General features: G+C 39.6%; 7 protein-coding genes across 19 annotated transcripts in view; 3 read left to right on the top strand and 4 right to left on the bottom strand.

Annotated features, from left to right (window-relative positions):
- cd81a (CD81 molecule a) overlaps window positions 1–29,788 on the bottom strand; it is a 30,436-nt gene extending 648 nt beyond the window's left edge. Inside the window, exons 1-8 of the mRNA XM_028014407.1 lie at window positions 29,565–29,788; window positions 21,121–21,235; window positions 10,994–11,091; window positions 10,830–10,904; window positions 8,778–8,897; window positions 8,550–8,648; window positions 4,091–4,174; window positions 1–1,664 (exon numbers count right to left, since the gene is read on the bottom strand). The exon at window positions 1–1,664 is cut by the window's left edge and continues 648 nt beyond it. Of these exons, the coding sequence (XP_027870208.1) occupies window positions 1,602–1,664; window positions 4,091–4,174; window positions 8,550–8,648; window positions 8,778–8,897; window positions 10,830–10,904; window positions 10,994–11,091; window positions 21,121–21,235; window positions 29,565–29,630 (720 nt within the window). The 5' untranslated portion in view covers window positions 29,631–29,788 and the 3' untranslated portion in view covers window positions 1–1,601. The remainder of the gene's footprint in view (window positions 1,665–4,090; window positions 4,175–8,549; window positions 8,649–8,777; window positions 8,898–10,829; window positions 10,905–10,993; window positions 11,092–21,120; window positions 21,236–29,564) is intronic.
- Window positions 29,789–37,808: 8,020 nt separating this feature from the next.
- Window positions 37,809–47,637, bottom strand: LOC114142506 (tryptophan 5-hydroxylase 1-like). The gene is made up of 11 exons (XM_028013818.1): window positions 47,414–47,637; window positions 45,577–45,717; window positions 44,792–44,975; window positions 44,623–44,723; window positions 44,417–44,484; window positions 44,083–44,279; window positions 42,126–42,261; window positions 41,868–41,994; window positions 41,656–41,751; window positions 41,406–41,539; window positions 37,809–38,360 (listed from the first exon to the last, which is right to left on the bottom strand). Exons 1-11 carry the CDS (start codon window positions 47,513–47,515, stop codon window positions 38,186–38,188), a joined length of 1,461 nt encoding a protein of 486 aa, XP_027869619.1. The 5' UTR covers window positions 47,516–47,637; the 3' UTR covers window positions 37,809–38,185.
- A 2,751-nt stretch (window positions 47,638–50,388) lies between these two features.
- On the top strand, window positions 50,389–69,455 carry LOC114142528 (AP-2 complex subunit alpha-2). Of its 5 annotated transcripts, none has more exons than XM_028013850.1 (23): window positions 50,389–50,609; window positions 52,295–52,363; window positions 52,641–52,783; window positions 53,295–53,488; window positions 54,634–54,763; window positions 55,879–55,980; window positions 56,063–56,171; window positions 56,401–56,551; window positions 56,915–57,083; window positions 59,309–59,446; window positions 59,527–59,709; window positions 60,752–60,849; window positions 60,930–61,161; window positions 62,014–62,178; window positions 62,285–62,422; window positions 63,416–63,549; window positions 64,725–64,807; window positions 64,930–65,015; window positions 65,310–65,437; window positions 65,524–65,640; window positions 65,840–65,909; window positions 66,091–66,225; window positions 67,023–69,455. In XM_028013850.1, exons 1-23 carry the CDS (start codon window positions 50,543–50,545, stop codon window positions 67,098–67,100), a joined length of 2,919 nt encoding a protein of 972 aa, XP_027869651.1. In that variant the 5' UTR covers window positions 50,389–50,542; the 3' UTR covers window positions 67,101–69,455. The 5 variants fall into 5 exon arrangements, with proteins under 5 accessions (XP_027869651.1, XP_027869652.1, XP_027869650.1 ...); XM_028013851.1 differs by having other exon boundaries at window positions 50,390–50,609; window positions 62,336–62,422; window positions 64,930–65,019; window positions 65,314–65,437; XM_028013849.1 differs by having other exon boundaries at window positions 50,390–50,609; window positions 64,930–65,019; window positions 65,314–65,437.
- A 2,630-nt stretch (window positions 69,456–72,085) lies between these two features.
- On the bottom strand, window positions 72,086–77,570 carry LOC114142533 (protein C19orf12 homolog). Of its 3 annotated transcripts, none has more exons than XM_028013866.1 (3): window positions 77,466–77,570; window positions 76,752–76,913; window positions 72,086–74,178 (listed from the first exon to the last, which is right to left on the bottom strand). In XM_028013866.1, the coding sequence occupies exons 2-3, from the start codon at window positions 76,909–76,911 to the stop codon at window positions 73,913–73,915; spliced, it is 426 nt and encodes a 141-aa protein (XP_027869667.1). In that variant the 5' UTR covers window positions 76,912–76,913; window positions 77,466–77,570; the 3' UTR covers window positions 72,086–73,912. The 3 variants fall into 3 exon arrangements, with proteins under 3 accessions (XP_027869667.1, XP_027869665.1, XP_027869666.1); XM_028013864.1 differs by having other exon boundaries at window positions 76,752–76,953; window positions 77,339–77,484; XM_028013865.1 differs by having other exon boundaries at window positions 77,339–77,473.
- A 937-nt stretch (window positions 77,571–78,507) lies between these two features.
- On the top strand, window positions 78,508–82,068 carry LOC114142531 (tumor protein p53-inducible nuclear protein 2). 4 transcript variants are annotated; one of them, XM_028013862.1, is made up of 4 exons: window positions 78,508–78,618; window positions 80,666–80,810; window positions 80,911–81,058; window positions 81,315–82,068. In XM_028013862.1, the coding sequence occupies exons 2-4, from the start codon at window positions 80,687–80,689 to the stop codon at window positions 81,541–81,543; spliced, it is 501 nt and encodes a 166-aa protein (XP_027869663.1). In that variant the 5' UTR covers window positions 78,508–78,618; window positions 80,666–80,686; the 3' UTR covers window positions 81,544–82,068. The 4 variants fall into 4 exon arrangements, with proteins under 4 accessions (XP_027869663.1, XP_027869662.1, XP_027869661.1 ...); XM_028013861.1 differs by having other exon boundaries at window positions 78,508–78,642; XM_028013860.1 differs by having other exon boundaries at window positions 78,528–78,591.
- Window positions 81,915–96,956, bottom strand: LOC114142530 (uncharacterized protein F13E9.13, mitochondrial). 3 transcript variants are annotated; one of them, XM_028013859.1, is made up of 6 exons: window positions 96,635–96,956; window positions 86,197–86,247; window positions 85,936–86,116; window positions 85,650–85,800; window positions 84,076–84,203; window positions 81,915–82,622 (listed from the first exon to the last, which is right to left on the bottom strand). In XM_028013859.1, exons 1-6 carry the CDS (start codon window positions 96,635–96,637, stop codon window positions 82,423–82,425), a joined length of 714 nt encoding a protein of 237 aa, XP_027869660.1. In that variant the 5' UTR covers window positions 96,638–96,956; the 3' UTR covers window positions 81,915–82,422. The 3 variants fall into 3 exon arrangements, with proteins under 3 accessions (XP_027869660.1, XP_027869659.1, XP_027869658.1); XM_028013858.1 differs by lacking the exon at window positions 96,635–96,956 and adding an exon at window positions 86,525–86,774; XM_028013857.1 differs by lacking the exon at window positions 96,635–96,956 and adding an exon at window positions 86,525–86,661 and having other exon boundaries at window positions 86,197–86,279.
- Window positions 87,965–102,277, top strand: ccne1 (cyclin E1). 2 transcript variants are annotated; one of them, XM_028013856.1, is made up of 12 exons: window positions 87,965–88,329; window positions 88,881–88,931; window positions 89,145–89,232; window positions 91,487–91,549; window positions 92,584–92,750; window positions 93,158–93,293; window positions 94,314–94,460; window positions 94,557–94,652; window positions 97,972–98,106; window positions 98,338–98,449; window positions 99,838–99,995; window positions 100,759–102,277. In XM_028013856.1, the coding sequence occupies exons 2-12, from the start codon at window positions 88,918–88,920 to the stop codon at window positions 100,942–100,944; spliced, it is 1,302 nt and encodes a 433-aa protein (XP_027869657.1). In that variant the 5' UTR covers window positions 87,965–88,329; window positions 88,881–88,917; the 3' UTR covers window positions 100,945–102,277. The 2 variants fall into 2 exon arrangements, with proteins under 2 accessions (XP_027869657.1, XP_027869656.1); XM_028013855.1 differs by having other exon boundaries at window positions 87,966–88,329; window positions 88,879–88,931; window positions 92,581–92,750.
- Window positions 102,278–143,255: the final 40,978 nt, after the last annotated feature.

The raw sequence follows: 143,255 nt of genomic DNA, 5'->3' as shown, positions 1-143,255 counted from the left end.
ATGAGTTCTATTCTATCTACAGGTTCATGTATCACTCACTTTTAAAGACTGATAAAGACTCTCTATATCACAGAGCAGCATGCTTCAAAACAAAGACCAGACCAGGAAATGACTTACTTGGAAAATACATTTAATCCCTTTAAATCCGGGCAAAACAAAGTCCATAAGGGCAAAAAGAGGGCCAGACTTTTGGCAGTGAGCGTTCTTTGTCAAATAGGAAGTATATCAACTTGGAGAAACGCAGTGTGTCCTCATTAAGAGCCAAATAAATGCTGTACTTTATTCTTTTTAGTTTATTTTAATAATCTGGGGGAAAAGCTGACCCTGCCACTGAACACCTCTCTCCCCCTCACCAGACTTTGTTTGACATACCAGACAAAGATATCGCGATACAAAGAGAAAAAAGGCATACATTGTTCTCTACAACCTTCTCTACTAGGATACATTAAAGGTGTATTACACACTTCCACTGTTTCTCAGTTTACAAGGCATGGTTTATATAGGCTAAGACTACATAGGGGGTTAGAAAGATGCAGTGAAGTATTTCCAGGCAGTGCTGATTGGTGGGCGTGTGTGTGTGTGTGGGCGTGTGTGTGTGAGCAACAGATGCATCTTGTAGAGTAAATTTGGAACCCAAACAGATCTGCTGCCTCTGCTCCATCTGGACCTCTACTAAAAAGTGTTGGTACATGGATGGCAGACATCAACACTCAGAGGTCAGAGGTCAGAGGAGGACGTCACCATGTAAATGGAGACGGATGGCCAATATGCAAAAACCACAAATGTAGTCAGAATTATGATAAACCTACAAGCATAACTTCTGTTGTTTCTCGGTCTTGTCGTTGTACTCATTTTTAAATTCACTACGGCAGCTGATGAGGGTAAATAAAGATCTAAACGTTTAGTTTAAGTGAAAGAACTTTTTTTCCCCTAAGATTAGTAAATACTTGCAGGCAACACTGGTGACTGGTGTTCCCAACAGCATTTGAAATGAACTAGTTTCATGCAGACATACCATATTAACATGGATGTGGGGTGAGCTTCGTCTGTCGATAAGGCCGACCGCTGTAGTGTTAGTAACACACAGTCTAAAGCGAGACAATCAAGCAGAGGTTAGTAAAGAGAAACTACTGGATAGACACCTTGTGTAATACCATATCTATGCTCAGGCAGACATAAAGCACTGTTAACATATATTTATATACAGTTTATACAGAAAACAGTCAAATAAACCCATAAAACAGAGAATGTATGAGCATGTTCATAGGGCAGGACTGAAGTAAAAACCAATACACACAAAACAAACTTTAACAAAAAAACTCCAAAGAACTACAGCACCTTGACCGGTGATTGGAACCAATGAATGATTGCTTAAAACCACACTACAAATTATAAAAGAATAGGGCTGCTTGTATATGACAGCATCTGTGAATAAAAAAAACATGGAACAGTGTAATGAATTTTTTATTATTATTTTTTTTTTAGGGCAGCATTTTAAAGAGCTGACTAAATCCAGCAAGCATTATATGAGATAATTTGATGTAAAAAAGAAAAGAAAAACAGGCTGTGACTGATGTGGTTCTTCTATCCACTCAGCTGCTTTAATACACGGGGCTGTTGCGGATCCCGCAGCACAACACCATGCTGAAGATCATCTCAAAGATCTGCCAGGAGAAACAGAGACATCACGCTCAGTGACAACAAACCAACATGTTTACTATCATCTCTCATCTGTTTTCCAGGTGATCATTCTAAACTAAGCAGTAGGAAATGTCCTGGCACATATCTGATATAAGAACTCAACAGGCAATGTAAAACGTTACAATGTGTTAGTAGGCCTGTCACGATAACAAATTTTGCTGAGCGATTAATGGTCTCAAAAATAATTGCGATAAACAATAATACTGTTTGAAGACCTTTTTACACTGATTTAATGGAAATGACGTAATAATGCATGTGATTTCCTGCCAAAGATAGATACACTTTATTTTCAAAAGAACACTAAACACTGGAACTGATAAACAAAATAAACAAAACAACCAAAAACAAAAATAAAATGAATTCTCATTCTCCATTAACAAAAATGTACTTAAATAAAAACTAAACAACATAAAGCCAAAGTGGAAATAAATACTACATTCAACTAAAAGAGTGCAGATTATGAAGTCTGTATATTATGTTGCCCTTCAGTAATAATTAGATTTAAATAGAGAAAATGGGCACATCGACTACCTGATGCAATAGTTCACACTACAGGTTTTTTTTGCCCTGATTTTCCCCTTAAGACAATCGTAGAACATCGGTCGTTCTAAGATTGTCACCTGCGATTTCATAACCGATCGTCCTGTAGTGTGTAGTGTGTGGTGTGTTATGGTAGATCATCGTGGCTGCTAGATCTAAATCAGGGGTTTTCCCCGACTGGGGGAACAACTCAGCCTGTTGAATGTGACAGGTAGCCAATCCTTCCGTGTTTTCTGAGGGGAAATTACGTTGGGGAATCCCAAACAGCTGACATGGTGCAACCCGAAGTCCACATTGGAGATGATATGTGGAAACAACATTAATGTTTATTCAACATTTTGTGCAAAGAATATAGAAATGACAAGAGGAGGAGTTGGAGCGAAATTGCTACCGCAGTTGATAAACCTGGTAACTTTTCAGCTGTTCTTCGTTAACGTGACGTAAATAAGTTCTAATGATTTTCATTCAGTCAGGACTTTACGCTGACACTAGCTACATGCATTACAGGTAGATTGTAGTAATGCATTGATTAATGCCTGGTTTTAAAATTAGTTAACTGAGCTTGTAGCCATTATTTTGTGCCCATTGTTGGACACCACACGATCGAACCGTTATATCTAGGATTTCTGTCGGCTAATGTGTGACCTCAGGTTTTGAAAATGGGCCGCTAGGCTTTACACTAAGGATATAAGGAAGGAAGGGTCAGTGGAGAGCACCGGAGTTGAGCCTTTTTTCATTCAGTGTCATCAACAGAAAGAGAAAAAGGCTGGAAGAGACGATAAAGCCGATAATTAAAATGACGTCTATAGTTTTAATTTATCGTACAATTAATTGATTTATCGTCTATCGCGACAGGCCTATGTGTTAGATAATCAAAGTTAGAATTAATTGACAAAAAATGATACCCTTTTCAACATTTTTTCATGAAATCTTATTTAATATTTAAAATAAAAAGAATAATCTTCCTGAATAATAATAGCTCTTGATAATTGAACAATATGAAAAAAAACATGCAACTATAATATCTCTCTTGAATATTATAAGGTAATATGGGGTAACAATTAACCCATACTTGACTTAGCATCTCTCTTTTTGTTTTTAAACAAAGTATTAATTTACTTTACATCACAGTAGACGTTACAGCAACTGCACATTAGATTAGTGAAAAAGAAAAAGTACTGTGTGTTAAAAAATGGACATTAGTGAGTGTGTGCACATGTGTGTAAGCAATGATAGTCAACTGAATGAATTAACACTGACGTTATCAGAGTGTAAAGAAATTAAAACAACAATCAAGTTGATAATAAATCAGTAAATTATGTGTAAGAGCCTCAAATAATAGAGTTAAAAGTTCATTCTACTAGGATCTAATTCCTGTATGTTATGTCATATACAGGAATTACAGAAAGAGAATAATTCTCAATCATTCAATTTTTGGGGATATAATAGGCTGTTTATTTGGCCAGCAGAGTGCTAAGATGTTTCCATCTGAAACATCTTAGCCTACCAGATTGTCAGTCTAACCATCCTTTGCGTTGCTTGGATTTAAAACAAATTAACATGTGTGTTAGTTTTGTAGTGTATGAATAGACATGCTACCATGGAGATATGCTACCATCACAGTGATGTATTTTGGTTCTGTGCTTTATTTCTTTAAGAAAATGCTAGACCTTAATATGATTAGAATCAGACTTCTATTATACACTGAATATCCTGTGCAATTATGTAGATGATGAAAAAATTCTACATCTACGTTTTGTATTTCAGTTGAATGTTAAATTAGTGATCAATGTAAAGACTAATAACATCATAATAACTCAGCTCAGCAGAAACATCTTCAGGATCTCACCATTATGACAGCAACCACCAGCGCAGCGATTCCCACCAGATGAATCTTCTCTGAAAAGAGTGCGTTGATTTTCCCGTGGCAGTCCTGAAAACAAAGACACAGTTAGAATTCCAGTCCTGTGTTTTGGACTCAGACTGAAGCTTTTACTTACAGTACATTATTTTTTTTAACACTCAATTTGGGACAACAGTCAAATCAACTTGATATTAAGAAAAACACTAGATGCTACATTACTTTAAGGCAAAGTTTTCTTTATAGTTAAGGGGAAAAATTAATAATTACAATATTACTAAATTTCATGATAAACTCAGTGGGAGAATTCAGGCTGGAAAATATTTCATGTAAAATGTCATTTCCATGTTTAGTAAAGCAGTAGACAAGTGTTAATGTTAAATAATGATAATAACTGTACACTATTTAATGTACAGTCTCTTATTTGTATAAAACAATTTTTTTCATGAGTTAATCTGCATGCTTCCGTTTACCTTTAGCTTACAGCTGGTGCAGCTGAATTTCTCAATAAAGGAGATTTTTATTGTTTTCTAATAGCCTCTATAGAAGTATGTACCTTTGAGTCAGTTGGGCAATTATTTTATTCACTGTTTATCTTTCGTATGCCTCTGTGGGCTTCTACTTGCCTGTTACTTTGCTGTTGATACAAATAGTTTTTACTGTTGAGGGAGAGATAAAGGATCCTTCTATAATAGAACAAATGGTGCTGATCTGAAGCATGCAAAACATGTGCTTTACAGTGTAAGCAACATTCAGAAGTATTCAGCAGCAGCCCTGTACAATGTCTGTCTGTTGTAATTTTATAGAATATTTTTCAGATTACAGCAGATCTTTGGGGAGGGGCAGTGTCTCCTGTGGCTGATCTCAGAGGAAATGCGGCTACTTGGGCCAGAATGGATCCGTTTTAATTTCATTTTGATGCGAATAATGCATTTTACTCGTATCAATTATATCGAGATATCGATTATTTTGACATCCCTTCTCATGTGGCTCCACTCCACCACATTCAGAGCTGTTTTAACCCTCAAAGCCTGGCCTCAAATGAGCCACAGAGCCACCGCGCTGCTCTGCTGCGTTTTGTGGCAAAGCTCCTCTCTGTCCTCTGCTTCACTCATGATAGTCATTTTGGTTCTGTGACTTCCTGTCTACTTCCTGTTTCACTGTGTCACACATTAACTGATGCATTATAATTATTAAGAAAAGAAGAAGCAGCTTTACAAAAATGTTTAACTCAAAACTGGAGCGAACAAATGAACTCTGCAGAGCTGTGTATACCACAATGAAAGAAGAGGAAATGGTAGTTTTCAATTATCAAACTTCATCTTATAACAGGTTTTGTGGTTGGCACTTTTTATTTCTGTTCTTTTTTTCAGTATGTGGTTTTTCAGAAAGCTTTTTTTTTCTCTTCCTGCTCTGCATCAGGAGCAGACACAGCTTGCCCAGAACCTTGTTTCTGATTAACTTCATTTTTTTAGATGAAATAGGTTATTTACAGTAAAAAATAACATATAAAGTAACATATTTGCCTTGCCAACAAAACAACGTTTTCATATGTAGTGCTTTTGATTGGGCTGAACATTGTGAAGCATTGATCACCCTCAGGTATTTTGGAAAGGTTTACTCAAACTTTGAGAGACATTTATTTCAGACGGAAAAACAACAGTAAAAATATCATGGGCTGTTTAATCTTAGAAGTTTGACTACTGTGTTGTTTATGCTGCAATGGATCCTGAGTAGAACATGTAGACGAGATGTCAGCTCCACCCACCCAGGACTGCAATGTCTGAGTAATGAGTAACTTTGAGCTCTTCTCTTTTAATGCATCGAATAGAAGACAACGCATGGATGTCAAACGGGAAATGAAGATGAGGAGGATGAAACGGAGGAGGAGGAGGATCAGATGATGCTGGTGTTTGTGCTGCCACTGCTTGGCAATCCCAACCCCAAAGAGAGCGCAGCTGCAGGAGCTGCAGCTGTTTACGGTTAGCATCAGGATCAAATCATTAACCCAACTATATGAGAATAGTGGGTTAAAAAACTTAAGCCGTGTTTCCATCAGCCATATGTCGTATATGTGCATTTTGAAGCAATGCATTAGGGAAAGTTAGTGGAAACGGCAAAATTCAAAATAACGGTTATAAAAATTTTTCAAAATAATAGTTAGTGCCTACATGTGAAGATGGAAACACATTTGTTGACCAAGTTCTAACACAGTGAACATTCCCACCTACTAGTGTGTCTGTGTCTTACAAGGCACAGACTCACTAATTAATTTTTTATTGAAATTTCTTTTTTTCAATAATTATGACTGTTTACCAGAGGTATGGAACTCAGAAATTTTCAAAGCCCAAACCTCCAGCTGAGAGGGGAGGAATGCAGCTTTGTGTGGCTGGTGAGAGGCACTGCAGGCTGGGATGGGAGGAGAGGATCGCTGAGATGTGTGTTCCTAGCTAATTAGCAACGTCTATTTCCTGTTTATTATAACTATGTGTAGAATATACGTCTGACAAAATGGTGTCTGGCGTGGCCTGGTTGATTTGCTCGAAACCAGTAGAAGGAAACGACTGATTCACATTTTCCTTCTTTTATGTTTGGGATATTTCAAATGTTTGTCTAAAATTAGCATTTGTCCATTCAGACGTTTTATGGGCCTCCATGACAGAGCGCTAGCTTTGACTTCTCATGTTTAGGCTCAGTTCCACTACCACCCAGACCATCAGCCAGGCATGCATTGCAAAGATGAGAAAATGGCAATCTCAATGTGTGAAAAATATCATAAGGATACACAATTTTTGAAGCAATTATAAGTTTTTACATATAACAAACAACTTTAAGGGTAATAGGAAATTACAACAAATTAGCCCAAGGGATTCAACAAGTCATGGATCATTTTGACAACATGTTAAATAATCCAAAAATATTTATTTTAAACTGAGAATTAGTCACTACCTTAAAAACTGGAATAACACTGAAACGTGTTTTTTCCCCATTTCAATTCTGATTTTAAGGCAGCATTTCACTGAGAAGAGGAATCACTGCAACATGATATTATGAAGATCAGGCTGTGAAATGAGCTAAAGGAAAACCTTTAAAGTTAGGCATCATCTGATGAGTTGGATGGATGTCATGTTTCAGTGATTAAGTTAGTAACAGGTTGCTTTTTTGTTACTAATTACTTTCCAACATTAGCCAAAGCTGTCCTCCACCGCTCCACATTCAGATGAAGAGTCAGTGCCTCCAGTCTGCAACCGCCAGCGGGACATTTCATACCAACTTGATGACCAGTGATTTAAGATGATGTTCTTAATGTGGTTATAGTCCACTGAAAGGAAATGTGGTTTCATGACTCCAATAAATAACATCTGCCAGCAGGAGGTTGCTCAGAGTTTCTTTGGTTTAACAGTGATACTTTAAAGGAGTAAATTGACCCAAACTAGGATCAGAACCACATTTAATAGAAATGGTGTAATAAGAAAACAGTTTACTAATAAATAACATTATATGTAGGTTGTGAACATTTTAAAGGAGCAGTCTTAGGTATTTTCCAGGCATATAGAGGCATTTTATAACACTACGTTACCTTCAATAGTTACAAAAATATTAAATATCAAATACAACTATAAAGAAATTTCAACGCATTAGATTTCAATTTAATGCTTTGAAATTGTGCCTCTGTCTCTTTAAAAACTCCTGCTCTTTCTAAAACTCCACCTTCAGGAAGTCGTCACAACATGGCTGTTCTATTAACTCTAGTAAGTGTTGTACTAAGACGTAGCTTTTATGATGAGCACAGTAGATGCACAGTTCCCTCAGGTGTTTGCTAATTGCTGCTGGCTAGTCTGAAGGAGCTGAGTGGGAGAGTCATGGGGAAGGATTGCTCTTTCAGGTGGAAGGTCAGAAGCTTAGAAACTGCAGCTCCATGGAGGAGCTGCCACTTGAAAGCAGCGCTAGGTTCACCCAGGTGTTTGGCACAGCTCAATGGTTGCCATGGAGATTAAAGGATTTCTCAAACATGCATGGTATAATCAAGGCAACTCTCTGGGTATGTTTCTAATGTGGGGTTGTCATCACAACATAATGTAAAGCTTGATAAAGTCAATTTTATGTAAAGGCTATTTAACACTAGAATTTTCCACAATACTGCACTAGAATAAGAGATAAACTGACATGAAAAGGTTAAATTCACTGGTGTAGAAAAGTTTGTTTCTGGTAAAAAACCCCCCCAAAAAATCATGGCCACTAAATGTACCTACAAATTGGTGAATTAGCATGTAGAGCTGGAATTACATTTAATAATTTGTACTTAACTACAAAATGAGCCTAATATAAGCTTCTACACTGGGTGTATGAACATAAAAGGGTCTAGCGAAGCCTTGAAAATGAACACAAAAGCCTGGTTCTGCCTGAGAGTGAAAAGGAAAATGCTAACGTAGGTGACATCACTTACAACAAAGGCATATTGGCTGGAGCAGACGTCCTGAAAGCCGACTTTACTTGTTATCACTGAGAAAACTGAGGTCGCCTTGTCCTTACCGCAGCATTGAAGCTGAAACATAAAAACATCACACAGATGACAAAATTAAAAGGCACCAAAGTTTGACTTGATTTTGTTCCAAGAGGCGGTTTTACGCAGTTCATTTCTGCTGCTTTAGTTTTCAGTCTAAAATGGTCGTACCGTCTCATGGAAGACCTTGAGCACCTGTCCAACAGCCGACTTTTTATTTGGGTCAGTAAGGGTGTCTGACATGGCCATGTCATAGACAGAGTCATAGAAGTTCTTCATTTCCTCTGAAACCTGGAAAAGAAACCAGATTTTATAACAGCAGTTTCACCCACATTAGAACCAAAAGGTGATGACAGGCAGCAGGTGGTTTGGAGCTCTGCCTGAATAAGAGAAGTGACAAACAGAAGGCAGCAGCTGGTTATGCAGTGAAAGTTCTGGTATTACCTACAATCAATGCAAAGGCATCATGTCAGAATCTAAATGTAGGGCTGAAATACTCCATGTTCTCATCTATCATAGTCTTCACCAGCCATACAGCAGCCAGGAATGGCTTCCCTTGTTGGATTATTACTATGTGAAATTTGGATGCTTTTAAAGTTTCAGTTTCATTACTTTAAACCAGCTGTTCTCCCTCAAACTTCCTCATACTAACTGCTTTTCTACTGCAGGTCCAATAATTGCGCAATTTGAGATTTTGAACATAAATTTGCCAATTTCTAAAACTTTTTTGTCAAGGAAAAAGTTTCCCAACCTCATCCTTGGCGCTGGGATGAGGTGGGTTTTTGGCCGTATCAAAATTTGTTTGTTTCCCAAAGCTGCTATGAAAACAATTTTTTTGCTTCACAAAAGTCACATAATCAACAACCGGATGTTACAACTGGCGCAAACCACAAAGAAGAACACAGGAAGTAGTTGGAGGATGACGGCCTGGCATGTTTTTAGTAACTAATGTATGAACAAACTTATTCACATGTGGTTTTAAATAGCTTTATTTGTTAGTGGAAAGATCTAAAACTGTTTCAACATTAGCCAAATATTGACAAAGTTTTGCGCACATTTGTAGTACAAATGCAGGTAAAGGCCTATCTGAGTTCTGCTTCTCACCTTCGTCCTCTTCTGGTGGCAAAGAGCCAAGTCCCAACTAGAGTTACAAACTGTATAAATGTTCAAGTAAGTAAGACTGCTTTCGCTTTCTATCCATAGTTTTTAACCCCGGTCTGGATTACTGAAGTGGATTTCTTATTGATTACTTCATAATTTGGGCAACTAACTCATTATAGTCCAGTTTCTCTTCTGCAGCTCCATTGAATGTTGAGTTAGATCTGCATATTATGAGAATAAACTGGCTAAAATTAAAGCTACTTTGTTTCCATTCTAAAAGCGACTCATGCCAAACCATTCACTTAATAATGAAGCCAAATAATGGGCTATCCTAGAAAAAATCCTACTAGAGGCTGCAGAAGATTGATAATGGCCATGGATGTTTGTCTTCCAGTGGGACAGCTGAATGGTTCAAATCAAACCATTAGAGGCCCAGTCAAATTCTACAATTTAATTCAATTTTAAAACTTTTCTGATACTGTCTACATATAATTTTTCTGCGTTTGAGTAAAATCGAAGAGAATTAAGGGCGAATTTCAGCATCCACATGTGCAAAGATGGTAGAAACATTTCCCAAACAAGATGCTGTTTTAACTGCTCTATTCAGTTTATTTATGTAGCGCCTCAAAGCACTTTACAAAAAAGTCATTTCAGTCCAATCATACATTAGTTAAAAATTGTTCTAAGGAAACCCAGCAGATTGTATTGTCACTGACTTTATAGAAACACCTTATACTGAGCTTGCATGTAGCAACAGAAGGGAGGAAAAACTTCCTGCTAACAGGAAGAAACTTCCAGCAGAACCAGAACCTGGCTCAGTATTAGCAGCCATCTGCCATGGGTCACATTTTACTTTGTATTCTACAAAGCACAACAAAGAGGGGCTAAAAATATACAGGATACACTTTTCCAATATATTTTGTGAACAATTAATAAAAAAAAAAAAATCACTTTCCTTCTCCCTACTCGATAATGTTAAACTTTGTTTTAGTCTGTCATGTGAAATCCTAAGAAAAAAATAAAACATTTTGTGGTTTTCATGTAATGAAATGTGCTAAAGGTCTGGGTGTGAATACTTTTGCATGGCACATGACTTTGGTCTCCACTTCTGTTTCCACTTACAGTGTCTTTGTTCATGTAACCCCAGATCCCAGCAGCAACTTCACAGGCGAACAGGATGACCAGGCAGACAAAAAACTGCAGTAGAGAGGAAAGAGAAAGAAAACAATTAGAAGGCACTTTATGAGGCTGGAACACTTACTGACTGCAGGATAAAATCAACTCACAGTTCCCAATAAACACTGGGACTCCTGAATGGCACCGTAGCAGCCAAGGAAACCGACCACCATCATCACAGTGCCCACTGCGATCAGAATGTGGACACCTGGACAGACGGATAAAAAAACAACACAGTGAATTGACGCTGTTCCAACATGGCTCTGAACAAAACAAGTTTGCTAAGTTAAATCTAGGCAGTACTACTTGACGTACAACAGGGGGCAGCACTCGGATTTTCTCTCAGCAGGAAAAAGTGAGTCATACTCCTTATTTGCACCCATGTTGTTCCCTTTTTTATTCCTTCTCCATAAAGCAACACAAATTGGTTTATAAGGATATTAAACTGGCTCTGGAGTTCAGTTTTTTCCCCCTCGCAATCTAACTACTGGTACTGACTTTTGTGTCTTTGTTCTGATCTGGGCAGAGTTTATTTGACTTGGAAGATTAGATGGACGACTAGCAGAATGGAAAAAATGTGTCTGCTTGGTATTTAAGAGGTAACTCTCTCCTTTAAATGGTTTTCCTGAGTGATGCGCCACACTGAGCTGACAGTCAGAACTTCCTGATATAAATATATGTATTACATAAATGTTTTATATATGTAATACATATATAAATGTAAAAAATGACATTTGAAAAGCACTCAGATTTTTCTCTCAATATATTAGCAGAATTTCAAGAATGTGTCACATATAGATTGTGAAACCCACCATCTATGAAAGTAAGGGTCTCATAAATAGTGACACCATCTTGCTGGTGTCTCCTACAGCAGCAAAATGAATGATACGGAAAAAAAAAAAGATCAAAACCTTTACTGGGTCAAATGTACAGAATCTTCATCTCATCAGTGGTGCATTTGTTACTTGTTGGAATGGAACATTTCCTTATCTGCCTGTGAGAAACAGACAAAAACTACGTTGTGTTCTAGAATAATGCTACCCTAGGTCTGAGGGTAAAGGTTTCCTAGCCTTAACCAAACATGGTCCTTTGCTCAATTTGTTTGAGCAATAATAATAATGATACAAAAAAGGGTGTATTTATGAAGTTCAATACAAATTGATTTGTGCTTCCGAAATATTTTACAGATGTAGCATGAATCTGAATTCAGCATTTTGAAAATCCACGTTTTGCTGCCCAGCCCTATTCAATAATTTAGAATCCATATTCTGATGAGGGTCATTTATTTATGTTCATTGACTTTAGTTTGGCATTTAACACAATCTTACCAAACAAACTCCTATTGGAGCTGGGATAAACAGTCTACTATATAACTGGACATAAGACTTTAACTTTAATTAGACTTTAACCAACCACTCCCAGTGTGTGAAAGTAAGAGAGCATACCTCCACCACCATGCACCAATATAGGGGTTCATCAAGCTTGTGTGTTCAGTCCACTACTCTATACACACAACTGCTCTGCCTCCCACTCATCCAATCACATCATCAGGTTTGCAGAAAACAAGGTGATCGGTTTCACAGAAACTTATTTTTTAACAACAAAAAGACAAATGACATAATTGGACATTTTTGCCTGTCCATCCATTCACCACTCTACAATAACAACTAGGTGGTAGAAAGAATTTCCACCTTTGGGTTTCTGGAGCTGTCAGATGACTTGACCTGGATTGATAAAACTACATCACCATTATGGCGGGTCCAGCTGTGACCCTTCTATCTAAGGAAGCTAAAGAGAGCCAAACTTCCTAAAAGATTTATTATTAACTTTAACAACTTTGCTATTCAAAGTGTGGTAACCTACAAACCGTTAGTGTGGTTCTTCAGCTGAACTAATCTTTAACAGTAAGCAATCCACAGGATGGTGAGAATGACTGGTAAAATAACTGAGGCTAACCTCCCAGAGATCTTTGTCTACACATCCCGTTATTTACACAAAACACACAAAATCCTGAGATGCCAGTACCAACCAGCACTTCACCTGTTCCAAACATACAGGCCATATCCACCAGGATGGTCAACAGGCTGTAAGACTGCTGACCATCATTGACTCCTTCTTCCCCCTCCGTCCATCTAAGCATTTTGAATGGGTGAACTATTACTATCGTCATTATTGCATTTGATCAGATTGCACGTGCACTATCTGCACTTCTTGCAATATGCCTATGTTGGCTGACACCCGAAGGTATTTAGGTTATCACAACATTGACAAATTATTGAAAATGAAATTGAATTGAAGGTTAACAACATAATGCAAGGAACTGTCATAACATGCTAATCCAGGAGTAGTGAATGCTGCTTGTTTAATTTTAAACATCAAGTAGGCAAAAGAAAATGAAAAAAAATATCAGCTGCCACATGGTTTGTGGCAAACTGTAAACAGGAGTTCTTATGGCATTCTTTTCCCAACATCTCATATTTGGACTAATAGTTATCCTGTTGACAGATTCTAACATAATGTTTGTGGATTTTGCAGCTTTTTCACACACACACACACACACACACACACACACACACACACACACACACACACACACAAAATAGAAACTGAATTTATATTTGAGAATAAGTTCCATATAAGTGGTCTCTTTACTAGATGGTTTATGAAACTAACTAACTTGGCTGTACAGGATTTTATTTAAGGACAGCACAAAAAAGGGGCAGATTACAAATGTATGCCAACCCACTTCAGATTTCAGTTTGTAAAATATATTGCAAGTAAGGAAATATTTTTCTTCCTATATAATTATGGATTACTTTGTGTTGATCTATCACATACAATTATAGTGCTTAAAAGACATTTGTTTGTCATTTAAAAATAATGCAAAATTCAGGCAGTATGAATACTTATCAATGTAGGAAAAGAGAAAAAGGCAAAAATAGAAGAAAGTCACCAAATAAATCAAGAAAGGAAGTAAAATTATGTTTGATGTTTGAAATTATGACTAAAAATCAGTACATAATTTTAAGGTATGAACATGTTTAGAGTATTCCTGCATATTAGCAGTTAATACTATTTTTTTTATATTTACTTGATTTATGTTTATTTTTCTACTTGATTGGGCAAGGCATATTGCATCACTTCCTGGGATTTTGTACAGTGCAGATTTATTGCCACATAGTCTGCCTGATCAAAACTAAAAGTGATCTGTGTTTTCATAAAGTGTACGTAAATATTTGATTGTTATTGTATTTCCCAAATGCTGTATGGTAAATGTTTCCCTATAAATCTAATCAATGATTGGTTTAATTATTGATAAAGTTACCAATGACTAAATGCTTAGACTGTCAGAGTCCACAGCCTCCTAATGCCCCACAGTAACAACTCTTCAGCCATGTTGGAAACACTCCTCTAACACTTGTTCCAGGCTGAGAGGATGGCATCTATCCTACACTATCACTCTTGCCTGTCAGCTCAGACATAATTTAATTCCAGACCACTAACTGGTGCCATGCTTTGTATATGTCCTATCTTTCTCCCACATCCTCTTTACTCACTGAGCTGGACAAGTACACGTGATTTCTAAATCAATAGGTTTGCAAGTACTCTGTCCATCTTTTATACTGCGGCCGTTCAGATTGACACAGCACTTACTGTTTGGCAAATACCACCTTCATTTGGCATTCAGCCATCAAAAATTCCATCCATTTGAATGCTTTTTTCCCCAGATTGTCTTCCATTGTATTCTTTAGGTGCAACTATTCATCAGGCATTACGAGTGGAAAAACTGGTGATTTCTCTCTGTTGCTGTACATAAAGTGGATTAAAATTCTCATACATTGAGAAAACTAAATGAAACAATAGATGCTGTCAAATAAATTCCACTTGAGATCTAAATTGACAGTAAGTTTAAAGACTGAAAAGCCTGTTACCTGGTCTAAAGGTTCATAAGACTGCAGTCCTCTAACAAACTTTTTTTTATTTTATTTTATTGTCTGTTTCACAAAATTGTTAAATAAAGGTAGAATGAAAAATTCTAATTGCCCTCAGCAATGTATATTATTTATAACCACACCAAATCTATTGTTGCTCTACAATAAAATTGATGAACTTTTTTGTTGCTGTTGACGCCAAAATTTCTCTTGAGTACTGATAAAGGCAGTTTCCAATGATGACAATGCTGACATGTTTTATTTCATGCTAATTTTAGGTTTTAGGTCAATTGTCCCAAACGGACAATTCAATGTACAGCTGACAAAGAAATCTAAAAAACGGAACAATAGAAGATTTATTTGGCATTAGTGCTACAGTAGGAGTAGTGTGTATTAGTGGTTACAGCTAAGCCATCCAGCTATTGTGCACAAATACAATGCAAGTTTTCCTCGGAGCAGTTTCCTTTTCCCTGTTTTGCTATAGCTTCTTAACAATAAGACAGCACAACTATGTAAAACTATAATGACGGACACCAAGTACACTGGTTCTATCTGTGTTTTTAGAAAGTTCTTTTCTCCAACAATGCCGTGTCATACATTGTCTGATGGCTCAGAGTCATAACTCCTCCACATCCTGCTCCACCCTTACATATGATCTCCACTTCTTTCAATCAGGATTTCATGTTATGTTTAAAGTCGTCAGGCCTTAATCTCTTTCACTTGTTTTATGCAACACTATGTATCTTCTAATAAAACATAATTACCAAGTGATATTTTGAAATTTCCTATCAATTTTAAAAATTTTCAACTCAAAAACAAGGAAGGCCCCTGGATAACTGCCCTAGCACCCCAGACAGAGAACTTAGCAAGTTTTCTGTGCAGTATCACTTTGGTAATGATTCATGGATGGTTCAATTCTTTATAAAGACTTTTTTAGGCATCTGTGTTGGCTGAGACTTTATTAACTTGCTTGTTAAATGTTCTCCTGAAATATCAAACGTGTGGTATGTAAGCAGACAGAGTCTTTCGATCCATCCCAGAGTATTAGCAAGTTGTTGTATAGTCACAGCTTCCAAATTGTACTGTAGGCTATGCACATTATTCGGTTGCCATTAAAGAAAACAATCCTCATAAATTCTCCAATATGTCCCAGAGATTAGGGACATTAGCAGACAGACATGTCAGAAAGGAAATGCCTATCCAATCCAAGAATCATATCTATTAGTTTGACAGCGAGTTCATTCCTGCAAGTTGCAGTTAATATTTATTTCTTCCAGTCTCCTTCCAATACTTTCTGTGAGCCTTAGTATCTTTGGTACAGTAGTAGGAAAAAGGTGTGGACATCTACAACAGAAAGACATTATTCAGTTCAGTTTGCATAATGTTTGCATGCCTAGTGTGAACTCAAAGTTTGAGTAAGTGTAGCTACAACTTGATACTGCACTTATTATAGCAGTCATTTGAGATGTCATTACAGCACAGAGAAGTTGAAGAAGGAAACATGGCACAGCTCTCATCCATGTGTTGAATGAATCAGATCGACTGTTGTTTTGCTAATAGCACAAAGCAGAACTGTAGCAATACAGTAAGGCCAGAAAAGTGGCCTGTGGTCATTTAGTGAAGCAGGGTCAGGTATTACATAAAAAAAAAAAAAAACTAAATTAAACCAGAAGCGCCTCACAAACGAGAATCGCCTCAGATGTTTGGAAAAAGCAAAAAAAAAAAAAAAAGAAAAAAGAAAAGATGCATGCTTCACATTAGGGCAGAAAGGAAACTCCACTTCTCTGGAGCTAGCTTGTTATTGCTGCCTGGAAAACTTAGATGTAGCTTAGCAATTTTACAAGCAAGCATGAAGGCTTGGTAAGTGAGTTATTACAGCAATTAGCAACAAAGATGGAACATTTGAGATCTGGCCTCTGTCACACATGCCTCCTGGATTTCAAATAATGCATGTTTAGTATGTTCCATAATTTCAGGGGATTTAAGGTCACAGTGGGAAATAATCACACTGAATCTCACACTTTCAAAGACTGTTTCAAACTTGATCTTAATGTAAATTACAGTATGAGATGATTTTCATTCAACTGACCAATAATTATTGGAAAATTGCTAAATCACAACAGAACAGAAGGGTGGGCAGAAACTGGCCAATCAGTACACACAGCACATCTTAATAGTGGATAATAGAACAAGGTAGCAGGCTGAAAAATGCATGACAAATACAAGTTTAACACACATCTAATTTATGACCAATTATGGGAGACCTTGACGTATGTAGCACTTATTAAGGAAAAAAATTGGGATCACTAAGCCACTAAGCTTAAGACTTTTTAAGACCACATATAAAACCTTGTCTACAGACCAGGGAGACACAGCTCATTATGCGCTGCCTGATTGACAATAAATAATTAAAACCACATTATTATATATTAAACAGATATTAAACATTAACAGTTCAGTGACAAATGTCGTATAGCTATTTCTGGTATTCCTATAAGCTGCTACGGTAATGTACATTTTCTCCAGACCGGATGTGTCTGTGGGACTTCCTTGCACATGTTTTGCTGACTCATGTTGGTTTCGTAGGACCTGTATAATTTGGGAGAAGACAGGAAGTTTAATTCAACTTGTGCAATGGTAGTGGTAATAACTTTCTCAGTCACTGCGGAAGTGAGTCAAACGGAGTCATGTTTTGGCAACATCCTGAAGTTCTACTATTGTCACTCAACAGGGCTGACAACAGCAGAATTATCAACATTTTCCATATGAAGCTGATTAGTCAAGCCTTGTTTTATTTCATCTTGTCTTTCTCTGGGCACACCCTGAGTTCTCAGGCGTTTTACACATCTAACAAAATCTCTACAGGTTTGCACAAGTGTGGAGGGCTTGACATCATCATCTACAATTTCACAATGGTTTAAAACAATAATTGGTGGACCAGGAATTTCAACATACTTCTCTTTTCTCTTTGATCAACTCTAAATCTAGAAAGCTAAAGACAAACCTGAACTGAATTATTCTTCACCTATCACAAATTTCTTGAATTTCAACTTATGATTTATGGAACCTTTGTTTGGTTTGTGAACATACAAATTTCTTGATTTCAGTGATTTGTTTTGTGTGGTGTCCACCCTAAAACATGAATAATGAAAGACAGTTATATCAAAGTAGACCAAAATAACTGTGTAAACCCTTGGACCACTGGGTTGCCCAGCAACACGATGACCTAACTCAACCCACTGAATCAATGGGGGAAAGCTGGATTAAATCTACTCTGGTATGAAGGAGGAGAAAAAAAATGTCTAAGAATTATTTTTTGATTGGTAGTTTAAAACCAGAATTAACAAAGACTTTGTAAATCTGCCCAACATCACAGGACTGATCAGATTTCCTTGGTTCAAAAAATAGTGGAGAAAAACAGAAGTTTGCACTCCCCCTTTAAAAATCTGTGTTGTTCCTGCTCAACTTGCTCCATTGTTCAGGCACCTATGATCAGGTCATCTTAGGTACAAAGTCAGATTTAAAAACAAAGAAAAATGTATTTAATCCCAAACATAATTCTGGTGTCAGATACTCTTTGTGACACAAAGCCTAAAGGGATTATGCAACTTGTATGAAAGTGCTTTTATCAGCTGATGAGGAAACGCATGTAATTTAGCAGGAAAATGACTAAATAGGAATGTGGTAATGAATGCTGAGGAATGTCCCAAATCAGATTTAAACCTTAGTTCCAGTTATTAACAAGTTGAGAAACTTCTGGTTATGTAAGCGCTGCTTGGTGCAGTTCTGCTGTTCATGAAAGCACTCAAAGCACGAGTTATGAAAGTATGTGTATATTTATTAGTTCAGGGGGAGGGGTCGTCATGTTTTGTTTATGTTGAGGGTTTTTTCAGTGTGTGGGGGTTCTGAGAGACAAAAGGAGAAAAACAGATGGAGGAAAAAGAGAAGGTGGGAGGGATTAAGGAAAAATGAAGAGACATAAAGCGACTTTAACACTAACCACAACCAGACGGGGAGATGTGGGTGGAGCTACAGCGTAGAGAAATAGGGTGGTGAAAAGAAAAGGGAACTCTGTGAAAAGAGGGGGGCTGGTGGGGAAAGGGGCAAGGGGAGGAGTGGAAGAGAAAGAGAGTGGGAATTTTTTTTCCTATACTGATGACTTTTTTTCTCCTTGTCTTAGGAAAGAGTTCCAGGCTTTATGTAATGGGCAGGATGTAATCACTGAGGGAAAATCACAAAGTGGCATAGCTGTGGCTCTTACAAACAGCCACAGCTATGCCACCTTAAAGAACAGCCAAACATGCAGACTGAACAGCAACACTTCTTTTCACAAACCCATCATCCTAAATGTTCCTTTCTAACTTTCATCTCTTTTCTCTTCCTCATCTCTAGGCACTGACTCACAGATGCTGATGGAGATGGGAGGAAATGGCAGGCAGGCTAACTTAATTTGGGCGAGCTGAACTCCAAACAGATTCAGCAGGTCCACTGTTAGTCCTGGTCACAAGTAGCTGATGATGTGGGCGAGGCCATGGAAGATACACTCACCCAGATCAGATCTCTGAAGCCTTAGCTCCACATGATGCTGGAAACATTCCTTTAAAAATCAGCTTCATGTTTGTGTCATTGCATCTCACAATGTCTCATTTGTCCACGGCGCATTAAAGTTCCACTTCCTGGCCACACTTTAAGCTAAGAAGGCAAATCTAGTGAGAGAGAGAGGCCACTAAACTCTGAGCCTCATGGTCGAGAAATTAGCTTAAGATGCATTTTACTTTAATACAGTGCTGGAAGTAAGATTGGAATCTGAAGCCACTAAGTGGTGGGATGCAAAAGGCAAGGACATGGAAACCAGAACAAACTGGTACTGAGTGGTAAGAGAGGGCCAGGAAAACATTCTCCTCAACACTGTCAAACTACGCCCCAGTCCTACATCCAGGGTTTTAACCGGAGTGACTCAGGAGAAACCATCATTCTTTCCAGGCTTTCGGCCTCAACACATTTTCTGTTTGGGGTTTGGATGCTTATTGCTCAGTGGGCAGAATAGTCATCTTGAAGTCAGGAGGTTGTAGGTTCTATTCTTCTCTCATATGTTGATGTAGCCCTTGGTAAGGCACTAAGTTTCCTACAGATCTTATCAGTGTAGAAATGTGAGCACACATGGGTGAATGTGGTTCACCCAAGCTCTTTAAATGGTTGGTATGACTGGAAAGGTGTTATATAAATTCAGTCCTTTTATTCCATACATGAGCATGATGGAGAGTGTTAAGACCCTTCTCCTGGCTCTGATTGGTTGTTTCTGACAGAGCAGTGTATTTGCAATATCAGTTACTGATTTTAGCAGCGCCACAAGGAGGAGGCTGGATTTTTTCACTGATTATCTGGTTCTTGTTATACTGTCAGAACACAACTACAACTTTAACAAATATGTGAAGAACATATTTTTTGTAAAAGTTCACCAACTGCAGCTCTAATTCATGTAGCAAATTCTGTGGGTGCTGCCCAGGAACCTATGAGAAGTTAGGGCAGCACCAATCCACTTTTTCACTTCCGATACCAATACTGATATCTGAGGGTTAGTATTGGTTGATACCAATCCGATACAGAAATACAGGCAATTCAACATTTGAACTGACTTAAAATGTTTCTTTTTTTAAAACACAGATATAAATGTACTGAATCACAAATTTATTTGATAACTCTGCACTAGTATGACACACTTAAATACATGTGACTTAAAATAAATTTAGTCACACATGTAAAAAAACACAACTTTAAGTTCAGTCAGTGCATTAAGCAGTATTACAACCAATGTAATAATTAATAATAAAGAAACATTCAGCTGATTTGGTTACTAATAATAAAAATAAAATGCAACAAACTGTCTTTCAAATGGTTCAGAAAGTGCAATTAGGAATTCTAAATATAATGTAACAAAAATAAAGAATGATGTCACTGAGAGCACAGAACATGGAATTAGACTGAATAGATCTGCCCATATGGATCAGGCATATTGTCACCAATACCTGATCTAGAATTGTTTATAATATTGGGACTGATACAGATATCAATATTGCATCAGTACATCTCTAGAATAAATAGAGGCATGGTCTGTAAGCCACTATACTCTTCAACACCTGGATTTCTGGACACTGGGACTGGTCAGTACAGTTTAATGAATCAAAAGCTCTCCTATAATCTCTACTGCAATGCACTGAAACCTACAGCAGTGTTTAGTGAGCGCGGCCTGTTGTGAGGACAGGAACAGGAACAGAACAGGTCAGACATGAAGATGGGATACATACATGTGTAGAAGGAGGTGGGGGCATGGGCTCCGTCCACTTCAAGCGACATCAGGTTGCTGATCGTTTGGTCATGTCTCAACCAAAGGGCCACGCCCAGGATCACACCTCCAGCAAGCTACAACATACAACACAAACATCTTAGTAAGATTCAGTCAGGGGACTTCAGGTTAGGAACATTTCTGGACAACCTTGACATTACTGAAATGTACAGAATTTAACAAAACGAAGACAAAGATCTTGATGTTGAGTCAACCCCCCCCCCCCCCAGTCCAATCAGACAAAACCTAAGCATCTTAAAGGTTCTTCACGGTCAAATAAAAATATTATGTCCAATGTGTCCTAATTAAAAGGAAATGACAAGGAAATATGTGGATAGTTATACATTGTATTTTGCAACAAGCCATCAAAGTGTCATGGGAATCTCCACTTTAATGTAAAGTAACAACGACTGTGCTGAGTGGGTGAATGCTAAGATTGAAACTACATTAACCTAACAGTTAGGATTTGACCAAAACTGCACCAGAACTCTCAAATTTTGTCTTTCAGACAGCAACACATAAACTTTTATTTGAAAGAAAACAGCAAGAAGAAAGTTTTTAAATCCAGATGTCTGATTTTATCAAATATTCTGCAACAAGGTAGTGGCTTCCTGTCTTTAAAATGCTGCTGGCAGAATGTTGTTCGTTTTAGTGCCATGCTGTCAGTGGTCACTACAGAGCAACAGGCCTCTGTTTATCTCTGAGCATCAGTGAAGCATCCAGCCTCATGTACCTGTTCCTTAGGAAGCTCTTTCTGAACTACATTTGCTAAGGCAATAGATTCCTGTGCTGCTTCACATGTTATGGCATAGCAAAGTGTGTTCTCCTGTCACTATGGAAATGCTGATTTGTTAATTATATAATGGGGAAAAAAATCTGTGCATTGGAATCCTATTCATGACTTTCTTTTGCAGAAAATTAAAATGATAAAGAAATAATTGTTCTGAAGGCTCTCTGCCCACAATAGACAGGTTTCCCCCACTCACTGTTTAGAGTTCATTCCATTAATAAGATAAGTGACTGATACTAAATCAAAAACAAATTATCTTTCCAGATAAAGAATTAATCACGTCAAACATTAGCAGCACCTGGCCAACAGCTGCCACCCTGACTTCCACATTAAAGCACAATGCATTAGACGCATGGTTCTCTGTTTAGCTACACGTCTCTTCAGCTCCTGGCCATACGACACCACCTACATAACAAGATGTCTATCATTTTTGCCATAAACCATTGATGAGTTTCTTTAGTATCCAATGCAAACCAGGACTGAGATGATTGAAATAACTGTCCACTGATTCAATAATCAATTAGTAGTTACCTGGAGTAAACAGACTCAGTGAAAGGCCTGTTAATCTGTTCTACCCAGATCTGCCCAAGTTTCACCTGGTTCACATTCTGAAAATAACTAAACCTCGTACTGAGCACCTTTTGCTAACCAATTATTGTTTGGTTATTGCAAAAATGTATCAATTAATCTACTAATGACAACCAAAGAAATGCTATGTTAACATAGCATTTCTTTGGTTGTCAGTAGATGTCAATGTTTAAAATCCCCAGAACTAGAGAATATGTAGGACTACAATATTCATGTCTTTCTGCTTCACATAATGTATGTAATGAAATTAGGAATTAATTCCATTTTAACAACACCGTTTTACAGGAAAACATACTCCCTCTGTACAGTAATAATAACTTATTTTTATATAAACACAACTAATTGCTTTTATGTATGGTTTGTAATTGTTTACTAAACTAATTGTTAGCTGCAAACCCTACTGCAGCTAATTTGTAAATGACATCACCAGAACTTCTTCAAAACAATCACCAGACATAAAGACATAAGCATGAATTTATTTATATAATTACCCAATAATTATTGTTGTACAAGTAGGACTCTGCTATGTTAATACTGCTATGACAACAGTGATATGTTTTGCAGCTTTAATTTCAACTATTTGTGTTTAGAAAAAAGAGAACAAGTAAATGAACTGATGAAAATGTATGTAGAGGAATTTTCTGTAAATATTTTTTGATGTCTTGATTTTCAGACTCATTTTTATAAAAAATCTAAATCATTAAATCTATCCTTTTCTTTTTCAGGAAAACAACTGAAGAAACACTTAGAACAAACATTATGACACACCAGAGGGTTACTGAGATTGAGACAAACATGAAAGTTATCAATAATGCTTTTACTGTTAACACTTTCTAACTACATGCTGGAGGAAAATAGAAGCTTTGGATTCTTTTTAGGCTAAAGGATTTCTTCTGAGACAGCATCAAAACTTGTGGATACCTTGTAATCTGTGAAACAAATAAAAGCTGTGGAACATCTCCCAGCTGTCCCTTTCCAGTGAAGTGAAGACAGATGCAGACAAGAATGAGTTTAGTCTGTTTGGAAGGATGAGAAAAGCGTAGAGCAGAATCGCTCCTTTTTTTTTTAGGCGAGCCAACTGCTGCTTCTGAGAACAGAGTTCAACCAAAACAGAAATCCCCTCCCTGTCCTCCATCTCTGTTAGTCAGGTCCATTCCAGGGCTCCTGCAAGTTACTGCCTAGCAACCAAATAAACAGCGTTACTGCGAAAGTTCAACACACACACACACCCCTCAGAGAAACAGCTACCACAGTTCGACTCAGGGCTGGGCCATGATCTTTTAATGGTGTGTTTGAGCGACCGCTTTGGAAGTCGAGGCATTTGCTTTCATTCCTCCGGTCCTCATAGACGACTTTCAACACAAGAAAGCAGCACAATATCTTACTGCTGTTGTAGATGATTTCTAAAATCACTCTGTTCAAAGATAAAAAGGGATTTCACCACAGTTTATGTATTCTCAGAAGGCCAGCCGCAGCGCTGTGATTCTCTCTATTTTGTTGTAATGTGCTGTAGCAGACGTACTGATGGTTACTAGAAAGAAACATCACAAAAAACTAAACGGATCAGCTGAAGAGGCTGCTGCTCTTCAGCTGAGGACTAGCATGTAAGGGATTACTGTCTTTGTTCCCAACTAACAGTAAATTGTTGCTAGACTCTCCTTTGGTGGACATTTTTGCAGGGTCTGGATTTATTATTTTTTTTGGTGGATAAGTACAATTTATTTATTTACATTTATTTTAAAATCTATATATCATAAAATAAAATAAAAATTTAAAACAATCCATTTCATCAAAGCTGAAGCAGAGCTCTTAACACTCAGAAGTCCTCCTGCCTTTTGCTCTACACACTATTTGAGAAGTACTGGTTCAGCTTGTAAAAGTCAGACTTAACTTTTGCATAAATTGCATTTGCAGGCATTTCTTCAAATGCCTGCAAATGTTCAGGCATTTGTTTTTTCTTAGATTACTTTGCACATAGTTTTCCTTTCTTAACATTTTTTTAAGGAAATGAAAGTGCCTTCACACCAGCCCTGTTTAGTCCGCTTTAATCAAACTCCAGTCCGTCTGCCTAGAAAGTCCAGTTCATTTGGGGACGTGAATGCGTAATCGTACTCTGATGCCGATCATTAAAGCAAACTCTGAGCCGCCTACAAAATCCGGTCTGGATTCGGTTGAAGTGTACTCTGGTGCAGCATGACCAAAATAAACACATGAATCTAGTGGTAGGGGTAGAAATGGGTCGTGGTCTTTTACCAAAGACAAAAGTGAAATGTTAGAGCTGCCAAAATCTGACGCCAGTCCATTATTATTTACACCTTGTGAAGAAGGAAGTTGAGCTCAGAGTCTTCAGAGGTTTTTGTGTTGTTTCAAAAGGTTTGGTTCATCTGACACAGTGCAGTGTGAAAGCCGACCACAGCAGCTGAAAATGTAACAAATGTTCTAACCTAACCGGTTTTACCAGATTATCAGGTGGGAAAACATCTGCTGGCATGCTAGCATTAACCAGAAGCAACATTTCTGAACCATCTGAACCTAATCAGATCATTTCCAAACTCTAACCATCATGCTGGCTCCCAGTTGAACATTTGAAAGAGCAGGGATCACATCAAGGTCATTCTCATTTGAGGTTACAATGACCATACCTGCTGTTTAAGACATCCCAGAGAAAACGCTTTCTTGTCCTGAATATAAAAGGTGGGCAGCCTGAAATAAAGCTTTACTGGCTTTATGTGAACTTTTAGTGTGAGATTGAAGCTAGAGTAACATGTAGTTAACTGTCTCTGACAATAAAAGAAGTGCTGGCAGTCTTATAGAAACCCAATATGCACACAGAAGAACTTCTTGTGACAAGAATATATTTTATGCCACTTTTTGCTTTCCAAGTTGCAAAATGCAACTTAGGAGCTTGTAGCTCCACGTTCGTTTTATTTTTCAGTAAACTGGAGAGAAATGAATAAATAACTTTTAACCAGGAAAAGAAAGGTGTGTTTGGATAACATGGCGAACTAAAGCTAGGATGTGCCAGATCAAAATAAATGAAACAAACATGCTTTGGCAGCGGTATGAAAGCGTTCCAAAATATCTAAAAAGAAGAGTTTTCAGCATGAATGTGCTTCCTGGTCATGGATTCCTTTTCATAAACCACTTTGCGACTTTATGACTCAAATATTTAGAACTTCTTCCTGATACATTTTCCAAACACATCAAACTTATTCAGCCTTCATAATTCAGCACCTTTGACACCAACAGATGCAAGGGTGCCTACGAGATCCTGGGACAAGATTTATGTGATCCTGAAGACTCGCCTGAGTCCACTGAACCAACGGCCATTTGGTTTCTGAACTTACACTGAGCTGAACAGGTGACAATTCTGTAATTAGATCTGACTGTAGAATACTTTTGCAGTTATTGGCACAGTTAACACTAAGGCCATTTTACCAGTTCAAATTGATTGCACCTAAAAAGGAAGACATAAATCTACGTTTAATGATCTAAACACATGAACAATGTTTTTTTTCTCCAGTGCTATTCCCCTGCAGTTGTATTTTTAAATATAAAAAGGAAAAGTATTGTTTTTATGCGATGTATAACTCCAAATGTGTGAAAAAAAATCTTTCCTTCTGTTTGCATCTAAAGAGCTCCAATAAATATATTTTCCCACTAAATAATCACTGAATGCTCAGGGATACCAGATCATTTAGATTTCCTTTTGTCCGAGTCTGTTTGTGATTTCAAACATTCTCCTCACATTCCCCAGAGGAGACACAACTCAACTGCAGGCAGGCCAGTCCACTACCCAGAGCCTCTTCTTCCTCAGCCACGCCTTTTATGCTGCAGGGAATTGTTGTTTAACACTGAAAACACCACAGGACAGATGTGGTCTAGATATGGCGGCGTGTGTTTCCATAGAATCCATGAATACTAAGACTGTGTTCGAAAACGTTGTAGCAGAAAAAGGAGAAATACTTTTTAGTGTTCTCACATATGAGAATTCAAGAAAGAAAACTTTGTTGAATGAGGAGCAGTGAAAACGGAAACAAAAAGGTCATTTCTTTACATTTCTATAATTGTCGGAAAGCAGAGCCTATGTTTCCCCACCGACTCCCCCACCACGGTCTATTTCTGCCAGCTGCAGAAGTGGGATCTAGAATGTTGAGCATGCTGGGGGTTGGGATCCTGTTTGCTGTTCCCGTAAGTCTCCTACAAGACCACACAAACCCTCAGTCCAACTAAGCACCACCATGCCCTATAAAATCACTTTACTTTACGCTCTTATCAATTCAGTTTTTTGTAAAGAACAACAGATGCACATTAAGTTCCGTCTAAGCATAAAATGATCCTTTTTTACATATTACGTCAGAAGAATTTCAAAGAAAAAGACTTTCCAATGACGTCGGAAAGTCTAAGAAGCGTTTGTTGTCAGACTCAGACTTCTTTCTGTAACTTTTCAGAGTTCTTTGTTACTTGTATGTACATCAGGTGTTGTCGCACTGCCGCACTGAACTGGAGGGTTGCATGTGATTCCTATTCTATATATGTAGCTGAAGGTGTGAGGCATCATTTGGCTATGCAAATCTCAACAAAAGCCGGTTTTCATGTGTGTAGTTATCATATTAAGCATTAATATTTCTGTGTTGGAGCAAGGCGCCAAGCATTTGAACTTCAGATAACGAGCTCTCTTTAGAAACTTGGCTTTTGGAAATATTTCCAGTTGCAGAAAACAAAACCGATAGGTGGAAACATATCAGTCTCAAGTAGATAATTCTATTTAAAAATTACAGTTACAGTATTAACTGTTGCTGGTTTTCAAAACCAATTCGATCAAATCAGATGTCTCCTTTCAATAGCTGTGTTAATGTTATGATAGGTGAAAACAGTTGTGTTTTTAGTCTAGGTAAAGGTGACAATCTCATGTTAGTCCGTGGCTAGAATTCACAAGACACTTTCACACGCATTCATTAGCTCCTTGTGCATTGTAAAAAATATTTACTGTAAAGCAATAGACCGATTTGGATACAATTTATTGCATATGTAGATCAGTTCCGCTTTGTTCACAGAGCAGTTGGCGACGCTCAATTCCAATATTTTGCTAATTTTCAGGGTTTTTTTCGTGATCTAATATGTAAATGCGACCGCAATCAGATTTCTGTGTGAATAGTTTACGACACTAAAGCAACCCGCCTGCACAGAGAAAGAACGTTGATGTCACACAACAGCGCACTTCTTACAGACATAACAGTGTATGGAGTCGTTGATGGATCAATTTTAAAGTTTATTCAGCGATGGAAGCCGGCAGTATCGTCACAGCATCATAACTCAAAGGAAGCTAATAAAAAGAAAGAACAAGAACTGGTGCAGAATTATGACACATGCATCATAACAATGACGTAAGAGTCACATAAAATGACAGTACAGACTGCAGATGCTTTAATAACTATCGGATTCATATGGAAGTGGCACCAATCAGATTTGTTTTTATTTTTGAGAGGTTAAAAGATCGGAATTGGGCCTTTCAGACTGCCGTGAAAACGTTGGATATGAGCGATATGGGTGAGAAAAATCTGATTTGGGTTTCATTTACCTGCTGTGTGAACATAGTGTACTGGTACGTAAATATTCGATTTGGACAGAACTTGTACTTCAAAATTCAGTATGAGAAAGCAACGTTGTGGGGTGTGTTACAGGCAGTTTCTGCTGCTGACTGCTGTTTGAAGAAATGAGCAATGTTCACGAGACACAGATGATGTTCTGTAGTCACCTCAGAAGCTCTCAATGTTGTTTGATCCAAGTTGGCAAGCTCCATAAAGTGATGGTAATGCTCCCAATTCTGTATGTCAGGTGAAAAGTGGTAAACCCCTCATCCGCCTGTCATATATGTTTGATGTGTTTACCATTTACTAGGCTATAACTATAGCACCTAAAATATGTAATAGGTTGGTAATGTAAAAATAATTCATAAAAAATAAACCTCATCCTATTATTTGTGTTTACTGTAAACTGAGTTGCCTTCTACGTATATCAAGACTTTGTCCTGGTTAAATATGAAGGCAGTAATTTTTCCGCACCACTATCTGCACTGTTTACAGAGAGATGCTTGACTGAACTGAAAAACTAACAAGTCTAAACTGCTTGTATTTTTTGTGTTCTTAAAAAGTGTCTTGACCTAATGCCAGAAATTGACTTCATGTGCAATAGGTTATTTTCTTAACAATAGCTATTTTCACAATCAGGTGTCCAAATTTTAGACTGAGAAATTGAATACAATTAAGAGAATAAAAGGGGAAGCAAAGTTCAAAACTAAGCTCAAAATGGCGATGTTTAAGTACAAACTCATAGGGAGTTAGGAGACGGGTGAAAAAAAGATGTTTCCATGATTCATTTACCCAGCACAGAGTTTTGACTCACCAAATGGAAACCACCATGTCATCCCCCTTCGCGCGCACACACGCCTACACACACACACACACAAGTTGGGTGGAGGATGGAATCCAAACAAAGCTTTTCTCCAGAACCAACAGGATCTAAACCCCAGAAAACCTGCAAATCTTACATAGTGGGCCGGAAAAGGTTTTAAACTTTCACAAGGGAGCAAATGAAACAAAATATGGGGGTTTGTGCTCGTACTGCGGATCTACAGACGACATTTACTGGAGACAATTTAGAACTGATAGAAAATCAGGGGTGAAGCCCCCCATGCCCCTTATTCTCCCCCATCCCAGTCCTGCTTGATTAAAGCTGTCCCGCAGTCCTGATGAAAATGCCCCGTTAGGTTCATCAAACCAACCAATGGAATGCGTTTACACTATATAAACAACGCTGGCCTAGAACTGAAACACAGATAAATCAATAAACGTGCAAAATAAAAACGCGTAGCTTAGAATGAAAAAAAATGGCGAGCCGTAGAGGCACATTGAAATATGGACCAGCGTCGATTTTGATCTCTAACGGACTCGCAGCCTAAACAAACCTGGCAAAGCAGACGCGGCGGCCCTGCGCAACAACGTGTCTGTTAAGCAGGTTTTACCTACCCAGAAGATGAAATTTAAGAAAAACAGCAGGTATTTCATGAATTTGGTGCAGCCTTCGACTCCCATGGTGGTCCGATAATGCAGGTAACTGGCAGCGGAGTAGCAGAAACGTGGAAGTGCGGGCAAATAACGGGCTAGAGCTCAACTGGGAACCCCAGACTTGACTTCCAGAGCTTGTGGAGGGAGGAGAGGCAACACCCAGCTCCTCCTCCCTCCTCCCTCCTTCACAGGCTCGGCCTCGCCTCCCTGTAATCCGTTTACTGTGGCAGGAAAAGTCCCACCCACCCCAATCATAGCAAAGGACGCTGAGACGCTGCGGAGAGAAGCCCATTTAAAGAGAGCAATATTTGTTTTGTATCAATCCTAATCTCTGATTACATTAGCTATGGCGTTCCAAAGGTGCCAAAAGTGTTTGCACATGGCTAGATGTGTACTGCACTTAGGTTGCCGATATCTACTAAACATGTGAGAGATAGTACTACTTGCGCCTGCTTAACTTTCAAAGGAGCTTCAGGTGGAAAAACTATCTTTTACCAATCTGAGAAATCATTTAACATTTTGAGTTCTAGTTTAAATGTTTTGTTCAATTTATGATATCCTCTCTCTCTGTGCAGAGAGCTCTATGTTCTCCATCCATCCATCCATCCATCTTCCTCCGCTTATCCGAGGTCGGGTCGCGGGGGTAGCAGCTTCAGAAGGGAGGCCCAGACTTCCCTCTCCCCGGCCACTTCTTCCAGCTCTTCCGGGGGAATCCCGAGGCGTTCCCAGGCCAGCCGAGAGACATAGTCTCTCCAGCGTGTCCTGGGTCTTCCCCGGGGCCTCCTCCCGGTGGGACGTGCCCGGAACACCTCACCAGGGAGGCGTCCAGGAGGCATCCTGACCAGATGCCCAAGCCACCTCAACTGGCTCCTCTCGATGTGAAGGAGCAGCGGCTCTACTCTGAGTCCCTCCCGGATGACTGAGCTTCTCACCCTATCTCTAAGGGAGAGCCCAGCCACCCTACGGAGAAAACCCATTTCGGCCGCTTGTATCCGCGATCTCGTTCTTTCGGTCATGACCCAAAGCTCATGACCATAGATGAGGGTGGGAACGTAGATCGACCGGTAAATTGAGAGCTTCGTTTTTTGGCTCAGCTCTCTCTTCACCACGACGGACCTGTACAGCGCCCGCTTGACAGCAGACGCTGCGCCAATCCGCCTGTCGATCTCCCGCTCCCTTCTTCCCCCATTCGTGAACAAGATCCCGAGATACTTAAACTCCTCCACTTGGGGCAGGACACCCCCCCTGACCCGGAGAAGGCACTCTACCCTTTTCCGGCTCAAGACCATGGCCTCGGATTTGGAGGCACTTATCCCCATCCCGGCCGCTTCACACTCGGCTGCGAACCGCTCCAGCGAGAGCTGCAGATCACGATCCGATGAAGCCAAAAGGACCACATCGTCTGCGAAAAGCAGAGATGAGATCCTAAGGCCACCAAATCGGATCCCCTCAACACCTTGGCTGCGCCTAGAAATTCTGTCCATAAAAGTGATGAACAGAATCGGTGACAAAGGGCAGCCCTGTCGGAGTCCAACTCCCACCGGAAACGAGCCCGACTTACTGCCGGCAATGCGGACCAGACTCTGACACCGGTCATACAGGGACCTGACAGCCCGTATCAAAGGGCCCGGTACCCCATACTCCCGGAGAACCCCCCACAGGGCTCCCCGAGGGACACGGTCGAACGCCTTCTCCAAGTCCACAAAACACATGTAGACTGGTTGGGCGAACTCCCATGCACCCTCCAGGACCCTGCCGAGGGTGTAGAGCTGGTCCAGTGTTCCACGACCAGGACGAAAACCACACTGCTCTTCCTGAATCCGAGGTTCGACTATCCGACGGACCCTCCTCTCCAGGACCCCTGAATAGACCTTGCCAGGGAGGCTTAAGAGTGTGACCCCTCTATAATTGGAGCACACCCTCCGGTCCCCCTATTTGAACAGGGGGACCGCCACCCCAGTCTGCCAATCCAGGGGAACTGCCCCCGATGTCCATGCGATATTGCAGAGTCGCGTCAACCAACACAACCCTACAACATCCAGAGCCTTAAGGAACTCCGGGCGGATCTCATCCACCCCCGGGGCCTTGCCACCGAGGAGCTTTTTAACCACCTCGGCAACCTCGCCCCCAGAGATTGGAGAGCCCAACCCAGAGTCCCCAGGCTCCGCTTCCTCAGTGGAAGGCATGTTGGTGGGATTGAGGAGGTCTTCGAAGTACTCTGCCCACCGACCCACAACGTCCCGAGTAGAGGTCAGCAGCACACCATCCCCACTATAAACAGTGTTTGTGCTGCACCGCTTCCCCCCCCTGAGACGCCGGATGGCGGACCAGAATCGCCTCGAAGCCGTGCGGAAGTCTTTCTCCATGGCCTCTCCAAACTCCTCCCACGCCCGAGTTTTTGCCTCAGCAACCGCCCGAGCCGCATGCCGCTTCGCCCGCCGGTACCCATCAGCTGCTTCCGGAGTCCCACAGGCCAAAAAGGCCCGATAGGACTCCTTCTTCAGCCTGACGGCATCCCTCACCGAAGGTGTCCACCAACGGGTTCGAGGGTTGCCGCCGCGACAGGCACCGACAACCTTGCGGCCACAGCTCCGATTGGCCGCCTCGACAATGGAGGCACGGAACACGGTCCACTCAGACTCCATGTCCCCCACCTCCCCCGGGACGTGTTCGAAGTTTTGCCGGAGATGGGAGTTAGAGCTCCGTCTCACAGGGGATTCCGCCAGACGTTCCCAGCAGACCCTCACAACACGTTTGGGCCTGCCAGGTCTGACCGGCTTTCGCCCCCACCACCGGAGCCAACTCACCACCAGGTAGTGGTCAGTGGACAGCTCCGCACCTCTCTTCACCCGAGTGTCCAAGACATACGGCCGCAGATCCGATGAAACGATGACAAAGTCGATCATCGAACTGCGGCCTAGGGTGTCCTGGTGCCAAGTGCACATATGGACACCCTTATGCTTGAACATGGTGTTCGTTATGGACAATCCATGGCGAGCACAGAAGTCCAGCAACAGAACACCGCTCGAGTTCAGGTCGGGCGGGCCGTTCCTCCCAACCACGCCCCTCCAGGTCTCACTGTCGTTGCCCACGTGAGCGTTGAAGTCCCCCAGCAGAACAAGGGAGTCCCCAGGAGGAGCACTCTCCAGTACCCCCTCTAAGGACTCCAAAAAGTCCTTAGACACATAGACTCTATGTTCTATGTGCAACAAATTGAGTCAGAAGGAGTCAGACTGAGAGGGATCTCGAAATCTATATGCAAAAACTGACTGGGATGCTAAATAAAGTGGAAGAGACTGGAGTGACAGCAATTCAGGCACAAAGTGGTCTTGTGAAATCACAAAACAGGATCAGCTGATGCTGAAGCATATTTGGTACAGAGGCCATCCACATGTCTGCCGAGTAAAAAGCCCCTGAACTTCAAAATGCATAGCATTAAGATGAACTTGAGGACAGAGTGAAAAGGTCTACATGGAATGAGATTCCATTATGGAGAGATTCCATCCAAGCACTTTATCACCACTCTGGGATGAATTAGAGTAGAGATTGTGAGGCTGGCCTTCCAGTTCAACACCAGTGTCTGACCTCAAAATGCTTCCGGAAGTATGGTCAGATATTCCCATAATAAACACTTCTAAATCTCGTAGGCAGCCTTCCCAGAAAATCTCAAGCATTATTCTTGCAAAGAGAGGGAATGTATGTAAACTTCTGAATTTAAAAAAATGATCTCTCTCATTATTTCTGTCTCTTATTACCTGTCTCATGTTGCATGTAGTAAACAGAAATAATTGCAGCAATCCTAACTGACCTAAACCAGGAGAGGTTTAAACTGATTTAACTTCAGAATGTGAGAAAAAAAATTGTTACGTGTCCTTTTTTTGTATGCAAATAACTGGATACTACATGGCAATAATATATATTTAATATATATATTTTTAAAAAGCATGCAAAAAAAGTGGCATGTGTGACAATAAATTGCTAAAAGAGGTAAGTTCACCTTTAGCCGCCCACGCTATATAGAATAGAATATACTTTATTGATCCCCAAGGTGAAATTGCATATTTATTGAATATGTATAGTGGTTAGTATAGTTAGTATAGTGGTGAGTATCCCTGCCTGTCACGTGGGAGACTGGGGTTCGATTCCCGACGGGGAGTGAAGTTTGTTTCAGGTCCCTCTTGAAAATGAGATCTAGATCTCAACGGGGTTTACTTGATTAAATAGAGGAATTAATAAAAAACAATAATAAAAATTAGGTAATATGCACAAAGTTTGTAATGTATATATATATATACAGTACAGACCAAAAGTTTGGACACACCTTTTAATTCAATGAATTTCCTTTATTTTCATGACTATTGACATTGTAGATTCACACTGAAGGCATCAAAACTATGAATAACACATGTGGAAATATGCACTAAACAAAAACATGTAAAACAACTGAAAATAGCCCTTATATTCTAGTTTCTTCAAAGTAGCAACCTTTTGCTGTGATTACTGCTTTGCACACACTCTGCATTTTCTTGATGAGCTTTAAGAGGTCGTCACCTGAAATGGTTTTCACTTCATAGGTCAACCTGCCCTGTCAGGTTAATAAGTGGGATTTCTTGCCTTATAAATAGTCATGAAAATAAAGAAAACCCATTGAATTAGAAGGTGTGTCCAAACTTTTGGTCTGTACTGTATATATATATATATATATATATATATATATATATATATATATATATATATATATAAGAGTGATAATTATATGTGTCATTGTTTAATATTACCATTCTTATTTAAACGATAGCAGAACCACACAAACCATTAATTTAGACCTTCTGTTCTTCAGTATTAAAAAGTACATAACCCAACAAAACTGACCCACTAGCATCAACTGAGCTAGTGATTAAAGTCAAGATACAAATGTTTAAAAGTTTGCAGACAAACTGTAGTAATAATTATAGTAATAATATAGATTATGGTAATAATTATAGAACAATAAATTACAACAATTCATCACCCTCAATCCCTAAAGTGAACCACAAGTTTTAACATGATCCCTCATGTCAGAAAGGCAGGCAGTAGTGAGTGGGACAGTGGGCAGCCACAACTGGACAAGTGGGATTGGATGAATCTGTTTTGTCTAAGACGCCAGAAAAAGATTGTTCATGCTGACCCAGATAAAAATAAATACTAAATACTAAATACAAATACTAAAGTTTCAGTAATGTCTGATCTTTGCCAGGTTTTAGTCATACGAAATATAAATAGATAAAGGAACATATATGCATGTTACCTTAAGTAAGGAGATGAGTGAGAGTCTATGACTTTACATGGGAATATGATCGATTAGCTTCTAAGTGACAGAGACTTCTGTCTTCATGGGTTATTATTTAGAAAAACATGCAGCAGAACTGATGCGTATTTAATTGTTTTAAAAGGAAAACCTGTTGTTTTCCATTAGGAACACAGGGAGCCTTTGTTTCCTAAGGGAAAAACCCAAAGGCTGTTGAGAAATCGTTGCTGCAGTGAAAGTATGTACACAATACATATCTATATATATGGCACTAACAATACATACTTGTATTTCATATATATAAAATGGTAAATGGATCAAATTTATATAGCACCTCTCCAGTTATACTGACCACTCACATTTATACACCAAAGTGCAGACAGGTAAGCAACTTGAGGTTAAGTGCCCTGCCCAGGGGCTGCAATGCACCAATAAAGTATGGAGCTAAGCGCAGTGTTTTTATGAACAATCATCAATAACCTGGGCATGATGGACGGACGGATGGAGAAATCAGCATAATTTGACAATAAACTGCACTATAATCTGTACATTTAATTCCTTTACACAAAATAAATATAATTGCATGACATTCAGATTTCATTTCCTCTTTTTACCCGTTATATACGTCAATATAAATTAATTCAGTCCATGTAGCTGTATTTTCTAATAAAGGTTTTTTGTAGTAATAACGCTGTGTTGTGTTTACTGGCAGAGCGCATGCTAAGCTAAAGTAGCAATGTTTTAATTATTGTGACCAACATTGAAGTCCAATTAAGAGCAAAAGGATGCAGAGTGCAACAGCTTTGTGATGCGATTAGTTCCAGTATTAAAGGGATTTCTTGGAATCTGAATTAAACTGTAGCAGTTATTTTGTGCTGCTTGTAAACCAATCACAAACTCCTACTGAAACAAGGAGAAAGCTAAAAGCCCATCTGCTAAAAACCACAGAGCCCAAAAGGAGGTATGGTTGAACTTTTTTGTCATGGCTTTTGCCATGACAAAAAGATATGCATTCATTATTCATTGATTGTTCATTAGTCTTTAGACAAGGACACGAATCTTCGAGATTGGTCTGCTAGCCTCCCTGAATCGACTGGTGGACAGATTAGGCCGAACAGGGCAGATGGCTATATCTGTAGAATCATAATAGAGACACTGATTAGAGTTAATGTTTTTGACATTCCTAAGGTTTTAGTCTGGTCCTGTCGATCTGCATGGGTTCAGGATAGTCAGAAGATCAGAAAGAGAGAGACTGACCAGGAGCTGGAGGGACAGGTGAATAGTTAGTCCTGGAAGTGGGATTTCTTTTAGATTTGTCTCAACTGTGTTCTCTTAACCAGTTGTCTAGATGAATAGCCACAGAGGTGAGTTAAGAATTTTCAGTTCATCCAACCAAGACAGTTTATTTATCTGGAGCTGGTGAGCTGACGTACTGGGGGTTGGAGAGAACCGGAGGAGCACAAGTGGGAGCCGGTTGGAGATTTTTCCAGCAATAGTTGAGCTAAATGATCCAGATGTTAATTGGTGATATCCTGTTGATCACAGAGATATCTTAGAGCGGCATCACGTGATTGGATGAGGGAGTGCCGTTCGGAAAGAGTCCTCCCGACAGAGTGTCTGCTAGGTCCGATTGAGAGCCTGAGTGTTCTGTCATGGTTTCGCTATGCTTTTGGCCCACATGCAGAACACTCCCAGGAGGCAGTTGAAAAAGGTCAAATTTATTGAACAATCAATAAACAATGAGTGTGCATATTTGTCTGGGAGCCTGGTGAATGGGAACACTGGAAACAGTAGATGAATGGTGAGTAACAATCACTGATGATAAACGTGTTATTGACTGGAGCTCTTACTGGTGGAGAGGAGTCTGCCAAGAGAGGGGTTAAGTGATTGGGTTCCAGGGTTCGAGTGCTTGTATGGGTGTTGACCTGGCATTGTGCAGTAGTGGGAGCCGGGGATCCGTGGAGCGGTCTGGTGGAGATTACTGGATGGTAATACCATTGGAGGGCAGACAGGTCATGCAGCACAGACTTGGAGGAAGAGGAGCGGGACGTTGCCAGTCATGGGATTTGAACCAGAGATGTTCTGAGAGTCTTGAGAACCCAAGGAGAAACCAACACAGCACAGGGAGCAGAATCCAGAACATCGCTGAGAACACCTTTAAATGAGATCATAGGGTTCGTTACAAAAATCCAAAAAGCTCAGGGAACACAGAGAGAACAACCACTGGGCAGTATAGAGTACCATGTAGAGCTAACATTCAGGCACCAGAGAACCGGCAACTGGCTCCTCGTATGCTCTGGTTGATGAAGCAGATGACTTGCAGGTGTGAATAATTAGCTCCTCAGGTCCACCATCCAAGGAGCAGAAACCTTCTGGCTCCCTCTGGTGGGCGCCTGTAGGATCTGAACGAAACATCCACACAGAACCCAAACCCCAGCTTCCCAACACTTTCTAGAAAAGTTCTGAACTTTCTTTGTCCCTGTTTAATATTTAATGCTACCAAATAAACTTAGCTAAGCTAACTTAGCTAAGATAACAGCTTCTTAAGCCATAATGGAAGGATGTGATCTCTATTTAATCATATTCCAAACTGCAACAAAAATGAGAGAAGTTAGTGACCGACTACATAAAACTGTAGTCGGAACAATTAGGAACAAGTGCAAGTTATGCGGTCTTCAAGTCAGCGTTTTAATCTGAGAATGACACCAAGTCCAACTTAATTGCAATTCCAATTCCAAGGAATCCTCTACTAGTAGCAATGCAGGTGGTGAGCAATGAATTTTCTTCTATTTTGTTATTTTAAACACTGCAGCAACATGTTCACTAAAGTAGGGTTGTTTGTATTTTGTGCGAAACAGATATTTTCAGTGCAGTCATTTTGGATTTCAGGATTAGAAACCTCCTGTTTACAACTTTCCCACTGGATTTTTTTCCAACTTTTTCCCATTCATTTTTAACTTGAACTTTGAAATTGTTACTTGAACTTCTAATGTAGCACATTTTATAACAACAAACTGATTTTAAGTCCTGCTTCACTGTTTCAAACTGTTTGTCCTTAGGGTGGGACTTGTAAGCCTTCTGCTGAACAGAAGGCATACAAGCGCAACAGTCAAATTTCTTCAATGTGAAACTACAGACATTTTCACCTTTTACATCTCATATCATAACTTAATAAAACATCAATTGATTATTTTAGCATATGCAGCATCATGTCCACAAGCAAAAAAAGAGACAGAGCACAACCAACAATCACATTTAAATAGTTTGGAGACTGCTAATTTGCAATTTTGACTCTTCAGTCTCTCTGGAGTTTGCCGAGACGACGCAAGGCATCTTCAACAATGTCCAGCTCATGCCGGATATCTTTCACCATGTTGTTGATGTTGGAGGTGTCCCTCAGAACGTCCACACTCTGAGTGTAGGGGTTGTAGTTCACTGTGAATGGACGCTTAAGGGTTTTGGCAAACTCCCTGCAAGCAAAGCACAGCGGTTTATGATCAGAGATTAAGACGTGATATCATCTGAAACAGAAAGGAAAACATGAAAGATTTGAACCGTATCATTTTTTAAATAAGTTAATCAGACCTGGTTGCCTTTTGACCATTGTAAAACTCATCTCAGAAATATTCCTAGCATCTAATAAAAATGCCACTTCAGAAATGTTATGCCTGGATCAGACAGTTCTTATAATGGCAGTCTGTTTGGCTTTTGCTGGTTAGACAACAGTCAAGGCAGCAGCACAGCCAGAGCTGACTTTATGGGTAAACCTGATCAGAAGTGTGCAGGCCAAAGAACTGATCACACAAGTTTTCATCCAAAAGTCTGTATGAGTTTCTCTTAATCAACAGACAAACTTCTGCACTGCTGGTAGCCTAAAGAAACCAGCTCAACAGATCATCCACTGAGGTTTAGTACACAACAAACCTTTCTGTCTATTAAAGAGAGAAAGATAGCCATAAAATATTTATTAATCATTCAAAGCTATAGTTCACAGACTACAATTTGCAAGCATCAATTTTATCACAGTCAAGCACCTTTCAATAATAGCTGTCAGGTTTTCCAGTTTCAGGTTGTCTGTATTTTCTGGTGGCTGTTTTTAAGTACAGCTCAACAAGCGCTCCCTGGTGAGCACACTTTGAACAGTCCCTGCTCTAGGCCCAGTGTGCATATCCACACCCATGTTCCCACCAGGAACTCCTACGTTGGCCAAGTTTATTCACTGAAGTCTCACATGTGTTTACAGATAAGCATTTATTCTTTTGACGAAAGAGAAAAAACGGGCAGCACATTTCATTGAGCCAAATCCAGAGGTGGTAACGTTCTAGTGAACAACAGTAGAAGGCAATAGAACTCTCTCTGATGTAAAGAGGTCAGCTGAGCTTTATAGCGTCTCTCTTAATTGATCTTGTGGTTTAAGCTGTTTGCAGTTGCAGCAGCTTGGAGGTAGTCCCAGGCTGAGCTCCAGGTCTCTCCCTGCCTCATGGCTTCACTCAGCAGCACTGAGTTCAACCATTTCCAATTCTTAGAAAATCAACATTTATCACCCAATGTGTTCTTCAATGCCGAAATGAAACTTCTGATTATTCATACAGTGTAATCAGTGTGAAGAACAGATATGTTGTTATTACCGGTGCGCCTATTATGCGGCCAGCTGATAATTCAGCCCTGATTTTCTTAAGTTTGGTAGATCAGTGATCTTTCATGTGAAATCAATCTTATCCACTGAGCTTATCTTCCTCAGCAAAGGTCTAAAAATCAGCCACTATCCTCTATTGCTCTGCTGTAAGAGGTTTGACTGACAGATCTACCAACCAGGTCATGTCTGCACATCTGCAGTTAACAATAATGACCCCACTGATACTAACTCAGCAACCTCCCTGCTATATTTAACATCATTTCAGATAAAAAGTTATATAATTATAAAATAAGAATTGTAACGGGCAGGTCAGGCTTTTTAAAGATTGGTAATTGGCGATCACTCAGAAAACTACAAGCGGTGCAGCCCTAATTGTAATCAAATAGTGACCCTCTGTATCAGTCTTGGATCAGGACTCATTTCACATGAAACATTGGTGATTTTTCATGTTGATTTGATGAGAAGAAATCCTGCGCCAGCTCTCACACTATGCATGCCGCTTCAGGTCTGTGTGGCCCAGCAGTGAAAAATTAAGATATGTGATTGAATTACTGGTTTATAAGATTCTCTTTATCAGCACAGTACTTCAGATGATATGTTTACTTATGTAATAATTTTATTCAGGCTTTTGCCTCACACCTCACAGGGACTGACTGCATATATGTTTCTTGATTTGAATATTATTGAAGAATTCATCTTTCTGACACCCAGGAGATTTTGCAAAAAACAACAAATTGCTTAGATAAAGATCAAAAACGTTCACATTACTTCTAATTACAACTTCACAGTTTAAACGTTACATAAAAGCCAAACAGATACACATTGACAAATTACACTTTTTTAAGTGGAGAGCACTATTATTCCAAACATTTAGCAAAATATAACAAACAGGACTGAAATATTTAGGGTTTTTAAGTGAAGAAATATGAATACATGTATATTTTTTTGTAGGGATCAGTTTGGGCGTTAAGGACTGTAAGAATGAGTTTTTCTGGGGCGACCCTGGAAGGTAAAGCAGGTGATTCATGTATGTTTGTACACAAATCATCTAGAGGGAACTGAAAATAAAACTTTAGTTTCGAAAAGAGAAAATATTTTCTGACAGCTGTAACCAAATGAACCAGGAATTTCTCAAGAAGTTGCAGCTGCAGTTAAAACTACATGAATGTAAACCACTGGTGTCTTTGTGTTTGTTAACTGGTTATTTTTTTTTGTTAAGCTTGGAATATATCATATGACTATGATAACCTTTGTTTATGGAGATATAAGGTGCCTTGAGCCAAACTGCAGAAAGAGTTTATAGATGAGACAGTTTTCTAAGGAGAGTTATGACTGAATGACAGACATATTTTACCTGATTCCTTTTTACACACACACACGCACCCCCACACACGGCCGCACACACACACACGCCTACACACCCCACGCACGCACACGTATACAGATATCTCTGATAAATCAAAGTTAAAGTCAGAGCAACCAACTGCCTTCAGAAATAGTAATCAGTAATATTAAATTAAATTAAATATTATTCGTTTACTGCATGCCTCTGCCTTTCTTGATTTGGGTCCTAAATCAACACCACTAACATCATGTCAGTTCAAAGCAGGCGGATAAAAAAAGCCCAAAAGAACTTCCAGTTGTAATTACTGCTAAATATAAAACACAAGGCACACTCTGATATATTTATCCATCCATCCATCCATTCATTCTCTAACACCCTTGTCCCTAGTGGGGTCTGGAGGGGTGTGGATGCCTATCTCCAGCTAATGTTCCAGGAGAGAGGCGGGGTCACCCTGGACAGGTCCTGATATATTTATTTGTTTTAAAAAAGTGTTTTCCTTCTACCTTACAGGTATGTTTGTTTTTCTTTACTTGCCTCATTTTGTTCTTGGCTTCTTCGAAACTTTCAGCCACAAAGTAAATATCTTGGAATGTGGTTATCATGCACTCCTGGTTGCAGGTTACCACGGGATCGAACGGGCGGATGTTGGCCTCCCCAGACAGAGCATGCTGAGACCAGACAGATTCATGTACTACCTCTACAGAAATATTTGCTAGGAACATTTAATCAGGAAAACATTGTTAAAAAAAATAGTTGTGTCGATGCAGCTGATTTTAAAAGTCACCTTGAGTTCACTAGCTGAGGAGAGGAGTCCAGCTCCATAGGCTCTCAGGCCTCCATCCTGCTTACACAGGCCGAACTCCACCGTGAAGAAATAACACTACAACACCAGAGAACAGAACATGCAAATGTAACATTGTACTAAAATGGGTAGAACATCTGTACAAGTCCTTAAAGTCACAAGAAATGGGCTGGAAACACAGTTTGTATTCTCACTGTGGCAAGTTTCTGCACGTCTTCATCTGAAGCGCCAAGTGATGCTAAACCAAGCTCTTGGGAGAACTGAGCGAAGCTGGGCTCTGCCAGGAGAGGAACGTGGCCCAACACCTCATGGCATGTGTCCCTGCATGAACCATGGACCAACAAACATTTTGAACCACAACAGATGAGATAGGATCTCATCACACACTGAGTGTGTGGGTGTGTGTGTGTGTGTGTGTGTGTGTGTGTGTGTGTGTGTGTGTGTCTACTCACGGTTCAGGTGTGTACAAAGGCTCTGAGCCATGACGGACATACTGAGTGCAGTGGAACACCCTGAAAGCGAGCCCTGCTAGGAAATCTCTTGGAGAGAGGTAGCCTGCTACCGGCCGGATGCTGAAACCTGAGCGCTCTGTTTACACCGTACACACAAATACACACAAATACAGAAATATACAGAAACACAAACAGACTTACTAAATACAGGAGGACATGAAAAACAGAAGAGAACTTGCTTATACAAGTTCATAAAGCATACTGTTAGTTAATGAAAATGTTAATGTTAGCATTGGAAGGAAACAAAATCAAACTAAAAAATTGTATTCCATATTGCAAAAAAATAGCAATGATCTCAAAATACAGACAATGAAAAAATTAAGAAAAAAAATTATGCTACTTCCTGGAATGTGAGAATTCACAATGGAATCCTTAATCCTGGAATCAATGACTGCTGACCGTTTAAATCACACGATAAATGGTGATTAATATCACCAATAGTGTGATTAATTTGATTAACATTAATCAATTGGCATTTTTAAATCAGTTGACACCAATAATAAAAATATATATTTTTATATATTTGTTAAAATGTCACTATGACAAGCTAGAGACGCGGTCATGTTCCTCATCCTCTCTAAATGCTCTTCTCACTTCCATCCAACCCCTCTGACTTTACAAATAACCAAGTATTTTGCTCTGTATTAAAAATTTGGTATCAATTTAGGAGGCACTTTAAATTTACCTTAGCATCTACATTAGCTCCTTTATGGAAGAATCATCTGTTTCAAGCTGGGTTCACAGATCCAACCTTTTTGGCATGGGATAATAAAGGGCTGAAGTGTTTTAATGACTTTTACAAGGAATTTGATAACTACGTTTGGTAGTTACTTTTAGTGGTATAATGTACTTAAAAAATATTCAGACAAATTCAGTGTGACTTTGTCTGAATCACAGACAAAATCATTTAAACTGAATGAGCTTTCAGTCCTCTTCAGAGTTAATTTCCCCAAAACTCGCCTGTCACAACTCTGTCACTGAATCATGACTAATGTCATCATGCACCCTCCTGTAATTTAACACACATTTTACTCTTGTTCATTACTCGTTTTGGCAGAACTATTTTGATACCATGACCCCCCCCCAACCCCCATGTCGCCATATTTGACTTCCCATTTACCTATAAGCGGTTCACTGCTTAATCACTTAGACATTTCAGCATTTACTTCCTTACTGGCAGCAGCTTTTTCACTGGGAATCTACTAAAGCGCCCTCTAGCAGTCAGTGGCTCAGTGAGACCATGTCTCTTCTAAAACTGAAGATTAGATATTCAGTGAAAGGCAACTCAGATCAATTCTGGCGCCCTTCGTTGACATTCTTTCACTCTCTTCGGTCTCTGCTCCCTGATTGAGTGATGACTCCCTACCACCACTTTTTTTCTCTATATGTTTTATTTTATTTTATTATTTATCTCTTCACTTTATGTAAATATATTTTCGTTATATACATAACAAAAGATTATCAAGAAAACATTGTTAAAAAAATAGTTGTGTCAATGCAGCTGATTTTAAAAGTCACCTATATATATATATATATATATGTATACAACAGATCCCAGGAACAACATCAGACATCTCAGTCCAGAAATGTGCAGTCCTTGGCACAGCCAAGATACTGCGCAGAACCCTCAAGCTCCCAGGCCTCTGGTAGAGGACCCGAGCTCAGAGGATAAGAACCACCCGCGGTGGGTGAGAAGGGAATTTTTATATATTTATATGGGTGCCAGAAAGATGAATTCTTCAATACTATTCAAATTAAGAAACATATATGCAGCCAGGCCCTGTGAGGTGTATATATATCTCTAACTCTTACACTTTGAGAAAAAAAAAGTAAAAGAAATCACTTTATTTATGTTGGTACCTTGTTTTTGCAGCCCTGGCACAGCTTTAACACTCACCCATGAGGAAGCGTGACACATCCTCCAACTGAGGGATGTTGTTCTCACTGTATTTACAGTATCTGGTCAGCAGAGGAAGATTCTTCAGATACTCCTTGCAGGCATGGCTGGGATACAGCTTGTTAAGCTCCTGAAACACCACGCCCCAGGTCCGCACCTCCTCTGCCGTGTAGTCGATACGAGGAATCTGATCACCACTGTCGCATATAATCAGGCATGACAGATTAAAAACACACATTTTAATATACAGAAATTTTGCAATATGGCTTCTTATTTCTTTTATTCAACTACTCACTATCAATGATGCAGGAAACCAAAAGAAAATGTCACTTACTGTTTGAAGTTCATAGCCAAATCAGCAAAATACTTCCTCCTTTTACGGTAAATTTGGTCTTTAAATCCCTATAATAACAATGTTGTGTCTGAATTTGTTTTTTTGCTTTTTTTTTTGTTTGTTTTTTTAAACAGCCATTTATCTGTTTTCATGGTTGAGACAACAGACAGAAAATGAGGAAAAAACAACACAGAGGTTAAACATACCGGGTGATCTGCATCTAATTCAGAGCCGTACATTAAAACCCTGTTGGCGCACAGATTCAAATCCGAAATCCTTGTAGGAAACCAGGGAACACTTTCCAAACCTGATGGAAAATCGGGAATTTATTGCATGTTACTTACATGCTCATGATTAATTCTGAACGTGTCTTACCATCATGTAGTAAAGAAGAGCTTCCAGACGGAGTCATTTCCACTATGTCGGTGTGTGTCCTCAGCAGCTCGGTCAGCTCCTTCAGTTGTTCATGCTTTGAATCACAGTTTATGAAGATCTCAAAGTCTGAATCTCTCCGTTTGGACTTGCGAGACTCAATGTGAACCAGATGGACGTGTTTTTCCTGCAACAACACGGTCAGAGCGCTTGGAAAGTTGTGCTTGATAATCAAGCCATTTTTATTTTAGTTAATTTATTTATTTCGAACATGATAGCAGTATAAAATAACAGACATGAACAAGGAATGCAAAAGACGTTTTTTTGAACCACAATAATCTTAACATGCTCAAAAAGGAGTAGGAAGAAGGAAGAAACTTATGAACTCATACTCCATAAACTCATACCATGTTTTCATATAGACCCTCATTATTAAATAATAAATAAATAAAACATAGGTTAATTAATTTTCCGTTTTATCTGTTTTTTTTTCTTTTTGCCATGTACTCACCAAACACACATATGTCTAAATATATACATCCATAACCACACACACTCATATGCTTTAGCCTCAATTTACATATACACATTAGTGATAACGATCACCCATATTTCTATATCTTTTGAAAATGACCTCCTTATATTTTCTTTTAAATTGTATTAAATTTTAACTTTGTTTTAACTCCTCATTTAACTTGTTCCATAATTTTACACTGTGAATTGAAATACAAATTTTGTTAGATGACAGAAAAAGTTTTATCTTTTAAAGCATGCATATTAAAAAATACCTGGAAAAGTTTCAGAGCTCTGATCAGCCCCCCCACTTCATTCTTCAGTGTGAATATAATAGTTGCTGCTTTGTTTCTGGAGTTGCTTGGCTGTCCAGTCATGAGGTTGTCCTGGTGTCCATCACTTCCATTCAGTGTTACCTTGGTTTTTGGATGTGGGATTACATTTTAGATTGTCGTCAGCTTTACAGATTTAATTCTAGTTCAACAATGTTTCAATATAAACTAGTCTAGTTTCATTAGATATGTTAATCAAGAGCTTTATGCTAGTTTTATGACCAGAGCATTGTTGTGTTTTATAACAGGTATGCAATAAATGATAAATGATAAAAGAAGCTGGCTGAAGGAAAAACTTATAAAATCCATCCCTTCTCCAGCTACATCACTGTTATGATCTCTTAATATTTATAAGAATTTTAGTAATATAATATGTTTACAATATTCCCAATTGTAACGCTAATAGTATTAACAACAATAATAATGGTACTATTGATGCTAATAATGCTATAGTAATAACAATATAATATATCAAGATAGTTTGTCATATTCAGTGTAGACAATTTTCTTATGCAAAGGTTTGAATTGTTGACAGTCAAACTGTCATGACAATAATAACTTTGCTGTCAACAGCTGATCACAAATAAAATACCAAACTTTTATGATTAACAGAAAAGCAACACATTAGGGAAAAGATTTTACAATTGGCACATCTATAATTGAACCTTAATATTATGAAACAAATTGCCAAAAAATAATAAATAATAATTATTATATTATTAGATTAAATTCTTAGGCACATCACCAGTTCTACAGTCCTCCAGGGAGTAGACTTTAAAATACTGCTGGTAGTTTATAAAGAACCAAAAAACATTAAAGATCTGCTGCTGCCAGAGCAACCTTCCAGAACCTGTCAGGTCTTCTGGTTCCGGTTCTGCTCTGCATCCAGAACCAGAACCAAACATGGAGATCAGCATTCAGCTTCTATGCACCACAAATCTGGAGCAAACTTCTAGAAAACTGCAGAACAGCCAAAACCCTGAGTCCATTTAAATCTAGACTAAATCCCCTTCTGTTCAGAGCTGCTTTAGAACCATAATAAGTGAAACATTGACCAACATCTTGATGTGTAATGATGGCACTTGTAATGTTTCAATTGTTGATTTTTGTGTTTTTATGATGTAAAGCTCTTTGAACTGCCTTGTTGCTGAGATAGGCTATACAAACAAACTTGATTGATTGATTTATTGATTGATTAACAAGCAACAGTATTTTAAACTTTTAGTGATCATTAAAAAATACCCTAATATTCAGACTGCTTCGGAGGCGCAGGGGAAAAGCACAACCCACATAAGGAGGCCTTAGTCCTCATCACAGGTTCGAATCCCAGCCTGATGACCTTTGCTGCATGTCTTCAGTCTCTCATTACCTACTTTCCTGTCCTAGTACTTTCAAATAAAGGCCACTAGATCCAAAAAAACTTTAATATTACTAGTTCATTTTCTGGCATCTGGTTTCTGCTTTTGTGGAAAATATGTTAAGTTTCTATAAATCACTTAATCAGATGCTAAACTAAGCAAAAATTATCTTTGAATAATAAATTCATAGATGACTTATTAAGATAAAAATGATACAGGAAATATTGGCAAAACAGATCATTTGAGGTTTCACTCAAGTTAAATTGAAAGCTTTTCTTAAAACATTATAATTTCTGAATTATTTAGAAAACCTGGTCAAAATAAACTCAAAGTGACAATAAACTTCTACTTTCTTATTCAGTGTGAATTTTTTCCAAGAAGCAAAACACATAGACTGTACATTCATATTTTGAGATACTCGCCTTATTGTCGACCTTCTTGTCAGAATCATGTGACTTTCCTTTAGTTGGCTCCAGTTTATCTGGCATCTTGGCTTTTGTTGCTTCCGCTGCATCAGTAGACATTTTATAACGTCTTAGAAAAACTGTGTGAAGTTCTTTTAACTAGGCAGAGAGGCAAACCAGAGTCCTTCTGGATCACCTGCAGTCTGGGTGAGTGGCTGCTCAGTCAGAACAAACAGAATGTGGGCTGTATTTATGAAGCTGCAGGGTGGGGAGGGTCAGGAAAAAGAGAGAGAGGTTCAGTTTGAACAGGAAGAAAATTAGAACAAGTCATGATTAAACGGCCAGCTGGACACCACACTGTCTGTTGTCAGGAAACACTATTGTTACTTCTCATTGTTAGAACCTTTTCTGAAGTTGGCAGTCCATCCCCCCTTCATTATGTGGCACTATCGGATTGGTGTCTGCATTTTACATACATTCATCTCAAACCCTGATGGGTAGTTTGTATTTTATGAGCTTTAATGTATAATATATGTATATATTGGTTTGGCTGGATTGTGTGGGGCCCATCCATCACAGGAAAACAATGACTGAACAACATACAAAACAAAAGAGACAAGTAAAAACTCTCAATTCCAGAATGCATAGCATTAAATTCTTTCCTGCAGTTCCCAGGACAGAATTTCACAAATTGACCATCATAAAAAGTCTACTATTTGTGTAACTGGTCATTCCATCGATAAGCCTGGACCTGCTTAGCTCCACTGAGCTCCAGCAGAAAGAGAATCTTGAAGAATTGTACATTCCCCAAGAAGAGACGGTATCTGATGATGCTGACAAAGCGGTTTTCCTGCCACCCTGAACCCATACCGCTTGCTCCAGTCCAAGCAGAAAGCTTTCCCAGGCGCTGGGCTGCTGCTGTTCACTAGAACAGCAACTCAATGGATTTCACTTTTTATTTTCAACCAAACTCTTGCTGCAAGTTTTTAGATCAGTTGAAGGCATTTATTTATACATTTTGAGGATTTCCTGGTAGTAAAGAATGAAAGTAGTGAAGCCCTGAAGTAACAAATACATGGAAGTTTTTCAGCATCACTCATTGACAGGATATTTCTCATTTTTGCAATATTTCACAAGTGGAAGGAATACATTTCTAATGTCACTAATGACTTTTATAAGGTCCTTTTTATTAATATATGAGTAATATGAGTAAATAAAAAAGTCCTGTCTCCCTAACATATTCCAATATGAGCACATATCCACCTCAGACATATGGTTCATCTATAATCAGAGATTTTACTCAGATTAGATTCTGAGCAGACAAGAAGTCTGTCTCATTTTTTAAAATTTGCCTGAGACAGCTGGCTGTGTTTAAAAGATTCTCCATGAGACCTTGTACATCTAAATACAATTCCAGCCGGATCTGATCCTCACTAACAACCCAGGATGAAAATGACTGACGCAGGACTGCTGGCTAGTTAACTGCCAGGTTTCTCTGGGTGGGGAATCAGACCGGTGCAACATATTTAAAGAAGCTTAATTAAAAGCTGTGTGCTCCATCTAGTCTCTGCTGATACAATTAGAAAGCTCATGCCTTTGTGTGGTTGTGCTTTCTTTTCCTGTATTGTCTCTGTAATTCTTCAGGTCATTCTGTAACCACATGTTGGTTTTATATGTTTATTGTATTAAGCTTTGCTCTTTCTACCTCACTCAGTCATGTTGAAATCATTCATGTGGATAACAGATGCTGCAGTTAATTAGCCTTATGGAAAAAAGTACCTATTGTGTTTCATGGCATATCTAATTGACACAATTTAGAAGATCAAAATGGTACGTCCAAATATTTGCTATTGTTGTGTAGTCAAGATTTTACTACACAACAATATTTTACTATAAAATATTTTCCATGCATAAGATTTAGCGACCACAGAGAGAAACTTGCTCAATAGAGATCTACCAACAGTTGATCCTTTCAAGTGTTCTGGAAACTAAATGCATTTCTCTCTTGGTTTTGAAATTCTTCTTCTTCTGAAAGGTTTGAGTTGTGAAGATCAGGGAAACATGATAGATGGATTTTATCATATTTTTGAAATAAAAATAAACAAATTGTACAATGGATGGAGAGCTGAATGAGATCTCTACTCAGTTTACCTCTGTAAATTATGAAGGTTTTCAATGTGAGAATTTTGGAAATTCTCACTTTCTAAATTAGATCAATCTTGCTTGTCTCCAGCACAACCCTGAGTACAACTGTTGCATTAAACAAGTTGGTTGTTTGTTTGCTTACTGCTCTCTGAGTCTGGCCTGCTAGTTTGGAATGATGAACATGTCGGTAGGTTGTCAGTTGTGAATATAGTTTGCATGTTGGATGATGGATTCCACACTGTTCTATGAGATGCCAAGGACTTGGAGAATTGTATTATGATGTAACTCTGATCCAAAGTTCTTCACAACTTCCTGACCTGTCGCCTTTGTCTTTACGATGCTTGATGTTTACTCATGTTCTCTAAACCTCCAAGACCTTCTGAGAACAGATTTAGAATGAGATTGAAACACACATAGATGGGCTATATTTAGCTGATGATATGACATTTCTTTGACAGTTTATTATTTCTTAAAGAGACATGAAGGGACTCCCTCTGACTCTAACTTCACACCCTTTTTCTAGGTGATACTCCAGCATCTTGCGAGGTGTTGCTTTTTTACTGATGCATTTTTTGTCATTTAAGCAAAGAGCCGCTGGTGTTTTAACAAGATTTAGATCTCATCTTGCTAAAGCAAGAAACTCTTGTTACAAGTTTTATGTATTGTTATAACAAGAAAGTTTGTCTAGCTTAAACCTTAATGATAAATTATTAGGAAGATTTTAAAAACAAGTATCCTGTGCTCTTCCGGAAATTCTCACAGTCAAATTTGCCTCTTTGTAGCATAGTAGCAGCTACAGTGTCACATTCTACTTGTATGGAATGAAGCCCTGCGGGGTGTAGCCTGCGCTAAATGGAACGCAGCCGCAGTCAGTCTGGTTCCTGTTATTCAGGGCTTGTAGTGCTAACTGTGTAGCACAACAACTTTAACAAAGTTGCTCCTCATAACTGCGGTATTCTTCTTAGTCGCAGAAATAGTTCGCATTAAAACGGAGTGAACAAAATGCCCGCGGTCTCTAAAGGGGATGGAATGCGAGGTTTGGCTGTGTTCATTTCAGACATCAGGAACTGTAAGTTTGTTTTGAACCGTTGCGGAATGAAGCTAATGTAAAGTAGCCAGTGTAACTGAGGTGGACACTGCCAGCTCGGTGTCTTCTTTTCGAGGTCATTTCAACAAGTGTTTGTACAAGCAAACTACGCGTTGAGATAGAAGGCTGTGTATTTGTACGTTACTCAGCAGTGTTAGCTGTTAGCTCCAAGTGGCTAACAGGGCGTGGACCAAACCGCTGCCTGGAGCTGATTCTTAACAAGCAAATAAAACTGGGCAATTTAAAGACGGAGATTATAAACTCTGACCGGGGTCGGGTCAGAGCTTTTACAAGTAGTGTCTAACACAAACATAGTTGATTTTTTTTTCTTTTTTTGGAAAGATGTTGTCATTCAAAAATTGTAGTTAAAAGTTGCATCCACATCTAGTAACAAAATAAATACAAAATTCTAAATTCTTCCTGGGGGTAGATTGAATAAAAAAGACCTTCAGATCATGAGCTGTTTTCTAAAACATAAACAGTTAATTAAGCCAAGCTGCTCCTGAATTTGGTTTCACAACAGCAAAAACGCATTAGTTACCATGGTGATTTGCTGCAAGTATGGCCTGTCCAATAGAACAATTTTTGAACTGGCCTAACAATAAAGTGTTTATAGCAAAATACAACTTTATAATTATTATTATGAATGATATGGTAAACATATTTAAATGTTGCAGAGATGAGTCACTGCTTTACTAAAAATCCACCAATGCTGTTAAATTCTTGAGTTTACACACAGGCTTAAAAAAAAAACAACTGAAAAGAACTAAAAAATGTCTTGCTTATCTTTCAGTATTTAGTTTTTACAAACCTCAAACTATAAAAGTGCCCCAAATCAGATAATTACTTTTTATCAAGTGTATCCATTGAAAAAAATAAATATTTTGATAAAAAAAAAAGTAAAATAGATTTGCTGCTCAGAGTTAGGAAAATATGACATGGCAGTATTATCCTTACTAAGTGCAAAAACAATATTAAGAAGCCTTCCTGTCATGATCTGTTGTTAATTATTTAAGAGGCATTGTCACTTTTTGCATGAGAGTGAGAGACACACATTGGTGTCACACACTTCTGCAGTTCAACAAGATTTCACTGTTGTTTCCAAGCAATGACAAAATGATTTCAAACCTGATATTTTAAGTTGTCCTTGCAGGTTAGATTAGCCAGTGTCTACTATGGCTACCCTTAACCTAGATCACGTTCCATGACAGACAGAGCTGGACCGACTCATCAAAAGCATAAAACTGAGAAATTTAGAGTGACCTAACAGTCCTGTTTTTGAAGAGTGGGAGGAAACATTAGTACCCAGAGAGCACACACATCCAGACTCTACACCGCAGAGAGACCGCAGTCTGGGCATCAAAACTAGAAGGCTCTTTCTGTAAGGCATCAGTGCAAACAGCGGCTCTACCCTGCACCTTTTATTACATTCATTATTGTTATTTTCATTACTTTTATTATTAAAGAGTTAAAGAATTAAATTAAGGTTGATTTTTAACAGTATTTGTAAGCAATGTGTTTTTTAAACCCAATATGAGCAATAATCCACCTCAGACATATGCTTCATCTATAACTAGAGATTTTACTCAGATTAGATTCTGAGCAGACAAGAAGTCTGTCTCATTTTTTAAAAACGTTTATGGTTGACTGAAGCTCTTTGTTTGCAGGTAAAAGTAAGGAGTCAGAAGTGAAAAGGATAAACAAAGAGCTAGCCAACATCCGTTCCAAATTTAAAGGTAAGTGAGCAGTTGGAACACTCTAACCCTGAGGAACAGGAAGTCGTACAACAGTCTGCTCCAAGCTGAAGGGATTCACTCTGCTGTGAAAAGATTGTGTTAGCTTAGGTTTAGGCTGAAGCTTTGATATCCTGAGCCACCAGGGTGTATCGCTGTTTTTGAAATATAATGATGTTCTCATACTTTGTTAATTAATAATTGATCATTCCAAAAATGAAATATTTAACTTTTCAAAGGCACTTTACATCAGTTTATGTTTTCTGTGTTGTTATGGTAGGAGACAAGGCTTTGGATGGCTACAGTAAAAAGAAATATGTGTGCAAACTGCTCTTCATCTTCCTTCTGGGCCATGATATTGACTTTGGACACATGGAGGCTGTCAACCTGCTTAGCTCCAACAAATACACCGAAAAGCAAATTGTAAGTATTTCTTTCTTTTAATTGTTTGTTTTCACCTCACAGCTCAGTCTGACTGGAGCAAACATTATAACATGTCAAAATCGAAGCACATCCTCTGGCGGTGCTCTTGGACCAGGACCGAGTCCATGGTGCTGATTTAAAAAAATATCTATTTGATTCTGCAGCACATCCTCACATGTATTGAACACTTGATGTGTAATGGTTAGAAAAGAGCTGTGATAGTGAGATCATCCACTAATAATGTTAAAGAACATCATAGAACATCTTCAGAGGTCCAGCAGTGCATAAGTCCTTCAAGATGAACCTAAGATGTTTTCTTCCTACATCAGTAGAATGCTTGTTGCTGTTTCAGCTCTGATTGAACAACTGAGCAGCATCAACCCACCATCTGCTGTGGCAAGTCCGGCTGGTTTAGGAACCACAATCAGGACAAACGAAGACGAAGAGGATTTTCAGAATGTTTTGACTCATTCAGGTATCTGTCATCTGGTGCTACTTCCTGCTTTTTCAGGGTTACTTGTTCATCTCCGTGCTGGTGAACTCCAACAGTGACCTCATCCGTCTGATCAACAACGCCATCAAGAACGACCTCGCCAGCCGCAACTCGACCTTCATGAACCTGGCCCTGCACTGCATCGCTAACGTAGGGAGCAGAGAGATGGCCGAGGCTTTTGCTTCGGAGATTCCCAGAATCTTGGTGGCAGGGTTTGTACAAAATGATTCATTCATACACAAAAACTGATATTAATATTCTAGTCTTTCACACTTGCTTTTTCTGGTTTGATGCTAGAAAGAATTTTCTGGCTGATTCAACGTTACAACATTCTAAAAGACAAATCTCACAGCAGACAGCTCTGGCAGAAAGTTTAGGAGATGTCTAAGACTTGTAGTTTGTCAGTTAACTCTGTTCAGTCTGTCTGTCGCTCCGGTGGCCTGATAACCTGGTGAAGGCACCGGTTCTCCTGCTCTCCACAGGCCTGTAGAAATCCTGTTTGCAGTTTGCCTCAAGTCATGTGTTAGATAAGGTACATATTTGGAAGCAGACGCTCTAATCAGACAAAAACCAAAATCCAACATTTTGACCTAGATGCAAAATGCCATGTGTTATAGAACAGTAGCAGTGTGTATCACACAGAGAGATGGGCTGGACACCTGGTGAGCCCGACAGAGCGACAAAAGTTGGACATTTTTGAACTTTTGTGTTGCGTCGTTAGCCAGAGTTCATGTTTACATGTACAAGGTTGAAATTTCATGTCCATGAATTTCACCAGTCGCTTGGCTGGAGGGGTAAGCGACTTTTACTTCATCACAGTGGGCTGCTGCTAACGGTTATTTTAGTAAAAAATTGTTCTGACAATTTAGAGAACTTGAGCCAGGTGCAGCTTAAACTGCAACTTGAGGAGTTTTGGATTAAACGTCATATTTACAAACAAAGAGGGTTTTTATCAGAGTTGCATCTGTGTCTGTATAAGCCAGTCAGCGATTAATCGATTACTAAGTTAATTGATGATCATTTCAGTGACCAGTTCATCAGGATTAAACTAATTAATTGTTTTAGTTCTACACAAGTTCCATAGGAAATTAATGGAGAGTGAGCGACATTGCTTCCTATGTGTTGAGCGCTTGACCTTAATCCCATCTAAATATGTTTAATGTTAAATTAAGATTACAAATCAGCAGGACACATAGACACACTTCTTCTCCCTGGTTTTCTTCCTGGAAGGTTGTTGGTTGCCACGTTGGTGTTAGTAGTTGTTGGAGGAGATCATGTACCAGACTAAATAAGCTTTTCCAGTGCTTGTCTCCGTGTGAGTATGAAGGCATGTTGAAGAGATGATTTGTGTTTCCAGGGACACCATGGACAGCGTGAAGCAGAGCGCTGCGCTGTGTCTGCTGCGGCTCAACAGGACTTCTCCTGACCTGGTGCCTATGGGGGAGTGGACAGCACGGGTCGTCCACCTGCTCAATGATCAGCACCTGGTAAGACCTGTGCTAGTTTACTGCTTCAGAATCAGAACATCACTCCAGCTGTGTTTAGGGCCTGTGCTATTTAAAAGTCTGGACAGGTTTGAAAGTGAAACACACACATTGTCCCAGACACAAGGTTTTATGAAGATGTGTATCTGTCTGCACAACATGCTGGAACAAAACTTCTCCTTACGTCAGCCACTTGCTCTCTGATGACTAAAGTCGATTAACATTCAGCCAAACGTAAGCAGGCTGTGGAATATCCTGATTGCCTGGTTACCTTGGTTACAAGCTGGTCAGAGGTCTTGGACCAGCAACTGTGTAGTCAAGGGTCTGCAATGTAGCGACATTACAAAGCTTTTGGCTAGAGCCAGTCTGAGTGTTTCAGTTTGTCAATGCAGCTGATGAACTGGGATATTACTTCCTTTAGCTCCTTCACAATAAGAGCATTACTTCATATTGCACTTTGAACTTAAATTATATATTTAAAGATAAGCATAAACCTAACTATCCCCTTTGCACCTAAAAACGCTTTACAGTATTTACCAATTAAACTTTAAGGAACTTTTGGTTGTTTTGTCGCAAATGTCTGACCACATCTTAGATTTAGTGTTGTAAATTTATGCCTTTAATTATGGAAAATTATCTGTTTGTTTTTAAAAGGTTATTCCTGTTAGCATCAGAAAATATCCACTTTTTTCTCATAAACATTGTCACCTTTCTAATATAATGGCCTGAGTGCCAAAGAGATTTTGGTTAAAAAAAAAAATCACCATCTCTTTCTTTCCCATAAATGTATCAGGCATAAAAATCCATTTTGAATTAAATGACTTATACCATTATAGTAAGAATGTGACAATATGTAAAATTCATCTGGAGAGACTTTGTTGGCATAAATGTACTTCTTTGTGGCCACTATATTTTTGTTTCTTTTCTACAGTGGCCCTGCCTCCATCATTCACTGATGTATTCATATTTACTGTGAAATTAGAATGTGTTATTAAAAGACATATACTTTTTGAGGTGTCCAGTTTTTTTCCGTTGTAAGAAAAAGTAAAAGTGTAAAGAAACAGTCTCCACATGTATCACAAAGTAGTGTGTTGGTGTGTGTGTGTTCCTGTTCTCAGGGAGTAGTCACAGCAGCCACCAGCCTCATCACCACCCTGGCCCAGAAGAGTCCAGACGACTTTAAGACGTCCGTGTCCCTGGCTGTGGCCAGGCTCAGTAGGGTGGGTACGGCTCTGATGGCCTTCATGGCGCTCTGCTCCATCTTAGGCCTAACTTCACCATCTCCAACTTCCTGTCTCACAGATTGTGACCTCTGCATCCATCGACCTGCAGGACTATACATACTACTTTGTTGCTGCGCCGTGGTTGTCTGTCAAACTGCTGCGCTTGCTGCAGTGCTACCCTCCACCTGGTATGCTACCATAAATCAATGAATTATTGGGATAAAACTTACGTTTTGTTAAAAATAACCTAACAGTCGCTATGCATGCGTGGTAACTTGCCTAAGAACATTACCATTCCATTGGAGTTCTTGTGGTAATCAGCCCCACATAAAGCAGTCAGACATATTGGAATTGGAAATCACTTGTGTGCTATTAAGTGTATCTTTAAGAGGAAAGCAATGCGACTGGCTTTTGCAGAGGACACATCACTGCGAAGTCGTCTGACCGAGTGTCTGGAGACCATCCTTAATAAAGCCCAGGAGCCGCCCAAGTCCAAGAAGGTGCAGCATTCCAATGCAAAAAACGCTGTTCTGTTTGAAGCCATTGCCCTCATCATCCACCATGACAGGTTGGTCACTTTCTGCTTCTTAACCAGCTCAGTTACCTAGGAAGAACTGAGATGTTTAACAATGCTGTCTCTACATGTTGATTACTGAATCCTGCAAGTCGGTGACGCTACAATATAGTACAAATGTTGCTGGTCTAACTATAGATGAGTGAGAGTATTACATCTGGACAGATAGAACCCCACGCCACTCCATTATGCTCTATCCAAAGCCCTACAATGTATCAGACTCACCCAGTGCTCGTATTGCACTTTGCTGCAGTAAGAGCAAAGTGTATATTAGTATGTTGTATATTAGTGTCGGATTGTGAACTCAGTGAATGGGGATCTGAGTACTTCCTGTTGTTGTTGTGCGTTTTCCCTCAGTGAACCCAATCTGTTGGTACGAGCCTGCAACCAGCTGGGCCAGTTCCTGCAGCACAGAGAAACTAACCTCCGTTACCTGGCCTTGGAGAGCATGTGCACGCTGGCCAGCTCCGAGTTCTCCCACGAAGCCGTGAAGACGCACATCGAAACTGTCATCAATGCCCTAAAGGTGAGTTTCTGGACCTCTGGTAGGAAATGTGACGACCCCATCACTGTGGACATCTCCATGCCTGTTAGGGATGGAAAGCAGGAATGTTCAATGCTGCATTCATGCAGTAATTCATGCAAGAAAAAGAACGACCGAGTATTGAGTCCATAGAAATTAATATACTTTTCAGAAGCTCAGTTTTTTTAATTTATCTAATATTCAAATTTTCTATACCACTCCATTTTGTTTTTCTATTATTTGAAAGTCATAATCATCAGAATTACAAGAAAGAAAGGCTCCATGTGCAGTGAATCTACATGATGTATGAGATTTACTTTCTGAAATACTGAACATTTTCACAATATTTACATTTTTTCTTATATACCTGTATTTACTCCTTGTTTACTGTACAGTGAGACAGAATCAATATGAATCCATCAAGCTAACAGAATAAGTAAATCATTTAACAAGCCAAATGAACTCTACTTAGAAGCTCTGCAATAATCTGGATGAAACATGAGACTAAGATTCCGATTACTGAATGATTGGAGATCATGGACTATTGGGCATTATAAATAATTAAAATGGACAGTAATAAGAAGTGGTTGAAATGATAAAGTGCCATTATATCGATGTGGATCAATACTGTGGTCTTTAAACCTGTTTGGAATGAAAATGAACTCTAATGTATTTACTTAAGTCTAGAGAGTTATGAACAATGAAGGGGTAGAGCATGTGACCTACATATGGAGGCCTCAGGTTCCAGTCCTGACCTGATGACCTTTGCCGTACGTCTTCCTTTTCTCTCACAACCTGCTTTCCTGTCTGACTACTGTCAAATAAAGACTACTAGAGCTGCTAAAACCTTAGAAAAACAATAAAAACACATTTATAGATAAATGAGTTCTTCTCAAAATCAGTAAGAACAACCTTAAAAACATTTAGTGAAACATCACCTTTAAGTTCATGTAGTACTGCAACTGGTTCCAAGAACATGGATGTAAGTTCAGTTCTGACTTTAGGCACCAAAAGTAAAAAAAAGTTATCACAACGAAGAGAGTATTCTCTTGTGGACTTTCTCTGTTTCTCAACAAATATGAATGTAGAAGTCCTAGTGTGGTCTTATAATGGAGGAGTCGAGTGGCCAGGTCTGTTCATCCAACCCAGTTATATAATGTGCAATGATGGATAAAACCTTGAAAACATGTCAGAAATCTTAAGGCTCCATGATGAACTGTATCCAATGAAGAAAGACATAAGAGAAGTATGCATGGGTAAAATGTCTCCATAGTCCAACACAGACATAAAAGTAGCATCAACCAGATAGATAAGATCTGATCCTGATTTAAAGTCCCAATTTTAATTTCAGTTTCTTCACCAGCTGTTGAATATGGAAAGTAGAAGACAAAGAATCATCAATTAAAAGGCCTCAATATTTATACTGGGAGACTTTTTGAATTCTCAGACCTTCAGCTGCAGTAATGACTGGAAGAACCTTCGATTTGTCTGCAAAGACAGTAAAGAGAGAACACAACAGTTTTCAAAGTTCTGTTTATTGCAGTTGGTTTTGGAGATGGTGGTGTTTCAACTTTTTTGAGCTTTACATTATGTTATATTGTTGTTCCCTCATCAAAAACATACATGGAGTGTTGCCTTTATTCTTTCATTCATGAGTGAAAAATCCTTTAATCTCCATGGCAACCATTCTGCTGTGAAATACACCCAGGTGAACCAGCGCCACCTTCAAGGCGCAGCTCCTCTTCAGAGCAGCAGTTTCCAACTTTCTGAGCTTCTGCCTCACAGAGCGACTTTCCCCCGCGACTCCCCCACTCAGCTCCTTCAGACTAGCCAGCAGCAATTAGCAAACAGCTGGTGGATCTGTGGATTTGCTGAGCTCATTGCAGGAACTACAGTACATTTCAGTTCAACACTGGTAAAAGTGTTGTTAAAGGGTTAATAGAGGAGCCATGTTGTTATGACATCCTGCAGAGTTTCAGAAAGAGGAGGAGTTTCTTAAAGAGACAGAGGCCCAATTTCAAGGCTTTAAATTATGAAGTAAATTTTTTAAGGCGTATTTGACAACTGAAGGTAAAATGGTTACATAATTGTGTTATAAAACAGCACTACGTGCCTGGAAAACACACAATACTGCCCCTTTTAATTTACTGGCCAATCATGTTTCTTTCTTAAAGTCATGTGGTAGTCATACCGTCCGGTTCAAGTCTCTGCTTGGTGTGTCTGTGCAGACTGAGAGAGATGTGAGCGTGCGCCAGCGGGCCGTCGACCTTCTCTACGCCATGTGTGACCGCAGCAACTCCAAGCAGATTGTAGCGGAGATGCTGAGCTACTTGGAGACGGCAGACTACTCAATCAGAGAGGAGATTGTAGGTCATCAACACACACATGCTCAGCTTTGAGTCTCGGCGTAAGATGTTCTCCTTAGCCACTGCGCTGTCACCCACAGGTGCTGAAGGTGGCCATCCTGGCCGAGAAGTATGCAGTGGACTACACCTGGTACGTGGACACCATCCTCAACCTGATCCGCATCGCCGGCGACTACGTGAGCGAGGAGGTGTGGTACCGCGTCATCCAGATCGTCATCAACCGGGACGACGTCCAAGGCTACGCTGCCAAGACCGTGTTTGAGGTGGGAACTGATTCATGTCGTCACTAATAACATTCACTTCACTTGTGTTTTTCTATGCGTCCTCCAGAGGAGGGTGGTCCATAGGGGGCGCTCCCAGATATGAAGGGGGAAAAAAATCTACATATAAACATTATTTAAAAATGGTATTATCAAATCCTGTTTTACTTAATAGTAGGTGTCTAATAATATAATCTGAATTATTGATTCAATATTTCCACTAAAAGCTTGAGGAAAGAGATTAATTAAGTATAATTTGGAACAAGACTGTAACATAACTAAACTTGGAAAAAGTGAAGCACTTTGAATACTTTCTGGATTCAGCCTGAAGCCAAAAGAAAATGTCAGTAAAGTGTGGATTAATAATAATCAATATCATCATTGTTAGAATAGTCATATGTATTATCATAAGTACAGTTCAAACCAGAAGTTTGCAAACTGAAGTAAGTCTTGGTCTGAAGTTAAATCAGACCAAGACTTCTAATGTTATAATAAAAGAAAGATTATGCCATTAGGTTATTTAATACTGTTTTAATACTTAATAGCGTAGGGGTGTAAAATATTTTTGTCATTATTTTGATGACAATAGTTTTCACTGTGACATTAAAGAAGTTTTTGATTTTTTTTTTGACAAAAAAGCAAAATTTTGCTGACCACAATTGATTTGTAAAGCAATAAAATAGTCAAACATCTGAGGGCTGACTAACCAAATTAATTAAAATAAAATCAGATTTTTTATTATTTTACCTGTTCATCACCGATCATATAGCTATATCAGCAACATCTGGCTGATTTGTGCATTTCTTCTTAAAATGAATTGAATCCACCATTTTAAAGGTAGATTGGCACCAAACACTTAAGAAGTGAACAAACTGCATAAAGGTAAAAATCGCTGTCCAACAGAACAGAGTGCTTGCTGAATTCAGGTTTTATTAGATCTGATTAGACCAACATTGGATCTTCAGTTGAATACGCAGTTTGGGTTAGTGTGTGGTTTTTCTTACCTAACAGAAGCTGTTGTTCCTCTCCATGTGAATGTGTGCAGGCCCTCCAGGCTCCAGCCTGCCATGAGAATCTGGTGAAAGTGGGTGGTTACATTCTGGGAGAGTTCGGAAACCTGATTGCTGGTGACCCTCGCTCCAGGTGCTGAAAACTGACAATGCTTCTGACCAGACGTTTGTAATCTTTGAAGGTTCAGCTCTTCATGACCTGTTCCTCTGCAGCCCTCTGGTCCAGTTCAACCTGCTTCACTCCAAGTTCCACCTGTGCTCGGTGCCGACCCGGGCCCTGCTGCTCTCTGCGTACATCAAGTTCATCAACTTGTTCCCGGAAGTGAAAGGCACAATCCAAGATGTCCTCCGCTCAGACAGCCAGCTTCGCAACGCCGACGTGGAGCTCCAGCAGAGGGCAGTGGAGTACCTGAGGCTCAGCTGCATCGCCAGCACCGACATACTGGTCAGCACACCATTCAGCTAACCGGACTTTGAATGGGCCTGAAGCTTTAAGCAGAGCCTGGGTCCAATGCAGACACTCAGGATTGTACAGTGAGGGTGGATGTTTCTCTGTTTTATTAGGGCTTCAGCAACATAGTGTGAATTTACTTCAGTTTCTCTGCAATGTGAACAAAACCCTGTTAAAATATCACGGATGTCTGAAAAAATTAGACAACGAATCATTTTATAACTTTTCCCACTTGTGACATTTATCTGGTACAATTAGGCTCACATGTTGAATTCAGTAATAAAAAAGAGACAAAAATACATATTTTTAAAATATAGCTGAAATAAACTAGTTTAATTCATGTGAACACTCTTATACTGAGACTTTATTGATGCATATTTTTTGATTCAGTTTCAAACTCCAAACTTTGGTAGAAGTTTGTCAGCATGCCACAACCTGAGCACATCGTGAGGACATCTGTTGCTCACAGTCCTCTTCAGGAAAATGAAGTCAGGTCAGCTTTAAGTATGTAGAGCATCTCAGCAACAAAGCCGTTCAGAGTGCTTTACATCATAAAAACATCATACAGTCATCAGTTCTGAAACAAGCAACAAAAATTACATGTTGTCAAATGCCATCATCAAAATCATCAAGCAAATACACATAAGATCAATGTTCCATTTACTACTTATCAAAAGTCATTTGTAAAAGGTGGGTTTTAATTCTTGATTTAATGGAACTCAGTTTTGCTGAAAAGCTTTTAAGTTTCCAAATAAACATGAAGTTTCCAAAGTTTCCTCAGGTTGCAGGCAGAGCATTTGTTTTCCAGTTCCTGTGGCTTTAGCATGGTTTTCTCTCTGCCCCCAGGCCACCGTGTTAGAAGAAATGCCTCCGTTCCCAGAGAGAGAGTCGTCCATCCTGGCCAAGCTGAAGAAGAAGAAGGGCTCCAGCAAACTGCCCGACATGGACGATTCCCGAAAGAATGTCAACGGCAGCACCGAACACGCCGAGGATGCCGAAGTGGCCAGCAAGGTAGCATCATGACTAAATCAGAAGAATGTAGATGCTTCATCTGAATCCATGGGGTTTTTGTCCTGTCCTCCTCCTGGGTTTCCACCGTTCTCCTCTGTTTTCTCAGTCTCTACCTTCCCGTTATTCTGCTCCTCTCCTCTTCTTTTCTGTGCCTCAGCCTCCTCAGTTTCTGTTGGAGGAGCTCATTTCCACAGACAGACCCCACCCCTCCTCTAGCGCCACCATGCTCCCCACCAGAACCATGGTACATGACATGTTTACATTTTCAGTGCAGTTTGCATTTGGTCCCAGTGCTGCCATCTGCATGGAGGAGCAGTTGTCCTTTGTTGCCTAGCAACAAGAAGGTCCTGGGTTTGAATTCCAGCCTGGGCTCTTTATGCATGAAGTTGCATGTTCTTTCTGTGCATGTGTGGGTTCGTCAAAATGGAAAAATCTGATAACTGGAAATACAGTAAGGTCACATGTACAAAGAAAAAAAATTATGGTGGAAAACTAGAATAGAACAGAACAATAGACAATACTTTATTGATTCAGGGAGACGTGTCTTGGAAAAGGGGAAAGAGGACCAGACACAGTCAGAGAGACAGAGGGACTTTCTTATCTGGCCGTGAGAGACTGAGCAGCTAAAGTCTTTCCTCTGCCTACATCTCCCAGAATGCTGTGTGGTTCTAAATCGGAGTTCAGTGAAATTATTGAAAATTCTATCAGATGTATTATCTATTGATATTAATGATGTGTCTGTTGCGATATGCATTGTTTTTGATCTGTTGTCCAGTCCTGCCTGAAGGTTGTTTTTTCCTAAAGGTCTGACTAACGAGCCTCAGTGGAACACCTGTTGTAATTTACTGAATGTGACTGCATGCAGCTAAAACATCTTGGAAAAAATAACACTTTTAAAGATGCCCCAGAAACTGATTTGGAAACGGTTTGAAATAGTTTTACAAAAGCCTCTCTAACGTCTGCTGAAGGACACTATGAGAGACATTTGCACAGTAAATGTGAGCTCCTAACTACAGCTGTGTCAAACTGATCCAGAGTCATGTTCAAATCACTACAGCCTCTGAACTGATGGGAGCACAAACATTAATAGAATAGAATAGAATAGAATTCAACTTTATTGTCATTGCACTGTCACAAGTACAAGCAACAAGATGAGCTGTGCATAAAAAGAAAATCTGAATCTACAGGATGTTTATCAGAGTGTGTGAACAGTGATCAGATGGTGTTTGTCCTGCAGGTTCCCAGCCACACCTTCACTGACGACCTGAGTGTGAACTCAGCCCCGTCCTCAGGAGCCAGCCTGCTGGTGGACGTCTTCTCTGACTTCAGCAGCGCTGCACCCACAGAGGGCTCAGACGAACACTTTCCCAGGTGACACTAACCACAGCTCATCTAATGAAAACTCAATGTGAACCATCAGTGTTCTTGTTTTAGTTAATGATCAAAGCAGAAGAAGAGTTATCTTACTGTATCGCTGGGCTAAACATGACAATAAGAACTATTTATTAAGTTTTTTTTTAGGTAACTCATTGACTGTGAATGCATGGCACAACAATCAGAGCCCTACTAATACAATGACTTCTTTTGACAAACATTCCAAATTGTAATACACCTCTTCAGTCACATGAAGAAGTGACTTGTATCATTACGCTGCACACAGGAGGCTTATTTAAAGGGGCAGTATTATGTCAACTGGACTTTAGTAACTTCACATCATGATGTAAATTCCCTCAGCATAAACATATCCACAGTGTTGTCTTGATTCTTTCATGCATGTTTGAGAAATCCTTTAATCTCCATGGCAACCATTCAGCTGTGCAAAACGCCTGGGTGGACCTAGCCCCGCCTCCAAGGTGCTGCTTCTCCTCAGAGCTGCAGTTTCCAAGCTTCAGCCTCACAGAGCAGTCCTCCCGCACGTCCCTCACTCAGCTCCTTCAGACTAGCCAGCAGCAATTAGCGAACACCAGGTGGAACTGCACATCTGCTGGGCTCATTATAAGAGCTACTTCTCAGTGCATTGCTAGTGAAAACATCGTCAGTGTGTTAATGGAGCCATGTTGTGATGACTTCCTGTAGTGGAGTTTCAGAAAGAGCAGGAGTTTTTAAAGAGACAGAAGCCCAATTTCAAGGCGTTAATTTAAAAAGCCAAATTTCTTTTAAGTCATATTGGATATGTACAGCATAACGACTGAAGGTTACATAGTTACCTGATTGTCGGCAGTATTATGTGACTGAAAAACATAATACTGCCACTTCAATCATATTTTCAAATTTATTAATATTTATTGGTACAGTGAAGAAAATAGTTAAATTAACAATCCTAACAATTAGGACAGTTTGGTTTTCTTTAAATCATTATTTAGTTGGAATTTATTGTGACAACAATAAGTCAAAGTCATCTACCATGATAAATGAGAAGCAATACAATAAATGCCCAGCTCTTCCATATGGACCATTAGATTTATCTTTGACAGAAGACAACTTACCATATGAATAACTGAGCACTGTTACAAATATTAACAATTTGCTAATTGTTAATATTTCAGGTTTGTGTGCAAAAACAATGGTATTATCTACGAGAACCAGCTTCTCCAGATTGGGCTGAAGTCTGAGTACCGGCAGAACCTGGGTGAGCCTCTGCACTGTTCATGTCTCTGTTAAACTCTTGTTTAAGATTACAAGTTTATGTGAAAGATTGAAATGTGTTTGGAGGAGAGTGAATGAAATGTTTTACTTTCTGTCTCCCTGCAGGTCGCATGTATGTGTTCTATGGCAACAAGACCTCCACACAGTTCCTGAGTTTCTCCACATCAGTGAGCAGTAACAACGTCCTCGGCCCTCATATCCTCTGCTCTGCTCCACAGCTGCCCAGCCAAGGGACCAGTAATCTCCTGAGATGGTTTCTGTGCTGGAACAGGACCTGCTGTTTGTCTTGTTGTTTTTAACAACAATGACTCTAATTCAGTTAGATGCAGTGATTATCTAATGGGAGGAACATAGCGGTTTGCTTTGTTAAATCCTGCTGGGTGAATGTTTTTCTTTGGTTTTAGTGAATCTTTGAGCTGTTCATTCCTGCTGTTCGTTCCTGCTGTTTGTTCTGTGAGTATCTGTGGAATCCTTGACCAGCAGCTTTACAGCTGAATGTCCAGGAAAAGCCAGTAGACCCGCTTATTGAGGCTGGAGCTCAGGTCCAGCAGATCCTCAACATCGAGTGTGTGTCTGATTTCTCAGATGCTCCTATACTCAACATTCAGTTCAGGTTGGTAAGACGGTACAGGTCTGTTGTTTTATGTCTTGACTCTGTTATTGAGCTACTTACATGCAAACTTCATGCTATATGTGCAGATATGGTGGAACACTGCAGAACATCGCAGTCAAACTCCCTGTGATGCTGAATAAGTTCTTCCAGCCCACGGAGATGACGTCCCAAGACTTCTTCCAGCGCTGGAAGCAGCTTGGAGCGTAAGCCTGACTTTACTTTAATTAAAGTAATTTCAACTAGTTAGCTTTAAAGTCAGAAGTATCAGTTGACATCAGATTAATGTGAAAAGTTGTATGTCGGAAAAGGTTCATATAACAGCTCTTGTACTTGATGGTTCTTTCTATCTGTCTCTGTCTTTATTTCGAAGTTGATATTTTTTTGTGTGTTTGGTGTCATCAGTCCTCAACAAGAGGTACAGAAAATCTTCAAAGCTAAAAACCAGATGGACACAGATGTTTCCAAAGCCAAGGTAAACAGTGAACCCTTGTGTCAGTGTGGACATTTAGGACCATCTGTGACTGAGCTCAGTGTTAGCCACGACTCAATAAACATGTAATCTGACTTTAGCTTTATGTTGCTGTTGTTCCTTTGGTGTTTTTATGAATCTTATTAACTTACTTCTCTGTGTCCTGTTGCTTTCACTCCTCCAGCTGTTGGGTTTCGGTGTAGCTCTGTTGGACGGTGTGGATCCTAATCCGGCGAACTTCGTTGGAGCTGGAATCATCCACACTAAGACCACTCAGGTGGGCTGCCTGCTCAGGCTGGAGCCCAACACACAAGCACAGGTAAACACACACATGCACTGAAATAAAGGCTGTGCTTTGCACAATGTGTTTTATTGTTTTCCAGAAGGTGACAGAATTGAATTGGAAAGAAAATGACACATGGTTTACAAATGAACAAAATTCCATGTTTTATAATTGTGCACTACCTTGTTGGTCAGTCACACACAATCCCTTTAAATTGCTTTGATGTTTGAGGTTGTAACATGTCAAAATGTGAATAGTACAAGGGATGACAAGATGACTCTGAACTCACATGTGTTGTCAGTACAGTGTGGGACCTGCTGTGACCGGCTTCCACACATAACAGTGTAACAGGCTGTGTGTGGATATTTGTACCACCTGTCTGAAAAGTTACTGCTTTGAAAAGAAACTGTTCCTATTTGCAGCCACAGCTCACATTTATTGTTCTGGACCCAGCGTGATGCATTAGTCTTTGATTTAAGGATAAAATGTAATGATGACAAAAATCTGTAGATTTACTTGCGGTTGCATGTCGTAGTGTTCAGCTGCTGCCATTTCTCCATCTTTTCAATTTTTCCAAGCTGTTTGGATTTTTTAAATAAACTTGATCCTGCGCTCTAAATGCGCTGGGTGAAGCTGGGATCAAGTGGCAGATGGATTGACTGACAGGTGTCATCATGTCCATTGAATTGGATCTGATTATCTCATAAAGTGCCTTGTCATGACATTTGTAGCAAGTAGATGCTACAGAAATCAGCAGATTTGAACTGAATGAACATTCCCGTTGGGACCATCATACAGATGCTAACTGGCTGATTCATTTCTGTTTCTTCCAGATGTACCGCCTCACCTTGCGGACCAGTAAGGAGTCTGTATCTCAGCGGCTGGTTGAGCTGCTGTCTGAACAGTTTTAGCCTCCACACAGGGCCTGCATTTTTACACTTTCTTACTCTCACTTCAAATCAAAAAAAGATGTATTGTACAGTGTACATTTTTTCATTTTATTTACATGCTTTATATCCTAGTGAGAGGGAAAAGTCTTTTATGCACATAACTCTAGTAATGCCTCATTGCTTTAAAGCTGCGTCGTGTTTGTCCTCACACTGTGATGAGGCTCATGGTTTGGACTGGCAGCCTGAGCCGCCGGTACCGAGAGTCCGGGTCGTTGGTCTGGGAGTGTTTCACACAATCATTCTGCACTTGTTGGCTTCAAAAAATTTATTACACAAGTTGCTCACAGAGAACGCCAACACTTCAGCTGTTTGTTACATGTCATCTCAGGAGGATTAATCCCTCTTATTTATAAAAAAACATTTTTTGTATGTGTGGGTTTTGTTTCCTAACACCCACAGCTGTTTTCTAGAATCATCTTACAGGGACTGTGATTGAAATAACATGTTTATGTCTAAATAGAGAACTCCCAGGTCACTTTTGAGAAATACTTCACAGACGATACAATGGTCTGTTTCTAAAGGGATAATTCAGATTTTTTTGAAGATGGGTTCTATTGAGAAGTTTTGAGCAGTCAGTGTTTTGCCTGATGTAGATAATTGCTAGTGTTTGTGTTTTGCACATATACTGACGTGTTTTTTTTTAACAACATAGACAAGCAACACTGCAGCTAGATTATTTTAATGTCTGCCGTCTGAGCTTTTCACCTCTACACACCGTATGTAGCAACACGCGTACCAGAGATATGGCGTTTAAGCTGCTGCTAACTCAAAGTAGCTTCAGGTTGTTGGTCCGTTCTGACGGGTTTTATCAGAGTTTTCTCCTGACTGCCTTTAAACGTTCAATGGAACCAGCTTTTAAAAAAACCTCAACTCTATTTTTATTCTATAAATGTTTGCTCACACCAAGAACAGGAACTCTGCTGGTCATGAAAGGTTGATTAGAGAGGTGGACCGTCAACAGCACACTGTAACAGTTATGTCACTGCCGTATATTGGACCTTTCTAACTGTGTTTTAAATCAACCAACATTGTTGGATGTCTTTATGCCTTTTCTGATGTTGAAATAATAGTTTCCAGTGGAATCACTGGAGCTGGTTGTTGGTGTGAACAGCCTTTAAAGCACTGCACATTCTTTTTATTTTGTCCTAAAGCATTTCTTTTTAATGTCCATCTAGAAATATTTCTCTATTAGTCACTGTTTGCTTGTGTGTTTTTCTATTTGCTTAAAGAATGCCTATTTTTACACCTTTTTTAATAAAAATAACTCTAACTGCAGCTCTGCTGGAAAATTCCCCCCTAATAATTTTATGCCATATCTCATTTTTAGCTCCACTTTTTTTCACCAGTCAGCTAAACTGGAATCCCAGAGCTGCACTGTTTACGTGTCGCTGCTCATGACTGGATTAGAAAGTGACGTTAACCTTAGAGAAGAGCAGTCAGACTAACTGACGTCTCTTGACATCAGCCTCCAGACGTTGTGTGATGGTTCTGATCCACGAACCCAAAGCCTGAAGCCAAACCTGATGGGCTCACTGTCACGTTTTGACTTGATGCTGTAAGAAATGTGCTGAAAACAGCTGAACGTTAGAGAACCAGGGAAACCAGTGACCTCTGAGTAACGTGAAGCACTGCTGCTTTTCCACCTGCAGCCTTAAACGTTTTCACATACTCTGATTCTGTTGTTTCCAACGTGAACATTGTTTGTTTTATGCTGTGAATTGGAGTTTTAATGCCGTACTATTCATAAATTGGTGATTTATTAAGCAAATAATGTCTGATCAGTTTTGCTGTTTATTTGCACATGTATTGTGAATTTAATCAGCATGTCGTCGTTTAAGTGTTGGTGATGCTTAAGGAAGGAAAGTGTTCCCGTTACCCATAAGCCCCTGCTGCACCCTGCTACCACCTCACACCAGCTGCTCCTTTGTAATTTTGCTTGTTTCCGACTCGGGATTCTCATTTTGTAAAAAACCATGCATCATATTTATATGACTTTAATAAATAATACCTACCAGGTCAGGGTTATGATCAGAGGTCACAAACTCACAATTATAAGAAATAGAATGTCACAAATTACAGTTTTATAATTATTTCTCGTCTTCATTCATTAAAAATATTTCAACTATAAAGACAAATTGTTAAAGTAGATAACTGAGGTACAAAATGGCAACGCATTGTTAGATCAGGGTCGAGCAGATCCTCCCTCCAACAATAAACAGTTCAGTTCATAAGGTTCTGAATATTTTAAATGAGAAGAACTAAATATATCGCTAAAGTGTGACAGGTGAGGTGATGACCGATGAATTAGATCCAGACATCTTGCAGCGGGTGTCCAGTTGTCTTGAGTTACAAATTAATTCACAAGTTGTGTGTTTCAGGCTTTGGTTTCAGTGATTCACTCCACTGGTTTGGAGATTAGCTGAAGCTTTGAACTCTGGGTAGGTTTCATGTGCAGAGTTGCATTGTAGTCAGTAAACTGAGAGAAAATACTTTCTACAGTGATGTTGGTTTGGTTATGTTAAAGGTTTCCAGAAGCACCGTGATCCAGTTTGACACTGATCCCATTTTTCAGTTTCTTCTTCGTTCTACAGAACACCAAGTGGAACATTAGGTCCATTATAATACTGCAGATCAGGCTGACCTGATTCTGATAGAGCCAGATCACATCCTCCACACACACACACACACACACACACGCACACATGTAAACACACACACACAGTGCCAGTCTGTTACTGGAGGGCCTTTTAGTGTATTGCCACTACATTTTGTCATTCCCACACAGACCTTATTTAAAGGGGCAGTATTATGTAAATTTACTTTTCTTAAGCTTCACATCATGTAATGTTATTCCCTCACCATAAACACACCTGGAGTGTTGTCTTGATTCTTTCATGCATGTTTGAGAAATCCTTTCATCTCCATGGCAACCATTCAGCAGGTCAAAACGTGTGGGTGGACCTAGCGGTACAGCTCCTCCTCAGAGCTGCGATTTACAAGCTTCCACCTCACAGAGCAGCCCTCTGCCACTACTGCTCTACTCAGCTCCTTCAAACTAGCCAGCAAAAATTAGCAAACACCTGGTTCAACTGGAGAAAGACTTCCGCACGGCTTCGAGGCGATTCTGGTCCACCATCCGGCGTCTCGGGGGGGGGGGGAAGCGGTGCAGCACCAACACTGTTTATAGTGGGGATGGTGTGCTGCTGACCTCTACTCGGGACGTTGTGGGCCGGTGGGCAGAGTACTTCGAAGACCTCCTCAATCCCACCAACATGCCTTCCACTGAGGAAGCGGAGCCTGGGGACTCTGGGTTGGGCTCTCCAATCTCTGGGGGCGAGGTTGCCGAGGTGGTTAAAAAGCTCCTCGGTGGCAAGGCCCCGGGGGTGGATGAGATCCGCCCGGAGTTCCTTAAGGCTCTGGATGTTGTAGGGTTGTGTTGGTTGACGCGACTCTGCAATATCGCATGGACATCGGGGGCAGTTCCCCTGGATTGGCAGACTGGGGTGGTGGTCCCCCTGTTCAAAAAGGGGGACCGGAGGGTGTGCTCCAATTATAGAGGGGTCACACTCTTAAGCCTCCCTGGCAAGGTCTATTCAGGGGTCCTGGAGAGGAGGGTCCGTCGGATAGTCGAACCTCGGATTCAGGAAGAGCAGTGTGGTTTTCGTCCTGGTCGTGGAACACTGGACCAGCTCTACACCCTCAGCAGGGTCCTGGAGGGTGCATGGGAGTTCGCCCAACCAGTCTACATGTGTTTTGTGGACTTGGAGAAGGCGTTCGACCGTGTCCCTCGGGGAGCCCTGTGGGGGGTTCTCCGGGAGTATGGGGTACCGGGCCCTTTGATACGGGCTGTCAGGTCCCTGTATGACCGGTGTCAGAGTCTGGTCCGCATTGCCGGCAGTAAGTCGGGCTCGTTTCCGGTGAGAGTTGGACTCCGCCAGGGCTGCCCTTTGTCACCGATTCTGTTCATCACTTTTATGGACAGAATTTCTAGGCGCAGCCAAGGTGTTGAGGGGATCCGATTTGGTGGCCTCAGGATCTCATCTCTGCTTTTCGCAGACGATGTGGTCCTTTTGGCTTCATCAGATCGTGATCTGCAGCTCTCGCTGGATCGGTTCGCAGCCGAGTGTGAAGCGGCCGGGATGGGGATCAGTGCCTCCAAATCCGAGGCCATGGTCTTGAGCCGGAAAAGGGTAGAGTGCCTTCTCCGGGTCAGGGGGGGTGTCCTGCCCCAAGTGGAGGAGTTTAAGTATCTCGGGATCTTGTTCACGAATGGGGGAAGAAGGGAGCGGGAGATTGACAGGCGGATTGGCGCAGCGTCTGCTGTCAAGCGGGCGCTGTACCGGTCCGTCGTGGTGAAGAGAGAGCTGAGCCAAAAAACGAAGCTCTCGATTTACCGGTCGATCTACGTTCCCACCCTCATCTATGGTCATGAGCTTTGGGTCATGACCGAAAGAACGAGATCGCGGATACAAGCGGCCGAAATAGGTTTTCTCCGTAGGGTGGCTGGGCTCTCCCTTAGAGATAGGGTGAGAAGCTCAGTCATCCGGGAGGGACTCAGAGTAGAGCCGCTGCTCCTTCACATCGAGAGGAGCCAGTTGAGGTGGCTTGGGCATCTGGTCAGGATGCCTCCTGGACGCCTCCCTGGTGAGGTGTTCCGGGCACGTCCCACCGGGAGGAGGCCCCGGGGAAGACCCAGGACACGCTGGAGGGACTATGTCTCTCGGCTGGCCTGGGAACGCCTCGGGATTCCCCCGGAGGAGCTGGAAGAAGTGGCTGGGGAGAGGGAAGTCTGGGCCTCCCTTCTGAAGCTGCTACCCCCGCGACCCGACCTCGGATAAGCGGAAGAAGATGGATGGATGGATGGATGGATGGACCTGGTTCAACTGTGCATCTGCTGAGAAGCTGATATAAGGAGCTCGGCCTGAGCTCCTTATATCAGCTTCTTCTTAGTTAAACACTGAGGTAATAATGTTGTTATTAAAGGGTTAATAGAGCAGCCATGTTGTGATGACTTCCTGAAGGCAGAGGTTTCAAAGAGACAGAGGCCCAATTTCAAAGCATTAAATTATGAAGCCAATTTTCCTTTAAGTCATATTTGATATGTATTTTTTTTAACAACTGAAGGTAACATAGCTACTTGATTGTTCTACATGTGCCCCCAAAACACAATACTTTAATGTTAGGATTTCATGCAACAATATCTGAAGTGTGATGTACATTTGTATTCAGTTCCCTTGAGTCAATACTTATGTTTTGCTGCAATTCCAGCCTCTACCAGTTTTGCACATCTACAGAACGTTTGTTTTCCAGACTGAATGTATGGATGTTTCCTCTGCTTGATGAGCTTTAATACAAATACTACAAATGTGAACTTGTGTCATGGATTCCAGGACATTAGCTTTTTCATTAATATCATCTGACTGAACACCTCTTTTGTTTTTTGGCCATGACTGTGTCTTTCAGAGCTCTGAGGTCAGAATATCTCTGATGTTGATTAAATATCAGAGAAATGAGTTTCTCTGATAACGCCTGATGACTGGGTTAAAATCAATCCAATCAAATCAGTGTGGTTGAATAAAACCTACCAGTCTGTCTGACAACTGAATAATTTTCAATTTAAAGTAAAAAACAAGAACTAATCATTTCCATATTGATGTCAGCAGGAGTCCAGCTGAGTCCATGGAGGCAACTTCTTTTTTAACTTTCAGGTTGGCTAACAGTTGCATATGTTCACCTGAGGCCTACAGAACAATGCCAAACTATGTGATTATTAAATTTCATAAGAGTGCTGTTTTACTTTGAGCTTTATTTTGTGCCTTATCAATAGAATTCTGTCACCATCTTTTGTGCCTGACAAAAAGGGCTGTTTCTAGAAAAAAGTCAGGATTTGCTCTTATGTTTAAATGTCATTGCATTGTGTGAATCTGAAGTTTTTACCAAATAAAGTTTTGAAAACAAATTCAATGCATATCTCGTATTCTACTGCCCTCTAGTGGATGAAGACGGATCTGTCCAAAGGAAAGAAATGATTTATGCCAATAAGTTTATGTCCAAGAAGAAATGAAACGGCATCAAACTTAAAAATGTGCATCAGTTTTGAAAAAAACAAGTTTTATTTAGTTTCAGCAAAAATGGCACATCAAAAATAATTTCCACCCTTCTCAATAATCAATAGAAAAATCAAGCATGATGTTTTTTCTATTTCATTATTTATTTCTGATGCCTTCCAGGTCTGTGAGGTTGGAAGGCCTCTTTACCATCACCCTAACCTTTCTGCTCAGGACTGACTGGACCGATCCATAACATTCACATGACTTCCAGCCAGAAGGCTCATGACATCACTGTAAGCTTAGATTCACTTGTGGTTTGAATAATTTGAGCCTAAACTGCATAAACATTTTATTATTTAGATTAAAGAAGCTTGATCATGACAGTCTTTACTTTCCAACTTTGGAGTGAATGCTGTGAATTCTTGTTTAGTTCTTCAGATACCAGCTTGAGATATCGATGATCACTTCGCTGATTTGTTCATTCATTTTAACTTTTTCTTTTTAAAAATGAAGGTGACCTTTAACTGAAATAATAAAAACTTATTGACCCTTCAAATAAACAAAAGGCAGCATAGTTTGAAATAGGGAAAGTGTGGGATTAAATCAACAAGATGTAAAACATTAGGAATGAAGTTTGCACAGAACACATGATTGTTCCCAGTGTCTCCCTGACAACACAAGCATCTGAACCGGGAATCCCTGAGGTCCGTGTTGAGCCACAGCTCAGTCCCCGTACTGCACCTCGGCTCTGAGCTCCTTTGAGACGTAGTTGATCAAGGCAGCAGTGACCTGCTGCTGCAGGGTTACGTTGCCCATCACCAGGGCGATGAGCTGGGCCGCGTCCGTCCAGTCCAAGCTGCCCAGAATGCTGTTGATGTCCTGGCAGAGATGCTCCCTCTGATTGGGCGGCAGCTCCATCAGGATCTGAGGCAGAGGCCTGAACTGACCGCTGGTTAGCCAGCTGCCCAGCAGACCCCCCACCGCCGCACCTCACAGACACACAGAGGGTTGGTTACACTGTTAGTAACACTAATATGCAAACAAACACTAATGTTTTTAGTTCTTCAAAATAGGTATATAAAAAAATCCATTTTAGCTTTGGAACCATGGCAGCTAACCCTTTGTCTAGTCATGTGACTTCCTTCTTTGCAGTGTAAAGGAAATAAATAAGTCGTACCTAAGGTGAAATACTGAGTCAATCAAGAACAAATCAAAATGCATTTTGATTATTATTTTATTAAGAAATTAGGCAAAGAATATGAGCAATGACTCCCCTGACTAGTCCAGGAAAGAGAAGAAAAGATGAAAGTACATAATTTTTAATGTCCACCAGCCCTCTTACACAGAGGGGAGAAAAAGGGAGCATCCCACCAGGTTCAGTTTGCTTCACAACTCTGGTATTTGCACCTGCAGACTGGATGCTTCAAACCCAGGTCAGAAATACCATTTATTATGTTTCCAGGAAGCTGCCTCCAACATGAAGGATGCTTTATAGAGAAAATTCATTGATTGCTTGGTTGATTGAAATAAAACAAAGTTTTGACATAACAGCGCTGAGTCACACATTTCCTGTATGCATCTCTGATTGGGTTTGGATGAACACTGAAATATTTTGTACAGTTTTAAATCATTTTTATTTTCAGTCTTTATGGATGAAGACCATTAAGTTGAGACTTAAAAGCTGTATGTATACTTTTGACTTTTTTCTGCTACAGAATTCTAGCACTTAGTATATTTATCCAAGTACAGAATAAGAGATTAATTGACCCATGTTTACATTTAATATGGCACAATAAAGATGTTTTCCATTACATGTTTAATTTGAGGTATTACTCCTGTTAAACTTAATCATATCTCATGTAGAACAGAAGCCACAAAACGTGTTTTTGTTGCTATTGAGATATGCAGTTTTGGTTCTGAAGATGTTCGCGTTCCTTTGACCTGTTTTTGAGAAGTTGGAGAAACAATTTGTTTACATTTTCAAGTGTGGAAAAAACTAACCTGGAACCAGACTTCAAGGACAGAACAAAAACACAGCTTTAGTTTGAGCACACTGCAGGTGGAGAGAATTCAGACAAAACCCAGACAAGACTCTGACAAAACTCTCTGATTACATCACACAGAATGTTACTTTTTATACTTTTTTTAATAAGAAATGAGTTGAGGAGAAACACACACAAATGCAGAGTTAACACCTCAAGTTGGCTTAGAAGAAATGTGGTTGGCGAAGGAAGCTGCAGGTGAAGCTGTGAGCAGAAGAACACGTCAACTTTAAGTAAGTAAAACACATATGATCAAATATAATAAATGAATGAATAAACTGATTAATAAAAGTAATAACAGTGTGAATAATTATTTCATTCCACACATGCAAACTGTTTCCTCTCTCATTTTTGACAAAGAAGGATTCTTTGTTTACATTTTTCCAGGTACATTTTCCTCTCATTTTCTTTCCAACTACAAAAGCTTGATTTCTAGAGGTTCTTTGTTTTGAAATGCACATATTTAATCATTTCAATATGTATTTGCAATACACTGTACAGTATTTTAAAGTTTCTCAAGATCCTGTCTTGTAATTTTATTAATACATCACAGTGTACTGTACACACAGTGTGGGTTAACTTCAGTACATTAACATGTATATCTTAGCATGTAAATAATAAGCTACAAGTAATATGCTAAGTCAACTTACAGGTATACTTATAGTATTATAACAATTAAACTATTAAAATTGCCAGAAACACCTCGGCACACTTTTGGCCAGGCCAACTGTTGTTTGGTTATTTAGTGTAAATACTTGAGTTCAATCTCTTTTAACTGAATGAAAATGAAAGTGAAATGTGAACAACAGTCTCTCCAGGATGAAGTCCTTCTTTGTCAAAAATGATAGAGGGAACAGTTTGTATTTGCTTATGAAATATAAACAAATTGTGTCTCCAGCAGAGAACTGAGGTCCTTCCACATCAGGAAAAGGTCAAAGGTAAGTGAACAAGCTCAGAAACAAATATAGAAATCTCCATACAAACAAAATTGCTTTTATGCTTCTATTCTATTTTTAAGTATGTAAAATATAGTTTAGAAAAATATTAACTTTAAGTACACAGTCACATTTTTAGCATATAATAAGCATACTCTGTACACTTGAATAAATGACTTCTTGCCAAGGGATCACTAGCAGCAGCCAACTCATTTTATCACACTTCTAAGAAGCCCACGAATTTTGAATTGTTTAAGTTTACATATTCTAAAGATTTCAGTTGTTTGTTATCACTGTTGTGTTTTAATGGCAAATTGATGCAGTGTGTTGTCCAGGCAGCAATGTTATCATCGCTGTCCCTTTGTGGCCTGTCCAGTTGGCTGTCTGAACCAGATAAGGCCCATCATGCCTTATAGGTAAAATGTTCCATTTTACAATTTTTCTAGAGCAAATCTGCCAGATTCTTCAAGGCAGGAAAAATCCCTGCTATACTATTTTTATACTATTCAAAAGGGGTGAATTTTATTATTTTTTTTTTTTTTAAAAAGATGACTCCTGTTTTGTTTCTTCTGTTTTGGTCCTTACCGACAGCAATCCCCGCGGGTCCACCGAGCAGCCCGCCGACGAACGCCGTGCCCCCCGCCACCGCCGCTCCTTTGGCGGAGCTTTTCACCGCCACTTTGATCTGGTCATGAGCCGAGATTTCACAGCACAGGCGCATGACGTCATCCATACGAGGCGCCATCCCTGCGTTGAAGCACAGCGGTGGTAGAACAGTGGTCTGAAACTAGGCAGAAACAAAATATGAAAACTGAATATCATTTACTTTACTTCAGTCATAACAACAAACACAGCAAGAGCAGGCGAAGAAGAGGAACATAGAGGTGGGTATCAGTTTTCCGAGCAACAATCTGCAAAAACTTTTGGTTTCATTTTAACATGACACACTGACTTTAAATATAAAAATAATAAAAACACAGACACATTAACGCGTATTTAAAATTAAAAAGCATAAAAAACGCATAGAATGACACTTCATCTTTTAACATTTTTATTTTATGCCGGTATGTATGAACTAATAATAGTTTTTTTTCTGTTTACACCGACATTAGAGTTTCATTGTGTTCGAGACTGAAACTGAGTCCGAGCGGCTCTAAAACAAAGGGACCAACCGGCTGAAGAGGCTCCTCCTCTGCTGCTCCTCTGCTGCTCCTCCTCTGCTGCTCCTCCTCTGCTGCTCCTCCTCTGCTGCTCCTCTGCTGCTCCTCCTCTGCTGCTCCTCTGCTGCTGGTTTCTTACCTTTAGCTTAGCCCAACAGCGAGCGCTTCTGTCTCCACACAAGGTGCTGCCTGCTGCCCGCTCCGCCTCTCCGACTCAGAACTTGTGGTTGATCTTTCGATGTCCTGATTGGTCTGTCACTTCCTGTACGTCACAGTGGGTCCGCACCATTTGTAACCCGACAAGTGAATTTATGTCCACCGTTTAACTTGAGGCGTACCCTGGAGGCCCTGCTGAAATGTGACTGAAACAAACAGCAACAGGTCAGTTTGTCTGTTAGGAATTTGAAATCTCATTTCATAAATTCCTTTATTTTCTTCGTGTCTGTAAACAAACAACTGAATAAACATAAACAATTTCTGACAGATTATTTTCAGTGGTTGGCTGTCAAAATGAGTTTTTATGAATTATTGGTTTAACAATGGAAACTCTCAAATCAAACTTATAAATTGTCAATTGGAACAACTGCACGAAAACGATCGGTGCGAAATTGTCAAAAATTCAACTAAGTACTCACAAAGTGTGTTCCACTTTAAGGGAGATTGTTTTTGTTTCTACCTGCGTTCTATATTCAAGACGAAATATTTACTTTACAAATATTTCCACCAAACGTAGATAAGATAGCCATACAGCAGCAACAACAACTATTCGTTATAGATGCAGTAATTGTTAAGCTAAATATTTTCTTCGTTCGCCAAAGAAAACATGGGTCGGCCCCATATCAGCACGCCGTCGCTTGAAGTGTCCAACCGCCAACAATGCCCCCGCCATTTTCCTTAGTGTATCGGGGCAAATGATGCGAACCCCGTAATAACCAGCATCTGCCTTATTAAAAGCTTTTATTGCTTTTTTAAGTTTTTAGATAATCTTACATTTTTACGATGAACATTCTTCTGTGTTTCACCATATTTTTTGGAAACCCGTCATGAGTTCATGTTATATGAGGAACAAATTTGAGACAGCACAGTCGCTCCTCATTGGCTCAGACGCGGTGACGAGGCAGCACAATACGACTCCCCCCGCCCCCTCTCCCCCGTCTCTCTCACTCCTCGCAGATAAACAATTTTTTTTTTATCACAAAAGACTCAGAAGAAAACAAGGCAACGACATCATCACCGTGCTGGAGAAACGTCAACTTTCTAAACAAGTAAGAGGGAGACATGACTCAGAGTTTGTGAGTGAACATTTGAACTTTGATGTAAGTTTATTTGCTTTACCGACGGACTGACTGTAATCGCTCACACTTTGTATTACAGCTCAGAGTCAGAGGTGAGGGTGGGTGAGGGGCTGATTACTCTGAACTAGAAAGTAGATGTTTTACCTTAACATCTGTTTCCGGCTGATAACTGAGGTTTCTCGTCGTTCTTTCTTCTTTGTGTGGCTCTTTTTCCCGTCACACTAACTGGTGCTGTACAGTATTGATCAGAGTGTTTTGGCAGTAAGAAAGTACAGGAACTGATGTATTGCATTGGTTCATATTTGCACATTTATTCATTTATTTTAATAAACTAAAACTCCAGTTGATCTGAATCTCTTTGTACTGTCCTGTATATAATTGGTGCTTTATAAATAAACTTGCCTTGACTATCATTGCCTGGATGACGTGGAGCGCGTCATATAAATATGTGCGCATTGTGCAATAAGTTCGGGTGTTGGACGTCTTGTACCCGCTTTGCGTCAGTTCTTGACCTCTAAGGGGAACGTTTCATACCAGATGTAATAACAGACAATTTAATGTGTTTTTCCATATTCTAATAAATAATAGAATGTCCTTCAGGTTGGATTTGAGGTTCAGAATTTGAAAATCTGTCAGATTTTATTAGAATCAAATAGTCTGTACAAAAATGAGAAAAAAAATCAAACAAATAAAATGTAATGTAAATTTTATGATAATTTTCTTGTAAATTATATTAATTCACGAGAGATTTGAGCTGTAAAGCTGCGGTATGTAGCTTTTACAAAGAGCATGATTATTTTACATATTTATTAGAACTGCCAAAAGAAATGTCGGCCTTTCCCCTGTGGTCCTACTGCCATCTGCAGAGCTCAGTCAAAAACAACCAATCAGAGCCAGGCGGAGGGTCTCTGTAATGTTAGTCACCTCCTGTACGCGCTGCTCACAGGAGCAGCATATACAAGTGCATGATTGACAGCGCTACACTTGTAAACATTTTGTGTACAGGTGAGGACTGGAGGTGGGAAGAGATGAAGTGGTGCATGAATGTGTGAAGGAGAAAATGAACCTGTTCTGTTTAAACCTTCTTGTTATGCTTTGAGGGACAAAGAGAAGTTTTCATGTTCTGACCCGAATGGTTCCGGCCAGACACCGAGTTACCTAAACTTTGAAGTCATACTCTGATTGTGGAAACTTTTGCAGACATCCCATCCTGTCTGCTGCAAAACAACCATAAATTAACAAGAACATGTCAAATGAAGGTTGTCCAAATGACTTTGGACAAGGTTGCATTTGGTGTACAAGGCAAGAGTGTTTCTGTTTTGTTTCCTTGGAGCACATGCTGTTATTTTTAGTTAGTTGTTTATTAATCCATGCTGCTGTAGGCCACTATGAATAATGTTGATTTTATGCTATTTCAGTCAGTGTTGTGATTATTGTTCTAACGTTTTCTTTAAAGTAGTGTCAAAATCTGGACACACAGTGTTGCATTTTCAACTTAAGACTGACAAACATAAATGTTACCTAAACTTTAACACGATGCCCTCATTTATTCAGCTCATTTTAGTTGATTAGTGTGTAAAAAGTGCATCTGTGCTTGATCCATATTTGGATCAAGTACAGATGCTTACTTAAAAACATATTTTAGGAGTTCATCTGGCCCAGATAACCTAATGATGAACTGATTCTTTCATCCTTAGAAATAGAAGAGCGTGCAGATTATTTTTGCTCTAGTCGCTCTAGTTGGTAATTCCGTCTTGGTCGGCACTCAGCTGATGAGCTTCTATAAGGAATCTGTTCCCCAACATTACACTGATATAACCACCCAGCCAGCTGATAAAGTGTAATAGGAGCAGCTGCTGTAAAGAGTGAGCTGCTGGTGTGTAGGAACAGCCTGTGGAGGGCGCTGTTTCTCACCAACAGACACCCAGATTCCATAGATGAGGTGATAAGCGGTTTTTATTCCTAACAAACAAACTTCCTGTACGGAGACCTGAACCTGTAATGTGTTTGTTCTCATGACTGCTCTTTCCGTTTTACGTTCCAGGCTGTAAACGAGACTTAGAGAATGATCGGGAAGATTCTTTCTCATCTGCTTGGGAATGCTGGAGAGGAGTCTGAAGCAGTAGGTGGCGCCAACGAGGAGCTCCTGGAGTTTGAAGAGGAGGAATGGGTCATTGTTAACATCCCAGGTGAGAGACAAAACCATGATTCATAACAATAACAACAAGTTTACACTTCAGGTTGTCATGGTTCCTAGTGATAATGGGAGGTTGTTTTATCTGGAAACAGGAAGCGGACCCCTGCCGGCCCCTGATGCGGACCCTCTGGAGAACCTGCTGATAGAGCATCCCAGCATGTCTGTCTACCAGATAAGGATGCAGGGAGCAGAGGAGGAGGAGGAGCTAGCCTCAGATGATGATGAAGAGGAAACCTCTAGGTAACTTTATGTCACTTAGATAGGATGCTTTATCTCTCAGCCAATCAGTGTGTGCGAACCAAGTCTTCCTCCAATGGCTGTTGATGGGTAATGGATGAATCAATCAGAGATCTTTAAACCAAACCCGAGGGTTCCTACACATGTTCATGTCGAAGTCTCATACTTTCAAAGTCAGCAGGTTTTAACAAAATGCAGGGAAAACATCATAACAGTCCAACCTTCACTCATGATGCTCTAACATCGTGTGCTTATTCAGGCCGCTGGCTGTGAGGCGGCACATCTCCTGGCATCTGGCCGCCTGGGGGAATCCTTTGCCATGTGGCCTCCAGCTGCAGGCCATGCAGAGAGCCAGGAGCCAGGCCCAGAGAAAGAAGCTGAGTCGCAGCGCCCTCCACAGGCACAACATGACTAAGACACAGTTCTCACCAAAGGACAAAGGATATGGCAACATAAGGCGTCCTTCCCCGCGCCTCTACAACTACTGACATGCAGGGATCAACCTAGACAGGATGCATGAGATGCCCTCACCTCCAATCATCAGCTCAGTATGGCTCTGAATTACTCAGGTTCTCTGTCATGAATCCACTCTGCATTTGCCTCATAACTACATAGGAAGACATTTAAGGTCCTCTGCCTCAAAGATGAAGCCATGAGAGTTTGCTATAAGGAGCTGTGAACTGCTGCCATCAGGTCTATTAACTAGTGACCTCAGCCTCAACACATGTAGTTGGAATGGATCTTTAGAAACTGTCTTGATTATGGACAAGTGTGTTATGTGTGTGTTTGAAAAGTTATTTGTATAATTAACGATTGGAGCTTGTGACAATGTTCCAAACATGAAAAGGTGAAATCTGTAGAAAGTTTGTTCAGAAATGAAACATTTAAGATTTATTATGCATTGCAGTGGCTTGTTCTTTGATAGTGTGTTCATTTTCTAAGTGTATTGACCTGTACAGCATTCATGTAAAGAAAAACAACATAAAAATTAATAAATGTTTTTATATTTTTTATCTGATGGTCTATTAATGACAGTACAATTGTTGTCTTACCAATCTGATTGTCTATGCTTTGAAAAAACATGAAAACCCGTTTGTAGTTTTCCAACAGCCACTTAGGAAGCACATAAACATCTAGAAGAGAGGTCAGCGACCTCCACAACCCAAACAACCGGTTTTCCCTTTGGTCCAGAATAACAAATTTTGTTTAGAGTCACAAAAGCTACATGAAACAAATTAGTTTATTTAGCTTAGCTTATTAAAATCATTTCATTTTCAAATGAAAGAAAAGCACTTTCACTTTTGTTTTTAGGCTTTAAAATAAACGCAGTTATCTTTATTTTATCAGCAGCTTAGTGATGGTGAGAACTAGCTCTGTGGCTTTCGCAGGTGATGCATTTTTGCCATGAACCTCTTGACTCTATCTGGATCAATTGCATTGGCCCAGTGGCCACCAAGTTTAAAATGAGATCCAATGATCATTCCACGGGCATCCAGGAAGTTTTCAACGTTGTTGTATGTCACTCCAGAACCGATGAGCACTGGGATTTTCACAGACTGGGAGACCTCTGCAAAGGCAAAACACAGCAGGAGAATTCTGCTTTGATTCATTCATAAATTAACTGTGACCTCTGTCTAGTTTCACTTGGTTTTAGAGAACTTTCCAGCCTTTGTCTTATCAACTTCCACAGATCAAAAAACATCCTGTCCTGCAGAGTAGAAAATGTTTGGGAGTGAAAAAGAGTGACAAAAATGACACCAGGAACTCTTCCTGGTATATTTAAGGTTCTCACATTTTGAAATGTGGTGACTTAAATACTCATCTACAAGAATAAAAGGTTACATGAAAGAGTTCTTATTTTGTAAAATATTGTATTTACCATTAAGTTCCAACTTTTTATAGAAAAAAATAGAAAAAACACACTTACTGGATAGCTAAAAATAACATTATTTGAAGTACAGGGGAAAGAAACTGATGTTGCCTCAGGTTGAAGTTGCTCCTGTTTTCCAAAGTGATGAAGCAGAAGGAGAGCTGCCTTCATGAAACGTGAGATAAGTGAGGGCAGATCAGCCAAGTGAACTTTGGACAGGGTGAAGGCTGAACTCCACGCCGACACGACCGGCATCTTTCTGTCTGAGCCTGCTCAGTTCACAGACAAATCGTGTGTGTGTGTGTGTGTGTGTGTGGGTGTGAGGAAAAGAGCAGCTAGTGTGTGTCCTGTTCTGTATTTCAGGACTCATGAGACCCTCAGCTATGTGACTGGTCAGCGTCTGGCTGAGTTCTGACAGTATTAGTTGGACACTGTGATAAAATTTGACCCGGTGGTGTTTCTGGGTGAAGACTCTCACACCACATCACACTCTCATGGGAATCTTTAAAATAGAAAAGTGGGACAAAAAACATTCCTTTCTTTGGGCAAAAAAACAAACAAAAACGATACACAGGTAGTCAGTACTGATGTTTAAATTACTCTAAGCTGAATTCCCTGCTCCCACAGGCACTGGACACATGATGAGGGAAACTTGACTAGATGTTAAGCAGAAATTTTTCCAACATGCCACCATAACACAGATTACTATAACTAGATCAATATTTTTTTAATTTTACCTGACTATGATTAAAAACCATAAACAGAGAGTGTGTTTGAGATAAGACTCAACTATTAGATTAGATAAATACTTTTACATGGTGTATGCCATAAATTAAAGCAAAGTAAATGAATATGCATTGTTACTTTCAACGTCAACTATTGTTCCCCATCTTGGTAAAATATCAACTCTTCACTGCAACAGTGCCCTCTGCTGCTCACATCATCTAACGGCATCTGAAACGAGTTACAGTCTGATGCGCCTTCTTTTTGTTCAATCTAAATAATCAGTGAAATGACCAGTCAGTGTAGAAACATACTTATTTGTTTTGTTCTGCGTTTCTTTTCAAGGCAGTGACTGAGTGTGAAACGATGCTGCTCCATACTGACTTCACATTGCAGAAGCTTCCAGCTGACCAAAGTGCACCAGTACCTGTGAGCTCACATGGGTCAGCCTGATCTCCGGTCGCTGCCCCAGTGATGATGACTCCGTCTGAGAGGAAGAACTCGGCAGCTCGGGCCGTCTCCTTTATAGTCACATCAGCTGTCAGAGCATGAGAGCTGCAGACACACAGGCAGCAAGCTGAGCAACAAACAGCAATGACTCACTTCTGACCCACAGAACTAGACAACTCATGAGATATTAGGATTAGTAATTATTGTACTGACACCTACTCAAGCTGTTTTAATGTAAGTAAAGTATACACTGTAAATTGTATTTGATTAAATGATCAGTGTATAACTTGACTGGTCATGCTTATTCTAACACACTCAATTAAAGTAAGTCTGTCTCAAACATTTGAGATACATTTAGTTGTTTATACCCACTGCTTCTACTATCTAAGTCAAAGAAATCTTACAATTTTTACATTTTGAACTTAAATGAGTGAGTTTTTACTTCTGACTAACTGATTAACTTCAGTTGTGTGAAGTGTTTATTCATTTTGTCATGTCTCCAAGAGTTGAGTAAATGCGAGTTTTTGAGTGAAAACTTTAAAAAAACTGAAAGAAGAAAAAGGTAGGAGTGGGAACTACTTCCCAGGATGCTTAGTGGCATGTTGTTGTTGTCTTTCACAAAGAGTGAGATGGAAGCATGTTACATTGACCTGCCTCTTGTGTGTTATTAAAGCAAACATTTATTTTAAAGCAAAAAGTCAACACTATTAACTAATTGGGTGACTTCTTAAGGCAGTAGATTGCATTGGATTTAACTGGAGGGTATCTAATTAAGAGGGGGGGGGGGAATGAATACAATTGTTTCACATTTAGAAGCATTTGCAAGGAGTGTATGTCTTTTATAACCCTACTTACAATTTAACCAGTTTCCTTATGTATTTGTAACTTTTATAAGTAATGAGGTTTTATTTGTTCTTTTTTCAAATTTTTTTTTTTACATATTTGTTAAAACGGTCACTATGTTTTGATCTTATGTGTTCCCTATGCTCCTACTGTCATCTGTAAAAATGCACCGCTCTGGGTCAAAAACAACCAATCAGAGACAGTAGGAGGGCATTGTGCTGTCAATCATCCTCGTGTATGTGTTGCTCGATGTACAAATAATGGAGAAATGACTTATCATTCCAGGAAAACTGTTTATCTACTGTCATCGTTGGCCATGCTAACTAGCCTGAACACCTGTGCTGAAGCAGGTGTAGCATAGCAGAGAAATTGGGGACGGGTGTGAGCAGCATATACAGGAGGTGATTAACATTGTTATGACCCTCCTCCTGGCTCTCATTGGTTGTTTCTGACCCAGAGCGGTGCATTTTAGAAAGCTAGCAATATGAGCACAGGAAGAAAGCAGAGAACCTTGATTTTTTCAAAGATTATCTGTCTCATGTTATACTGTCATGATGTACTGATATTACAACAAATATATAAAAAACATATTGTTTATAAAACTGACATACTGCAGCTTTACCGGTGTCCTCATGGGCCTGCTGACTAACATGTGAGCGTTTTGGGGGCGTTAGTTCAGGGATTTAACTGAACAGATGGTCACTTCACCTGTGTTTCTTCTTGATGTCAGTGAAGATCTGAACCCCATCAGCTCCAATCTGCTTGCGATATCTCAAAAGGTCCCCGGCGCAGGCATTCAGAAGACCCTCGTCTGCCACATGAGAAAAGACAAAACCCTCTGCTCTGATGAAATCCAGACCTGAAAAACACACATCAAAGCGGTTGAAGAGTTGATTTGAACAAAAAAAAAAACAATCATGCCGTCCTGAACTCAAGAGTAAAAACACCCAGCATGAACTGGGAAATTTTCTGATTAGCTGATGAAAAGGTGAACCTGAAGCCAAAGCTACAGCTAATGCTTGCTGGTTGGCAGAAGATAGGATCTGGACTCCAAGGGGCAGAGTAGGGCAGACATGTCTGACAGCAGAGCAGACCGCAGTCATACAGGCGCACACTTCAGGGCCCACGTTGAACGAGTATGGGACATCGTGCATGTTTTCAATGATCAAACCGTCCTGGATGAGATATTTATGAGTTCCTCTCTCATTTAGAAGGGAAGATTTCAGCTATGCTAATGTGATGTGTAGAAACTTACAATGCCTGCTTCAAGGTAGACCTCTGCCTCACCGCATGCTTCTTTGACAATCTGCAACATATTTAAACAACCCAGAGGAGTTCCTGGAATAAGGAACAAGGACCAGTTTAAAATGAATTATTATTGTTTGCTAATCCCTTCAACACAATATAAAATGTGATAATTGCAAAACACTTCATAATATGCAATGCCAATTTGTTGGGAGTTTAAGAGTAAATATGTAAAATCTTTCCAGAATCATTCAGCAGCAGGAGCTCCTGCTCCATGAACAATAAAAAAGTGAACAGTAAAACATTAGAGAACAAAGATTACAAAAATGTTAAGCTACCTGGCAAGGCTTTAACATGAATCATACCAATGACAACAGATTTTAAGGATCCAAAAAGGCTCTGAAACTTCATTTTGTAGTTTGTGTGGAGCCACAAGGCTGCAGAGACAAACAAAGTTAGTTTTCCCTTTCACTGGAATGAGGCGCATGTGACTGAGCAAGGTTCAAAGACAAAAATCAATGAAAGGCTGAAAAAAAGTTATGAAATAAATTTGTTCAAAGAGCCTACACCTGGTTATCCGATGTTGTGATATAATGCATTAACACTTCCACAAGCTCTGCAGAATGGAAACCATGAAAAAAGAAAATAAATCCGGAATACTGTACTTTATTATTTAATTATATATTTACTTAAAGTTGTAATCAAAGAATTTTACATTTATGTGTGTAATACTGTAGTTAGATGTATCTTTCATACATTTTTGACACACTTTATGGAATAGATTTATTAATTAATTAATTAATAAATCTATTCCATATTTGTTTCCAATTTATTTCTCATTATGAAATTAATGAATAATTATTGAACGGTTTATATGCAATTTTGATAGTCCAAGCCATAAGGGAGATAAAAGCTTAAACAAATAATTATATTGTCTTCAATATTGTCTACTGATAAAATGTCAGTAGCCCAATTGAAAAGACTTAAATGTACTACTAGTAACTATCAATGTAGTCAAAATGATGAAGTAAGTCTAGATTTTATTGTTTGGATTAACATCTAAATGTTTGCTTTATCAGTAAAATATAATAAAATTGGTTTTGCTGCTGCAAAATTCTTCAATGGTGGCATCGATAAGCTGTGGCACTGCTTCACTTCCAGTGGTACCTGCAACACAGATCAACAGCTAAATGATTGAAATTTGAACACAAGTGATCCACCAATAGGACATTGATACCAAGGACATATAAAACTGGCAAAAACACTAAGCTTTTGTAAAGGCCTTAACCTTAAACCTTCTAAAATGGGGTGGACTATGCTCAAAAGCCCAATCTGTTCCAGAAACCAGAACTGTCGCAGTTTATATTCAGGTAAAATTTAGGAAGAGACTTGGTGAGGACTGCATAAAATATATTGCCAAAGTCCAACTGCTAAGGGTCATGAAATCAAATAAAAATGAGCCTAGTAACTGTTCTGCTTATTACAATTCACCCTCTCTAATATGGCGCCGTCAGTGACGTATGACAAAACAAATAGAGCGGCGAACATCTCTCGGTCGGTATTTCTGGCAGTTTATGGTTAAATTGGCGCTGCCATCTGCATGACCGTGTGTGACAACAATGTAAGACATTCACAGAAAGAAAATACGCTTAAGTATTACAAATATTTTACGATTTTGTCCACATTTATTGGGTTAATCTAAAAGACCGGGGGTTTGTTTACATCTGACAAGCAAGCCACGCGGTATCTGGACACTTCCTGCTGCGAAAACACCGCCCCTGCAGCTGTCACCGCAGCAGTCACGCCTTCTGTTAACTGACTTCGCTGCAAGCTTTCATTTTTGCTTCTTTTAACAACGTTTAAAAATACCATCGGGATGATGTAAAGGCCAGGCATTTCAAATGCACCACACGGAGGTGAGAAGAGTGAAAATAGTCACGTAAAGAGCGGCTTGGGGTGGAGGTTTAGCGCCAATTTAAATGAACTCCTGACTGACGTCACGGCGTCGACTCATCTGTTCTGTGCAAGGCGCGAGCTCAGCTCAGACTGCCGAACAAAGCGGCCAGAAGTCCGAGCAGCAGCCACGCGCTCATATTTAGTAAGTGACAGTGAGGAGAGTGAACTTCAAGGCCGGAGACCTGAGGTGAGCTGCTTCCAAAGCAACCATCACTCCAGCGAGTTAAAACAGCTTTAGCTCACACTTCTGAAAACTCAGCTGACTTGTCCAAACTGCAACAAGTTGGAATACACGCTGTTTCTAATAACCATTAGAAAGTCGGGGTGCTGCTGTTGTTAACTTCAGGCTTAATATTGTTTGTTTGTTTGTTTATTCGATTTGTTAAACAAGCTCTCCAGCGTGTCTGCTCATGTACTGGTTGTTCGGCCATTATGTGAAAAGCAGCTGTCCAAAGTTAGCGGGGTGCAAGAAGTGGAGTTTATCTTAAAATAGGCGACGACGTGAAGCTTTACAAACACTGTATCATCTGGAGTTTGTCACAAAATGACTCCATGCTCAGATCTGCTTGTTGGGCCTGTTTTAGCAGAGCCTTAGCTCTGCGTACTGTACCAGTTTACCCGCGCCTGGCTCGGTTTGGCTTTGTCGGAAGGAGGGAGCTCAGCGTGGGGGTTGGGGATTTATGAATGTGTAGTTTTCTTTTTAAAAAATCTCCTAACCTGACTTGTTTTCTGCCTTAGGTTTGCTCTGAACGTTTGAGCGGCCTTTTAAAGGATAATGCGGGGACAACAGTAAGTCTGACATTGAGTTTATGAATGAGTTCGGAACGTGTGTCAGAGTGTGACGACAGAAAGTTGCAGAGCCTTAGCCACCCGGCTAATCTGTGGCCTGTTGTCACAGGACTTTATTTGGACCACAACAGCCTGTTAATGCAGGCTTGCTCCACGATGTTACGTTGACACACGAGAGTTAAGGTCCCGTTTCTTTGTGTGTTTATTTTACAGGGAAGAGAAGGAACCGAAGTCTGCCGCAGTCGAAGCTCCCAAAGAGAATACAGTACGAACGAGAAAGAGGAAGGCAGATGTTGCTATTGTAAGGAGCATTCAGAGCCTGTCTGTCTTTAATGCGGAGTCTACCTTTAGTTCCAACTCTTTATTTTAATGAAGTTTTGTTTTCACACTGATCTCACAAATGTCCATTGGTTCTGCTTCCTTTAGGCAGTTAGCAATAGATGTTACTCTGTTTTATTGCTTTTGATACTGCTTGTTCTTGATCACTATTCAGTTTATTCTTAAGATCTACAGTTCATTCAGAAGTTTTCTTCAACACCATGCATATGAACCTCATTAACTGGGAGATTTGTGTATATTGATCCAACATAAAAAATATTTAATTTTTTAAAGAAATGGATTCACACATTTGAAAACATTTTGGATTATTCCTAATCAATACAAAGACCATATATACAGATTAAAATGTATTGGTTAACATGAAATGCTAAGTTGCTGATTCTAGAAGAATGTCTTTTGAATTTTGGTTTAAGTTATTATAATTGATCAATTAACTTCAGCTCTCCTCTTGGGTGATGGATTCTGTTTGCTGCCACTAGCTGGATGGAAAAACAACGAGTCTGTGGGAGTTCTATCAAGATGTAAGAGGGAGGAAATTTAAATTTAGAAGACTCAGCAAGTCTTAGGGTGCCATTCCAGGATCAACTGTAGACTGGTACAACTCTACGAGGATGGATGTGTTCCCATTTCAGATCAGGGATGGCCAGGAAATTTATGAAAATTACAAAAGCTCAAACCTGCCATGAACTCTACAGTAAGACCAGTTTAACATCAACATGAACTGAGAGAGTGGCAGGAAAATATTTTTTATGTGAAATTGATACCTTCATGCTCAGCTGAAATGTGCAACTTACCACAAGGATAAATCAAATGACTTCAGGAGAAAATGAATATAGAGCTATTGACCGCAATGACAAATATGTATCAGTCCCTCCAGGATGTAGCTGTTAATTTTTTTTTGTTGTGATTGTCGCTGCCTAACATTACTGATGTCGCAGCACCATTTTCAAAAAGTAGCAAGTTTTGTGTAAGCTTTATTTTTGCCATAGCATGGTTTTATGAAAAAATTTAAATCGCTGCACACAACCTTTACAAGAAAGACAGGATTTGAACAATTATTCAAGTGAAAATAATGTTTTGAAGTACCTTCTTGAAGACATTCAAGAAGGTACTTTCACTAAGTGGAAGGTATTGATTTCCACTTAATTCAAATCAAATCATGTCCTGAGATGTCAAAGTGCAAAAGAAGAAATCCGTATTGGTGAGTCAAGTTGACATAAATGGTTTACACAGCATAAGCAAATCCTACAAAAAGTTTCAAGATGGTTTTTGCAAAAATAAAAAAAAGGTTTAGCATCACACATGCCTCCATCTTGGTGGTTCGGCTTTCAGTGACATTGTGAAACAGGAAGTTAAATTAGGAGGTTCAGGAGATTTGCAGAAATGTAGCTGTGTTGCAGTGATTAGTCTGAAAAGGAAATGCAGAAAACATGTAGGTGATCGGTCAGATTAGTGAAAAAGTTCAGATGACTGGTGAAAATTTGCGAATGAGGGAATTTGCATTAATAACTGTGATCACACCTCAACTTCCTGGAGGGAAAACTGATATTTGAAGGAGTTAAATTGAGGCGTAACAGCACTGGAACAGTCATGGTGGTAGAAGAATCATGATGTGTGACTTTTTTGTTTTCCCTGCTAGTGTTGCTGCAAACTGGGACACATTTAAATGCCTTACCAGATCAATGATTTCAAACAGATCTCAGAACTGGTTTTTGATGGGTTGGTAATGGATAAAGTAGGGCAACATTACATTTCTTTATTGGCCCGGACCTTAACCCTGTTTATGAACTTTGGATCTGTTCTAGGCAAGCAGGGAGCTTTAAGACAGGAGTGCTCACATATTTTCAGAATTCAGCAAGAAGCTTCTTGATGACTGAAAAGAACCATGTGATTTCCAGTATGCTAAGAGACATTTAACCAAGTCTTCCTTGGTTTATATGTCTATATTTGTGGTGGGATATGCAGTTCTCACCTTGTAGGGATCAGAGAAAAGCTTATGTGAGGTGATCCACCTAACTTGGTTTAAGAAATTAAAGACAGAGATATAATTATTTCTCCCTGGAAAGTTGTTGAAAGTTGTAGTTGAAATAAATGATTAAGCCACTCCTAATTGGTCATTGATTCTCATGAGTGTTTGTACAGTTGTCTGTATTTGCTGTGTAATCTGAGCATCGGTCGAATTCTGTTCATAGATTCTTTTTGTCTTGGATTTGTAGTTTTTGCCAGACCCGGATGAAGAGGTAGACGTGATGACAAAGAAAAAGCACTGCAAGTCTGAGGCAAGTTTATTTTTCTGGCTGCCTTCAAAATGCTCTGAGAGGAAGTTTAAACTGGCAGCTTTTTTTCCCATCAACTTGCCTGATAGGAAGGACTGTTAGCCCAGAGTTCAGGCTCAGTACTTGGAGATGAGAAGGTTTGTTTGTCTTTAAATGAAAAGCTGGGAATAATATGGAAAAAAAATTCCACACAAATGATCATTTTAGGAAGTTAATCAAACGTAATATGTTTTACATTTTGCCACATGATTCTTTGTGTGCGCTTAGGAATTGTGTCAGACCAACATAAGTTATACATAATTGTGAAGTGGAAAGAAAACAATTTATGAATTTCAAATTCGTCTCACAAATGAAAATATGAAAAGTGTCGTGTGCATTTCTATTCAGCTTCTGTGAGAACATCTTTTAGAAATGATGCAGCTGGAAGTTTAGAATTTCTTCAGTTTGATGTGGATCTGAACTTTGACTAGGCAATTCAAATTAATAATTGTGCATCTTCTGTACCATATTTCTATCAGAGGTGATCATTTGCTGCAGTAAGCCTCTACTGCAGCAAATGGTATTGCAAGAACAAACAAATATTGCATTTGTGGTTTTAATATTATCTTATTTATATCTTATCACAATATTTTTTTGGTAGTATTGCTATAATGATAAAAATGAAACTATTTATTACTTCATGTTTAGGTAACAGTGTGGCTATAATGGTCCTGAAAAACATTTTCATTTGAAATGAGCTTCTGCAGGAAGCGACTTCAAGATGTTTGATTTCCACACAAAAACAGCGCTCGACCCATTTTTTAAAAATTTACTAATTTTTATTGATGCTTTCATGGAACAAACAGAAAAAATAGAAAATAATTTAAGACTCATAAGAAACAAAATCATAAATTGTTTGCAATAAATCATAAATGATATGATAAACGCCCAGCTACAGTTGATCTGAGCTCCTTTTGTCTGTGATCGTCCCTCAGGAAAGTCAGTCCTAACTGTAGAACACATTGTGTTGTTTTGCTTGTATCTTGTCTTCCTAGCAGGTGAGCTGCAGTCTTGAGGTGGATTGCAGAAGTCCTCACAGCTGGACCTCCACTCCCCCTCAGGAGGAGGAGCAGCAGGGCTCCCTGACCAGTGCGGGCCTCTTTCACTACAACTTTCACAACATCTTTGTAACACCGGTTCACTGCACTCCGCTCCCCATGCTGTGGTGAGTTCTGTTAAGTGGTTGATTTTCTGAGCTTTGGGAGACCCGTCTGGTGCCATCTGGGCACATCCAGGGGAGAGCTTCTAAAAGCCATCCATCTATTTTCTATATCTACCTAATAAAGTCAGGGTGGCTGGGGTATTTTAAAATGGGAACCTAAAACTTGGAGTTTCTAACAGCTGCTGGGTTCAGTACACAAAGCAAAGTCTGTATTTAATGCTTCATTAAAAGGCAGCACATCTGGCTGATTATGGTTGACCTAGAAAAATATGTTAACAGTTTTACTTTGTTTTTAGCGTCTGAAGGAAGCAGGTCTAGGTCATGTTTTCTTTCACAGCATTTATTTTCCAGTTGTTTCCTCCAGTTCTTCCGGTGGGTGGCTTTTGAGTTAATGCTTCTGTATTTCTCAGCTGGGCCAGTAAGGATGTGGTGTGGAGCAACATGCTGAAGAAGGACAGGACCTACTCCAAAGACACCCACATGCTGGAGAAGCATCCGCATCTGGAGCCCATGATGAGGGCCATCCTCTTGGACTGGCTTATGGAGGTCAGTAAGGTAGCATCACCCTAGCACTAGAAAGGCTGAAGGTAGTCCACGTAGACAACACTCCTATGCAGTCTAGAGATTGTCCAAATGGCCTGAAGGATTGTAAGTACCCTTAAGTACCCTGGTAATGGCCTCAACGCATCTCACAGTTGCACAATTGTTCCTTAGACTTAGACTTCGACTTAGACTGGATAATGCAGCACAACATCAGCTGCAAAAGGTCACATCTCTCCAAAAACACTTCATGTATGCTTCAAAACTAGACTGAAGAGCATTACCTACCAGCATTACCAGCAGGAGATCCGATCTCCTGCTGGTATCATAGATACCCCCCACCAACATGGACTATTCACACTCCTACCTTCTGGCCTGACGGTCAACGACCACATTGTCAATTGAAGAATGGATGCTAATTTGAGCCATCAGAGCCATCAAGAGTCGTTGGTTCTTTTGGCACTGTTTCAGCCAGTCTGGGGAGAAATCAAAAACCTAGGACTCCTAGCTAGAGGTCTACCTAGTGCTGGGCAAGATGGCTGAAAATCGCATTGTGACATAAGCATTTCATATCAGTTGATATCAATAACTATTATTTCCTGTTAAGTATACCTGTATTTTGGTTAAGCAATTCCTCTTGAGTACCCAGAGAGAACTCACGCATGCACAGGGAGAACATGCAGAAAGACCCCGGGCAACAGTGCTACCAACTGTGCAGCCTGCTGATCAGCGTTCTATCAGATGTATTTTCTATTGATATTGATCACATGTCTGTTGCAATAGACATGGTGGTTGTTTTATCACCCAGCCCTAGATGTAGCAGCTGAAAGCATTGTGTGACAGATGTCTAAGGCAGCTGGCTCAGATGTTTACAAAATGCAGATAAAAGCTTAATTAAGATTTATGTAGTGGTCCTTATTAATGCAAACAAATTGTAAAGTTCTTTCAGTTTTAAATGTGTATGTTCACTAAGTGCTTTGCAGAAAACCCTTCAACTTCTATTTCCTCTTTTTGAATGGATTTTAGGTAAGCGAGGTGTACAAACTGCACAGAGAGACGTATCACCTCGCTCAGGATTACTTTGATCGCTTCATGGCCACACAGAGGAACCTCTTCAAATCCACACTGCAACTCATTGGCATTACGTGTCTTTTCATTGCTGCCAAAATGGAGGTTAGATCTGTTACTCTGTTAATCTCTGATGGGTTTTCCATCATTATGGTGGCTTTTGCTGATGCAGTTCTCATCTCATGTTTTTTGTTTTTCCAGGAGATGTATCCACCAAAAGTCCACCAGTTTGCCTACGTTACAGACGAAGCCTGCACAGAAGATGAGATTCTCAATATGGAAATAATCATCATGAAGGTAAGCAACACTTAACTCCAAGATCTCCCGTAAAATGTTCTGCATGTCAACAGGTAAAGTTAGCAACACGTCTTTCCCATAGATAAAAAATTGAATACAATTCAATAGCATTCACAATTTTTCTTAAACTGCGAGAATTTACAGTTGGTATTTATTGACTTAGTTGCTTGTATTCTTTAGCTTTGTATTCTAGGCCTTGGAAAAGGAAAGACCATCTTAGAAATTAGCTTCATAGGTCACACATGAAGGTCCATAAAGTAACTGTAGATAAATAGATGCAGAGATAAATGGATGAAAAAGATCCACCATAGGTTAGTTCTGAAACTTTAGAAAATACACATGTGGATGAATCTATTGGTACAACCTTTGAATGTGTGTAATTAGCCCTAAAATAAATTTGTCTTGATAAACATTTCCATTCAGGAATCTTTCCCAGGATCCAGGATGCTTCTCTGGGGGCTTTACGTTGTCCTCTTTATATTAAGAGGACTTAAATCTGTAATTGAAAGTAATATTTTAGTTTGAACTCATTTATGTTTGGAAACAAAAAGAAATGAAAACACACAGCCACAGTTTTGGGGCCAACAGGTTGTTAGCAGACGAGGTACTACTGTGTGTCTGTGTGGTGTCTGCTCCTTTGCAACGCCTCTCTCTGGTTTTGTGAAATATCTGCAAATGTCACAAACTTCCTCTGATTTTGAAGTTATTATAATACAGTTCATTACGATACACTCTGAAATGATCACTGATTTATAATTTACACAGTCATTTAAAAATGTTTTTGCTATCCAAAGTTGTTGCTGTTCTCTTCTCTTCTACTGTTGCTCCAAAAGCAACACTGAGAATTTCTCTCTCTGTGAATTGAAACGTGCTGTATCCTCCTTTGGAGGGAACCAGCTACTAGATGGTTCAATTAGTCTTTCGCCTCTATACCCAGGTCGGACGACCGATTTGCATGTCAGGGCCGCTACGGGCCTCCACCAGAGTTTCCTCTGGCAGATCACAGAAGTTTGCATCAGTAAAATCCCTTTCAAGTTTTTGTAGTTAGAACTTTTAAGGTGTAGCTATTAATTTATGCTGGTTTAACATGTGATAAATGTTAGGTTGTACGTGTTAAAAGTGTTGTTTGCTTATTGAAAGTAATGCTTAGTCTTAAAACAATGTTCATAAGTGATAGTGCAACCAGTGGCTAATTGGGCGTCACCATGTTGAAATCCTGACTTGTTCGACTCCGACTATGTTAACTGGAACGCTGTTACCTTGGCTGTAAGATCAAATCAGCTAACTGGAACACAGCATTTATTGAGCAGATTGCTGTTGGTACGAACAATCGTACCAGCTATGTTTAAAAATGCTTAACATGGGGGTGAGGTGATGGCGCAGGGGAAAAAAACAACCCATGTATGGAGTCCTTAGTCCTTGATGCAGCCGTCACAGGTTCAAATCCCGGCCTGATGACCTTTGCCACACATCTTCTCTCTCTCTCATGACCTACCTTCCTGTCTGACCACTCTCAAAGACCACCAGAGCCATAAAAATCAAAAAAATGCTTGACATGGTATTTCTTTTCTCCACTAAATAACAAAGTGGAAAAAGTTGTATTTCTTGTCACCCATTTCAAAAAGTGAAATTTATATATTAGATTGAATACACAGTGAAATTTCAAGGCTCAATGTCTAATAATTTTGCCATTTATGGCTTACAGATAATGAATAAAAATATCAATGTTTCAGAAGATTTGGAAATTGTGAAAAGTTAAATATTGAAACTTCATGGTGTCACTCCTTACTCTGCTAGTTGACTCAAAACACCTGCAAAGTTTTCCTGAGCCTGCAGCAGGTCTCAGTCTGGGCCAGTCAGACACCACCAGGAAGTTTTAAAGCCCTTCATGCTTCCTTATGCTGATCATGTTGATTTAATTTTTCACCAAGATTTGGCACCTGCTCACACTAGCAAAAAGCACCAAACACTGCTTCACTCACCATGGTGTTGCTGTTCTTGATGAGACCGACAAACTGACCTGACCTGATCCGATCTGATCCGATCCCACTTAGACACTATAGAGTCAAGAGGAAGACGAGACACCAGACCCAACAATGCAGATGAACTGAAGGCTGCTGTCAAAGCACCCTTGGTTTCCGTTACACCCAGCAGAACCACAGGTTGATGATCTCTTTGCCAGAACTTGTGGTTTTCATAATGTGTAAGCCACAATCATCAAAACAACATTTGGTGTGGCAAATCTGAAGAACAATATTTTCACTTTGTGAAATGAGTAATAATATATCAAACTTTGAGCGAATCACAACAAGGAGGAAGGAGCGTTGTGAAAGTCGCAGATCATTCAGCTCTATTCACCTGGATCTGATAATTTACTAATTTTGACACTATTGTTCAAATAGCATATGGGTTTACATTCCACAGTATGATTTAAATGATTAATATTTGTAGGATTTTTTCTCCCTGTAATTAATCAAAACTGAAGCATTAAAGTAAAATAACAATCAGATACTTAATAGTGTTATCTTTCTGCAGTGGGAGTTTTTCAGACATGACCAACATTATCCACATGGAAATCATGTGGATAATGGCTTTACTATCTTACTACCTTCTTTAAAAATGTAATGGTGCATAAAAAACAAGAGTCACCAAATATATTTGTAGTACAGATTTTGAATACATGGTACTTTAATAATTGGCTAATGTTAGCTAGCAGTTCTTTGTGATTTTTACATGCATTGATATTTCAGTAACATTACATTTGTGCTATTGTGTATCCCAGATATAAGTAGGACTGGCTAATAAATCAATAACAATATATATTGAGAATAGACATGTAATCAACATCAATAGACAATACATCTGACGAGTTCTAAAATTTTCATTGAACTCTGATCCAAAACCGCACAGCATTCTGGGGGACGTAGGCAGAGGAAAGGCCTTAGCTGCTTAACCTCCCACAGCTAGCTAAGCTAAGTTGGTGGCATCAACTAACTCACTCACTCTTTGGTTATCTAGCAACAACCTGTTGAGTAACTTGCGCAGCAGCAGTTTCAGGTTTTGCCACCAGGCCTCAGAACTGCTTAAAAATAAACTACAGCCTGGAATAAAAACAGGATAAAACAGGAAATGTCTCACCACCAGTTTGGCAGCATTTCAGATATTTAAAACAAAAAAACTAATCTATAAATTGTCTATAGACTGATATGAAACCTTTATATCATGATTCATATTGCAGCCACGTCGTCCAGCTCTTGATATAAGGTAGCTTTCTAGCAGAAAGTGATGTTTCAAATGTGTTGCTTCTCTTCACCCACAGGAGTTGAACTGGAGTCTCAGTCCACAGACGCCCATCTCCTGGCTCAACGTCTACATGCAGGTGGCCTACCTGAAGGACACTGAGGAGCTGCTGATCCCCAGATATCCTCAGGAGACCTTCACACAGATCGCTCAGGTGTGTTTCTATGTGACTTTGATGTCTGTAGGTTGAGGCTTCATCAGTGTCTGGAAACAAAAGATACCAGATTTTCTCCAAACGCTATCAACTACAAGCTGACACTTGGAGGGTCAAAAATGTAGAAGCCCTTGTAAAATATATTTAATAAGTGTTTGCAATAATTGTTTATGTTACTTGGCCTGAAAATGTAATAGTTCTGCTTCGTCATGTCCTCTCATTTCCTTTCAGTTGCTGGATCTGTGTATGCTTGATGTAAAGTGCCTCGAGTTTTCCAATGGCATCCTTGCTGCGTCTGCACTGTTTCACTTTTCCTCACTGGAGCTAGTGGAAAATGTCTCAGGTGAGGAGAACATGACTTTCTAACATGCAGAGAGGTGACGTTTAATTAAAAACATGTTGAGGTTTGTCATTGATTAGCTGAATATGTGGATCCTCAGTTGGGATTTCAAGGCGTCTTTATCTTGGGCCAAATGTTTTGGCAGTGACACAAATACTGTTCTGTTATAGAAAAATCATTTTATTTGCATTAAGGGTTCTATTTCAAGAAGGTCCTTGAAAATTTTATTTGCACTTTAAATATTAAATTGTTAAAATCTTTTCATTTTTAGGAAGGTTATGTGCACCAATTTAAACTTTTTTGTAAGACCATATTTTGCCCAAAATAAAGCTAAAGAAATGTCAAGGTTTAGAAACAACTTTTTGAAAAAGTTGTCACAACATCAGTAATTTTAGGCCGCAACAATCACAAAAACCGCTTCAGGGTCAGCCGGCCGACAAGAGCGGAGATCAGAAAACCCTGTCATGATGAGCCCAGACAAACAAAACAATCAGCTGTGGAGCTTATTAAAAACTCAGGTTACTAACCGGAAAGCATGCTCCCTACTGGAGCCCCATATCTCTCTATGGAGCTGCTCCCTAGTAGTGCCACATAAATTAAATCTCCCTGTTTGTCTCAATGTGAAGTGTAGCGGCTCTAGCTCGTCATGCAGGGCCGGCCCAAGGTTGCATGGGGCCCTGAGCAGAATTTGATTTAGGGGCCCCTCTTCCTGCTAAGCACATCAGCCACGCTAAGGGCGTTTCAATACAGATTTAGTGGAATGTGGGAGAGAGGGGTTAAATTAGCCGAGCTTAAAAGCAACCAGTGATAATTATAATTTACTAAGATGTATTTGTGAACAAACGGAGCTCAAACTCAGAGATGAAACTCATAGCTTTAGATTGTATCTATGGTAACAAAACAATCTAAGTATCAAGATTGTTTTTTGTACTTTCCAGCTCCTTAAAATCTTAAATTTAAATATTGAACAATTTAAAATATTTTAACTTATATCTGAAACCATTAAATCAAATTTAACAACATTGTCATTCTCGATAAACAAACGTTCTAATTCTGGATCTATGGTTTAAATTCAAATGTTGGCAGTCGAATATAAGGTCTGGGTTTCTTAAGCAGCTGCTAAGTTTATTTATGTTTTGGGTCAACTCTAAATGTCAGCAGCATCAGAGCGTTTTTAGATCCACTGGCTTAAATGGGATTTAACAGAAGTACAAAAATATTGATATTTATTTGTATATTTTGTGTTAAGACTCTAGTTGTACCTTTACGTATAAAGTACATAATTAAGCCAATCTACATGAGCAACTAGACATGTGGTTTTCCAGATATTGTATTTTTGCTTATTTTCATTTTGCTATAATATTGAGTTTCGTTCCTCACCTTTTATGCAGCTCTCAAGAGGGTGGAGTTAGAGGAGTGTGTGAGGTGGATGGTCCCGTTTGCCATGGTGCTGCGAGAGGCTGGTGGCTCACCAATGAAAACCTTCACTGGGATCACTGCAGACGACATGCACAACATCCAGAGCCACTCGTCATTTCTTTCATTGCTGGTAATTATTATTTTCAATTCTGGTACAAACCAGATGTCTATTTGCATTTGCATCCAGGGAGAGAAGATGTAAATCTTTACACAATTTTATGTTTCTGCTAGGTCTGTCAACATAAGCAAATAATCTGAAAATTTTCACACATCAATATTACATAATTCAGATTACAGTTTCTGAGAACATGCAGTGTTGGTGTTTGATATGGGCTGTTTGGGCAGTTGCCCTGGGTGACATCAGAAGGGGCTGAGGCACCCAAGAACTAGAAAATAAAGTATATCACCTTCCTACATTAATGTCCTTAATCATATTTTGTCAAAAAATGATTTTCCTTTTGCCTAAAAAATAATTTGGAAAGAGATTTTTTTTGTCAACAAATGAATTGGACATTTTTTATCTGTCAGTTGTCCCCTGAACAAGTCTGCTGCTACTTGTATACATGTGTGGTGGAGTAATGCTGATGAGAAATGGGAGAATAAATTGCCTACAAAAAAATAGCTTTAATATTTGCTTTAATTTTAATTGGAGTGCAGCAGGAGGAGGGGCTTGGCCAGGTCACCATTTCTATAAGAATAACAACTTTATACATATTTACATTTCAAAGTTACAAAGTTAGACATAGTGATTAATCGCAGCAATAGTGTGACTTATCAGATTACATTTGTTTAATCAATTGACAGCTGTAGCTTCTCCACACACAAACTGTGCTGGGTACAGATTGAGATCTTATTATTAGTGTTTTATTCCAGTGTGTTGTGGTTGTGTGCAGGCCAAGGCCCAGTCCTACCACAGTGTGGACCTGAAGGATCCCAGCAGCTGTCCCGTTCCCTCTGGCGTCCTGACTCCGCCTCTGAGCAGTGAAAAAACCGACGAGCTGAACGGAGCCGAGGCTTCGGGACCCACAGTCAGACCACGGATGTACACGCCTCCCCTCCAGACACACCTTCCAGAGTAGAAAACACTTCAACCTGAAACTGAACGACAGACAGATTGCCAAGCTATGCTGTTTAGAAGGACACAGGAGGTACTCAGTGCTTCTGTAGAGAGGCTGGCTTCAGTTAAAGATGAGATAGAAGCTCCCTGACCTGCAGCAACGTCACCAACTCAACCCTTCCTTCAGTCTGCAAGCAGAAATGGGAGTAGGACGATGTGAGGTAATCTGTTAGGTTCCTATGCTCGTTTCCTATGCAGGGACAATATAGAAGTGACATTTTACAGATTCTTTACTTGATTGTGTGCATGTGTTTTAACAGCGATTGGTGTGTGCATAATTGTTTTTTTCTACTATATATATTTTTGCCATTTTTCGTCTCATTTGCCCAATAACTATTTCTAGGGTCATATTTGGTCCTATGTGCTGCTATGAAGTGGGCTTTGCATGATGGGAAATGTTTGTGTGCAAGAAATGGCATGTTCTTCTTTAGTATCCTTCTCTGGTGTTGTCGGCTGAAATGTGACCAGCAGCCGTGTCTTTGGGACCAGTAGCTTGGCTACCTCAAAGGACAAGTGAACCAGCCAGGCTTTAAAAGCTACAACATTGATTGTATTTAATTTTTTTTTTTCCTCACACTTTGCAGTTTTTTTTTCTCCCTATCAAAATGTCAGATTTCTATTTTTCTTTTGTTTTATATATGCATATATATATATGGATGTATATATGTATATGCATATATATGCATATACATATATATCCATATATATGTATATCTAAAATGCTGCTACATGTTTTACATTAAAAGTTCTTAAGATTTTTATGATATCCATGGATTAGCCTTTTCTAAAGGCACTTTTTTCAAAAGGTTATAAAGTTTTGAAATTCTGTTTAAATATGAAAGATGTCTGCCTGTTTGTTCTAGAATCACAAGACGGCTTGATTCCACTAGGTGTCAGTGTCATGCTTTTAGAATTCATAGTTCATTCATAGTAACTTAATGTACTCTTAAAGTACATGAATGTACATTAAGTTCATTTTGGCCAACAAAATATGGCCAGATATTTATTTTTAATAAAAATTTTAACATTATAGTAGTTTTCCAATATGTCTTAAATTTCTTGCTTAGTAAATCATGAAAGTGGCCTATAGGTTTTTCTGTAAGTAAAAATGTTGGCTTTTTCTCAGAAATGGCAACACAAAAATGAAACACTTGTGTGAATCTCAAATGCCTTTATTATTGGTTTGCCTTGTAAACTGAAACTGACCTCAGTGGCAAAGACAGGACAAGGTTTGAATTTCTGCAAAAAAAAATGTTTTTTTTGACTGATAATAAAAATCTAGATAACTCCTTTGATGTGATAAATCTTCTTCAATTATGATAAATATGCAGAAATGTCCAGTCTTGGTTAGTGAAGTGGTTATGACGGCGCCTTTCATAGTCCTTCATTCTTGTTGAACATCTCTACATTTTGTCTATCAACACAAACTTTAATGTATTTTTATTGGAGTTTAGTGTGAGGATGCATGGGTTATCAAGTGTCTACAGATAGAAATCTGGAAAGTGTGGCATCCATTTGTTTTCAATTCCCCTAATTTTTTTCAAATTTCTTTTTTAATTTAGAAGTTTAGTTTTAAATTAAGAAACTCAAATCAAAGCCACTGAAGAAAATTTGCTGTTTGTTCAGCACAACTATTGCACAACTTTAATGAGCTCAAGGTTTTTTGTGAAAAATGTTTTTGTTGACAAAAATGTCAGTTTGTCATAGTTTAGAATCCAGTGGGGTTTTCTCAAAATCTTTCTGTACCTATTTGCCTACAATATTTTAGTTTTTATTTATTTGTATTGAAAATATTTCTGGACGTCACAGCAGTTGGATCAGGGTTTCTGAAGCCTGGGCCTCATGGCACAAAGTCCTACATAGTTTTGCTGCCTGACTTTAAAGTGTCACTAACCATTTTCAGCAGGACTTGATGCTGAGAAGGTAACAGCATCATTTGGACCAGGTGTGCTGGAGCAGAGGTCCATCTAAAACATGAAGGGCTGAGGATCAGTGTGGAGAACCACCAAAGTACAGGCCATACTCCAACTGTAAGAAACTAACTGCTTTTTTACAATTCTAGCACAAGCGTAAGCTGACATTGTTTTTTTTTTAAACGGTAGGCGTAATAAAACGAGTGTAAACTGTTTAGAACCACAGAAATGGAGAGTATCAAACATCTCATTGACAGTCAGGATTCTGGTGGAAAACTTTGGACGTCGACTTCAGTTTGGTTCTTTGACGTTCACCAGTTAGATTCATTCACCTTTTGTCATAATGGGCACTGTGTTGTGTAATGGCCTATACAAAGTTTAGAACTAAATCTGTGAGGTTATCGTGACGAGATCTCACAAATTGACATATTTTGAAAACCGTTGCAAGGCATTGTGAGAAAATATTGTCAGCAGTGATGCTGATAGACTCCTACCAATTACTGCTTCCTGATGTTTCAGCAAAGTATTTGAGGGGAGTGCACACTTATCCAAGCGGTTTTTTGCACCTCATTTGTTCTTTACAAATTATTAGATGTTTTTTTTTTCTAACATAATTATCGAAGTTCATCCATCTATCATCTCTGAGGGTTTGGGTTTTTTCTTTTTGTTTTTACAATCAAGAATGAAGCTTGTTTCTTTAAATGTCCATTTTTATAGAACCAGCTTCGTCAAACATCGTTTTTGTGCCCTGTCAGATGCAGGCCACCTGTTTCGAGTTCTAGATGTTGAGCATAAGCAACACGCAGGCAGTCTTGGTAACCATCCGCACAGATCCAGGCTTCTCAGTGTTTCCTCTTTGTATGTGTGTAAATGGCAGCAGCGCTGTTTGCTCTAGCTAAGCAAAGTTAGAACCAGGACAGACCTCCCTCAGGGCCTTGCCACCATCCCATGTAAACAACTCGCACCAGTGTATATTAGACACTTTGATGTTAGCAGATGACTTAGTTTCTGTTCTCTTACTCCTAAATATTTTATTGATGCAGGCTTATTTACAACTGTGGAAGAAGATATTGACAATGTGTGACTTCTGCTTATCAAAAACTCTGAGGAACAAAGTTATCCTCTGATATCATGGCAGCAGCTACTAGTGATTAGCATACAGGACAGGAGTGAAACTTACGCATCAACTTCTGCAAGAGGGTTTACACCCCCCACCAAGCCCACCAGCCCTCAGATCTCAAGACTCTGGACAGGAACTATCTGGTAAATGAAATTATTTCAAGTATGTTCTTGTCTCCCTCTGGTGGTGAATCCAGCAAACGGTGCCTTTGTTGGCTTTGGTCTGAGACAAGCTGTTAGCTTCAACTTCTGAGATAATAATCTGTATTAAAGTCAAGACACCAAGAGAGTTATCAGCTTCTTTGTTTGTAACCTAATCACCTAACCCAGTACTAAAAAAATGACACATATGTTTCATTTTATTACAAACAGTCTGATCCAATTTAGTTGACTTGGTTCAATTAAAGCCAAACTGTGTGAGTTATGGAATAAGGTCAATCAGTCATTCATTTATTCAGCCATTTCTGGTAAGGTGCAGTTACAGTCAGAAGTTTACATACAGTCATTATCATTCATTTGGGGCTTTAAAGGTTTTATTTTTTATGTATAATGTACAACTTTTCTTGAAAATGAATTTGTTGGAATTTATTGGATATTTTTCAATATAAAAAAAAAAATCCTTTGTTGACCTGGTCAGCAGATTTGCAGGAGGTGTTTCCTGCTTTGCTGAGTGGATTCCAGCTCCTTTAAGCACCTCAAACCAGTTGAGAAAAACTGCAATAACCGAACCAAACCTATTGCAGTGTAACAAACCTGACAAATAAAAATATTATTTTGTTGTCTGGTTTTAAAGTTAGCATCATTGCTAAAGTAACCAGACGCTGTGTGCACAATATTCATGAACCGTAGAGCTGTTGTAGATTAAACATAGAATGTGTGAATTGAACCTTTTTTATAACCTAAGTACAAAAGGCTCAGTGTTATTTTAAGTCTTTATGGGATTTCATAATGTGTGTTTGTGTGTGGCATGGTTTCCTGTCAATACTACAGCACACATTTCTGGTTCCCTCTTCCATTGTAATTCGTTTAATTAAAGAGATTTTATTCACAGGCACACAGCTGGCGACGGCTACTTTCTATTAGCCATCTGAGTGGACGCTCGGTTCGGCGGGAGGACGTGCTCTGGGGCTGCTTCCTATGGAGCGCACAATGCTATTTTCATCTCCCAGCTGAGTTTGTTGTGTGTTTTGAATTTATTAATCATTGATTTTAATGTGCTGCCTCTTGACAGTGGCAGCTACCCACGCATTAATTAATTCTTGCTTCCCAGCCTTACAAAATGGCATTTAAGAAACAATGAGAGGTCGGCTGGTGTTTCCTCTGACCTATAAATGGAAGGCATCAAAAAGCAAAATGTCAAAATTTGCTTTTATTTGTTCTTCTCTTGGCAGATTTTATTGCCTCCCTTTATTTGATAGAGCAAGATAAAAAAATGAGGTTATTTTAAGTCTGATGAAATGATGTGTAAATACAGTTGTGTCATCTTTAATATTCAGCTCGTCTTTTTGGGAGGTTGTGAAATGCAATAATGTCTCTTTTGTTAGGCGTGTTTTTCTCGGCGCACCTGCTTTGCATACGGCATCTAGCAGGAGCACTCAAAGGAACTGTGGGTCTTAAGTTGAGGATGAAGGTTCTTTGCCATCAACAATAGGTAGTCTGTGTTTATCCTTTGGGTTTTTAAACAACTATGTGTACAAAGATTTGCTTTCAGTGAACTGGTGGAAATAGAAAAAAGGAGATTAGATCTTAAATTAAGCATATGGTACTAGAATTTGAATGGAGTTGGGATTTGAATGTATTTATGAAAGAATATTCTTTTTATATTTATTGAGCATACCTGAATTGTTCATCCATTTAAATGAGTGACTGGTCCCTGTGTTTGAAGAGATAAAAGCTTCCTCTCATAATCCTTATTGACTCTCTGGGATGCATAAAGACAGCTATTGGTTAGTCCCCGCAGTGCCCTGCCCCACAGAAAGGGCCTCATCCCGTTCACAGCAGCTTGTTTAAAGCTAAAGATTTTTCTGACAGATTGTTCTCTGCAGATTGATTTGCACATGTGAGAGAGACAACTTCCCAAACTGGCTTTGAGCTGCTTTTGTAGGCCTATGTGTTGGTGGTTGTATGCTGGTGCTTTTCCGTATTTGCCTACAACCTCAGATTGATAGGCAGCGGCAGACAAAGCGAGACTGGCGGAGAGCTTATTACATGAATCAAAATGCATTTCTTTTAATTTTTAACAGCTGTAACCTGGTGGCATTTTGAGGGAGTACAAACCGAACGCTGCTTTTCAGGTGACTTTTGTAGTTTTCCGGCAGCTGTAACGTGAAAAGCAAAGATGGGTGTGATAGATTGGGTCTATTCTGCACAAACCTGCTTTTAATGGCCACAAATAAAGAGATCCATCCATCCAGATGACACTTCATAGTAATGTGTCCTGGATTAACAAACAGCGCATTAGCACTGCTAATCCAGCTCCTTTGCTTTTCCCACTTCTCTGTAAGAGTGCATTCATACCAGCAATGTTTAGTCTACTTCAATCAAACTCCAGTCCGTCTGTCTAAAAATCCAGTTTAATTGGGGAGGTGTGAATGTGTAATCTGAACAGTGAACTCTGGTCCACCTACAATCCTCGGTCTGGTTTCGGCTGAAGTGAAGTCTGATGCAGTTTGAATGAATATGTGAACGCCATGCAGACCAGAGACCGCTCCAAAAGCAGGAAGCAAACTACAGCGCAGGGCATTCTGGGTACAAACAACCAAACAAAACCCACAAACACTAGCAGGAGAAATGGCTCATGGTATTTTACCAAAGACAAAAGAGAAATCCTACAACCACTAAAATCTGGTGCCACTTCATTTTTGCTTGTATTTCAGTTGTTCAGTGTCTTCTTCTGAAGTTTTTATGCCGTTTTCTTCAGCGATTCTTGGTGCAGCGCCACCACAGGTGAGGGGGGGACAGGGTTTGCAAAAGGTTGGGTTCATTTGAAACAGTTCAGTGAGAAACTGAACCACAGCAGCTGAAAATGTAACAGATGGACCCCAATCACAGCGAGTCTAACGATCAGGTCTGAAAGCACCATAAATGTCTGCTCATATAGTCGGGAAGACCGGCAGAAAAATGTTGGAGTCGGGGATATGATTGTGCTGCTTTGACAGCATTTACACTACAATGATCCTGCAACCATGTTTCAGTAAAACACGCAATACTGCATTCCTGATACTCTGGTTGAGTCCCTCTCAGGGCTTGAAGTTCATCCAACTTGTTAGCCAGTGATCTCACATTGCCCACTGTGATTGATGGAAGAAATAGTTTGAACTTCCTTCTTCTCTTCCTCCTCACTGCTCTTACTCCATGATGCCGACTCTTCACCTCCTCTGGGATTTATGGCTCCAGGTGGGGTATTATTTCAGCCTTTGCAATGTTACTCTGCTGCTCCCTGATAATCACAATACTTAGCCTGGTGAGTGCACATGTAAAGCCTGGTGGCCCGCCAGGCTTGTATTACACTGGGGGAAACCCAGACTTTGCTGCCCAAAGTATTCTATTGTTTAATCAAACATTTCAATCCAAACTCAAATTCAAAAGTAATTTATTAATCCCAAAGAGAAATTAAACAACAACGAATTAATAATCAATAATATTTGAGTAACATCTCATCACTAATCTACAGGGTTTATTATGATGTCGTCCCACACAATGCAGTTAAAACTCATGCCACATTTTACAAAGTTTGTTTATGGAGAATAAAAAACCCCCCGAAAAGTTCAATAGCTCAAATGTTCTACTGACTAACGGGCTACTGACACAACAACCAGAAAACTATTATAGTTGTAGATATGCCTCCATTTAAGAAACCCATTTCTAACTGTACTGATGGTCTGGGTTTGTGGTGGGTAACATATCCACTCTCATTGCCCCATGTGAGTATTGAGCTGCTATCTTCAGTACAGATGTGAGACTGCTGGCTCAGCATGACAACAAAGAAAAACAATCATTCCCATGCAAATGCACTGTTTGACATGTTCAATTAGACCCTTGAGTGGGAAACAATCAGAGCTTTAAAGAGATACTGTTACTGCTGTTAGTGCAACCTACGAAGCCCCTAACAGCTTGGCCTTTCTCCTCCAACCTCTTTCTCGCTCTCTCTTTCTCGCCGTCCCCCCGTTATGGTCTTCCATTCCCATTCTGGCCCTCTGAGGGGAGAGAGGGAAATCCATTCATCAGTGGCAATCGTTCAGCGCCAACCCTGCCTCCTGCCTTGCATTGTTTCTATCTCATCTCGCAACCCTGTTGCCATGGCACTGAAGATGGCACTTCAACCCTTGTGCTTAATGATCTCTTGGATGATAGCCCACTTGTCAGACATTCATGCCCTATTCTGTTGAAATACAAGACACAGAGGAATGAGCTGCAGCTTGCAAAAAAAAAAAAAAGCAGTGTGGTTATGTGAACATTTTTATCCAAGCATAACTGGTGGTGATCATGATGTTAAAGAGTTATTTACCAAAAGACCTGCCTTAAACACTTGTTTTATTTCCACTTGCTTGTTGTGTCCCTGGATAAGCAGTGAGCCTCCATCTTTCCGTTCACTTTTTTTTTTTAAGCAGTTCCTTCTCTGACAGTTTGATGCCAGCTCAGAGATTATTGCTCATATAAATAGCTATTACTGATTTGACTAACAGAACACTTTTGCATCATTACGAAGGCAGAAAATCCTAATTGGGAAAATGGGAACACAAAAAAGAGCTGAGCATTCAATTCATATCCATAATCCTGCCACGTTGCATGAAATTAAGGGTGTCGCATTACAATGCTCGATTTTAGTCATCTCTACGACTGAGACAAAGGTAGCGCCGGGAGCCATCATGCGGTGCTACTCAGTAAGGAAATGTGTTGTGTTCTAAGCTTTTTACTTGGCAGCCTGTGTGTGAAGGCCAGAGAGGGGAAGGTTATTACCCCGACAGACTGGGGCAAGACACTGACAGTCAACACCAACCTCAGACAAAACAGGGGAATTATTAGAAGGATATATGTTGAAATAAAATGTTACTGTGTCTAATCAAATCTAATCTGAAGAAGATGGTATGTGGAACAAAGTCTGCTCCCCTTTATTATTTAAATCTGGATTCAGGAGTCTGTTTCAGTCAGAAAGCTGTTTTTCATTTTACTTTATGTGCAGCTGGACCTGTTGGTTTTATGATGTCATGATTCTGTACATCTGATTACAATCGCATTAAAAATGACTAATTTGAGTTTTTCTTTTCTCCTGTTCTTCTCCTTTCAGAGAAAGATTTCATTTTGAACTGCTCAGAAAGCTCCAATGAAAGGATTAAAAGGAACTGGTAACTTCTGGCTATAACTTCAGCATATTGAGAGCATGAGGAGATATGAAACATGGCAGCAGGCTGAGTTTAGTTAAATGTGTTAGCCTGTGTTTTGCCTCCTGAGCGCAGACAGGCAGCAATATGAAGCGACTTAATCCTCTCCTCCCTTCCAGAAAGAACACAATAAGAAACACACTCCTTTTTTATCTGACTTTATCTCCCTTTGTGGTGAAGGGCTTTAAAGAATCCACATCTTAATCTGTCTCCTCTTCCCTTAATGTAATTGGGAGAATGCTTCCTGTGTGTCATAAATAGGTATTGAAAGGTTCAATTGAATTAAACTAAAAGATCTGAGGAGAAAATGGGAAGTAGTCTCACTTTTCCTCTCTTGTTTTTTTTTACTGTGTGAATTTCTGTAAGTCGACCCTGAAACGATCTGTCTCATCTTAGACGCTCCTTTCCTTCCCTCCATTCCTGCTCACTCTCAGCTCCTAAAGCCTCTCTGGTTCAGACATGAGCCAGAATGACAAACCCATTGTCTGAACTCATAGTCACATTGACTTATTGAACAAACCCTTTCTAAGTCTTAATTAGTGTACAATACATAAGGAAAAGTTGTCTCAAGAAAATAAAAATTATCGCTCATTATCTTTGCTTTCAATATTTTATGTTTTTGTCCAAACAACTCCTAGTGCTCCCTGATGATAATTGCCTATTATGTATTTAATGACAATTCAATGTATTCAATTCAGCTAAGTACAACTTAATTCGGTTGAACTGAGGAGACAACTGTTTTTTATTTTCCAGTTCTCAGGTGCCCCAACCCTTTCTGATGCCGCCCAGGGCATCTGCCCGCATGGCCCATATAATAGACCTTCACTCAGGTCTATTTAGGTTTTCAAAAAATGTTTAAGGAAATGTTTTATTGTCTCAGACCAAACATGTCTAAAGATAGTCAGTTTTCAATATTTTCATATTGAGGAAGGTTTAAAGGAAGTCATTTGAGAAATCTTTAGCTCCTACACATAGAAGCGGGTCAGTGACGCAACACAAGAAAGTTGAAAATGTTCAACTTTTGTTGCTGTCTGTGACTTGTTGCAGACAGCAACAAAAGTCGCTGTTGTCTGTCAAGGCATAACACACTGAACCAGCGAACCCTCTGGCGGAGAGAAGCTTTTAGGTCAAAATAGGTTGTTTGATTAATCTGTGATATGTAATATTAACATGTTAAAGTTATCAGATTAATTGCTTATATACTAACTGGATGTAATGATCATGTAAAGTCTCTTGAAATGACATTGGCTGTAAACTAGTGTCATACAAATTTACTGAATTGCAATAAAATAAAGTTTGTTGCAAAAACACTTATAAAAATAATTTTCTTTCTGATTCAAAGATGTGTGACTTTTCATAACAAAGTCAAGCATTCCAAAAGTAAGTGTATTGCATTGTAAATCTCCACTCATGAAATGTGGGTTAGATATTTCGCAGACTTTACATCAGTGTTTAGAGATTGTTATTACTGATAGAGAGTGGCATTATGGGATTCTCCTCCTCTGAATGGCAACTGTCAGGACTGTCTTTGGTGCGTCACAAAAAAGAGAAATGTCTTGAATACACATGTTATTAATAATTAACTCTGTTCTTAATTCCCCTTTGAAAGTTATTATGCAAAATTAATATTTCATTTGCGTACAGGCCCTACATGACAAGCGAAAGGAAAGTAATTGTACAAAGTTTGACAACTCTGTCTGGGCCTGCTCCAAAATTATTGCCCTCCATCTTATATTTAGCATTCAAGAGATGCCATGAGATGAATCTCTATTTTTGTTTCACTTTCTTATTCATGAATTATTCTTTCCCACCCCCTTGTGCAAAGCGTTCCTTTTTGAACGAACACACTCAGTGGGAAAGACTCCCCTTTGGAGACTGTTACTCTCATTACTCCGTCAGGATAAGCAAGCTGTTATTGTTATCAACTTTGGTCCTTTAACTGTTACACCGTGCAGCCATGTCAGAGAGGAGAGGCAGCTTCCTCGCCACCTCCAGCAGCAGCACCAGCAGCAGCAGCAGCTCCGCCTCTGTTACTCTTTAGGGACATTCTATCATCAGCATCTGGTTATAACGGTGCTACCTTTTCTTGTGATTGCAGCATTTTGTTATGAGGCAACGCACTGAAATAAAGACACATAAAGACACAAACCATAAAACAAAAGGTTACTGACTGGGAAGAGCATGCACAGAGGGAGACGGATCTATCCAGCTGTTTGTTATATGGCTGACTCTGGTTCTTAAGATCTGGTGTCCAACATGTGTCCCTGCTTCAACACAGCTGGATTAATGGTTTGTCATTAAGTTCTGCAGAGGCCAAGTAATGAATCATTCATTTTATTAAGAGGTGCTGAACATCTAAAGCATGCCGGACGCTGGCTCTTGAGGACCGGAGTCGGCTGGCCACCTCTGTGTTAAATACATACAGGTTTGAAGTATTCCATTTGTGAATAAAGAGCTCTATTGATTTGGCTCTGATAAGCTCACAATCCAACGAATAAAGGCATTGTTGGAGAAACTTTATTTATTGGACACAATTACACCAGTCACAATTACACCAGTCACAATTACACCAGTCTCTAAAGAAAAGGACTGGCTTCCAGAGTGTAAAAACAGAATTTCAATCTTATTGATGGTCTCTAAGCAGACCATCAGCAGCATAGTCGGCTCTAGCTCTGTTTGGAAGCCTAGGTGAGATTAAAGTTTGGTGCCACTCATGGTTGCACATTTTCACCATTATTTATTTTATTCTGACTCTTTCTTTATATTTTGTTTATCAGTAGCTGTACTGTGTACAAACCCTTGTCTATATTCTGCTAATGTCTAAAAGACATGATTTTGCAACTGCTGAGTTTCCATTAAATAACAAGTGAAATTCAAATCACACATGAATAAGCTTGTTCACACGACAAGTCATTAAAACTCATGGCAGCAACATGTCTAAACCGTTACATGAGATATAATATCATAATTCAGTCATGGCGCTAGAGCTCAGCATTTATCAGCCAATCAGAGAAGAGACGTCAACTTCTTATTCAGGCACTGGCGTGACAAGCCCCGCCTACTTGAGAGCAGCTACACATGACGCTCCCAAGATGTTGGAATGATACATAACTTTTAATGAACTTTTTATGATGCTGTCAGAGTTCTGGTGGAGCTGCACATCCTTCCTATCTACATCTTCATCGTTTTTTGCCAGTAGTAACATCTGTATGCTGAACATGTGACTTGTGTGATCTGAATTTTTTCTTTTTTGATACGGCTGAAAAACCACCTTATCCTAGTGCAAAAACCTTTTATTGGAAAAGAGAGTTTTCTCAAAATTAGCATTTGCATTAAGCAAATTTATTTTTGTAATTTCAATTTGCACAGTGTCTCCTTCACTTAGAACAGTTATAAGTGATGATTTTAGATTATCAAGTAACTTGTCAATTATTCTGACCATCAATGGACTAATTGTATAAAAAGTTTGTCGCGTTATGAAGCTAGCTACCAATAAGAGAAAGAAAAATGAAGGAGAAAATGCTAGTGAAAAACAATTCAGTTCTTTTTCTTAACAAGAAAACTGACTTAGTGACTTACAGCTGAAAATACTTCAGCACTGCTTTACCATATGAGTACATGTTGATCTTGGGTAGCTTTGACCCTTTAATAAATTAAATATTCATTCAAAAGCAAGATATCATATTAATGTTGGTTGTCTTTTGTCTGAAATTGTTTGATTTTGAGCATGCATGTGTGATAAAAGCGAAAACAGAAAACGTTTACATTACAAAAGGGTAAATACTTCCTTCTGATCTACAGGTCAGCAGTTTGTCTGAAATGATTTCAGTATCAGATGATTGTCACATCCATGATGCCGTGAAATAGGTGTGGCTTTAACATGTCTAATGTCATAAGAGCTGAAGGTTGTGTTGTTGCACAAACAGACCACCATGCAGCTCCTGCTTTTTATTTCACACAAGCCTTCGCCTCGCCATTCTTTCTGGCCCTTTCCCACCTTTGGTCCTTCTCTGTTCCATCCTCCCCTCTTGTCTGACTCTCTTGACTCATGATATGCCACAGAGAGACACAATTATCCACTTCATTTGAGTCATGCTGCTAATGGTGGCCTCTTAGGGAGTTGGGTGATAGGTAGCAGTAATTGTAAATGGTGTAATGAGTGTGGAATGGCCACAATGTAATGCTTCACTATTACAGGTGACTGGCTCCTGTACACCCCTTCACCCCCCACTTCCCTCAACATCATAACAACGACAAAGTGAGCCCCCCACCCAACCTCCTCCTCTCTCCTTCAGGGTTCAGCAGAGACACAAAAAATATTAGCTTCACAGGCCATTAGTCCCAAGTGTTTTGGCTACTGCTCTTTAGTGGCTAGTTTTCCTCATCTGTTGGTTTTCTAATTTTAGTTTCTTGTTTTATCATTATTTTTTTCTGTTCCTCAAGTTTGCAAGTCCAGGCTTTCAGTTGTTTTTTTAAATAATGAAAGATACCATCAAGGTGACATTTAGTATTAATACCTAAGAGATTTATCAGAGTACATAGCAAACAAGAAGCTGTTTTATGTTATTAAATCTAAAGTTTAATCAGTAAGACTTTTATAACAAATTTATGTCTGATCATGATTTCTTGGTTAATGTCAAGTTGTCATAACAAAGACATTTTCAATAATGTCAACTTTGTATTAAAAGTGTCATGATTTACCAAATGACACTTTATGACAACAGTCATAAATATTCATGAAGACTTACTCATGTTTATGAGTAAGTCATAACATAACACACAACATGTAAGTATGACATAACACTTAACAGGTGTTATGTAATGTTTATGATGGTGTCATGACTGTCTTATTCACAACCCATCAAATAAAGTGTTACCAAAAAGAACATTTAGTAGCTCAAACATAAAACTTCATGTAGACTTTATAAACATAAAAATGATCTCCTTTCTGACAGTTTCTTAAACTGCCATCTAGATCAACACTGAGATGCTAAAAAATTACATGATAAATTTCCCAGATTGGTGGAATAAAAGAATTGAATGTCTGGAACATATATGTGAAGGAATGGTCTTTATCCCAAATAACAAAATTATTAGGCAATATGAGTTCAACACGGATAATTTTATAGAATATGAAGAGGTTAAATCCATAATAAACAAATTTGGTTTAATAAAGTTGGGTTACAAATGCCATAAAGTATATTAGATTCTCAACAAACCCCCACATGTGCTACACTCCTGCACCAACCCAAGATTTCCAAAATCTTAGCGTGGGTGTAGTTTTTCTGCCACCGTGGACCCTGGGGCGGATGGACCAGGGACTTCATCCCTTGGTAGGTTTTGGTGAACGGTCATGCCTACTGGGGTCAGTGGGTGGAACTGGCTTCATTGAAAGGCATTTTACCCCCCACTCTTCACCACGCCATCCCAGGACGCCTCCCTCCTCAGGGAGGCAGGGCCTTGGGATGCAGGTGCATCACTTGGGTGCAGGAAGAGTTCCCCATCACAAAAGTCTCATGAGGTCCCAACTTTACTGTACAGCTTAGACACTCTCACTTATAACATTTTCATGACACACACAAGTTGGGTCTTGGCAATCAGCATGTTTAATGGCATCCAGAATGGGATCTGTCCAATCAGCCTCATTTCTGGTGCCTGGGACCACTTCCAGATGTAGAGTTGGATGTAGACATTCAAGGCTCAGGGTTGGGGCTGTGCTGGTTGCTGTCTGGTGGGGGGTGGCTGTGCTGGCCATCCTAAGTGGCCCGCCTCATTTAAATGAACTCTATAGAGTAGAAATGAAGCAGACGCTTTCCAGATTGGGAAGCGTTTGCTTCTCCTCCGGATGTCTCAGACACACAGCCTGGGTATCTCCGCCCTCCTTGTCATGAGGATCACTTGACTAGGCTTTGTTTTCCTGTCTTTATTTTTTAGCACCACTGTCCTGCATGTTTGAGGTGTCTCCTTGCTGCCACACACCTGGCTAAAATGAATGGGTGATTAACAGGCTACTGCAGTACTTACTTGATGGCTACAGAGAAGGCCAGGCAATCATTTGAATCAGGTGTGCTGGAATAGAGACACATCTAAACCATGCAGGACATGGCAGGACAAACCCACGTTTGGAGGCCTTGAGTCCTCGACGCGGCCGTCGCAGGTTCGACTCCCAGACCCGGTGATATTTGCAGCATATCTTCCCCCTTCTCCTTTCCTGTCAGCCTACTTTCATGTAAGAGACACTAGAATCCACAAAAGACCCCCTGGAGGGAAGAAAAGAAAAATTATGTTTTAATCAAAGGAAAACACGTTCTGCAAAAAAAGAGGGTCTTAGCCCTAGATCTCTCATCGGACTGAAAAAGAATTTTGTATAGGATTTACTTTATCTGCAGTATATCATATTCATTTATATGCTCAGAATTAATTTGTGGATCTGTCATGATGGGATGTAATGGTCACAAAGAAAACTCCACAAGGTTCATTTGCTTTTCCACTTCCATCACTCTGTGTGAAAAGTTACCTTCTAGTATGTGTCAGTTCTAAGACCCGGCCTCAGGAAGGTCCGGCTTGATTGGAAAATGAAACTGGGAGCGCAATAGGGCAGCTCATTCTTTACTTGAGTTGGGTCAAATCAAACATACAGCAGTACGCAAATGGATTTTTTTAAATGGCAATGTTGTGTAGCAACAGCGGGGAAACAGATAAGCTGTTTAAAGCTGTTCAGTGGCAGGATTTCCCTTTGATGTGTGTGTCTGTCACTGCTAACTGTTTAACTGAGATATGCTTTCCTTGTCACTAGCGATTGCTGAATGTTAAATATGTTTTAGGTTACACAGTTCTCTGCAGCTGTGTGTTTGTGGACTTTAAGATAACTGCAATAGAGATTTAAAAAACAGATCAGGGGCCTGGAGGAGCTGCTGGAGTAACACAAGTGTTTCCTAACATAACATTTGAAAAGCAAAAGATTATTAACGTCCCTTTAATATTCTTTGAACTACGTCAGATGAACCTTTCTAAAACAAAATTTTTTTTTTTTTTTTTGCTATTAATTTAGCCACAATTCAGGTAATCTTGGATCAATATTTTGTGGGCCTGGCAACAAAACATAATACAATTCATATCTGCCTCATGAAGCATCCTGCGAGGAAGTTTGTTTTGAAGAGAAGTCTATATAAATCCTGAGAACTGAATTCATTTTAAAGGAGATCGCCATCTAGAGAGAAATAAACTCTTAATGAGGAGGAATGTGTAAAGCATTACCATGCTGCAGGAACGGCCATGACCAACAGTCATGACCAGAGTTGGAAGATCAACACTTTTTTGTCACAGTCAGGAGACCAGACATTGTTCTACCTACAACTTATTTTCAAATCTTGGTTGTTTAGATTCACTTTTTATTTATGTGATAACAATTTAAATGTGATCGAACATGTGGAAGAAATCCAGATTCTCGATAGAGCCCTAGAATAATAACACACAATAAATAAAAATATAATATAGTGTTGAAAAAGAAATACTTGAGTTTCTGACTAACCTTTTTAGCTCTTTCCCTGATTCCTGAGGATTGTGCCCCTCTGCTGTCACATTATGGGACAGAGCGCCAGGCACTGGCAAATTTCCCCCAGCAGGGGATGCTATTGGCACTTGTTTCTCAGCTGCGGCCTTTTGAGAGAGCCAGCTGAAATGCCAACACTGTCTACAGAGACAGAAGGATAGAGAGGTGGTGTGTGTGTGTGTGTGTGTGTGTGTGGAAGGGGGGGGGGAGCGGTCTAAACAGCCCAGCAGTATCAAGCATGTAGTTGTAGCAGTCAGGAGAAGCTGATTGTTATTCAAAGTTCTGCATGTCAGGGTCGTTAAATGACTCTATGACGAGGTTTTAGTGCAGAGAAAGATGGAGCACATCGTCTGTCTCAGGTCCCACAGCATAGGGGGTCGAATGGGAAATAAATCACGGTTCATCACCGGTGTTTCAGTCTCTCCTGCTGATCATGCCCTTTTTTGTTTTCTCTCGATTCATTTCGTTGTTGTCGTTCTGATTTCTGATTCCAGGCCTTTTCCCCGTTATACCATCAAAGCTTTCACAGAAAACTCTGCTTGACAAAAGCTGCCATGATTCAAAAGAAAGAAAAATGATCTACAGTTTATATAAAATAAGTGTTTAGTTTTTTTTGTTTTTTTTTTTAAGTAATCCTTCCAGGGGATTTAAAGTCAGTCATGAACATTATGAGGCTGGGCCCAGCTGAGCAGAAACATTCCATAACCCCGTCCTCCCCGCTGACCCCTCCCTCGCTTTTAACAACTGCCGACATAGTTTGGCTCTGTTGTGTGATCATGCTTGGATGAAATCTGTCAAACAGCTCCCTGAGTTATTAGGCTGTCTGTGCCTGACCTTTCCGCAATCAAAGATATATGACTTAAGGGCCCGGATTTGCCATGGCAACGGCTCCAATTTGCCGCCGTGAGAAAAGGTCTAATTGTTGCAGAAATTTAATGATCTAGCCCCAACATCAGGGGCTGTGAGATTTTATGAACTGTTTACGCTATAATTTTCTTTTGTTAATGCATTCCGCCTTAACCCCTTCCCCGCTGGCTGCCTGCAGGGACGGGAGGAGAGAGAGAGAGAGAGAGCAAGTGCATGGATGTGTCTGTTGAAGTGTGTGTGTGTGTATTGGAGGAAGGAAAGGGTCTGGGGGGCGATGATGATGAGACAGAGGGTGTTTTCTGCCCCCAACCTGTTAGCTCTTGTCTGGCGCCTCTTTAAAAAGGGCAGTTTTGTCTTTAAGAAAAGCAGCTGCCTCCCACATTATCTGCTTTCAGCAATGTAGACATCACTAATATATTCTACAAGGTCAAAGACAACTGAAATTAAAATGTCTAATCAGTTAATTTGTTTTATTGAGAAGGACTGCCGTGTGATTGGACTCAGAGATACGGAGGGAGAGGAAGAAAACGAGTGCAGCGTGGAGGAGGGGGCCACATTTGCACATTGGTATTTTGACTGAGCTTGATACGGGAAAATATGGCCGTGCCACTCATTTATAGCATGTTGATGAAGCTTTGACACCCTTTGTTTTTCTCCCACATCCCCCTAACCCCCCGTCCTCCTCCCCTCTTCTCTCTTGTCTTGGCCTCTCTAACTATTCATTTTCAATCTGCGGCACATTCATACAAGACTGATTTTATTAGTTGCTGAAATAGACTTATATTTTATATCTCATTAAATATTCAAAATAAATTCAGCATATTTGAGCTGTTCATACATATTCAGTTTCTGTAACTAGGATCAGAAAATTTTGATTGAGCTCCGTACAGCAGAGACACTTTGAATTTCTTTTTTGTGTGCAGATAATTCCATTCGGAGGAATGAGTTGAATCACAATTGATCTCATTGTTTTCCACTTACAATTAAATGAGCAGGAATGCATCGCTGTGGAGAAAGTGACTGCAGAAGGTGCCGGTTTGTGCAGGATAGCACATTCGCTAGTTTGACGTCAGCGTCGAAAAATACCTCCAGAATTAAGACGGCGGCATTAAATCTGCTGATAATATGAGCGTGTGAAATATACGGAAAGTACGGGTAACGTCAATTAGTACACGGAATCATAAGGATTGCTGTAATGACCTTTAATGCTTCATAATGTCCCGATAAAATCATGTGAGGGAGGGCTGCGATGGAGCATTGGAAAAGGAATTTAACAAAATAAGATTTTAAAGGTTATCAACTTTCTAACGGTAAAAACAGACAGACAGCTTTACAGCTTGAATTGCATGTTTTACAGTTCTACGCAAACACACAAAGAGAAAGCTGAGACTTTGCTCTTATAAAGCAAAGGAGATAAATATTGATTATTAACAAATGGAAGGACACGGAACAAATGACCAACAAAAGGAGAAAAAAGGAAAATTAATAGTTTGCTTGTTTGAACTTTTTGAATCAACTAAAAAGAAATGTGCTAACCATACAGTCAAGTAATTTCTAAATAGTTTTGACAGTAATTCATTTGATCCTATACACAATTTTAATGGCTCATGTACGGTCATTTGAGGATAAAATACTTAAAAAAAATTTCTTTTACATATTAATATCAGTTTTTTTTATTATCTCTGATTAAGGTGAACGTGTTGCACTTAGGAAAAAATAAACATGTTTTTATGCCTTAAGCAAAAGATATAAACAATAAAATGTTTACGACCAGCCTGAAGCGTTTGGATGCCCTAATAGCTAATCTTACCTTTTGCTGTTCTGGAGAGTTTCCTGTAGCCGTCTACCAGACGCTAACTGAATGTTTGTCCCCTCCTCAGATGTTTGGAGGATTTCCTGGATTTACATTTCAACCCCACATCGTTTCTAAAGGTTATGGATTTCAGGTTTAACTCTGACCAAGACTTTCCATTTTCTATTTCTCTTTGGTGGATTTACTGATAGGTTTTGGGTCTTTGTCATGTTACAGGATCCTGTTTTGTTTCAGTTTTATTTATTTTGTAAAGACGTTCTCCCGTTTCCCTCAAGCACTCTGCTTCATGGTAGAACTCATGGTGGATTCTGTGATTGTGAACTGGACCAGATCCATGTAGCAAAGCATCCCCAGACCATGACAGTTCCACCTTCATGCTTAGCAGGAGGTAATTTTCCTGTTTCTGCTTTATACCAAAAATCTTCTGTTTTGATGTCCACATACTAACAGCTTAGACTCACCTGTTCTCTTTTTTTTTTTTTTCTCGCAGACACATTTAGTCTGGATGTTTTTCTTAGAGAGCAACAGTTTCCTACAGCATTTCCTCCTGAGGGAGTTAAACCTGTTCAGTCCTTTCCAGAATATTGTCACATGTTTCCATGTGAACAGTTGCAAAAGCCTATTGTTGATCTAGTGATAATATTTAAATCCTTTTTGGACACTTTTCTTTTAGGTAGACTTACTTGGACAGACAGACCTGCTCATGTCAGCAGGTGGGTCTTTAGGTTTTTGGGTTTCTCTAGTCGTGACATTTTTTGATCACTCATTTATATTCACTCTGCCTTTGTTAATAGTTGTTTTCTATTTCTGCCACCATTTAACTTTAGCTTTAGCTTCAGACCTTCACAAGAAAAAGAAAACAATCAGATGAAAAGACAACGTCGCAGAATCAGCAAGATAAATGACATAAATGTATAAATCTTCAAGACATTCACTCAGCCTGTTATTAACCAGATCTTTGTCTGAAAAGGAGCAGATAGAAGTCAACACTGATATAATCACATCGTTTATCCCTGTAAACTTCTTTCCTCTACTCAAACAAAATGCCAGTAAAACAATAACAATAAACAACCAATGAATTACATTGCAAATGAAATAACAACTATATATAATACTTCTGATTAACATCAAATTCTTGACCTCATTCCTATATTGATAAAAAAAACAACAACATACAGTACATTTATACATTATTTTAAACTTTATGTTTGCACTCTGCTTCTGCTCTGTTTTTCATCTATTCCACAGCTGAACTCCAAATATGGAGACATAAAAGGTTCTCCTTATTGAACATGCTGGTTTTTAAATTTGGTTTTTAAATTGAAGTTACTCCTCAAATCATATCCTCCATCTTGAACCTTGAACATTTTCTCTACATTACTTGGTAATAGATTAATAGATGCCTTGAACATCACCTGTGCTGTGTGGAAATTTAACTACATCTGTGAATGTAAGTAACTTTAATTAAGATCAGTCTTTAATTCTAGTTTTTATATGCTTAAGTTTAGATGTCACTTTAGTTAATTATTCTTTTATATGTAGTTTATTCTTCATCACTCTAAGACAGAGGTGCCCAAAGTGGGTCCTGGAGGGCCGGCATCCTGCATGTTTTAGTTCTCTCCCTGGTTTAGCCACCTGATCAAATGTTGGCTCATTAGAAGCTCTAAGAAGAACACTGACATGCTGAAGAGGTTGTTTCTACCACAAGAGAGAGAACTAAAACATGCAGGATGCCGGCCCTCCAGGATTAACTTTGGGCACCACTGCTTTAAGATGTTTTACTTGTTTTTATGTTTTCTTCCCTTCCCTGCTCCCCTAGTGTTATCTTTTCCTCTCCCTCAGCCTGCCTGCCTGGTCTCTCCTCTCAGCTGCACCCTGTTTCCAATCAACCACCTGGTCTTTGTCAAGTAATCAAGCTCCCGAGTTTTTAAGCTCCACATTTTCTTTCACTGTTGTCTATCTTAAGTTTCTGCACATATTTGCTGTACATTCCTCTGATTTGTAAGTGAATTCTTCACTTTGTCAGGCTACACGATCAACCGAACACCCTGCCCCAACTCCTCCGTTACCTGCAGGGGCGTCCGCCTCTGGCGTCGTCAGGGTGATTCCACCTAATAGAGGATCAAGTCGACCCCACCACATCTTCCTCACCAACCGAGGTAGTACCTTCAGGCCTGTCCGTCAACCTCCCTGTCAGCTGCTGTTGCCAAACTCCCAGTAGCAGCTCTGCTTCCTGCAGTAGCTGTGATTTCTCTGTCTGCACCAGCAGCTGTCCCTCTGTCAACTGTAGCCTCTGGGCCCCTTAATGCCGGACCTGCAGCCGTAACTTCAGCAATTCTCTGAGGGTTTTTCTGGCAATCAAGAGGTTCCCCTGAGCTCCTTAGCAATCTTTCCCAAGGCTCAACATCCATGCCACAACCTTTAAGGTCTTCCAGCTTCCCACACTGGTCTCTAGGCGCCGTCAGGCATTAAGGGTGGTGTCCAAGGTCCCACAGTCACTGACTCCAGTCTCAAGGACACTGACCTCCAGAGACTCAGTTGCTCTGATGCTGTCCTCCAAACCATCTACACAACTGAGTTGCAACTTCAAGACCTCTGTCCTGCAAGCCGCCAGACTCATGGGCCTCCAGACCTCCACTGATAATGGCTTCCTAGGTCCCTCGACTGCCCGTCTCCTGGTTGTTTTGATGCCTCCAGGATTCATCAGTCTCCTCCAAGGGTGCTCTTGTGCTGATGCTGGCCTCCAGTCTTCCTGCGCTTCGTCCTTCTTCCTATGTTTCCTTGTTTGTTCCAATGGCAGCACAGCTGACCTCGTATGACCTCTCGGTTGCCCCCTTGACCTTACTGTGTTTTGCTCTACCATTCTCTGACCACCTGATCTTGTTGTTGTTTTTTGTTTTGGTTTGGGTTTTTATGGGGGGGGTAAACAGAATCAGCCCATGGCTGAGGTTGATATCAGGATTTCTAGGTTTCTGTAATTCTCTAAGCTTCATTTTGAAATTAGATTTGACAAAAAGTTGTAAAGGGTGTTTTTTACAATTTGATTATGTGATTTGAATTTTTCAGTATAGTTATAATTTATGTTAAATATCCTCGGGCCTTGATAGGCTGCCCTGGTATTTTCAGATGACTGTAGTTGTAAACAGACCAACATGAAACAGGGAGATGGTTTCAAAAAAATATATGGTAAATTGTTTTTCTAACTTATTCTGATGCTTCACGCTGCAAACAATGATTTAAAGTAATTAATAATGAATTGGATAAGTATTAGTTTTGATCATATCTTAAAAGAGGTCATTTTTGGAGAAAACAAATCATAATTTCAGAGGAAGACACATAAAAAAGCACATGTTTTAATGCATGTTTCAATAAAACAGATATTCTGTGCATGATGTCATCTGGGATGTTTTTTTTCTAAATGAAAACGGTATTAAAGGTCTTCTTATGACATTAGTAAGCCTTTCACACTTTGCAATTTGATTTTTAAGACCATTACAACACATCATGTAAAAATAATCTCTATTCGTCAATTATTCGTCAACCATACTTTTTAAGGTGATCTGGTTTGAATGTTTCAGATTTTTTTGTTTGTTTTTGCATATTGTGTTCATTTTTTTCCCCTGCAGGCGGGTGAGTAACTGTGTGTCTGAATGTGACCTCCACTGGGAGCAGCTGAGGAGATCCATCCAGTGGGCAGTTTGTTTTCCACAGAGGTACAGCAGTGGTGAGCAGCAATTGATTTATTAGAACTATGAGCCAAGTGACCATGATAAAGTGGATTTCCATTTTAAAAGACTATACAGCTTCATCTGGACTAGGGGGAGAAAGGAAGTTAAAGAGCAGAGAATGGCTCATCATGAGAGCAACCCAGACTGCTGAGGTGCAGTCATCACTTAGACAGGAATGACTGAGCGACAGATCAGAGAAAATGTGTACACTAAAAAAAAGATCTTAATTTACATTAAAACATAAATACAAGCTTTTTTTTTTTTTTTTTTTTTTTTTTACATAAAACTTGTGAACCATGGTTTCTAAATCCAGAGAGGAATGCTTTTTTTTTTTTCTCAGAGGACATTAGATATTTAATCCTGTGTAAAGTTGTTAACACACAGTAATTCCTTATTCATAAGCAAAAACATTTTCAGTTAGTCTGTGCCAAACGTCACAAACATGCAAGGGTTGTGTAATGAAAGCAGGGCTTTGCCAACACCCGGGTGACGAGTCTCAACAGAAACACGGCAATTTTGCTTTTAGAGTTGTTTTTTTAAAATTTCAAATTAGTAGTTTTATCCAAAAACATCAAAGTCAGGATCAGGCCAAAGATTCTTTGGGTTGTTTTTTTTGTTTATTTTTCTTATACACCGAGCTTGGCTACTGAGTGTGGGCTCATCCTTCAGAGGGTGTACACCAAAAAAAGGCTCTCATACGGAGAAGTGATGAAGTGTTTCTTAAATGAAAATACACCTGTCTTTAGGACAAATATGTGCCACTAATTACCTGTCTAACCTAAATCTCCGGGTGCCAGATGTTGCAGAAATTCAGAGAGACAGAGACAAATTGCGGCAAGCTGTACAGGCCCTGCACGTAAATATAGTAGTGGCTTAAATCATCTTTTCCTTGACCCTGTTATACAAGTTGTTCAATGTGATTTTGGAGTGTGTTGAGCCTGTAGGGTACTAATTGTAAAGATATGCTAAGGTATCACAGTATCACATAATCTCTTGTGCTCTCTCTCCCCTCTGTCATGGCTCCTCTCTCTCATCTTAGCTTGACTGAGCCATAAGCAGGATTACATTTTGATCTGTATCCTTGCCTCCAATTCAGATTTCCATTTCAGTTATGTAGACTTCTCCTGTCCTGCTCCTCCTCCTCTTTAGCTCCTGTCTTGAAGAGATAAGTCGAGGTACAACCATCTGTGTCTGATGACTTAGAAACAGAACTCGAGAAGACCTTGAGAAACTTTTCACACACAACCAGCTAGTGGGAGCAAAGAGCTGGAGCTCCCAGAAAATGTTCCTAAGGGTGGCTGCACCAGAACAACTTAGTGTTTCTTTGTTTTTCTGGGGGCATCACTGTTTTGCTGAGTGCTTCCTTTTATGTATGAAATATGAATTTCTTGTCTGCTGCTGTATGAAGTGAACATGGGTGAGGTGGACAGGATTGTTCAAGGAAGGTTTTCTTCTCTTCACTTTAAAACAGAGAATTTTTTGATAGTATTATGAACACCATCAAATTTATGCAATATTTAACACCATCAATGCTACAAATTTATATTTGAAGCATTTTCTTCAGTTCCTTACTGTAAACATACCTCACACAAGGAATTACAACAAAATGAGTGGAGCTCCGTGTACAGAGAGAATGAATAGAGAATATCTGAATGAACAGAACAAAACATTCTTAATTTTGATAAGCATGAAATGTTTTGTTCTAAAATGATCCAAAGTTGTTTAGTACAATGTTCAGGTGGAGAAACATCCATAAGGTCGTTAATGTGATGCCAAGCAGACATGAACAAATTCATAAAATCACCAACAGCCCACAACTAACAGACATAATAATGTCTACTAATTCAGATACACTCTTACTCCTCTTCTTGAACAAATTGACAATTTTTGTCACACGTCTGGGATCAGATTTCGGCTCTTTGGATGAAGTATGTGTGAGCCTTAAGTGTGATTATAGTCACAGTCATGAGAATTATACTCTTCCACTTTTCTAACTTCCTGTAGTAGGAAGCTGTGCAGCACAGCTGTCACTAGTTTCTATCTGGACAGTAAGTCCAGATAGACTTACTGTCCAGATAAGTCTCCACAGCTGGCTTCAGCTGTGGAGGTGTTCATAGAACCAGTGGAGGTTCTATGAATTCCTGTTTTATAAAATGTTATTGCTAACAGGTTGCATCTTTATTTTCCTGCAGCACTTTTTCAGCTGACTTTATATTGGCCAAGTACTAAAAAGCCATTAGAATTTTGTGTGGGGTGAAGAAATAAATGACACATCAGGATATTTTACATTATGTTATCAGTTAGTGGGACAATAATTTGCAGTTTTATAGCACCAACAAAAGGATGTCCCTGGCTGATTTTCAAAGGAATCGTAGGAGCCAAAGAGGACAACAAAGGAAAACCTTGACTGAATGCACTTTGGATTTATGTTTATGCCAGATTTTTATATTTTAATTCTACTAAAAGCTTTAAAACCTTTCCTTTTATTCTCCTCTGCGCACATACGCTCCAATAAATGAAACATCAGTTCTACATGATCTGCACCATACCTGGGAATTTGGTGCATTTTTCCAAGCTATTCACTGTGGATTTGAAATAACAATTCTGCACACCAAACTGGAGACATGCAGTTTTATTTTGTGGTTGAAAAATGAATTCACTAGTCCGAACCATACAGTCACACACAGTCAGTTTGGTCTCATCGTTATACGGTAGAGGGAGAACCTGATTGAGGGAACGTTGCAAACCTCGGCAACAGAACCACCTAAAACTATTCTCTACATTGTTGTGTATGTTTTTGAGAACTAGGCAGACATTTTTGCTTACTTTTTCTGTTTTGTCTTTGAGATCAAAGTCCTGTGGCTTGGGCAGAATCAAAATTACCCATTTCTTGGTTGACATCTCTTCTGTCTTCTGTCTTTGGTATTTTCACACCAGCCCTGATTGGTCCGCATTAATTGAACTCTAGTTTGTTTGCCTAGAAAGTCTGTTCGTTTGGACAGCAGTGAATGTGTTATCAAACTCTGTTGCAGACCAATAAAGCAAACACTGTCTACAAACCTAGGTTTCAGTTTGGTTTAAGTGAACTCTGGTGCGATTTGAATGTGAATGCCAACTGGACTGAAGACAGCTCCAAAAGTGCAGGGCATTGTGGGTAAATACAACTAAACTTGCTTGCCTAGCGCTAGTGGGAGAAATGACTCTAGCCAAAGACAAAATCCTACAACCACTAAATTCTCACGCCACTCCATTTTAGTTTTGGTGAAAAAGGAAGTGGCGCTCAGGTCTTCTTGTTTCCTTCAGTGGTTCTTGCTGCAGCTCCACCACAAGCGAAGAGGGGAACAGGTTGCTTTGCATTGTGAAAGTGAACAGCAGCAGCTGAAAATGTAACAAATATTGCAATTTGGGTCCCAGTTGAACTGAATCTACCAGAATATCTGGTGTGAAAAAGCATCCTAAAGGGCTTTCTTTACATTGCTGTAGAACAAGTCCTAGGAGTTTGTGTCGTGCATCTGTACATTTTCTTTGTAAGACAAACATTATTCACAATCATCTCTCTCAATTCTCTAGTTTACAAATTATGAGAGAAATTCTGAATAAAATTCTATAATTAGCTTTTGTTTAAAAGACAGGATAATGTGAAATTGGCCCCAGTCCCTTTACATAAGGTTATTTCTAAATTCCCTTAAACTTTTCTCAAGAGTCAAAGGACCTTTATCTCTGCAGCATTATTGTTAAGAATTTTTAAAATCTCTCTTATGGAAGCATACTACTTATACACTATCCACTCATTGGTTGCTTCAACCTGCCAATCTTAATTACAAATAACTAATATGCAGCAAAGGTAAATATGTCCATTAAAGGGCCCCAAGGGTGGGATTATCAACAGCAAGCGGCCTATGAAATGCAGATTCTCCCATTCAGAATGCTATACACACCACTCTCCTGTGTGATATCAGCCATGAGTGCTCATTCTAATTATTTGGGCAAATGTACTAATTAGCTATCAGGTGACCCCCTCACTCCTCCCCCATCCTCACTTATCATCCTCCCCTGACATCCTTTGTATTCAAAATAGCTTCTCAGCATGAGTGGAATTTTTCAGGCCATCAGCAAATATTTACCAGTTCCATCTCATTATGTTCTGGGCTAAAATGCTGGCTGTGAATATCTTGAGGCCCCTAGTACTCACCATCTAAACTTTGCCTTGACCTTTTACTGCTGGCAGCATGTACTGGCGACTGCACTGCCGTTCCAGTATGTCGGCACACACGCACATATGTACACACAACACACACACTATCTTTGTCATAATGTCTCAGTGCGGTAGACCTAAGACCAAAGCAAACTGATGATTATGCATATGCACCTTCCTGTGCATGGTTAGTCTTGCTGCTCCTGCCTTGTGATCTGATAAATTCATTAACTTATACCCTGCTCTGTATATGTGGTTCAGCAAGATCAACAGAAATAGTGACAGCCCTTATTTCTTTGGTTTTGGTGATTAGCAGCCTGGTCCTTGTCAATACAATAGTAATGAATGAACCAGACTTATGTGATTTGGGGCATAATAATTTTTTGTGATAGTTAGAAATTGCTGGTCTGCATTTTTGCTTCAAAGGCGAAGTGATTAATCAATAATTAATTTTGAAGCAGGGCACAGATAGCGGTAAAGTGATGAAAACATTTACTATAAATCTACACTTTATTACTGGTAATATTGAAGCATTTGTGACAACACCTCATGAGTCTTGGTAAGTATGTTGTGAACACTGTATGGTTCACAAAACAGCGGAGGAAAAAATATGTATATGTTGTATTTACTGCCTGAGTCTTTTTTTATGAAGGGGATATTTGTGTAATTATCAATTTTGTTTGAGCTGAAAGCTCAATTCTGCAAAGTTGATAGTGATAATTCAGGAAGGATCACAGACGTAAGGATGTAGTCGACTGTGAATTCCATATAATAATCTTTCAAAGCTTGTAGGTCCATGACTTCTGGTTTGGGTTCTTCTGTCTCCATGCTGTGCCAGAGGTAGTGACTGGAGTTTGACACTGACTAGAGTCAGATTTGAGATGCAGAAGTAAAAGACTTCAGACTTTAGCAAGACAAGTTTTAATTCTTTAGAGAATTTGGACTACTGGTCTTAGACACAAGTCATATTTGACACAAGTGACATTTGCTTCTTCTCTTCTATTTTTACAACTTACATTCATCTTCAGTTGGTTCAGTGACAGTATTGTATATCCATCGGCAGGTTATATAGTTCAAGATCCCAAAGGGGGCATGAGTCTAACCCAGCAACAGTTGGGTTGGAGGCAACAGATCAACTGTCTATCATAAAAAAACAAATTTAACTCAGTGTTAAAATCAAGCAACTCTGAGCAAATACTGATTTGATATCTTACTCTACAATTACATTAAGAAATAATAAATTAAGAGTTCAAAATATGTTCATAAATATATTTTGAAACTTTATGAAACTGTATTGCACAGCTTTTTACAATTCATTTTGGTAGCTAATCTAGTACAGCGATCACTTATTAATAATCACAAAATAAACACCAACGCAGAAAACATAACACTGTAACAGACTGCATGGATAGCATGTAAAAGAACCGTCTTTTTGCTGGAGGGCATTGTGCACAACGCACGCCCTCCATGAGAAATTTCTGGATGTAAACAATAACATGCAACATGTCTAAAGACTCCATTGTTCTTCACAACAGAATATCCAGTGAGTTGTAGTTGTGTGGACAAAAATCCCTTGTTTAGTTCTAAGTTCAGAGATCAATGGTTTTCAAAGTTTTTTAATGGTTTTATTGGCTCTAGTGGTCTTTATTTGAGGGAGGTTAGATTGGAAGATGGGTAATGAGAGACATGTGGCAAGGGTCAACAGGCCGGGACTCAAACCTGTGACGGCCACATTGTGCTTTTTGCCCTTGCGTCACCACAGCACCCCCATTCTGAAAGTTTTGAAACAAAAAAATCTATTGATTCTTTTTCATATGAATAATTTTCTCTTACAAATGGATAAACAGGAAGTCTTAAACTATGATGTCTGTTCTGGTTTGACCGCAGTAACAGATGTTGGTGCAGTAGCTGTAGATCTATGAGTAAAAGCCTGTACATCTGTTAAAACCCCGAGCTACGCTTTCAGCTAACACATTGGACATGTCAAGAAGAGAAGAATTGATTATATAAAAAAAGACATAACCTATCAACGACTGAAGCGATTCAGTCTCAGCAGCTACAGGAGTTTATATAGAGGTCAGCAAGACCTAGCTTTTATTTTGACAGTCCACGTCCACTTATCAGCAAGCTAATTTGCATATTAGCTACATATTAAGCTTTTACCTAAATATTTAATTAGTAAACTAAACATTTAGCTATTTTTTCCTAGATTTATCTGTCATGGCACTTCCTTTGTTTAGTTTGCTTTAATACAGTTTATTTAGAGAACATGACTTGCATTGCTGGACGCAGGTCATCCAGCTACAGCTCAAAGTTGTTGTCTTGCTCAGTAAAGTGAAATCCAAAGCTTTATAAAGTACAAATTATATATTTTAGTATGTTTTGCACACATACATAATTAAGCCCTGCCATGACTTTGTGTTTGAGACTTCATTTTGTGCTCCATCATGTCTGAATACTAGATGTAGGTTGTGGCTCTCTCATGCTCTGTTATGGGAATCTCTGAATGAAGCCAACAAAAGCCAAGTAAAACACTGATTGTATACACAAGCTCTGCTTATATTTAACTCAGCTTATTTTCCATAGACTGTGTCCAGTATTAATTCTTATCTTTGTGTTCTATACCAGAGTCTGTGGCTAATAATCCACAGTGTCACAACAAAGGGCTTAAGCCTCACATCATCATTTTAGATATATGGGGCTCTGTATGTGTGTGTGTGTGCGTGTGTGTTTTAAAGAAGACAATAGCACAAATTTAAAGACAATGCTGTGTTCTTGGGAGGGCTTTGATGCCAAGCCAAGCCCCATCGTTCCCAGAGGTACTTATCCCCATCTCTTCCTACCACATTGTTAAACACTACCTCTGTACGTTTTTATAACACTATTGTTAAGCTCAATAGATTTTTATTTGGCTGCCCAACCTCCTTCCCTCACACTCCAGTACTTTCTGTCTGGCTAGCAGTGTTTGTGTGTTTGCAATGCCCTGTTCTTTCACCTGGAAATGTCTATGTGTGTATTTATAGTTCCTTAGACAGCCGACATAAGACCCAAGACCAAACATCCTCTTCCTCTCTGGAAACTGCAGAGACTGGAACAGGGACAGAAATGTTGACTTTAAGATGTGTTGTGTAACTTTTTAACACATTTGACTTTTGTATAATGAGAACAAGCCATGCCACGTGAAATAAAATCATCAAAAGACAACAACTTTATTTTTCATTGTCATGGTTTTAGACCAACCTCTGACCCACATGCAAGATTGCACTCAGAAGAAGGTGGTTAGTGTGATGGCCTTGGCCCAGGACGTTCCTGTAACATGGGACCTGGAACACTGTGAGGGGAGAGGGGGAGCGGCGAGCCAGGTGGATTCAGAGGTGAATACTGTAAAGTAAATGAGAGTGGAGAGGTTCACAGTGTGTGTCTTCCTGTCCTGCGGTACACCGGTTCTGCCTCTAACGCCTTCCTCATCACCAGAACCTCCTCTAGCACTGCCTTCACCCTCACCCTGTCTTGATTCTTTATATTTGGTATCGTCCATCTTGATTTTCTCTCCTTGCTATGGCTCAGTTGTAGCAGACTTACAGTTGCTCTTAATTTTCCAGTTGTTTGACTCAAAACAGGATATTGCCATCAGCAAACTGTACAAAATCATGGTTCTTAAGCAGATGACCTTAAAGATAATTTGGTTTTGAAAAGTAGCTAAAAGAGAAGGTGGAGAAACTGATCATTCTCTTTTTATAGTCCAGACGGTTGGCCTATCAAAGGGTGTCACAGAAGGAAAGTTTCATGATGGGTTAAAGCAAAGAACTCTCTTAAGATGTGTCACACCTTATTGTTGTAAAACATCCTGATGGCACTGATTACAGAAGGATTTATAACTTCTGAATGCTCCAGTGAGCACTGTGTAGGACATCATCAAAAATGAAAAGAACGTAATTTGACCATAAACCTGACATGACCAGGTGCTCCTTGAAATATTTTTGACAGAGGAATAAAAAAACATATAAATCAAAAGAGTTTGCCAAGAGCCACTTTGAAGAGTTTCAGAAAGACCTGGGGAAAAAAACCATACAGACAGTGAAGTTTGGAGGCGCAAATATCCTGATGTTTCACTGTTTTTCTGCCTGTGGTTCTGGCATGCTCCAAGTAATTGCAAGGAGAAAGAATGGAGAAACATCTGAGACATCCTTGAGAAAAATCTGCTGCCATCTACCAGAATAATGAAGATAAAATGTGAGTGGATATTTCAGCAACACCATGACTCCAAACTCAGAGCCATGGAAACTCTTAACTGGTTCAGAAAAAGAAAATAAAGCTGCTAGAATGGCCCAGCCAATCACCTGACTCAAATCCAATTGAAAAACTATGGAAAGAATTAAAAGTCAGAGTTTGTAGAATCCCTCGGAAAGTTCAAAGTTTAAATGTTGGAAGATGTGTGGAGGAATGGGACAAAATCACACCTGAGCAACTAGTTTATCCATACAGGATGGGTCTTGAATCAGACGAATCCTATACCCACAAAGTTTGTCTTTCTGATTTCAAGACAACCACTCTTCACATTGGGCCTCAGCAGCTCCATACAAACATCGCCCGTTATAAAGGTTGTGTGCTTTGTATTCAGTGAACAAGAAGCTACCAGAAAACACATTTTGTCAGATATAGACAGAAAGTGAATTGCTTGTTTTAACCTTGATCAGTGCAGCACTGATCAAGGTTACAAAATACGGCTTCAGTTTTTGTGTTGCACATGCTTGTCTTACAGCAAGAAAGGTGTCCAGTTAAAACCAAATCTAATTTGTACGTCCAGGACATTCCTGGGTTTCCGCCAGTGTCTCTGGACGCATCCCAGAATATGTTTACTGGATATACAACTGTCTTTGACAAGCAGGTGACCTGTCCAAATTGTACTCCATCTTTTATCTCAACTGCTTGGACAGGGACAGGCACAACACCCCAACCTCACAACTTTGAACGAGAAAAAGACACAGTGATGTCTCTGTGAGTGAGTGAAGACAAGGAAGGGGAAAAAAGTAAGAAAGGGTTCAAGAAGAAAACAGCTGCGCAACGGCCATCTGTTGTGTATTCTCCAGCAGTGGCTGCAGAGCAGAAGAAGGTGAAGTCCGTCCACATGTATGCTCTCTGGCTGCACATCACAAGGCCACAGCTGGCCCACTGTCGGCCCTCTGTCACTCTCTGTGCCAATGTGTTCGTGTTTCTCTGCTGCTGTATATGCGTATTATCTGGCCAGGGCCAGCCCCAGAAACGAGCTGCTCTGCCTGACTTAATGAGAAGGGCTGGGCTTCCATGACTGTGGTCCCACACACGCATAACATACCTATCCTAAGATCAGTCCTCTGCAAAATCACATGCATTTGTTGAAACTAACACTCCCTTCCTGGTGGGTCACTGAGAAAATATGAGAATGGAAAAATGAGGCCCATCTTAGATGTGTCAACCTTTCTGCTTTTCTGCAACCTTTCTGCATGTCCTTGTGGAATTTGGGGGCGTTTTGAAGGAACAGGGTCACAAAATGCTAATGAGTGTACGAGTGACTGTCTGGTAGCTTGCCTGGTGAGCATGTGTGGCAGTGTTTTAATGATGCATCTGCTTGTGTCAAAGGATTCTGAGCACATGGTGACACTCAGACCTGCTGGCCCCTTTGATCTCACACAACATACACACACCCTCTTTCTTAAATTCCCAATACAAATACTTCTGCACACACACACACACACACACACACAGCTACAGCTATGCACCGGACTGCAGTTCACCCAGGCACCCTCTGGTGCTGTGGTGGCTGGTTTTAATGTCCCTGCCTAATGATCTGGCACACGTCTAAAGGTAAATGGTAATATGCTTAAAGTGGACCGTTTAGGCTGAAAAGCCTTATAGGGCTGAGCCGTCCTTGTGAAAGAAAAGAACAGCATTTAACACAAGCAGCCTTCAACAGATTTCACTTCAAATGTGATTCCTTTATGAAAATGAATCAAGAAAGACCCAGAAAATGCTGCTTGTTCTGCGGACACTGAAGGATTAGTGTTTGCTTTACGCTGTCTTCATGAAATCCTCCATAAAGACGGTGAAGACACTTTAGTTAGAGCTGATGTTGCTCTATGAACAGAGCATTTTAACTAACTATCTAAAGGTAAGACTTTATCATGTTTATCTCTGAACAACTTGGTTAAGTTGATTAGATGCCAACCTTTATTTCACCAAGACATGTATAGTTTACAAAAAAAAAGCTTTTCTTTCCTCTGGTAAGTTTACAGATTTATTACAGCTATCCTGCCAGTTTATAGAAATAATGACGCTGAAGTAAAGAATTCTTTTAATGTTGACATTTAATAGGACTTAAGTCAAATAATAAGGAATGTTTAAGGAAGTAAAGTTATATTTTTTATTGTTTAACAGTTGCTATTGCTTTAGTACGTCAGCAATAACACGAGTGTGTTGTTAACACACTTTTAGAGAAAAAGATTATTAGTTAATGCTAACTGAAATATATCTATGTAACAATATATCCATCTTGAGTGTCTTAACTAAATTCTTTGATTAAATTTTTGCGTAATTCATAAAATATAAATCACCCTAATTCCACCTATAATGCTAAGTTCAGATGGTTTTCCTGGGATGTTATCAGATTAATACAGAGTATTTAGTTTAGCTACATAGTGAAGAGAAAAGTCTTTGTTTTCAGTGGGAGTCTTGTCTGACAGCACATTGTGAGGAGCCTGCGAACATCCAGTCGTGCTGCTGCGTCTCTTTGTGGGAGAAATCTGGGCAGTTTAAGAGGTTTTTTTTTTGTCACTGAAAAGGAGACTCATTATCACTTTTGTATATTCTCTGAGTTCAGTTTTTTATCAAGCTTTGTAAGCACAATAGTGCTAAGGAAATGCTCATTCGTAAAGAAGCCAGAAATTACTGACGTGTCAAGCATTTGGAAACTGCTGAAAGTCCATGTAACAACACAAATATTGGGACTGTGAGAGTGTTTGAATTTTATTGTGATGCAAAAGGTGTGTGTTGCATGTGTTGTATTGTTAGAACAGGAGCTGTCATCATGTGTGGAGCTTTTTGCCGCCTCAGAAAATCTCCCAACACCAAAATCATGTGTTTGATGATTTACTATTAAGATGCATCTGTCAAAAATTAGTGGACGTTTCCCAATCTCTAGTTTTTGTTTACAGCTGATTTATCTATTTAATTTAATGTATCTATAAGAACTGTAGAAAAGAGAAAAAAGTAATTACCTAGCATCCCTGCTATGTGTGGTTTATTATACACATAAGGAGAAAAGGCAACGTCCTGTGTGTGAAGGACAGCACATCCAAATTCAGCTTTGCAAACCTGCATAGAGTTAAAATTTTCTTTTTATAAAACATTACTTCATGATAAGAAACAATTTTTTCCCCTGATTGTACTGTGCTGACGTTTGACACTTAAATACTTAAAATTTAAAAAAAATTTCCTTTGTTCCTATTTATATAAGGAACAAAATAAATGCCCTACATGTAAAGGAGCATTGATCATTTCTAATACTTAATAAAAGACTGTAAAACAAGGTTTTACTACTTTAGAACAAAAGCATAATGATGTAAAGTTGACTGAGTCATCTTCAATACAAGGCAAGAATTTTTATATTTCCCCCCTATATTCATCACTGTACCTTCCTTTAGTTAAAAATAAATGTATTAGGGCGTGCCGTGGTTGCGTAGGGGTTAGCGCGACCCATATTTGGAGGCCTTGAGTCCTCGACGCAGCCGTCGCGGGTTCGACTCCCGGACCCGACGATATTTGCCGCATGTCTTCCCCCCTCTCCTTCCCCATTTCCTGTCAGCCCACTGTCATATAAGGGACACTAGAGCCCACAAAAGACCCCCTGGAGGGGTAAAAAAAAAAAAAAAAAAAAAAAATAAATGTATTTGGTATCCATAGATACTGTGCATCATGGATAAGAGTTGATCAAAAGTACTTCTATGCAACAAAACAGTTAAAACTGCAACCTGTTGAATCAGAAGGAATGCAAAAGCCACAAAATTACATCATGCTACGTCAAATCTCAGCTGATCACCACCGAGAGCTGAAAACTCAGATTCCAAAATATAAGTTCTGTCAGCCAGCAGGAAAAGAAGAGCAGAATTATCTCTGCTGTTTTTTTTCAACATATATATTATGCTGTAAACTTAAATCCATCAGAATAAAACTGCATGAACCATGTTGCGACATCCAACCAACATGTCAAAAATCATTGTTTTGCTACCAACAGACAGACAAGCAGACAGACAGACAGACAGACAGACAGGTGTTTGGAAACATTTATATGGACAGTTTTTAACTGAGGTGAAAGTTGAAGGATTTTTAAGATCTCTGTCGATATGCAGTGTCCCTCTTCAAATTTAATACCTGGAAATGTTACATCAGCCAGTGAATTTAATTCAATTAAAAAGGTTTATGAATACAAAAGGTTGCGCTCATGAGCAGCAAGCAGTGTTTACTTCTTTCTTCTTACTTCTTCTTCTTTTGGAGCTGAAGGATGACATCACATCTCGGTAGGTCCATCTTTATATGCAGTCAATGTGTTATCGTTTTTAGCTCCTTACTTGTCTTAAACTGGTGGGAAATGGCATGCTTTTAAAAAGCGATGCTTGTAAAGTGATGGGGAAATGTGATTTCAGGGCATTAGCTGTACATGTGTATGCCCAGAGTAGCTGTAGGAAAAGGAGACGTTGCTTTAACTGTTATTTTCTTCCTGCTCAGGGCAAAAAGTGGGAAGGCCCTGGGGGCCCGAAGCCTCAGGAAACGTATGGATATCTCTTAAAAGGCTGTTTCACTCCAGCTGTAATGGAGTGTAGAAAATGGAAAAGCTGTATTTGTAGCATTAAAGTTCATTTCATGATCACTTAACTGTGCAGACCAGGACCGACAGAGACAGAACGGAGATCCTGTAACTGTTCTACACTGTGTTTGAAGTACACACTTTACAGTAAAGTCTAAGCACACTTCTTTTATTATCACATATACCATACTACGATTATCACAGTAAGAACTTGGTTTAACATGTATAATTACTTATGCAGCTGCAAATTATCTAGATATTGATATAGCAGTTTTTACCTTTACCCTAAATATTCACAGAAGTGATTAAACTTTAACAATAAGTCTTTCTCATCATCTTTTCAGACACTATATTTCAGAGAATATTCTTAAAATATCTAAAGAATATGATTTAGGTGTCTCCTTGCTGCCACACATCTGATGTGTCATAACTTTCTCCAGCAGAAACAAACTGAAGTTTTTATCTTTGGATCTAAACAGGAACAGTCTAGGCTCAACACACAACTTCAGTTGTAGCAGCTAGAAACTAGAGATCAGGTGATGGACTTTGACCTGAACCTTCAGAGCCACATAAAGTCAGTTACAAAGTTGGCCTTCTATCACCTGAAGAACATTTACAGGACCTATGAGGTTTGGTTCATTTAGAAAAGTGTGAATGCACAATCAAATTCTAATGTGGACCAAAATAAATGAACTCTAGCGTAAAGCTGATGCAGAGAGAGGTAAAAAGCAGAATATAAGTGGTTTAAAGTTGTTTTTCTCATGTTTATCAGGTTATTTTCCCTATAATGTGGCGCAATGCAGCCTCTGTCATTTTTAAACCTTAAACAACAAAAAACAAACTAATTGCCTCATTTGTTTGTAGAATACGGTGATATCCATAACAATCATCAAATAGGATGAAATATTTTATAAAGTGTAGAAGTCATGGTTCGTTAAATTGTAAGAAACTTGATAGGTAAACAAAACTTTAATAGCAACAATTATGTAACGTTACTTACTTTGGAGATGGCAACATACCAAAAAGACACAATCAGAAGAAAACATGCCAGAAGTACTTATGTGATGGGAGGCACTGAAATACACTCCAGTTTCTAGTGGAGTGAGTGTCATAACTTTTATTGTTTTGAACACTATTAGGATATATATCACTAATATAAAATAATATTTTGTGAATTATATTCAATACGTGCAACATTCTCACAGTAAGAACTGTGAGAATAAGATTTCATAGATCTTATTGTCCTGATTATTTACATCGGCTAAGCCGGCTGCTGTGTGCTGCTGCTGCCTCGTGAAATCACAGTTGAGGTGAAACTGTAGCTCCTAAATGTGAAGTTCAGTTTACATTTCCTGTGTGTTCACAGTCAGGTCAGGGGGGTAAGAGGTTAATGCAAAGTAATGTAAGTGAACGGCGTTTGTGAACACACCAAGGTTTCAAAGCATTCATCCATTGTTTGTGTCTCCTTAATTCTCTTCAAAATTGTTGGGGACTGGAGGAGGAAACAGGTGCGACACACTCTGAGCCGGTCACCAGTTCACCATGGAGACGACAAAGGAACACAGACAAATTGTTCAATGTGGAATTGCCAGTTAGACTGACACTCATGTTCTGAACAAAGAAGGAAACCGGAATACCCAGAGAAAACAGTGAGTTCTCAATGGAGATTTGAACCAAGGATTCAATACCATGAGGTGATGATGTCACTGATATAGAAAGCTACCAGGACCTAACCCAATCCAATTCCATTCAGCTTATTTATATGGCACCAATTCACAACACGTTGCATCTAAAAAGAAAGTCATTTCAGTCCAAACATAAATACATTATAATTGATCCTAGTTATGTGTAGTAAAGTTCTGTTTATTTTTCAAATTATCTTAAAAAGTTTTTTTAATCTAAGTAAACCTGGTCATCAGCATTCACTCCTCCTGGATATAGCGACAGTCAACCGGTTGTATTGTCTACTGTGCTTATTTTGGTGCTCTTTGTCTACGAATATTGTCAAAAGAAGCATTACACGTCTAGTTGTCCTAAAGCCACATGATTTAGTGATGCATGTGTGATATTTTGGTGACTTCCGCCCAGTTCCCTTTATTTAGAGGCACTGAATAGCCCCAGCTATGCCAGACACCAACTTTGATATATTATTTTTCAGACTTCTTTGATTTCTCTGCTGATCCACCTCCTCATGTCTCCTCACTTGTTGTTGTTGGCACCACATTCAAAAGTCTCTGAGCCTTTCTGCGGTCCCTTCAGAAAGAAGAGGGACATCAAAAGGTTTTCGCAGGGCTCTGTTGACATATACATTGCTGAACCTTTCTTGTCTCCGAGACACAGAGTGGATTCGCCACATGGAAGGACCAGTGCGGGTGGTGGTGAATGCCTCAGACCCCCATTTGGCCCCTTTGTGTGTAAAAGGAGGCTAAGCACTCTCTCCTCTTCCAAGTCAAAGGGCCCGAAGGTTAAAGCTTAGCTACTGATCCCATTCCAGCTGTCACATTCCTCCTCTGCTTCCTCTTCCTCATACCATTTTTTTTGTCTGTCTATGGCGCTCTGTTCCTTCATTCTGAGCCTGTCACACATAAGGGCTGCAGTCAGTACAACAAAGACTTGATATTTCATCTCTAAACATTTTGTTTGCAGAAAAGAATAGCTTAAGACGGCAGGGTGGCGCAGAGGTCAGGGTGCAATGGGGTGGAAAAGAATTTCCTGTTCATCTGTGTGTTATTGCACTTTAAGGAATATCACACATCCTAAATATCATCTGTCATGTTCAGGTTCATAACAGCCCCTTGTTTTTAACAGAAGCAGAGGTGATAAACATATGCATATGGTCTTTTGATTACATATGTCTCTTTAATAGGTCTAAATGCATCTAGCTGCTCAATTGTGGCTCTGCAAAGCATCCTGTGATAATAGAGCTGGCAGCAAACAGGAAAATCAGCAGAATTGGGGGAGGTGGGAAGGGGTCAAAAACGGTGGTAAGCAATGAAGAGGCATTGCATGTGTGTGGCTTCCATGCACATATATTCACATGGGTGCGTATACATACGTGTTTGTATGCAAGAGCCTCCCTCTGTGTGTCTGGGCCCTTCGGTTACCAGGGAAATGGATGTGTTGGCCTCATCAGAGTCTCCAGCTGGTGGAAAGGCTTCGGAAGCGACGCCTTGGCAGTCGCCCGGTCAGGGGGGAGTTTGCATCTGTGCTGCCTTGGCGCTGGACTGCATCGGGGTTCTGTTGGATGAAAATGGATGGAAGTGAAATGGGTGGCAAGGAGGGTAGTCGGGTGGGGGGCCGGGGGAAAAGTGTGTGTCTGTGTGTGCCTGGGTTCAGGTGTGTATGTGACTAAAGCTTAAGGCACTGACGCTTATTTATTTATTTTTCAAGCAGCGTCTCATTTATTTAAGACATATTTAAAAGTATTTATTTCACTTACACCTCTTTGGATGTAATTTTCTACAAACAATAACTATGATGGTGTTTATTGAATTTTTATGTGATAGATATAAAAGGTATGACATAAATGGAAAGGCAAAGGAAAATGATGAATGATTTTCAGTGACTCAATTCATGGTGGAAAACAACCAACCAACCACACGGCGTTTTGAAACGTTTGGAGGTGGCAGCATCATGCTGTAGAGATGCTTTTCTTCAGCAGGGATAATGAAACCTGCCAGGTTCTCCTTCCAGCTGCAGTGGAGGGCTTCAGATGAAAGCCTGTTCATGGGTCAGAACGGTCCAGTCAAAGTCCAGAGGTAAATCCAATCCAGAACCAGTAGCAAGAAAGACACAAAAACAGACATTTACAAAGCTCTTCATCAAACCTGACTGAGCTTGAGCTATTATTCAAAGAATGGGCTAACTCTGTCTCTAAATATGCAAAGTTGTCAGAGACAAACACCAAACCTGGTTGGTGGTTCTACAGCTGCTGCTCAGATGGGCTGAGTACAAACACGTCACTTTTCAGATCTTTATCAGTAAATAAATACAATCAAAAAACCATGTATCATTTTCCTCACTTCACAATTTTGCACTACTTTATGTTGGTTTGACATAAAAAATCCATTGAAAATCATTTGAAAAATGCAATTCAAAAATGTGAAAAATGTGGAAATGTTAAAGAGATTCTGATACTTTTGCAATAATCAGACTGAAAAGAATTTTATTAGCACAAATATTTCCTGACCTTCAGGGACAAATGTCTTTCAATAAACACAAACATTTGAGGGACGTGATTGTAGAAGACTGTTTGCGTCTAAACAGGCGCTAAATCCAGATCTCTCGTCAATCGACTCTTCCTCGGTCAGTAAACTAACCGACGGACTTTTAACAGTGATATTTATCCTAGTCTGAACTTTGACCTCTTGTGAAAGATTTCTTTTGGTCACATGTGCTCTCATGACCAGCCACTGCTACAACACCTACACACCATCACCTGTCAGGTTGCAAAGGGAACGACAATCCGAAAACAGTTGTAGCCCTAATTAAGTGTCACTGATGCTGCTGGATGCTGAGTAAGTGTTGTTCATTGTTCTGGTTGTAGGTGTAGCATTGTGTGTTTCTACAGATCTGCCACACAATCATCAGCATTCTTGTAATTACACGATGTGAGAAATGATAGTCAACCGCAAGAGTAAAATTCCAGGTCACTCAGGAACGCATCAACATTTGTTAGCAGAGTGTGAACTGATGTATGCACAGTAGAAAGAAACATAACTTTTTTAGAGTTCAGTCCCACATTATTTAACCCTCCTCACTGCTTTACATTTAAAGGAGCATGATTTTGTGTTTCTAGCGGCTAGAAGGATACTACAGTATGTGGCTAGAATCTAGCCACATAGTATCCTTTTGTAGCATAATCAAGCAGCTATGTTAACTACAGTTGTTTATTTGACTTTATAACTTTACACCTTGAAATGAGGTTTCAGAAATTTCAGAAATTAAGCCAAAAGTTACTTTAGCAATGTTTAAGGATCTGCAAATTTTTGCTACAAGATCATTTTTCCCCCAGCTTTTATTTTTCTTTAAAATAATGTGTCATGATGTGGTGTAGCGGTGGACCCAAACGCAGCAGGCAGTAGACGTAGAAATAAATGGATGTTTTCATGAAGAAAATTAACCAACAAAAAAATCCAAAATCCAAGGGTACAAGAAAATCCAAAAACAAAACAAACTGGAGACACGGGGGAACAAAAGGTAATCCAGGAAGGGAAGCATGGGTAGTGACAAGATGGACTGGCAAGTTGTGACTGGGATAGAGGAGCTTAAATACTGGGAGGTAGTAAATGGAACAATGGCCTAGCTAGATGAGAGGAGTGATTGCAGGTGTGAGTAATTGGCACAGGAGCTGACTGACGGGCGGGGAGAAGGTGGCACAGGGAAACTAAGGAGATCTGCTGGGAACACAAAAGAGAGGAAACGGGAAACTGAAAAATACTATTAATACAAAAGACACTAAGAGTAAGGAAAACCTGATGAACTAGGAGAGAAGGATATGAGGGAAACCATAACCGAACCTAAATAGAAGCATGGCTGATCTAACAACAATAAGAACTAAGGAACATAGAGCTAGAGAAACTAGGAGATCTAAACAAAGAAATAACATAACTAGAATTACTAAAGAACGATATACATAGACTCGGACATACAAGATTAACTGAACTTAAGGTGACGAAATGAAGAAATAAACATTACTAGAAACACTGCAGGGAAGTATAAATACCTCAAATAATAATAATAATAATAATAATAATAATAATAATAATAATATAAAAAGGACCAGGAAAGGCTAAACTAAAGTGAACTAAAACATGAAGCTAAATGAAATGAGAAACAAAACCAACCCAAAAACCCAGAGTCCTGACATGTTGGTTTTTCAGTTGACTTGAATATGATAAAAGATACATTCAAGTGGCGAAAGTTTATAAATGACTGATACTTTTTCATATTTCAAAAACCTGACATTTTACCAGCATGTGTAGCATAATCTTGCGAAAATAAGAAAAAAAAACTTGTGTTCAGCTTTAATTAGACGTGGGATAACTGGGATAATTATGTCTTTTTAAAAAGAGGTCTGTTTCCAAAATTGCTTTCAAAATTTGTCAAAATATGAAACGATTTCCCCTCTTTTAATTTGAATTCTCTGCATTTTAACAGTCCACTGAATGTGGCACACATCCTGCTTTATATCTTATTCTAAATGATCCTCCTCACTGCTGTCTGTTCAGCACACTTTACGTTATTATGTGTCAGCACTCTTGGTGTAACATATCTAAAAGGCTACTTCCATCCTGTTCTCTCTCTGTGTGTGTGTGCGTGTGTGTGTGTGTCTTGATTTAGTTGGGAGTGAGTTTCTGCTGCTTCACTTCCATGTTCAACAGCATGTTTGCGTGTCTCAGCTCAGAGCCTCTCTCAGCCTAATCCGTCCTTATCTCCCAGTGCGACAACACAACAAGAGGATCTTTAAAGAAGACATTTCTCTTTTTCACACTGCCGCGCTGCTCCACTGATACTGCTTCACCGCACTCTGCTGCTGCCTTTGTGCCTGTGTGGGAGCCTGTGTCTTGTCCCCTCTCTTGCTATAGATTAATTTTATCTGCGCACTTATATGTGAGTGACTTCAGAGTGAGGAATGTGTGTGTGTGCATGTTTCCAAGAGCGTGCACGCCTGATGTGAGCACGAAGGCTGTTGTCATTCCGAAGCTCCTCCAACATCAAACTCAGTCTAAAGGTTGTCTGCAAGTCTTGACATTAGATAAATGCCTGGTCTGGCTGTACACACAGCTCCACCGATACTCCGATAGGTCTCCCTCTCTTTCTATATCTCCATGTCTCTCTCTCCGTCCCGGCCGATCTAATGACTC

The sequence above is a fragment of the Xiphophorus couchianus genome, chromosome 4 (assembly GCF_001444195.1).
Source record: "Xiphophorus couchianus chromosome 4, X_couchianus-1.0, whole genome shotgun sequence".
Lineage (NCBI taxonomy): Eukaryota > Metazoa > Chordata > Actinopteri > Cyprinodontiformes > Poeciliidae > Xiphophorus > Xiphophorus couchianus.
The sequence above is the reverse complement of the archived record's forward strand: the minus strand, read 5'-3'. Positions and strand labels throughout refer to the sequence as shown.

What these genes read in the sequence shown, in the direction of transcription:
- LOC114142531 (XM_028013862.1), top strand. Translation starts at nt 80,687, where the DNA reads ATGATCGGGAAGATTCTTTCTCATCTGCTTGGGAATGCTGGAGAGGAG. An exon ending in GGTCATTGTTAACATCCCAG is followed by an intron (nt 80,811 to 80,910) that starts GTGAGAGACAAA and finishes ATCTGGAAACAG; the next exon opens with GAAGCGGACCCCTGCCGGCC. An exon ending in GATGAAGAGGAAACCTCTAG is followed by an intron (nt 81,059 to 81,314) that starts GTAACTTTATGT and finishes GTGCTTATTCAG; the next exon opens with GCCGCTGGCTGTGAGGCGGC.
- ccne1 (XM_028013855.1), top strand. An exon ending in AAAAGCACTGCAAGTCTGAG is followed by an intron (nt 91,550 to 92,580) that starts GCAAGTTTATTT and finishes TTGTCTTCCTAG; the next exon opens with CAGGTGAGCTGCAGTCTTGA. An exon ending in TGGAAATAATCATCATGAAG is followed by an intron (nt 94,653 to 97,971) that starts GTAAGCAACACT and finishes CTTCACCCACAG; the next exon opens with GAGTTGAACTGGAGTCTCAG.
- LOC114142530 (XM_028013857.1), bottom strand. Translation starts at nt 86,597, where the DNA reads ATGAAGTTTCAGAGCCTTTTTGGATCCTTAAAATCTGTTGTCATTGGT. An exon ending in TCTACCTTGAAGCAGGCATT is followed by an intron (nt 86,117 to 86,196) that starts GTAAGTTTCTAC and finishes TATCTCATCCAG; the next exon opens with GACGGTTTGATCATTGAAAA. An exon ending in AGCTGTAGCTTTGGCTTCAG is followed by an intron (nt 85,801 to 85,935) that starts GTTCACCTTTTC and finishes TGTGTTTTTCAG; the next exon opens with GTCTGGATTTCATCAGAGCA.
- LOC114142533 (XM_028013866.1), bottom strand. Translation starts at nt 76,911, where the DNA reads ATGGCGCCTCGTATGGATGACGTCATGCGCCTGTGCTGTGAAATCTCG. An exon ending in ACCCGCGGGGATTGCTGTCG is followed by an intron (nt 74,179 to 76,751) that starts GTAAGGACCAAA and finishes TGTGTCTGTGAG; the next exon opens with GTGCGGCGGTGGGGGGTCTG.
- LOC114142528 (XM_028013850.1), top strand. Translation starts at nt 50,543, where the DNA reads ATGCCCGCGGTCTCTAAAGGGGATGGAATGCGAGGTTTGGCTGTGTTC. An exon ending in CTCATCATCCACCATGACAG is followed by an intron (nt 56,552 to 56,914) that starts GTTGGTCACTTT and finishes GTTTTCCCTCAG; the next exon opens with TGAACCCAATCTGTTGGTAC. An exon ending in GCAGTAACAACGTCCTCGGC is followed by an intron (nt 65,016 to 65,309) that starts CCTCATATCCTC and finishes TGACCAGCAGCT; the next exon opens with TTACAGCTGAATGTCCAGGA.
- LOC114142506 (XM_028013818.1), bottom strand. Translation starts at nt 47,515, where the DNA reads ATGTCTACTGATGCAGCGGAAGCAACAAAAGCCAAGATGCCAGATAAA. An exon ending in ACGTGCAGAAACTTGCCACA is followed by an intron (nt 41,752 to 41,867) that starts GTGAGAATACAA and finishes CTGGTGTTGTAG; the next exon opens with TGTTATTTCTTCACGGTGGA. An exon ending in CCTCAGCTAGTGAACTCAAG is followed by an intron (nt 41,540 to 41,655) that starts GTGACTTTTAAA and finishes GTCTGGTCTCAG; the next exon opens with CATGCTCTGTCTGGGGAGGC.